The sequence below is a fragment of the Solea senegalensis genome, linkage group LG14 (assembly GCF_019176455.1).
Source record: "Solea senegalensis isolate Sse05_10M linkage group LG14, IFAPA_SoseM_1, whole genome shotgun sequence".
Taxonomy (NCBI): domain Eukaryota; kingdom Metazoa; phylum Chordata; class Actinopteri; order Pleuronectiformes; family Soleidae; genus Solea; species Solea senegalensis.
In genome coordinates this window covers 13,978,035-14,122,213 of record NC_058034.1, presented here as the reverse complement: position 1 = coordinate 14,122,213, position 144,179 = coordinate 13,978,035, and the positions used below count along the sequence as shown (strand labels likewise).

Genomic DNA, 144,179 nt, shown 5'->3' with positions numbered 1-144,179 from the left:
ACAATCCATCCAAGTTGAATCAAATACTGTGTCTGTGACTGTTAATGTCAAAACAGAAAACTCTTATGAGTCCAGACATATGTTAAAAGTATTTGTAAACCCAGCTGTTCATATAAAGCAAACTATATACCCCAGTTCATGGGCATTTCTTCACTGTGAACTGAAAGAACATTCGCTCCAAAGTTTCTTCAAATTCTGGACGTTGATGGCAATTTGCAAATATCTCAAATCACTGGAATTATTTTTATATATCACTTTCTGTACTTCAAAGTTAAAGCCATTATCTGTTGTAATTCAAAGTAGAACTATTTCAATAAACTAACTGATAAGTGAAGTTGAGAAATGCTATTTTATATATTATTTTAAAATTATCATCAGAGAAAACATGCAGTGAACCTAATCAGTATCTCAGTGTCTTTTGAGTAATGGGTTCCAAAACATTAGTGATTTAGTCTTTACACATCTTTGCAGGGGAACTGCACTATTGCCCTCTAAAACTGCACATTACTGTAATTCATGTGATGAAGTGCACAGACCCCACATCTAATTCTACCCCATCAACCCTGCAAGCGTGACAGCAGTGTCAGCCCCAGAGACCTGAAGCTTTCACCGTGACAGACAGCTCAACAGTCATTATGACAAAACTGTTACATGAACACAACCAGGCAGTGAACCTCTGAGGCAGAGGAGGCGCACAACACTTCATGAGGAAAAGGGGGAAAAAAAGGATGAAGAATGTGTCATTGCTTTTTCACCCCCTCCTGAAAGTTTCTCATCAAACTTTAAACCACCCTAACATGCAGTTTAACTTATCACAGCTGACTTTGTGCGTAGGAAAGTAAAAGTAAATGATTTATCTCCATAAATATGAAAGAAAAATAACAATAAAATAAAACTTTGCCAGTAATTTGTGTGATTAAAGGAATACTTAAACCATTTGCATTTGAGTAGCGCTAATATTTTTGAAAGATTGTGCTTCCTAACTTCAGTTTCCCCTGAGTTGAGAAATATCTTCATTCTTTTCTTTGTTGGACACGTGGTCCTGTTAGCGTAACTGTTAGCAAAGATGGCGGACACTGTTTACATTCTGGGAATGAGGTCCCGTCCCCCTACGAGTGGGTCTAAAAAGCGCAGAATTAGCGTTGCAGTTTCAAGCCTCGGACCACGCGTCACTGGTGGGCACGTAACAAAAAAAAGAATGAAGACATTTCTCCACTCAGAGGAAACTGAGGTTGGGAAGCACAATTTTTCAAAACTACTACCCCTATTCTAGTAATACAACGCTAAATGCAAATCAGTGAAGTATTCCTTTAAAGCAAAGCTTGACAACCATGCCGCACATATACTATACAGTGTATATATATATGTACATATATATATATATGTATATATATATATATATATATATATATATATATATATATATACATATCATCCAGGGTTTGGGGAATGGTGTCAAACAAGTGGCTTGAAGCTGCAAATGTTCACTCGTCACATAATCTAGAGACATCCAGTGAGTTTCTGAGCTGGATTTATCGACATTACGTGTACAGAAGTTAACAGCTTCCCTGCAGGAGTTAATGATGATAACGATTGTCCTTCCTCATTGCCTCATGTGCTTTAAAAGAAACATCAGAGTGAGGAAGGAAATATTCATTACTACTAGTCAGCCAATGTGTTGTCTTCATTTTTCATTTTATGGTGTGCATCTGTCACTAATGAATCACGACTAACCCGCTGCCTTTTACTGCCACAAACGACAGCAACTCCCATGACCCCACGCTGCTTCCCGATGTCATCACTGCGGCTTATTGTTTTGACTGAGCAACTCCTGGCAGCCAAAAAATGACATACTGTGGATGTAACTGTCTGAAACCTAAAATATCCCTTCAACTCATGCATACTAAACTATGCTTGCATTGCAGATGTTTGGTAGGGAATCACATTAATTTGCATGGAACTGCAGGACGATTATGTAAATGTCCCAGTGTGTATCTACCTCCCTGTTTCCTTCGCACGCTGCGATCCGCCACATCCGGGGAGATTGCCCGTCAAAGGAATTTGAAAAAGGAGTGCATCTGTCATTAATAACCATGTGTGGAGAAACATCAGTGGAGGTAGAAAGGTTCAAGCAAGCTAAATGTGCTTAGGAAAACATTGGAGGTGACATTAATATTTTTGTATAAGATGTTTATTTGACTTACATTAAATGCAACAGTGGAATTAAATCAGTGTTACCATGCAACAGATGGTGCGCGGTGACCTGACAGCAAATTATTCCAGTGCATTTGGTAGAGTAGTGGGTGGAAGTATTTATATACTGTATTTAACTATGGAATCACCTTTTTTTAAACAGTGGCACACTGTAGAAATGACATTGTTCTGAGGTGAAACCCTGAGGTGACTGTTTTTTGCCGACAGACAAAACCACATTTTTCCCTGTGTTTCCTTATGTAAATGCAAAGCTACAGTATATTCTACCATGGCAAAACACACAAGAAATAGGTAGAGAGAACACTGCTGTCATGACATCATTATAAGACTGCAGCACACCCTGCCTTAACAACCTCTCCTTGGAGTAGGTTTCCCTTGAGTCTTTGTTCCCAACCTATAGAACTGGTGCTCGACACCTCAGAGACACCTTGTGTCAGCCATCTGCCATCACCCGGGGAGCACCAAAATATCTCATTGGAATCTTCTGAGCATTTTGAGCTTTAAAAGCAGATTTTGTTTCTCCAAAGCCCTGCTGAATATCATAGTTTCAAAGTTGCTAACATTTCTTGTGAAATGAATGTTGCCTTCAAAAGGGCAACAGTTTAGGGGTCACATTTGAACTTGTTAATTAGCTGGAGGGCTTACTTTCTATATTGTTAAAGCTGAAAATTAACCGTGTTTGACCTGTGTTGAGGCAGCCTTAACGGCTTCAGAGTTTTCAGAGCCTGTTGTGTCTGACCAATTCCGAAAGGAACGGGATGTTTACAAAAGATTGGAGAACAAATTACCCGGAGCCGACTGAATCTTCTGAAGCTTTTGTTTTCGTCCAGGTGTTGCCCTGAGTTTGGTCGGTGGGAAATGGGTTTACTCTGAACATTATGAGTCTGCACTGTCCGTCCAATAAAGCTCTCAGGGCTTTGAGGCTTTTAGGTGAAATCCACCTCCGTTGAGGTTGAGTGCACAGCGGTAAGCGTCAGGGTCGTGCAGCGGGGGCGAACTGATTGGCAGCTGGGAGGCTTGGGCGGCAAGCTGACCTCCTGAATACAGACTTTATTGCTCAGCCATTTTGTTTACCAGTAAGGGTTGATGCACTATCTGTCTGCAGCGTAACCTCGCCATACTGTGATGCCACAAGGTGTCAGATGAAATACAAACACACGAGCGCGCACACACAAGAAGGAACATTGGTTTTATATTTTCTGTCTCTCCTGGTCTGTCATATGGACTGCCGAAAATCACACAGGCCAAAGGTTACAGGTGGCACCGTCTGCGATGGCCATCACCTTGGTGAGGAGGAGCCTGGTAAGGGAGGGTGCTGTATATAGCGGAGGCATTTAATTATAGGACTCAGTACAGGTCACAGTTAAGCCAAAGAGTGGGGAAGGGAGACAGTTTTTTACTGTTAGAGAGGCAGTGTGTGTGTATGTGTGTGTAATAGAGAGAGAGAGAGACTGCTGTGTAGTACTGAGGAAAGGGGGGGTTGGTTGTTGGGTGACGTCAGATTGTTGGCGCTCTTCCAATAGACTCAGACAAGTATCACACTGCCTGGCCAGAAGCTTCAACGCCCTTTAAAAATTGCCGGGGGGTTGGTGTTTGAAGGGCGGCTGGGACAGCTGGGGAATCATGCTTCGGATTCATTTTGGAAATGGGATGCGGATGGTGGGGAATGAGATTATTCTAAGTGATCGAAGAGGAGGCGGAGGACGGAAAGACTGGCAGGCCAGAGTGCTTAGAAAACATCTCCAAAACTCCTCTGTGTAATTGGCAGCGCGCACCGTGCAACATTTGCTGTGTGGTTTTCGAGAAGTTCCATTTCCAAAATGGAATACATACTATGTGACAATCTGTGATACCTACACAACAAAATAACTGCTTGCTGGCATGTCATCCAAGTTCACAGCTGAGTGGGGCCATTGATTTAAAAGTTAAACATTTAAATGATGCAATCATTTAAAGAGACAATAGGGTGATACAGGGCCTGGTCAAAGGTCGAATCTAAGGCGTCTTTGGTCCCGACAGCAGGGCATTCACTCAAACACACGGGGCAAACTTAGTTGGCTCTGTTCATTGACCAAAGGTGGTCATGTTTTTATGGAATTAATTAAAAACACAGTTAATCCTGAAGCTTCTGAAACTGGGCCACAGCCCATTAGCAGACTATAGCCATGTTTCCACTAAGTGGAAACGTTCAGTACGGTACGCACGCACTGTTCCATTCTTTGGCACCCTTACCTTGGGGTACCAGAGTAAAACGTTGCAGTATGACAGAAAAATCAAACGCCCTTGCAAAAATATCCCTTGGAAGTCGAGGCAAACGCCCGCAGTCCATCATCGTACAAAGTTGGATGTTTGATGTTCAATGTTGTTGTTCATTGTCATGGCACTGGTATGATATATCACTCTATACGATGGGCACAGCTCACAATGGGCCTAACAAGAAAAGGTACTGTTCTTGTCAGTCAAAACGCAAGCCTAACCAATTCCAAACCGAACCGTGCCATGATGGAAACACAGCACAAGTGGTATTTGGGAACCTTACTTCAGTAGCCAGTTTCAAAAACTTTACTTTTTACATGAGCAGTTTGAGAAGGAGCACTAAAATGTTTAAGACTTCTTTGTCGTCGTCCAATTTTTGAGAGAAATAGGCGTCAAAACGACCTCCACCACAATTCTCGCCATCACCAAAACAGCAATAACTGAAGCAGACACCAGACTGGACGTTACTCAATGCAAAAGAAGTGCTTCCACTGCTGCCACCTAGGAATACATTACTGAAATATAATATGTTATTCAGTCTCTGTACGAATGTTCATTTTTTAATTCACTGAAGTGATGATACAGAAAAGAAGATTATATGGTCCAGTGTACAAGACAGTCGACAAACATACTTCAAGAGCAATTAGTGTTGTGCAACTCCACAGGCAGCATGGTTATAACCTGCATGGGCTGGGGGTTAGGGGAGTGTCTGAACCCCTGTCAATCACAGGCCATTGTAAAGAGCAAAGACAGATGGCATGGTTGACCCACACTCAGTCTTTCTGCCTGTCAGTCCACCGATCACAGCCCTACCGCCAGCACTACCACTAACCCTGAAAGCCTGGGAAAGACAACTGTTTTTTACAGCCATGTTCAAAAAAAGGCACAAAGAACAGACAGCAGCAAGTGTTGACACACTGTCTCGGGACTTTCAAACCAAGAACCCAAACCCTGCTACCCAGCGTGGCTTGGAACGAGGACAAAACAAAACAATAAAAATAGAAGAAGAAACCAGAAAAACACTGACTTTACATAAAAGTACCAATCGACATAGAAGTCAAAACATCCAAAACACACAACTCACACAACACAAACAATAAGATTTATATAGTTTAGGGGGAAACCTGGCTTCTATTTCTGTGACAACAGTGCCATCACAAAAGCGACCTTGATTTCAAACTTATTTTGAACTCATATCAAACAATTAGTCCACAACAAGGAAATACAAATTCAAATGTGTTGTGGTTTTGGAAGCTCAGAGAGAGAAGAATTCCCCATGAAAATCCCCATGACTCTTTTTTAGATAGGCATCAGACAAATGTCAAATGTCCAGTGTCCACTAGTTCAAAATTCAAGCCAACTCATGTGACTTGTTGAGCATTTAGCCAGTGGTTAGGCAGCTGTGTGTGTGTGTGTGTGAGAGAGGGGGGGTGTTCAGTAGGAGGTAATCACATGGCATGATCCATATTAATGTATTCCCCCACAATAAATGATTGAAACACTGGGCCACTGTTAATCATTTGCCTTACTTTCCTCCCACCCACTGGCATAAAGGGTTTGTTTGTGTGGAAGACAGAAGGTTATTGTCGACATCAGGCGTGCACATGGGTAAAAGCCAGGAGAAAGGCGGTGACTATGACACCGTCGAGAAACCCACACTCCCATGAGAAGGTGGCGCGTACAGCGGGCCACACATACAAGTGGCTTCATGCGTGTACAGTCGCTGTGTTCCATGCGTGTGTGTTTAAAGCCTCGATCCATCAAATTCACTTCAGTGCATGTACAAACTCTACCCTTTCACTCCAGCCCCCACCGCGCCGCATCACTTCGTGTGTCGTCGACTTGAGAGTGAATTTCAGGAGAGCAGCGGAGAGAGATGGGTGTAAACGAGGGAGGTGAAGTGGTGTGCTAAGTTTAAAGGTGGGAGGTCAGACAGCTGGTAGACCTCTTTAAAATGGCTTTTTTTTCTTTTTTACACCATGCATTCCTTCACAGCGGGCCACCGTCAGCTACTGTGTCTGACTCACACACACACACACACAGAAGGTATACATGCATATGTTAAATCAGACAGAGTACGACATGCATGTAAAATGTAAAGAGCATAAAAACTCATTTATTCTGAGTTACAGCAGCACACCAGTAACAATGGGGTGGGTGTTATTGGGATTGTTTGTTTTTCTGCCTGCAAAACCCACGCTGATTTTTAATGGTAGGACAGTGGGTGAGGGAGCTTTTAAGTCCTGCGACAACACACGAGTCCTTCCCTTTCGCTCTATTTTTCCTTTTTTTCCTCTCCCTCTTTGTCATTTTCCTGCTTCATACATGCATGCTGTGTACTGCTGTGCTGTGCGCCACACTGCACAGAGAGAAGGGCACGGAGTGGAAAATAAGAAATCATATAATAATAACAGAGTAGCGCACACATGCTAAAAGAGGAGACCAACCGCCCCTTCCTTTACGCTGAATTACACACACACTTACACACACACCACGTGAAACCACGTCCACGGCAGATGAGTCTGATCGAGGGATAAGTCTGACAGGCTGATGGCAAAGCCATAGATTTAATGGAGACAGATGAATGTATCATATTGGCTGTGGAGCCAGTGTCAGTCCCAGTGACCCGGGGAAGAACTTACACTCGGGGACAGAGAGAGAGAGAGAGAGAGGCCATGAGAAAGGGGAGTCTACCAAGTGCTAGTCAGTGCTTCATGCAGCAGTACGGACATCAAGCACTTAGCTCAAGAGCACTTTGGCAGCAAGCTCAATTCCTGCTGCCCTTCACTGGGAGGTTCACTGTTCAAACAGACCGCCCGTCTCAGATTAAACTGAAACACATGTCTGTTTCGATGACTTTCTTTGTACCAGCCAGAAAAAAAACTGCCACAATCTGGACCAGTAACTTTGAATTTAAACACACTTAAAATGCATTTTCCAAAACTACAATTTTGCTATTTGGATTTATTCGTGGATTAAGAACTTTTGTTTTGTTTTGCCGCGTAATCCATTTCCATATGTTCCCTCTGTTAAGTCAAGGGGTGGACATAGATTTTGTGTTTTGGACTTTTTCCCCATGCTTGGTCACTGGCATCACCCATTATGTTCTATAGTCTTTTTTGGCCAAATCTTCCCAGACTACACTCTCCTCTTTTGATTTTTGAGCTTTAGGAGCCAAACACAGACTTGTGCAAGATAAGCCTTAGTAGGTTCTCAGTTGTAGCCTTTTTTTTTTTAATGGCATGTCTTTTCTAAGAAAAGACTATCACTGGCCAACTATCCTCTGCTTGACCACATTCGCCTGGATTTGTAGGAAGCTCAAACGATTCTGTTTGTAACTGTGGCTATACAGTATTACCAAATACAGAATATATTCCCAGGATACTCCAGTATAGGCCATCTGTGACTGTGTGTGCTTATTTTTTATTCGATCGAGGGTTAATATGTCTAAGTGAGTGCCCATGTGTGAGTGTTTACAGGAACACAAACATCTGAGCTTACATGTCGGTGGCTTTGCATGTAAGCACATACTATACACGTGTGACATAGTATGCAAATGTGTGTGTGTGTGTGTGTGTGTGTGTGTGTGTGTGTGTGTGTGTGTGTGGCCTGCCACTCCGGTACACCTCTAGTCTACTTCAGCTGTCGTCAAGCTTGCTCAGCGAGAAGTAGGCTACCCCATCTGGTCAACCCACCTCTCCTCTGTCTTCTCTGGAGACTATGGTTGTGTATTATGGAAGTGTGCATGAGCATGACTTTACTATCACACACATTAATGTGAATACACAACAACATCTCTGGGTTATGCAATGGGACTCCTTGTATCCACTATTCTATAACCCTTTAATCCCTTCTTCTCCAAGAACGTATGTATATGTTTGTTTAATTAAGAAAATACTATATTAACTCAATGGACCACATTTTAACAAAATACATTTTTTTGTAATATTAAATCAAGATTTTGCCTTACCAAGTTTTGATTTACAGTATACGTTGAATACACGTATACACTTGTGTGGTTTAAAGTTCTTTTTAAACAGAGAACGAGTTCACAAATCTGAACATTCACAGTCCTTATGTGACTTATACCTCAACTTGTGTTGGTGCAATGTGCAAAAACATATCGATATATATTGACCCTTTGTTTTATTGCTATTGCAGAAAACGATATTGCAGTGTATATTACCCGAGCCCTTTGTAGATGATTGAGGCTAAAAAGGCAGCGTGACCGTGTAAGAATGAGGGAAGGAAAAGGGACACAGGGGGACAAAGATTACAAAGAAGCATACTCGGGGAGGTCAACTTGACAAATTGGATAAAAAAAAAAAATCTTAAAGCCAATTAAGACACAAGACGGGTCTGCGACAAAAATAGAGTCAATTACTTCATCAACTAAATGACGGGACATTTCAGGGACACTGAACCATTTAAGACCAGGAAAGGTTAAAACAATCAAATACATGATGGTCCAAGTTCTGACAAGAGAAAGACTTCATATTGGGTAAATCTCCATGACCCAGATATCAAACACAGGCATAGACTGAGAGTACGGTGAGTGTGTGTTTGTCACTAACAAGGTCCCATGTGGCTGCCTTAATCAACTGGGCATCGCAGCATTGTAGCTCGTAGCCAGGTCGACTCGTGAATGAACCCGGAGCTACAGCGGGAATTATCCAGCGTTTTCCAATCCAGAAACAGTGTGTGTGTGTATGAGTGTCCACACAAAGAATGCGAAACCAGCATGTGTGTGTATGCGTGTGCGTGAAAGTGAGAGAGGGGCAGGCTACTTCTGAGCTGTAGTGCAGCTGGCTGCCATCTCACTGCACCATGGAAATGTGAACCAGCTGCCCCCTCTTCCCTCACCATCAACAGCAGATAACACAGGGGCTATTGTGCCCCCAAACACACACACACACACACACACACACACACACACACACACACACACACACACACACACACACACACAGAGCGCGCGAGAGAGAGAGAGATGGTGGGGAGACACGACTGAACTTTCCTCTCCTTTTATTACCCTTCCTTCGATCTTCTTTTCATAACTCAATGCCATTTGCTTTCACCACTTTCCCCCCGCGGCTCTCTCTCCCTCACTCTTCTGTTTCATGTTTGAAGAGTGTGTGTTGGCACTGCTGGCAGTCTTAGTCAGTAAGTGTAGTATTTAGTCTCAGAGTAATAATTAGCCACATTTGCAAAGGAATTAATTAATCAGTGTTTTGCTCGTCCCTCAAAGTGACAGAGATTCGGGGGTTTCAGCCCTACTCAAATATTGACTTTGTGAAAGCGTGTGACATTTGCTCTTCTCTTCATGTGTCAGCTCCTCCCTGGTGGAAATCTTGTGGCGCGTGTGATTCGTCGACGGTATTTTTTTTGTCGCGATCAAACTCATCTTGGTAAAACAGACACGTGATGGCCACTGTGCTAAATGTAACATCCAAAAAGTAATGTAAAGAAGTACTATTGTGCGAACAGTGAAAGAATGAATACCTATGACGTCACTACACTGTGTCCGAGAAGTGCAAGAAAACAAACGACCACGATTAGATAAAAAGTATAATCCGAACAATAATAAGAAAGCATATTGACAGGATCGGATTAGAAATTGCACAAACATACGCTGGAAATGGTTTTATCCTTTTTATACTTCTGAGTATCTGCTGCAGTTTGATGTAAAGAACACAAATCTAATTGGGAAAGAATAGATTCAATTATATTTTATTCATACTTTAATCAGGCCCTGGCCACAAATGTGTTTGATTTTCTCCACAAACATGTTTTGTTTGATGCAGCAATGCTGCACATACACCTCAGGCTGCTCTGTGTCATGTTTACACTCCTCTGTTTTTTTGTTTTTTTCATTTCCTGTAACGCTTTCTTTCGATCTGCTCCCTCCTGCTCTGCATGCCCTCCCTGAAATCCTTTGACAATCACTTGTTTTCTTCACTTCTTCCAAAGTTCCCCTGCTGCTTTCTAGCCCTCGCTCCCCTTCATCTCCTCTTAACATCACTCATCTGCCTGCTTTATCTTTCTAGTTTGTTTTACTTCTTTCCCTCCCATCCACCCCCACGTCTGCCAGACTTTCACTCCTCTGTGAGCCGAGGAAGAGAAGAAAATAACAACACGCTGACTGGTCATCACACACTGATGCTAGCACTGTACAGGTCAGACACACACACACACACACACACACACACACACACACACACACACACACACACACACACACACACACACACACACACACACACACACACACACACACACACACACACACAGAGAGAGGGAGAGTCGGAGCAAAGCACACAACAGAACAACAAAGACAAACGGAGACAGCAAACAGACGTGAAACTGACAGATCAGTGTTAAAATCAAACAGGGCTTCCTCCAGAACACAGTTTGGTAATGAGGAGGCATGCTTCCTCTTATCAGCACTGAAAGGAGGAAAGCCCGTTGTTTGGCACCACCAAGTAATGAGAAGGCAGTACAGAGGGAGGGGGAGTGGGGTGAATTGGAGCGATCAAATGACACCCTGACATTTGAGCCCGAAACAAACGAATCGATCATGATTAAATTATTCATTTGTCTGTTTACGGAGGAAATGGAGGGGTTTGATGGAAACGGGGGGGCGGGGGGGGTGGGGGTTAGCAGCTGACAACATCTCTGATGTGTGTAGTTCCCAGCTAACAATAATCATCGGCTGCGTTAAGTTAAGTTTGCAGCAGCTGCAGATCTCATCTCCCACGGTTTCGCGCGGCAGCGTTCCAACATGTGCGTCTTAGAAGCACTCGATAATGAATTTGAGTTCGTAGCTTACATCTCAAACAGTACACTGTACGGAATCCTTATGCTGCAGTCACGCCCGGCGCATGAAGAATTTCAACAAACTCCGTCTCATACAATGGCGCGAATAGCAATCGCCATTGAGATTCTCCGACTGAGGTCACGTCGGGGACGCGACATCATGTCCGTGTCCAGTGACCACTTGGTTCACGATGGAGGGGAAAACTCATCATCTGTGTGTTCACACCTCGAGCTCAACGGCACTTGAAGTTTTATCTACAGAGACAGTTTGAAAAAAGAAAAAGCTTGACGTGAAATCGACGAGGACATCGCTGTACCGCCACTCCTGCCATGGATGTGAACGCACACAAGTATTACAACTTATTTAAACACTAAGGGAGCAACCGATGACTCCTTCAGTTACAACAGGGTCCTTCACACTGTGTGTGCTCATTAGTGGAAAATATTCTCAATGTTGTGGGTCGAAATTCTTTAAATCGTGGTTCTCCTCAAAACAAGTTCGTATTTATTTGTGAAATCCTCATTTTCAGCCGTACACAATGCGACTCAGGGCTGCGACTAACATTTTCACCATTTTTTCCAATTAATTTATTAGTTGTTTGGTCCAAAACGTTGTTGCTTTTTATAGCATAGTGGAGCAAAGAAATCAAAAACACATCCACACTCCAGAGGGCAAAATGAGGAAAGAACAAAAATACTCAAACATTTTTTTTTTTTTTTAGGACACAAGGACACACAATGCCTCGCAAAACTCAATATGGCTGCCACATTGCTCCCTCCCATCCTACTGCATTCCACAGATAAAATAGATGACCCTGGTGGGGATGACATTTTAACGAGTGTGTTTGGGAGAAAGGCTCGAAGAGGGAGATAATGGGACACACACATGCACATAGTTGCACACAAAGACGAGCGCACACTGATACAAATTGCTACTATGCCCAAGTGTAACGTGATATGCGCACACACATACTATGTGGGTGCACACAGAGACAAACACCGATGAACGTATTACGCACACACACACACACACACTCACACTTTTTCAATGACACAAACTGATCTCTCAATAATCCCTGCACACAGTGTATCCACAGTCTCTTTATTGACACTTGAATAGTTAACTCTAAATGCTAAAGCCAGAGCTGAATGTTTTTCTATACCTGCCAGCAGGTCAGCCGTGCATATAGAGTGTACAGAAGACTTAATGCTGTAATGGTTATCTTGATTTGAATGGAAGTATTAACTTTCTACTCTATAGCTCGGTCTGTTACCTGGGGTTAAGGTCAGATGCAGTGCAGCACAACTATAGGTTTAAGGATTCAACATTTTGCTCATTGTTAGTCTGACAGGGATGAGGAGAGAGAATATTTTTCTCTGGTTTGAAGGTTAAACAATTTTGAACCCAGAATCGCCTTTTCTATCAGTTTGTGTTTAGTTAGGTTTGTAGGTTTTCAGCTTCTGGGAAATGAAAAATACACTCAAGTTTGGTTTACTTATTCTTTTATTGATTAACGCATTATTTTTGCCATATTATTTATCACCTTTTATTCATTTTCAAGGGCGCATGTAATCATTATATCACTTGGAGCACTTTGTCGGTGAAATGCCAGTTTTAAATACGTTGTCATCTATGTTTTAAATACCAAGCCGGAGCATTATGTAGAATAATACATCATTTCGGGACTGTAAATAGATTAATAGATTCATGGGCAGATGGGCAGAGAGAGGTGTTGACACATATTTTTCAGAGTGTATCCACAGATAGTTAAATATCAGCAGTGGCAGATTATATTAACCTTTTAGAGGAAGCGTTTGCATATAGGGGGGGGGGCTAGCACTGCAGTATGGCCGATGGGTTGAATTAATGAGATTGTAGGTATCTGCATGGCTGCACATTTTGACTGGGCTTTGGATAAGGACAGAGAGAGAGAGAGAAAAAACAAGAAATAGGGAGTGGGGAGGTCAGGGCAACCATAGATGGAACACGCATGCACACCCGCACACACACACACACCACTAAAAGCCTCTCATCTTCGACTCCCAAGTTCTAACCTTCAATTAACCTTCCTCCTGAGTACAAGAGAGTGTGTGAGTCGTCTAGGTGAGTGTGTGTGATTGTGCATATGCACAGGCACTTTCTTGCTAATGTATGAGTGTGTGTGTGTTGAGCTCCCAGCTCATGAGTGTCTGCTTTTGTTCAGTCAAAAATCAATTATGCCCCTCACACACACACATGCGCGTGCACATAGACACACCACTCAAAAATGCATCGGAGCGTCTTTGAAATTCAAATGAAGAAAAACACACATTTATGTTTCAGTACAGATGAGCTCTGGACATCCAAATGGAGATATAGAGATACAGTGTATGTATGTAGTGTATGTAAATACTTTACATTCGATCTTGTGTTTCTAGATCTGCATGAATTCTTGTTCACTCATTGCATACATGTCCCAATATGACTGATTGTCTTACGTACACTATAGCTCATCATCCAGGGGATGTCACCCCATGAAGCAAGCTGAAGTTGATTTGAATTTCAAATGTTTAATCCTTTCATAGAGACATTTATAATTAACCTAATTTAATTAAAATTATATTTACTATCTTTTTAAATCAGGGCACCCAAAAAAACCACACTTCATCCTAACAAAAGGGCACTGACAATGGCATCAGCCTTATATATGCAGTATTATTGTGAGCTCTAATGCCAACTGAAAACGTGGCTCGACTGAAGGTAAAACTCCTCCATCAATGAACAATGAGTAACATAACACCAGTGTGAGACATTTCCAAAGAGCGCGTGCTGTAAAGGAATGCTGATTTGAGGCTTCTCTATATAAAGCAGGTGAGGAAGGGCCCCGCGTGTCATTTTGGAACTCCTTCTACTATCAGCTTACAGAATGAACATTATATCCAGTGAGGCAGGATGAAGGGAGGGGGGAGGGAAACGGTGTTAGACTAACAGAGAAAGCTTTAGGTAAGGTTTTTGGGTTGGTTTTGTTTTTTCCAAGACAAGATTATATTCTGCCTGTTGCTGCGCTCTTAACTTCCTCCTCACCCAAGGCTGTGACTAAAAATAGCAAGTTCTGTGTGTGTTTGTGTGTGTGCGAGAGAAAGAAAGAGAGACAGCTGCTCAGAGCAAGGGTTGAATGGGAGCTGATGAGGGCCAAATAAACAGTGAACATCTGTGAGAGCCTATTCATACCTAAAAAAATGTGTAGAGTGGAGAGCACATGTGTGTGTGTGTACGTGTGTGCAGGTACCCACATGTGTGTGTCCTGAAATTCTGGGAACCACACCCATGCCTCTCCAAGTCTCTCTCACTCTCCCTCTTTGTCAGATCAAACTTTGTTTGCCCATCCCCCTCATTCTGCATTCCACCAGACTTGAGGGGCCCACGATGGCTTCCTGACTGCCTCGCTCTCTCTTCCACACACACACACACACACACACACATATATACATAGATACGTGCCCTGTGTGCAAATTAATGTATTTATAGAAAGGTACAGTAGGCGGCAGGATACTTTGGGTATGTGCAGTTACTCATTAGGCCGTGTTTATGTAGTGTCTATCCATGCATGTTCTTGTAAGCATAGCTTATGGCTGTTAATACACTTGGTAACATGACATTACACGTGTGCCGACATTCAAATGCGTTCATTTTCTCCTGTGGCAGAAAAGTGTGCAGATATTTTGTTTGGCAGTCATTATGAAATGGCCCGGTGCATGACACAAATTTAAATTAAAACTATGTCATGTTTATTTGTGATGTTTTATGGTGATGCACGTATTCATACTTGATGCCATTTGTGTTGCCAGTAAATAACCAGTGACAGCAGGCAGATAAAAACGGGGCGAATGGGGATTGAACACTTTCAGCAGACCTGCACCCTGTATTAAAGAGAGGGTAATAGACACCGACCAGGAGGGATATAATTTGTTGTAATAGGTTGGTGATAATTGGCCATATGCATGTGTGTGTGTGTCTGCCTAAGTATGCCTGGGGAGATCGAAACAGCCTCTCACTTAAATTGTTTAGAGGTTAATCCAGACGTTATGACTAGCAGTCAGATTAGAAGCAAAGAAGGCAGCATTACCACACACACAGTGGATTAAAGAAAAGACCAAATCTCTGCTGGTGTTGTTCCAGTTCTATTCGTGTATTTAAACATTTGGGGAGGAGTCACTGTGTTTTCTCCTATTTGTCTTTACATTAATGTCAGCTCGTCAGCTCAGTTGAGAGAAAGCTGAAAAGGAAGGAGGAAAAAAAGGCCTGTATTATGTGTTGTTTGACATATTTGCAAACTTTTTTTGGCATGTTTGCACATCGAGACACTTTGAAGTCTACATACATTTCACAGTGGAACAGAGAGAGGGGGAGATGAAAATTGACACAAAGACACCGTGAGAGATCAGAAAACTTCACGCAGCTATTTCACAACCAACCGCATCACCTCTCTTTGCCTTCACCTCTGTCTCTCCCTCCGTGAATAAATAATTCATGAGAAGCTCACAATTTACACAAAAAGACTACCACCAATATTCTGCCTCCAGTGGCAGCACTCAAAGTCCACTTATGGCCAAGAGGTAGGGGACTGATAGCTGCACTATGGAAATCAGGATTGTCTCCCTCAATTCCAGAAAATGGGTTGGAATAATTTTATATCATACTCTGCAAAAGCAAGAACTCTTTGTTAAGTCGGTCATTTGGAAACAAATCCCACTTAAAATTAAATGATCTGTATGGCAAAGATTACTGCAATGTCAAACTGATTTAGGAATTCCTGACTGTTTACTCTCAATTAAACTTCTTTGAAAGATAAAACAGTGATTCACTGACAAACGATGGACACGCTTATGTAGAATAGAGCTATGTACGTATCTACATGAATCACTGTGTGCGTCATGAGCAGGACAACTCCGCTGCACTCGACTGCTCTCTTTCAGAGGAGTCATCGACAGGATTCCTCCCGCAGAGTAGACACTGAACCCTTGGAAGTGACCAAAAAATGTAAATCAAAGCTACAAGCATTTTACTTAGCACAAACTCCCCTTTGCTTCCTGGTCCTGACAATGGTGCTGAATTTAGCAACTGAAACTTCCAACATGGAACAGAGAGTTCAGCTGGTTGGCAGCTGAACGCTTGGTGTCATTAAGGCGAGCATTATTTTTGGCTTGTGTAATCGAAGTGCATTCTTGTTACTATTTTTCTACTTGAATGACATCCATGAAAGAAAGAGCAAGTGGCCGAGGAGGGCCAATGGAGAGAGAAAAGAGAGAGAGTACGTGAGCGAGTACTCCAGCCAAGGAATGTAAAAAGGGAAAATAAAGCTGTAGAGAAGAAAAACAAAGAGCATAACTGTAGAGAGACAGAAGGAGAGAGAAAATCAATACCTTCCCTTGAAGAGAGGCCTACACCAAAGGTGCAATTATGCTAAATGTGTTTTGTTTACACTGCAGCAGGCCATGGACATTTTACAACTATGGGGTAGAGCCAAATTAAACCATTATAACTCCGGGGTATAAAACCCCAAAACAAATTTATCCAGCATTGTCCACCCTGCCTCACAATTTTTGGCATTTTTATAACAACACAAGATGACATTACGGGCAACAAAAGCATTTACATTAAAGCTATTTTTCTCTCTCTGACACTTAAAGCTGTGATTCTAAAAATAAAACTCTGTTTATCCCCAACAGTGCCTGCCTTGTTTCATATGGCAAACGTCCTGCTGTTTTGCCTCAAACAAACTCGATATGTTATTTTTAAATGATAGTGCAGGTTGCCCATTTTCTGGTTGACTTCCTGGCAGGGAGCCAATAGACATGACACACTGCCCTACCAATGCTGCTCACATGCCTTTGAGCAAGAAAATCATCCACTAGAGTGCAGAGAGTTCAATGCAAACTGTTTATGCCCAAAATGCTCTTCTGGTTTTGTTTACCTTGATCTATGATGCAGCTGTTCTTTGGCGTCGCCTCGTGAACGCTATAAAAATACATTTTCTTTAAGTAAGTATCTGCAAATCTGTGTCTAACCGGCAGCTCCCAAGAGGCAATACATAGAGATAAAGTCATACAGCGCTTTGAAAACAGTCTCCTTGACTGGATGAAATAAATGGAGACAGAAGTCTTTCACAATATTGGAGCAATGCTGCAGTCCAAAACAATAGTTATCACACTGGACGTAGGTGTGAAGCAACTTCATGTGGTTTTCAGTGGTCTGAAGTGTCTGCATTTGGAATGTCCTAAATTGTAGACAACCATATTTCTAAATAAAAAAAAAGCACATCCTTCATCTTGGTTCAGTCTGGCCATGGCAATTATGAAGACTTGACTCAAACTAGCTTTTACCGCCGGAATCTGTGTTTCAAGACATACAGAAAACCATGTAACGGTGGGTCATGCCTCAACACAAAAGCTGGGGTACCAAAACCAAGATGGCTTGTAGTAGCAGCGAGGATGATGCTTCATGGATGGCATGCTACATAGCTGTGGAGCACCACAAGCCTTCTGAGATGCGGTAAGTTCAAAGGGGTGGTAGTAAAACTTCAGCTCAGTTTATTTCAAATAATCCCACGACAACATAGCTCAACATTCGTGACACCGACCTCAACACCAGCAGCTGTTTGCACTCAGCATCTTCAAAGGGCTTCCATCTCATTCCTCAAGACATGAACTACAATGTCATAGTGCTAATCTAATCAACCAGAGTCAATGAGGGACAAATATGTCCGACAATATAAAGTCCTTGATCGTCAAAACTGTGGCCTCTCATGAAATCTGAGCTGATGTGTGAAAGACAAGATGACTGCATCAGGTGACAGTCATTGGCAGTGTCCTTTCATGGTTTGTCAATAATAGAAATGATATGAGCAGGGAGGATATTTGAACGACAGCAACCATAACTTGCCAGTAACCATAACAGGCCAATATGAGAGGGTACAAGAGTGGGTGGCAGCACAACATGTCAAATGAAAACAAGGTTGACATTTCCTGGCATGAATGCAAGAACCAAAGTTAACATCCAGCAGCCCCATCTGATTTCTTCCAAATCTTCCAGCGGGTCAGGTGATGAGATGTGCACAGCAAGAAGACGAAAACAGGAGAGAAGAATCTAAACTGAATCACACAGGTCTGAATAGTCGTTAAGTAACCTAAAAGCAGGCAGAAAGAAATCAAGTCTTGCCTCAGCTGCATATAGCACTGCAGATCACCTGTCGCCTTTATCAGCTGATGCTATTTCCATCTGTGGCAGTATGGCCCACTGCAGAGGTCACCCAAAGGCAGCAACTGCAATTGAGGCATGGTAAGCACTATGGGGTTGCAGGGGTAGGTATGGGTGGATTTAATACATGAGGCTAGCAATGAGGGGGAGAGTCTGAGCCCTTGAATAAGGTATCAGGGAAGATTACAGCTGTAAAGCTTTTCACTGACATGATTCCATCTCTCATTCATGAGTGAGAGGAAGGGACGAGATAAGAAGGGGAAGGTACAGGGAAAAATGAAAGGGGTAAAGCTTATTTTGGGGTATCCAGCTATGTCCTTTCAATGCCTTCCCTCCTCATCCCGAATTATTCTGTGTACGGTTTCCTCTATTATTTCCAGGTTCACGGGAACTGAGGCACAGCCTCGGGCAGCTGGTCCAACTGAAGGCAAACACACCTTAATTGTTCAACTACCAATCCCATTATTTAGGTGTGTTAATACCACTCATTTGTTGTTTTGTAATTTCATGTAAACATACTACGTGCCCACAGTTGTACCCACACCACCCACGCGTATAGATCATGCAATCACCTCATCCAACAACCTGTACCATCTATGATCAAGTAAGATCATGGCCTCTGTGCTTGGTTGTTATACTTGGCTGTTATTTAAGGCAAAGTGCACATTGGATTTGAAAAGATCTTATAAACACCAGATCCACTCTGCAGTATCCAAAATAAAGCAAATAGGATTTCAAATTTGACTGTTGTTGAAGGGCAGCACATGCCCTGTTTGTTATTCGAGAGTCAATTACAGTGTTGTTTGACCAGCAGATAAATTGAAGGCAGGAAGACTTGAGGCGAAGTCACCTTCAGAATTAAGACTAAAGGGTGTGTGGCCAGGTGAAAAAGAGATAAGGTGATGCACAGATGTTGAATCACATGTAGTGAGTTGATGGACAGCTTCACTCCAAATGTGTTATTTATTCTCTGACCCCTTCAAATGAATGGGACACAAATCTGCATTTTCGATTATTCATGTTTGGCAAGAGAAGGAACCACAAACTAACACAGACACATGCCGACAACAAAGTTGCAATCCTGCTCGCTGGAGTTGAGTTAAGAGGACACCATGTGTTTATAAGCCAGTGCTGGCTTCAACTACGGCAACAATACGTTTGATTGACAAAAAGGTGCTTGTACATAAAAGCCCTCTGTATAAACATGACTGAACACAGTACATGGACGCAAAAGCCAATTTTCCATGGTATGCCAGCCATTTTTCTCCATGCATGTCTTTAATCTCATTGGCATCACAGCCATTAGATTAGCACATGGCACTGTGTCCTGTAATTGGTGCATTTTTTGGTTGGAATGTGAATTTGAAACAGATATGGTGGCTTTGGTAACTTTTTTTAGCAAGACTTGATGACTTTTACCAGTGATGTGTCTTACTCACTAACCACGTTCAAATCCCACTCTTTAACCACAAACCACAGGGGTCACATGTATCTAGCTATGACTCCACAAAGGCCTTGCGCTCTCTGGATTCCATCTCGTTAACAAAAGCCCAGCCTCGGACCACCACCGAGGATCATCTGCAGGCTTCTTAATGTGGATATTCAAAAGATCATGCACACAACTCTGGGGGGCCTGCAAGCTGTCAGAGGCGCAAAAACACATACTGTATATTCATAGATCAAGTCATCTTAGGGTATACAACACATACATTTTGACAAAGCTTCTCACATCTATTTTTGTGCTGTAGATTCTACACAGAGAAGAGGAAGGGAGGATCAATACATTTTGTGTGAAATTCCTGCTTTGAAGTGAGTGCACTTTAAGTTAAGGAAAATAGCTGACATCAAAGAAAGGCCCGTGGTTCCTCAAGGTTCCCCTTGGCTTCTTTTTATAAACATACTATGTTCAGCTTCATTCTGTCGGAGAGGCTTAAGGTTGGCTGACAGCATGCAAGAAGCAATTTAATGAATAAGTGTTAGATTTGAAATGTATCCAAATATATTACGCAGTGCTTACTGCATACAGTAAAAACACATTACACCTCTTTCCTCGGCTCTCACCCACTTCTCTACTCTACCATTATAATAACTACTATTGTGAAGGCTAAATAAAATACATGTTGAACTGATTTGTGCATTTCTTACTTGTTTGCTTGAGTCAATGATCTACAGATTTACATATTTCCTTCTACTTTTTTGTAAGACAGTCAACAAGCATACTAATCGAACGATGACCTTGCAATCAAAAGTGTTTCCCCAACCACCTTAACCAAGTTTGATGGCCTGTATTGCAAGCAACTGGGAAGAGGCCACAATATGTTTCAACCAAGCTACTTCAATACTGTGAGAAGGATAAAATAAAATGCCAATAATAGAATATACATTTGACAACCCAGCTCATGTCAGTTCTCTTTATATCTAGACCCATATGACCCCCAAAAAAAGGGCGAAGGCCACATATGTCATGTGTAAAGCTACCATCTGACTTTCTGTCTGCACAAAAGCCCGACTGCCCTTCATAACACAACGCTATTCCCATGCAGTCATTGGCAAAATAAGACCCTTCTTTGATTTACAATGGAAGGGCCCACTTCATTGCTGACTGACTAGGCTCACCGCCTGCAGTGCAGATTATTACCTCCACATGGTGGTAGACGCCACAGGTCATATGTGGTCTTTCTGTGTGGTAAAACTACACATTTTTAAAATGATGAATGAAATGATGCACATACAATTTGAATAAAAAAACATTTATTTTAACTACTTTATTGGAACAATCTTACACACAGCAGACTAATCTTTACTACAATACTGTATAACACTTACTGGCATGTTAGCACACCCAGAGCTGTGCAAATGAAGTAACTAAATGGGTTAGATGAGCAGATAAATAAGCTTGTTTGGCTGAAAGAGTGGGTCTAGCCTGGCCAGTTAGGCACATCCAGTCTGGCATCAGTCCTCTTGAAGCCAGAGGAAGCATAGGCCTGGCACAGGCCTCACTCATGGCAGTTGGCAAGCAATGCCACAGCCAGCTTAGTGATGGCAGAATTGGGAGCACCCCTGTGCATCTCAAAGACAGTTTGGCTGTAGTTTAAAAACCCACTAAACCCCAATCTGCTGTTTCCTATTTTTGCCCTTATGGTATGTCCACAGAGGGCAATGGTTCAAATTCATTAGTGCTCCTTTATCTCCATGAAAATCGAAAAACCCTCTGCTCTCCATCTACCTTCTGTTTTGTTTTGTTTTTTGAGTTTTGAGTCTCAATTTCCCTCCTGCCATCTATCTTCCTCTCTCTTCCTCCTTCCAGCGCTCCTTCCCATTCTCATATGTATGAGTCTGTTTTTTTCCACTACAGTAACCCAAGGGCAATAATGGTGAGGTGCCCCATCTACCATATTGTCTTTTGTCTTACCGTCTGTCCCTGTGTTTGTAGCCCTACCTCCAGCCTGTTGAAACTACTTGGGACTGTATAATAAATGTCATATGGGCCAACATGGGGTGGGGGCTGTCTGCTGAGACCCCCACCCTCTATCTTCATGGATTAAAGACTGAATCACAGCTGTGGGTACAGAGGGACTTTGCCAAGCATCAAGTCTTTTGCTTTGTATTATATTTTAGGACGATACCCACACTTGTGTTTTCATTTTAAATGCATCACATCTTCTATGGTTACTCATCTGGTGAAATGGAAAAGATAACCATAGTTTTCTAGCTTAAAACTTTTCATTTGAAGTAACTTGTTGCAATAATGAGTAACATGTTGCCCACCTTGTTAATCTGAATAATATGATGAGTTACAAACAAATTACTGTATTTAATAAATGTTTTAGGTTTTTCAAGTAATGGCCTCTCCCTGGCCACTTATCTGCTGTCTTCAACTAGTCATGCATGATGTTTTCCTATCTCAGGAGCATATCTTATAAAATTCTACCTTTCTAGATGAACAGCAAATAGACAGTCTGATCGCCATACTCATTTCCATTTAAAAAAAGCCTCCCACTCAGGTTGATCACCACATAAACCAACGGGTGACTCTTTACATCTTACGGTTTATACTGAAGGGATTTATACAACACTTTAAGAATGAGCAGGTCACAGGTTAACATCCAGGACAATCCCACAAGCTATGTAGCTACTGATAAACCAACTTGCCATTGCAGGGATATGCGAAAAAGCATTGTTACGAGACAATCCCTTCAAGGCGACACACAACACTTGTTCTCTAACTGGATCCATATCTTAGTATTGGCTGGAGGAAAAATCCACTAGTTCCACCCATCATGTTGTCAGACAGTCGTAAGAATATCAAACATGTCTTACACCAACTGGGACATCACAGACAAGTCAGGAATAATAGAAAACAGATTCAACCATGTAATACTAACCCCTATAAAATGGGACTGTTGATATGCTATTCCTTAAAAACATCAAATCAGCATATCAACAAATGTTGTGTCCAGTATAATCTTCCCGAGTATAAAAACTAGAGGGAAAAACCTCCAGCATCATTATTCTTTCCTGGACTTCATCCATAAACAAAAGAGCGGCAGCAGCCACAACACCCACCCACACACACACAGACATATACATGCACACTCTTGTGGTGGTGGGTGGTAATCTACCCAGCTGGGGCTACTATGTTGTCATTCTTGCTGCCCCTGACATCCCTTTTTAATCAGGATTATCTTCTCGGACAGACTCAAGAGTTAATTTGGGATCAAACCACAGCAGGTGTTAAAGACTTATTGGAAAAGATAGATGATTATTTGTATAGACCTTAGAGGGGAAAAAAGGGGTCTACTGGTGTGTGTGGACTTGGGTCTGAGTTAAATGCTACTCAATCAGGATTTGAGGTTACTCTCACAATGTCTTATATACTGTATATGTGTGTGATTGCATGTGACCAATACACCTGGGCCTTTCCTATTGTAACAAATCAAAATGGCTGCTGTTAAAAAGACCTAAATCATAGACCATAAATCAGCTATGTTTGTTCACCCTAACCCCAGAACACAATTATCAGACAAATATCATTTTTCCAAAAAGGAAAAGAAACGGTAATGCAAGGTTGCCCATTCTGTTTCTCCTCAGCTGTCTCCATTTACATAAAAATGCCACTTTCTGTCTTCCAGGGGATATTCTACTCTCTCCACAATGAAGTGCTTGGCAAACCCTTCATTGCTGTCCAGAAGACAAACTTGTGATGCGCAGTGAAAAACTGAGAAGAAATTCAATGCGTTTTGCCCCCGGTGCCTTTTCTCTGTCTACGTTGTGTTTTACGCACCACTGGTACTCTGTAATTTCCACACTGGAGCATAGGCTTCGTTTCCATTGCACTAAAAGATGAGACAGCATGCTGTTTGAAAAGGCACTCAGACAGCCAGAGGTGTAATTACTCAGAGCACCTTATATAGTTGGGCTTTTCAGTGGAGGTGTATGGTTATTAATAGGAAGAAAATCATATTTTACTTGAGCCAGACTAAAGACTGAGTAAGTAAACTAGGTATGCTTGAAAACGATGGGATCATCTGCATACAAAGCAAATACCGCCATAGAAAGAGAGAGAGAGACAAATCCAGCAATGTTACTTATTTTCATAAATAAACAAATGCTGCCATTTTCTGTGGGTAAGTGACCCACATTGTGAATCTGCGCCATCTCTCATAAACCAGGACATGTATCCCCTGATGCATAGGGATGAACAATCAGCCTGACAGGCAGGTAGTTACTCCTCCTTAACCCCAGCTCACACTGAGTGATGCAACACAACAGCAGGCCTCCTCCCTTATCTCCTGCTCTCTTTTGTCACCTATCCTCCCCGTACCCTTCTCAATGTCTCATAATTTCTCTCTTTTTCCCCCAGCCTCCTATTCCTCACTCACTCGCTGTTTTCAATATTCCATTTCCTGCACACACACACACACACACACTCCTATTCAGTGGCTCCTTTTCTTTTCCCCTCTCTATATCTCTTCTACCCAGAGGCCCTTGCATTACACACAATTACTTATATCCATCAATTATTGGCCTACTCCTCTACAGCTACCCCACTTCCCTTTCTTCACTCTATATGACAACCCCCACTATCCTGCATACACATGTTTCTTTGCAACCCCCATCTCTCACCTTCCACCCCTTAGGGCAGTTGAATGTACTTCTGAACACTCTTTTCCTCCATCAACCCTCCCCAAAATCACCAGATGTCTCTGGAGTTGGGGTGATGGTGTGCATGTGGAGAGGTACAACAAAGGGGGGAGCTGTGTGTGTGTGTGTGTGTGTGTGGTGATCTGAATGGACAAAGTCATCTTGCCCTGGGCTCTCTGTGTGTGAACAAGTGTACAATAAGCACCTAACATCCTTCAGCCCACACATATACACACAAAATCACTCACCTCTCTAAAGGACCATCTCACACTTGAAGCAACAATCTGGAGGAAAACCTCATGTGTGATGTGAATTAGTCCGACCTTGTAATTACACTTACTTCTGTGGCTGTTCAAATAGGCAGACATTATTTTAAGGTCAGACACTGCTACCGTAGGATATTGTACATCATCATAGCGTTTATTAAGGGAACCCCTTTCTTTTAAGGGGATAACCAGTTCAGGATAATCCACTTTAGTTTTTTGATTTTGAAAAAACTATGGAGCCTCCCATAGGGTTGGGGGGGAAAAATTTTAGAACAAACTTGCAATACTTTTGTGTTCCTTTCATCCAGGGTGCCCCCTGAACCCAAAATCTATTGTGAGGAAATGCAAACGTTATTGGGGAATACAGAACGGGCCTCCGTAGAAAACGGATGGATAGATCGGCCACTGCAGGGCAAAGTGTGTGTTTTACTGCCTTGCAATGCTACATCATACATATAAAAATGTGCACAAATAGAAATGTTTTAGGAAACTACTCCATTCTAGGGCATCATGCTACCAATGGCTAATGGCCTGCATGAGCAGTGTTTAAATGAGCTAACTGCAACCTGTTCAACCCCACACACCCACACACACACACACACACAGATGCACACACACTACAACCAACCTCATAGGGGTCAAACTGTAAAGGCAGCCCCTCCTGCCAGACTTGGTTTGCAAAGAGTAGGAGGAGGCAGACGCCCCAGAGGGAGCCCCCGTGCATCAATCTGGAGGAGGCCAGCTGGTAATCACACTTAACTTAGGAACAATTCAACAACAAACATCAAGAGATGTCCAGATGGAAAGACAGGACCAGACACGCCCATCAGATGCCTGTGCAAGTCTGGGTGTTAATTACTTCTCACCATCAAACACCAGTTCACATTAATAACCATAAAAAGGATGGAATCAGGGCCCGAGGTACAGTGGAAGCATGATTGTCTCGATAGCCTGTGTTTGGTACAGTTTCCTCTCAGGCTTTAAGACGCTATGTGCCATGTCACTTCATGTGTGTTAAATCTTAAATAGAGGCAGACTAGAGTGAATGAGGGAGTGGCAGGTATCAACAGAAGGTCTACTCCGACACATCATCAAAAGCAGCTTACTGTCACTTCATCAGAAGGAGCTGAAGCAAATCACTTTGTACAACCTGGAGTACCAAAGGATTGGGCAGGAGGCTGGGTAAGTGACAGCGAGTCAATGCACAATTCTCAAAGGCTTTATCAGACAGTGTGGCATATAAGGATTAGTGTGTTTATGTGTCACTTTTATACTCATTAATATGAGTACAAAATCTCAGAGGAGGACCCCTTTCTACTTGGCGCATCTAGGTATTACAGAGGCAAACAAAACTTGACACGCAATGCAGGTGTAAACCCACTACAGACACTGAGGACGTTGCTGTCAAAAAGCTGTCAGAAAGTAGAATAATTCCGTAATTGCAAATAAACAAACATTTTGGCACCACAGGCAAAACAAAATATCCAGTTCTAGGACTGAGAGCAAACTGAATGGCTCCAACATGAGACTTGAAGAATACAAAATAGTGACAAACATCAAGATAATGTTCTAGTCAATATCATACACCCTAACCCAAATACGGTGCCATCGTCGCATGTTACAATTGCCCCTCACTTTTGACTCTGTCCATTTCAGTTCAGGGGAGATGGTGTGTAAATATGATTCTAGTTACTGCCTGGAGTGTCATGATCATTTCTCACCTGCAATGAGGTCCGTCTTGGACAGAGGTACCAATTTTAGACCCAGAGCGACCAGCAGGGGTTTCTGAATGAGTGCTCAATAATTCTTCAGCCAGACATAAGTCGTATGTTTCTCGTCTTAAGGCCAGGGTGAAATAGTGGGTCCATGGAGTGAAAATGGCACACCAGGCTCTAGAAATTTAACATTGGTGATGTTTCTAAATTGTCATGACTGCCATGTTGAGACGGTATTATTTTCCTCTGACTGATGCCTATTTCTGTCCTGACAAACATTCTCTGGTGTGATGGCATTTTTCTACTAAAAATGTGATGATATGAAGACCAGCGTGTTTTGAAGGAATAATTCAAACTGTGACGGTAGAAATACTGCACAAAAAAAACATAGCATTTCTGCGTCAGCTCTCACTTGTAGAGACGTGCACAGACAAAAGTCTAAAGGTGTCCTGTTCCATAGACCACGCAGTACGGGGCATGCATGCAATCTTATGCACCATACGAATGTAGAAAACGTTTTGTTAAATCAGATTAATTACCAAATCCAGCTGACACAAGGCCACACAAGGTCACATTATCCTGTGCCTTAAAAGTACACCAACTTCAGAATAATAGACTCTACACAATCTGAGAATACTGCAGTTTTTTTTTGTTTTTTTTTTAATACACATGTACGTTCATCTGTGTCATAACCTGTTACTTTCTGAGAGGCTTTTCCCTGCCTGCTTATGTGGCAATAAGAGAAATGTGAATGACATAGGCCGACTAACTCACAGATCAAAGAGGAGGGGAGGGTGCGTTCAACAAGACACCCTATGTACTGTTTTCATTCAGACTAATTGCACCTCACGTAGCTGGTAGAGGACAGATTTAGCACTCAGAGCAAATTAAAATGAATAAACACAATTAGCTGTGAGTGCAACAGCGCCTCTGCACAGTGCACATTCCTCTCATTCTCTCTGCAACGACAGTCACGGAGCAGCTGCCATTAACTGTGTCGCATTAAGTCTGATGTGACTCATTACAAAACACTTGATGCCACCAAAAAGCTCCTAATTTTGATTTGAATAAAATGAATAGGGCACGGGGGGGTAAATCCGTGGGTGTTAGCAAAATAGTAGGCCTAAAAGTGTTGGACAAATGTAGCACGTGTTTACTGATTGATGTTTTTGTTTAATTATGAAGTATTTTTTACCCTTTGATTAAACCATGGCTGTGACTAAATATATTTATCTTTTTTTTCCATTCAAAATAGTATCTGTATATGTCTTTCTTTTTGTACATTGATCTGAGTTAACCCTTAAAAGGTTTTGCTGCAGCATTTGTAATGTCTCCAGTGCTAACAGGCTGTATAAAGTATGAAGAGCGTTAGTATTAAAGAACTATAATAAACAGCCTTTGTTAATTGTATATCAGAATACTCATTGGGGGAGAACTCAAAAGGACACAAACTGCATAATTACTAAACTAAACTTTGGACCCATTCCAAATACTTTGAGTAAAAATGTACGACAGTGACTTGCTTACAGTTCAGCCTGGTGCTTTCTATCGCTTTTCCCTGTTTGTCCTGTCAAAACACAAAAAGAGCACACTACTATTTAGGTAGGCGAAATAAAAGAAAAACAGCTCAAAAAGTAATCATTGCAAAGGAAATGAATTTCAAAACCCTGAGGAGGACAGTTCTTCTAGACCCATGTTTCTTGGGGGAAAAAAAGCATCATATCTGGGACACAATTCAATTATCTTTTCTTCCAAGTGTAGGAAAGGGAGCTCTGGGGAGAAATCAAAAGTTTTGTCCAATAAAATAAGTTTTTAAAGATGTAATGTGCCTGGTTCTCCTCCTCCACCACATTACTACTGCATACAAGCTTGCCACTCACATATATCGATCTAGATTAAAAAAGTTTGTTTTTTTTGTTGTTGTCACAGCTCATGCTGCTGTGACAAATACGCCGGTACACTGGTCACTCTTTACCGAATCCGCCTCGCAGCTTATCCTTGGTATTTTCATTGCCTTTTGTCTTTCTCGCTCAGCGGTGTGACAGTGATCAGGGTTGATAAATTGTTCAATTAAAGCCACATTAAGAATCCACGACACATTCGCTGCACAGCCATCTTGGTATACGTGTTGTCCAATTACTCTGAAGGACAAGACTCCTTCTTGCAACTGACAATCAGTGTGTGAGTCTCATCATAAGACAAATGAGTTTATTTATGCAACGCGGCGGGCTGATTGAATACTGGAATACAAGAGCGAAGAGCTCCAGTTACAAAATGGGCAAAAATCGGAATTTCAATTCTGTGTCATGTATACTGGAGAGAAGAGAATCACAACGCACCACCAAATAGTAGCCTGACTGAATTCCCTGTCCTTTAAGCCCAAGCCTCAGTGCAATACACATCTTTCAGCTTGGTTTCATGCTGCTTTAGTGTGGCTGACCCTGACCTCTGAACCCTCTCTATATTTCAGGATATTTCTGTTATTTTTATTGACATTGGAGACAAAAAAAACCCCAGTGTTTGAACTTGCCTCTTCAGCAACCCGCCGGCAAATGAAATGCACAAGTAATCTTTTTTTGGCTCGCAGTTGCTGTTGAGGCTACGATGGTGAAGAGGGTGGGGGGTTGGCGCACGTTGCCCGGGGAAGGTTTAGGGCTTACATTTTTGGATAACAGTAAGATCCGTTACAATTCAAATTGGAATCACTTGTGTGTAGTCTAGCCTTGATGACAACAACAACAACAACACAAGAATAAGAAAACAGCTGGACCACGGCCCGGAGCTGGATTTAATCTCCCCAACTTGATCAGATAAAATGTACCTTAAGGCAGAAAGAAATAGACTTGCAAAATCTGCATGAGCACATGAAACAAACACGTTTTATACAAACTACCGAACGGCTTTGGACAAAAAGAAAGTGTCTTACTTTCAAACATGCACAGCAGTGATTTCCTCTTCCTGTTCATGGTAAACGTTTCATTATGTTGACCTGTAGCTTAACGTGAACATTTACTCATCACTGTAAGGCTTGCTTATAATAGTCGTCTTTGTTTAAATCTGCTCATTATAATTAAACATGATAATAATAATAATAATAATAACTTAAATTAAATGTACACACTAGAATGATTGGAGCCTGTTTAAAGATCCATGTTTAAATTCAAATTAATTTGAGAATGTTGAAATCCCATGAGGATGTTGGTTGGTTGGATGTTTGTTTGGTCTATTTTGTCGTCCTGGATGTTGTTTTTTTTCATCAAATAACAACAAAAAAAGGCAGAAAAAAAAGTGATTTGATGGAGGTACAAAGAGAGCACAGCAGCACCTTCAGTTCTCAAAGTAGCACGACTACCCAGTGGATACAACGGTCCAACGATAACCGATAAAGAAGGAGAAAATGTTTGTTTCTTCTTCACACTTTCATTTCTTAATTCACATTACAGCATCTCTCTCTCTCTCTAATGCCAAACCAAGAGTTAAGAAGAAGAAAAAAGTTGCCAGTACTTACTTCAGCGGCGTGAGAAAAGTGTGTTCTGAGTTTACCCCCTACTTGGTTTCTGGGGGGCAGCTTTTAAAATCCGTATTCTGGTGTGGATGAACAGTCGTATTCCCTCAGAAAAACACACGCACACCGTTGCTTTGCATTCTCCACCACGCACAAACCGCTATATTCCACATTCTCAGCGGCGGAGCAGTCACTTGTTAACGGAGGGAGCGAGTATAAAACACTCTATTATCTCCCGTGCGCCTGTATTCCTTTTTCCTCCACATCAGACTCTCCACGCAGGAGAAAGAAAAATAAAACACCCCAGTGATGATCCGTGCGCGACACCGCCGCGCGCGGATCTCCAAATGTACGTCGCTTTATTACTGGTGTCGCTCGTTATCTCCGCGTCCCAGGTTTGGATTCTTTTCTTCCCAAATCCACCTCAGAAGGACTGGGGGGAGGGGAGACAGGAGTCAAATACCCTCTTCTCCCTCCCCTCCACAGCAGGGGGAGAAAAAATACGGAGCCCTGTGCTGCGTTCAATGTCGCCTCATAAACTTCGACTCTTGACTTCTCCTGTGTTGTAAATCCTACCACTTGGTGCGTTCATGTACGTCTGGTCGGAAACCAAAGAGTTACTGACGCGGATCTTTTGTAAATCTGTGCTGCAGAGGCAGAATAAAGAGCGGACTAATATACAGCGCAATGATGCAGTGACAAGAGACATGAGGGAAGCGAGGTGGAATTTACTACTAAAAGACATTTTACAGCTTACATTTTAACCTTGTGTTATGTTGCTTCGGTGGTTTCTTTTGGGTTTGTTTACAAACACAATTGACAAGAGCTTGATTTGCATGTGCAAATCATGATTCTGTGATGATCTGCAAAAAGTAAAAAAAAAGTGAAATTCATGAAAAATCATTAAAAAACACATAAAAACACTGAATTGAACTCAACCAGGGGTATCCAACTTTTTTTTTAAAGGAGGGCCAAATGGTCCCCACAGACCTTTTTTTCCCCATTGTAAACGTAACTTACAAATGCACAATTATTTTTATGTTCCTTGTCACAATTACCATTTTTAAACAGCAGTATATCCAAATCTAAGCCACATAGGAGTGAGTGCCTTTCTTTCACATCTGGAGTCAGATATCATAATAACATAATAGGAGATGAATGTATATATACAGTATGTCTGTCATGGCTGGGTTGCAAATCCAGGACTCTGGTTTCAAAGCACAACTCCTGACCATCTGAGCTAATGGGGATGACACATGAGCAGGGGTGATTTTCTGTCCCATGTAGATCCATGTATAACAAACATATTTTAAAGTGAAATCTTAAGATGCAGATTTGGGGATCAGGCAAATTGGACCCTCTAAATGAACTAGTGAGTATGGTTGTTTGTCTCTATGTGATGGACTAGCAACCTGTCCAGGGTGTACCCCACCTTTCACCGTATGTCAGCTAGGATTGGCACCAGAGCCCACCCATGATCCTCATGTGGAGGATAAAGCGGTAGAAGATGAGACAAGAGAATATTTGAATTTGCACCTATATCAGTATCGGGTCTGATACTCCTCTCATGTACTCAAACTTTTATACATAAAACTACTCCGAAACAGCTGCACCCGATACCACTTTACATATCTTCAAGTGAGCTGAGCAGCTGTCAGCGGCAATAAGTGGATATGTCATAATGTCAACACTTTGGAAATACTTTAAGATAAGCAATGACGACAAAATCAGAGGTAACAGACTGCAACCTGTGCCCTGCTAGACTGTCAAGGAGGAGCGAAAAGTAGCTCCTTCCCAACATGCTGCACGGCATCAGGATCTCCCACTAAATATTAAGTATTAGTCATTCTAATTTCTAATTCAAGTCTATCTACTTCAGAAATGTGCTGTTCCCATACAAACAAGGCTATCTTGTATGCTGTTTAACAGTATCTTGATCTAAATACCTGGAAATAAATGCTCTTGTCTTATATTCATCTTCTGACGTCAAACCTAAGGGTACAGCAAAAATAAAGGAATTGTCCCCACTCTTCCAATACTCAGTATCGGCAAGTACTCAAATTTAAGTACTCGTATTTGTACTCAGTCAGAAAAAAAAGTGGTATTGGTGCATGCCTATTGACTATTGTCCATATAAAAACATAATGTCCTGCATGTTCACGGAGGAAAATCACATGAATAGAATACTGAGGGATGATAATGGCAACAAAAGTACAATAATAAGATAACATAGTTGTTTTTGGGAAAAGTTACTATTTTAATTAATATTTCTTATCAGTTTATATAATGGTGTCCCACCTATTATTGTCTTTATTCAAACAATAAAAAAAATACATTTGCATAATGTTAAGTGTGATAACATTCTAAATATAACATATTGAGATAGACTGTGCCACCAAACAAGCAGCTATTAAGTCTTGCTTTAGAGATGGAGCTTATATTACAGCACTATTTAGTCTTCTCTCCTTTTTCACTTTGCAGTGTGCAAGGCGGGATTCAGAAACAATGTCATCCAATCACATAGCCTCTGAGTTGAAAGAGCATTTCTGATTGGCTGGTAGGATTTGAATCTGAATAGAGACAGCTGGTGTCCAGCAGGGAGGAAAGACATGGACTGTTGTAACATCAATCAACCGATCCACAGTCAGTTAACAGGGGCCAGTACGCGGCCACACTTTGGCTGAGGCCAGTTAACTTTGCTTTGCTTTTGTTTCAGATTATATTTCAATCCAAGTCCCTTGTGGCTCAGCAAAGAACACAAGTAGATGAATGATTCTGGGATTTACAAGCTACTGCGCTCACTGCAAAGACAAAATAAACTGGCTGTTGTGTTGAAACACCCTCTTGCACTGTTAAGGACCAGGGTTTTGTTGGGAAATGGAAGGAAATAAGATTGAACACAGCTCATCAAACCAAAAACCTCTCCTGCCCAATTAAAAAAAAGGGCAGCACATTTTGGTGTGAACTTTTCAAGGCATCCGAGCATTAACTGATGGGAACGAGCTCTTAAAAAGATTCAATCTTCGCTGTGTGTTGGCAGAAAGCCTCAGCCACAAACAACCCAGTGCTGCCCTCTCCCTGTGTTTTTGTTTAAACCTATTGTGACAAGTGACAGCACCATAAAGGGGCGTAAGGTGTGCGTGAGGGGGTCCAATCAATTTAACTGGTGAGTAAAAACATGCGTTTATGTTAGATTTCTCCCTTGGCCTCTTATTCAAACTGCAGCCCCTTATTTAATCAAGCCACAGCTCTCTCCTCTATTCCCCTGGTGGCGTGAGAGCCTCAACATGGTAAATTTTTACTCGGGTAGGGAAAATGCGCTCAGTGGCCAAGGCTAGTGCTTTGGAAGGATAAAATGACCACTTACTGTCTGACATGTGCAATCCATAACAGAATAATGAGACTCCTCTACACTTGGACCCCCCCGCTCTCCCTCTCCAATTTTTGTTTTCGTTGTGAGTGTTCATAAACGCCATGTAAATTCAGGGAGCGGAAGATGTGGCAAGTGCTTAAGGGAAAGCTTGAAATCGTTACGGTCTTGTTACTGAATCGTGTCACACCATGTACTAAATGTGAAAATGCTCCACACAACCAGTGGGACATGATGAAACTAACAGCTTCCGACTGGCTGTCATCTGTTACATCTCAAAGTTAAGGTGATTCTTATCATAATACTTTATCACTGTTGACCAACCACAACAAAAAAAACCAATGCTAATTGCAGTGTTTTTTATGTCTTATATTTGTATTTGACAATTGTTAGTGTGTAATGTAGTTTAGCTTGTAGGTGTTATGTATATGCGTTTGCATTTTAGCGTGTTATGTAATGTTAGTGTATAGCTCTGTGTTTTAGTTTGAACGTGTTTGATCATGTATACGTTATTGTACTGTTCAGGTAAAAGCCCAACTAGGGACAAGAGTTGCAAACTAGCAATAGCTTTAAACACTACGTCCAACGCGCAAGTCGCATTATTTGTACTGGAGCTATGCTAACTGTATTGTCCGTATTTAAATAACATTTTTAAATTCTATTTCAACACGTGTCTCAAATTCTACAAGTCATGTAACACAGTTGCTTAAGCTTATTTTAAAGGACTGAAAAATACAGGGAAAAATTTAATTTTTGACTGTAATTAAATTTGAGTGTAATTCTACAGTTTTCATTGTGTGATCTTCATGAAATAAAACTAATTTCCCTTTACTTAAGTAAATACATTCTAAATCATTGGTCTCAAACTTGACAATCGATTTCATGTGGCCCTCCAAAAGATATTGAGTTATGAGTCATTTATGTATGTTTTTTTTCTTATTATTAATAGATCAGTTTTGCATCTTAAATATGTTTTTTTTTTTTTTATTGTGAACTTAACACTAATAACACTTTCCAATCCAACTTTATTTGAAAAGCACTTTGAAACAACCACAGTGGACCAAAGTGCTGTACAGAATAATAACTAAAAGACATAAAACTTACACGAGGCAATAAAGTACATGTTAAAAAAAGGAATAAAAATGGCATATTATATATTTATATATATATTTTAAGCTCATATCGCCCACCTCTACTGAACTGTTGCTTTTTTCCCACTTGACCAGCTCCTTCCTGTCCAAACTAGACGCTCAGTGGCCCCCAGGTCATTTGAGACCCCTGTTTAGAAACATATAATTTTCTTTAATATCTAATCTCAATTTCTAAATTCTATATCTGTAACGGGATACAATATATGAGCACACATTATTTATTATAACAAATAGTGAGGCAGTAACTCACTGTCTGCTTCTCGAGAGAACTTGTCTCAAAGGCCTATGAGAAGTAAAATGTTACAAACTTGTCAGCACTGCAAAGTTTGGGCTGGCATTATTCACTCAAATATTAACAGTTCGTCTTTTCTCCCTGCCGTCTTTTTAAAACCGCAAAACACACCCGAAAAAAAAAAAAGGATGTCACATCTTTCCCTATTGTCTTCCTGTTCCCCTTTCTTCCTCCTTTCATCTGTGTCACCCCCAGGGCTTGAGGCACAATCACCTCCGATAGTAGCGGGCCATCGCTCACTGTGTCCCTGGAGGCGACAGCCCACTTACTGCCAGCTCCCGCTCAAATGGAGGACATTTCATCACTCCACCAAAAACACAATTAAAAACACGCGCACACGGCAGTCGGTGGCCCCAGAGAGTCACCCCCCCACCCCCCATCGTAAGTTTAGTTACTGAGTTTGCCTCACCCTCTCAGATATTTACTCTCCCTGTGACGGAGTGTTTGTCAGCCGGGTTGAGAAGTGCTGAAAGAAAGTGGACCAGTCCTCAATGATCTTTTCTCTGGGAAACATTTGCTGCCGTTCATGGACATGGTTCATTTTTTATCTTTGAAGACAAAATGGAGGACACTGTGCTGAAGTTGTGTGTGTGTGTGTTGTTTTTATGGTAATGGCTGTTTACTTTACACACACATTGAGCAAACAGGAACATATAGGAAGACTGACGGCTATTAGAGTGCAACGATGCGCCCTCTTATCTCACCACTACGATAGAGATCTACACGGAGCTTGAGAGAGATTATGAATTCATTACCTTGATACACAAGTGAGCACAGAAACAGACAGGAGTCTGAGAATGGAGATGGGAGCATCATGTGTGCACGAGTGAAAGGAGCCAGGATGGGGATGCAATAAATTACACGCTGCTGATAAAGAAGAAATCAGTCAGCCGTGTCTGCATTTTTAGGAATTTTTGAGCTTCTCAAGACACCCACGTGTCTGAATGTGTTACATTTGCCTATCAAACACTAGTACACGCCCTGAGCACTTTATTAGGAACACCGATACTGAGTATGGCTCACATTTGCTCTTGAGTGACCTAGTTTTCCTGTACATGAAGCCATTAGAGAGTACTTTTACTTTGACATGGAGCATTAACAGGTACTGAAATAAACTGAAGGTGGGTCATGTCTATACAGAGGTCATTGATGAATGAATACTGAGACATGCTGTGGTAATCAAGTGGTGATGAATGAAATGAAGGGGCCTAGAATGTGTCCAAAAACACCCTCACCACTGCTCCGGATTGTTTACACAAGACAAGACAGTGTGGGCGCGCACACTGTTGATGCCAAATTCTGACCCAACCATGTAACAACACAATCATGTCCATTGCACCGCCAGGTTTCAGTGCCTGCGTGACAGGAGTGAAACCTGATGTGATTTTGTGCTGTTTCTGAGACAGTTATAAAGGGTGGTTATTTGAGACACTGTAGCCTTTCTGTCATCTCCAACCAGTCTGCCATTTCACTCTGACCTCTCTCGTCAACAAGGTTTTTCCATCCACAGAATTGTCGCTCACACGCTTTTTTTTTTTTTTCTGTATCTTTTTTTGAGGACACTCTAGAGAGTGTTGTGAGAAAGAAAATAAACAAGCAGTTTTAGAAAATACTCGAACCGGTCCATCTTGCGCCAACAATCATGCGACTGTCAAAGTCAATTATTTCCCATTTTGCCCTAATACGTGACTGGCTGGTTGGATAATTGCATGAATAAGTAGGTCTGCAGGTGATTGAATACGTGCCCAGTGAGTCTATGTATTTGATTAGTCAGATATCACAGAGTTTGTGTCATGCAACACTTCAAATCCACACGGAAACAACATATTTCATACCGTTGTATTATCTTGTTTAATTTTCCATCGACTTCAAATTAGTTATTTGTTATTATTTTATTATTATATTATAATTTTGGGATTTTGGAAACATAATATTGGCTCACTTTTGACTGACCATTTTGTATTTTGTAATCTCACTTTACTTACTACCTTCCAGATTATTAAACCAACACCTAAATTAAGCAGTTTTATTATCTTAGTATAAATTGCAATAGAGCAATTTTTTCATCTCTGAGGTTTGTTCACTAACCAAACACACTCGCCGCCCTCTCTTTCTCATTCTCCTTAACTCAAGTGCATTTCTTGATTTGAGACTGGCCTAAGCTCACATTTGGAGGCAGGTAAACGAGCTAAATAAACCCAAGGATTTGAGGGCAAGAGGGAGAAGATACAGAGACAAAGACACGAACAGAAAGGGAATGTGACTTAACGGGATATAGATCTATGTTTAACTGTGTGTCTCATGAATCCTGTTAAACTGACAGACTGTAGCGCTGTACGGGAACTAGACATGGTGTGTTTCATGTGTACATTAACAAAAGTATTTATAATTGATTAAACCCTGTATAATTAACACATTTTACATTTACTCCTTCGTGACTGCAGCTTGTGCATGCAGAGAAGTAATCTGTAAGCAAATTTGCTTTGACAAAATTTGCGTTCAACGTAAATCAGTAAGCTACTTTTGAGGGTAACAGGTACACTGTTAGTTTCTTTATGTATGCAGTGTATTATGCTCACTGAAAAACTACGGGTGTCCTAAGAATTCATTCTGTGTGTGCATTCTAATGCTTTTGGGTCACTCTGCATGTGATGATGTGAACAGAATTAAACCTGCGTTTCAAGGAGTTCTTGCATGTGTGTGGCATGAATGTGTGTGCATGTGTCTTTCTACATGGCGGATCCTGGAGAGGCGGATGAGGCCCACACATGTGGCTCTCTACCAACCTCTCCGCTAGTTTGCTGGCTCACTAATGGCCTCCGCCACGGATCGGCTGTGTGACTTGCTGGCTCTCAGTGGATCTTGTCTTCCTTATTTGGTAGCAGAGGGTGGAAGATGGTGGCAGCTGGGTGGTGGTTGGGGGAAGCAGCGGCGCTCTGTTTACATGCAGGGTCAGGGGGTCATTGCATCAGTGTGCCATGAAGCAAACACAGATCACTTAAAGACAGTAAAGGAGCAAGTGGGTCATCTTTCCATGTGCATCACACAGGTTCACTGTGGAAGACAGAGTGTGTACATCTACAGTAAGTGTGTGCATGACAGAGAAGAGCATTGGTAGTAAGTACATACATTGGTGACGTCCAAGAAGAAACATACACACACAGGTGCTGTTTGACACACAGATACATATTCTGTTGTCTCTATAAACTCTCTTGCTCCCAAGGCTGTGGACAGTTGAAGGAAAGTCAGTAAAAAGGAAATTAAAGGCAACCATTCCTATAGCTTTGCTCTTGTCCGCTTGACTGCCTGCATGCCTACCCGCCTGCCTGCATTCCCTGGGCAATGTTTATGCTGTGCCCTGCCCAGGACAGAATAGATTCGCCCACACAGCATTGTGCTCTCAACCAGAACCTAAGTTGATCTGGCAAGCCGGAGCCAGAGTCCCATTCACTCTCACTCCTCTGGATTAGGCACTGCGGCCTAAGGCAATAAAGCAAGGACTGCATTATTAGACCTCAGATAGCATCTCTCCATCACACCCGAAAATATATATCCAAGCCTTTTATAATAGGACACATCAGCAAGTTGGGTCATGCATCAGCATCCCGAAAGCTTGGTGGGATCGCTTTGTAAACTACTGGAATAACTTTTAAACACCCGCCCTCGGGTGACATGAGATGCTTTGTAGAGATGAATTCAAACCCTGTGTAACAGGTTGTAAGATGGAATGGTTGTTCTCATTTTGATATAAAAGCTTATCATCACTGTGAGAAAACTGTAATAAGCAAATCTTTCATTCCCAAATGACATGAAATGACATGTGTTGGCATAATGAAATTCATTACTCTCTAACTTGAGGTCAATTTACATTTATTTTTTAAATTTAAATACCACTACTAACTACTGGAGTGCATATAATTGAATAGTGCTACTTAATTGTTGTGTTCATTCTTGGTGATGTAGAGCAGCATATTTGCTTGTACAGTAAGTTCACAGTGAAAGGCACCGCTGTGGGGCAGTGGCAGCTTGCAGGGCACATTATCCAGCCTGTCAGCCTCCCAGTGCCATGCTATGGATAACACCACTCTGTGAGAACACATTGCCTCTTGACGCCAGCTGTAAAGATTAGCAGAGCTTTGTTTAATTGTGCTGTTAACATCCAAGGAGCCACTTAAGAGCTGCTGGTCTCTTCCTCCGAAGAAATTGCCTTTAAAGCTCAGCCAACGTTCACTGTAGCCTGTTCACTCAGGTGCCGATGCCTCTGGGATTTGGCCAGGTAGAGTACAGTCGCATAATCACCTGTCCGTGCTGCAGAGGAAGGCACCTGAACCGGCAATGCACACGAGGCATCGCATCCAAAGATGAACAGCACATTCAAATATGAAAAGCTAAAGTTTGAGCGCAACAAGCAGACAAACAATAACAAAGTCCACGCTGGGATATTGCTGGGATAAAGCCCATCTTTCCAGTTTAACTGAACCACAAATGAATGGGACAACTTTAAATAAACTGACTTAAATAAAGAAGAATTGTTTTGAGTGAGTGACATTTCGTCCAACTACTGTAGATGCCAGCTGTTCATGAAGTGTAATGTAACACAGATTTCCTTTTTTTTTCTACGGGTTTCCAGAACTGTAACAAATCTGTCACATTTTTTCAGACTTAAATGTATTTTTTGGGTTATTGTTATTGGTGATAATGCACTTCACACCCTGGCCTGTTTACTTATTCATTATGTTAATGGGTGGTGCAACGTCACTACTATCTAATCTATGCCATTTATTTCTTCTCATTACTGCAAGGAATCTACTTTAAGTTGTTTATTTTGTTGGTTGAGTTGTACATCGGCCAGATATGAGGCTGCGGCACCAGCATTTTATTGCACTGCGAGGCATTTCCTATTTCTTTTTCCTAAATGCAAATTATGTTTTAGATGCAGGCATAAGTATTGTAATTTCAGACAAATGAGGCTCAGAGGACGACAGCTTAAAAGGTATTTTATGCTCGTTTTAATCGCAAATATATCAATTAAACACATTCGCAGAGAAGAGATTTAAAAGTTTTAAATGCTCCCTAAATTTCACACACACACTTAGGCAGTATAACCCATCAGTGGGTCTAATGTGTATGGATGGTTTTGCCTCTTAGTTTCCAGCTTGTTGAGCTCATTGAGAGTGGAGGTATCTCACCTCTCCACCATTTCTGCTTTTAAATGAAACAGGTCACCGAGGCCTGACTATCATTGTGGCTCAATATGCCAAATCCAGCTCTTAATATGAAGCGCGTGGCCCCCGGCAGCAAGGTGAAGAGAGGCAGGCGGCCCTATGCTAATGGTGAGGGGTTCGTAATTTCTGCATGTCGGCTGCACTGCCAGCAGCACTAATGATCAATTGATCATATGGAAATGAGAATGCGGGTTGCACTGTGTGTGACGGGCAGCCATTAGCAGATATTTCAGCTCAGAATGAAACCCTCTGCTGAACTAGAGCCGTGCAGTCGTTTCCCGTCGCATCCAAGAAAATTCATTTTCATCTGGTGCATCTGGATGAGTTACATGAGCCTACAAAGATATAAAATGAGATCACGTGACGCAGTATCATAAATGATACAAGTATGTAACAAGCATGAGGTTCACTGTTCAAAACTGTTATTTAAACAATGTGTGTATTTTTGTTTGTTCTGCATCAGAGATTTGTCATTCAGTGTTTTCTAAAATTACACTCGGTGAGACCGCCGAGTGGAAATGATTGACAGCTGGACTTTTTCTTTTTTTTTTTATTAATCCCGCATATTGCTGTTTGTATTGCTCTGTGTTTTGTCCACCTCTGGCACTTTCTGTGTGCGAGTTTGCCAAAAGTACAGTCCAGAACATTCCTCAAAGTGAGATTTCCATCTCGAGTTACTCAACTCTGGCAAAAGCGCTCTTAAATTAATAAATATATCACACATGAAAAAAAAAAAAAAGCAGGGGGTTCATTTCCGATGGATGTCGAACTCTAGCATTGGAGTGACTCATAAATGTATATATGAATTAACTTGGGAGACGTAAGGCACCCAAGTGCATTACACTTCTATATTGATGAGTGATAGTATCTGTGAAAGACGTGCAGAGGCACAGGAGGAGTTCCTCACTGCCACTCTGCTGTCGATATGAATGGACGGGCAAAGCAGGAGAAGAACATACATAAGGGAAGATGGCAATTTGATACGCCATCACTGGACCTGCAGGATCGACTTTTTCTCTCTTTAGGGAATGCCATTTTTGATTTTCACCATTGTTATACAGTAAATGGCCACTGAGCCCTTTGTAAGCACCTGTTAGTGAGGGCACGATCTGTTAATTGGACACCGAGGACCAGGATCAGCTTATTTTAACTTGAAACAATGTTGAAGCAGAAAGTGGAGGAAAAAAAAAAAAAAAAATCAAAGCACAGAGTTGTATGAAACATTAAAAGGAGATTCACACTGTGACTAACACAGATCTATAACCAAAGGGCTGGTTGGATACGCAATAAAAAAGAGACACATTTAAGATACTAGAATGGACTGAAAATCAGACCTGGGGATAAAGAAAGACAAAATGTGTGCCAAATGATATTAAATAAGTCATTTTGCAGGACGCAAGACTCATTGTGGAGAACAAAAATTACCCTCCTGAAATGGCAGCACACTGCAGAAATACAGGAGGCCCACTTACCACTGGGCTGTATTCAAAACCTCTTTAGCTTCATATCTTTAGCTGCTCCAGTGGCGGCGGCTTCTTCTTCTTCTTCTGCTGCTGCTGCTGCTGCTGCTGCTGCTGCTCCTTGTTACTTGCTCACTTATACCTTTAAAGTAGATAGCAAAAAGGAGTGGAGGGAGAAAAAGAAGGAAAATGAAAGAGAAATATTAATGAAAGGGACTATTAAATGAACTGCCTCCTCAAGTGGTTGGTGTGGGAATTTCGACAAATGCTGAGAGGAGTCTCTCTGTCTCTCTCTCTGTCTGTCTCTCTGTCTCTCTCTCTCTCTCTCTCTCCTTGCCCTTTGTGACCACAGGACGACAGTTCTCAGGGAAACGCGGAGGTTTGCCACTGATTGCCTGAGAGGAGTCGAGTGCAAATCTGCATGAAATCCCTCCTGGCTTTTTTTTGATCATTTTCTCCTTCATATCTTTAATGAACCCCAATCTGAATCTGTGGGTGCGTGTGTGTGTGTGTGTGTACGTTTGTGGGCGAGTGCCCGAGCATGGTCAGCACATGATAAGATTGAATATCTCTATTGTATCTATATAGCAATAGTGTGTATGCATATGCACTTGCACTTATTCTATACTTTTGAAGTGTCAGTACGTCAGTATTGACGTGTATATTCATGTGTGTTGGTATGCATCTGCACGCGTCACAACAAATCCGCAAACCATGTGTGCCACGTCGCATCCTCCCTCAATATTCAGTCAATATTCTCAGTCTGCAGCTGTGGGCGGCCACGGATCCACCCAAAGGAGCCTCCACTGAGCAGCTGAGGAAGGTTATCTCCAGTGAAAGGTCAGAGGAGCTCATCATTACCCCGCGTCCAGAGTCTCCTTCAAGATAACGATATGAATATCATTGGTGGGATGAGCGATGGAGCCGTGATTGATTAGTATGAACGCAGGGGGCTAGTATGGAAAAGCAGCGGCCGCACGGCTTGTTTCAATAATGTTCCTGTATTTAGTTTGTGTTTACGCTGAAAACACACTATTTGTGCAGGTCCCGCATACCAACATCAAACTGCGACGCTGAGAGAGTGCAAGTAATGACGTTAAATAATTCATAACCAGTGCGAGTGCGATGTTGATGATATCACTATCCACAGGGGCCTTGATATGTTTTCATTTGCTTCTTAAATTGCACACTACACCACTCTATGAGGCCGTTTCTTAAAACCCTTGAATGTAACCTCTATCACCCCCTGTGGATATATGAGTAATTACCAACACATGTCTGTGGCAGCGATTCCCAACATGTGGGCTGGGACCCCCTAGTGGGTTGTGATGATACTGCAGGTGGGTCGCCTAAGGTCATTTAATAAAATGTGTTTGAAATGTTTTAGTCTCAGCATCAAGTTTTGCTGTAAAATACTTTTGGATTTATATGAATAAAATAAAGCCATGGCATTTAAATGAGGTGTTACTTTCCTTTTAACTGAGAGGGTGCTCCAAAATTCATCTGCAAATTACTCACAATTTCGGGCCATTTATTTATGACATTTCTGGCATTCAAAGGCCTGCCAGATGCCTCAGATATTACACTGAGCCTAGTCCTCTCATATGTTAATCAGAGTTGTGATTTAAGGTTTGGGTTGGCCTCAGAAGATGTTCAGATTTCAAAGTGGGCCCCGGCACTCTTAATGTTAGGGAATGGCTGGTCCATGAGCTCTATCAAAATGTCATAGCAAAACACAATAATAACAACATTTTAGTTTACATAGCACAAATGCGGTACCTAGGAAGCTCAATGAAGCTGTGCATTTGTGAGTGTAAATGAACACGTACAATATTCTGCTAAACAACAATCAGCAAGAGAGAGAAAGAAACCCAACAGCCTTTATCTGTGGTGTTTTATGAGCGTGCGTGGACTTGTGTGTCAGAAAGAGAAAACTGAGGCCAATTCTGCTGTACTCCCACACGCCTGGCTGCCAAGACGAGCACGGGGAAATTGGTTTAATGTACAGCATTTATTCAGTGCACACACGCTGTTGCACTACCGCTTCCTCCGTCGCATGAGACACTCCCTTAGGTCTGCGAGTCGCCATTAATCAGTGCGAATGAAGGGTTAGCCGAACGGCACGAAAACTAAAATCAACCCGCAAAGCAACATCTAGGATAGTGGATCCTTACCACGGCGTTCAACTGCGATGATTGAAGCCCATCAGTACTTCTGTATCTGTGGATGGTGGGTTAAGATATGCTTTGTCCACTCATGTGGAAAGCACCTCTGATTTGTTTTTCGCATGACCCTGCAACATATTGGCATTGAGTTTAGTCACCGTGCTGAGACAGATGGCCAAGCATCATGGTGCACGGCATATTGGGAAATAAAAACATGCATTGCTCAGAAATGGTTACATGCTTTTTTTCCCTCTCTCCAGCAACATGAGCATTTTGGATACGTTCAGAACAGAAAGTATAAGGGAGTGCACTGATACTGTACATGAAGAAAAATAAAACCAGGGCTGCCTTATTCTGTACTAAATGTCAACAGGTCTGTTGCTTGGAAAGTAAAGAGAACCGCACATTTCAAAAGGTGACGATAAAATGTCAACACAGATCCAGATCTTTTTGCTGCTGTGAATGAAAAATGTTGCCATGGTAGTCTCCACTGTCTTCCTGTCCTTAACTCAACCACCCACCCACTCTTCACTCTACATTGCTCTCTATTGCCACTGATATGCTCCAAATGAATTAAAAACAAGAGGAGAAAGGATGAGAAGTATAAAAAAAACCAGAAAGAAAAGAGAATGGGGGAATGAGTGTGAAGGAGATGCGGAAAGGAGAGGATGATTTCTGTGTGAGGTGAGAGGACAGTGACATGGGGTCAGATCAGAGGACAGAGGAGGAGAAGACGGAGAGACAGGAGGGGGGAGAAGACTAACTGATATGGACATGCAACACCCACATTAATTATTCCTTCCTGAAAAATCTCATATTTATCAAACTACGGCGGGAACGTGATATCACTTCAAACTAGTTGTTTCCCATGACACCTCTTTCACCTTTGAATGGTTTCAGATTTACTGTAGAAGCCAATGACACAACACGGCCATGCAAACGCTGCAATGTGTATTGTTCTAAAACATGTGGCGACTTTTTTACAGATATAGTGTCCTTGAACAAAATCTCTGTCTGATCATTCAGAGCAAGCTGGTCTGGCTAGTGCCAATAGCTAAAAACATTTTTTGATTAAAAAAATAAAACAACAAAACCTTTCAAGTATGCACAGAGGCAACAGCCAATGCCCTGTTGAGCTATATGAGAAAGAAATAATGAGACAATAATTAGATAACAATTATTGTCTCAATTAGATAACATACTTTTGTACTTTAAATCTATACCAAACATTATATATATATATATATATATATATATTTATTTATATGTATATATATATATTATTACATTATTACTACACCAGCAAAGTTTTAGAATTTTTTTAATGAATAACATGCTTGTTTCAATATGTTTCTACTGTATTATAACATGCTCTCAGACGCAGTAGTTAGCGTCGCGTGGCAATGGTTAAGAAGCTATGATGACGTGACTGATAAACACCTGAACACATATGGAATTTCTTAGAGGTACGCACAGTACATCTGTGTGGATCTGAATTGTGTGTGTGTGTGCGTGCATGCTTGTTCAGTGGTGAGAGTGTGCGTCTATCGGCACGCTGTGCGAGGTGACTGATATTCAATTAGTCCACCTGCCACCTCTAACACGTCCCCGTATTCCAGCGCTTAGTAAATCACCTCAGCTGACAGCACACAGGTCGATATTAATATTAACGCATCCATAAATAATGTTATTGTACGCGCTGGTGTAAATGGTGCATGATATGATGGGCATGATAAAGTAGAGTGCTTGTACTATTGTGAAGGTGCAGGGATTTAACAAGAAGGCGGGCAGACGGACTAAATCCCCTTCGATGTCCTTCGATAGGGACATTGGTGACATTAGGTTGGAAATGCGCCGAGGTGGTCACAGCTGTGGTTCCAGCCTGGGGGTGGGGAGGTTATGATTGTGTATTATGTACGTTTGTGTGTGTGTGTGTTCCTGGTGGATTGTTAGGGGGGTTAGAATGGGAGGATGTCCCAACTGGACACAGCGGATTAATTATGATAAATCATCTCCCAGGCCACATGTTTATGGCTGCTATTCAAACTGTTGTCTGACTATCCAATTTCCATCTCGTCCACTACAGTGTGTGTGTGTGTGTGTGTGTGTGTGAAAGAGGTCTGGGGGTTTAGTAGAAGAATGCCATCACTGTTTTGTGACAATAGCCCATATTTCATTCTGACAGCAAACATATCACTGTTACGTCTTTATGCGGTTGCTGCAAATCTCCACATTAGGAATTGGCTGGTAAGAGATGGGTGTCATCAAACTGAGACGAGGGGGTTTGAAAAGTCAGCTTGTTAACTTGACCTCGTGGCCAGGACCACGGCATCATTCATCCAATTTAGGGAGGCTGAAGCTTCAGTGACTGTGTGAAAACAGCAAATTCCCACAGGAGCAAACATACACCTCTCTGTCTCAGCAAATACGAATGCTGCAGAGTGACAATCTGAAATTCACTTATTCTGGGATGGCATCTGCTGAGAAGGTTTTTTTTTTCTGCTGCACAGTAAAAACACACACACACACGCACGCACACACACACACACACACACACACAGGGCTTTGAACAGCTTCACCAGTTCACATGAGAAGTTCAAACTCAAAAGTTGTTGCTAAGGGAGAAAAGAGTTTGACTCATTCGCATGCTTCTCCACACAGGCAGAAATTTCAATCATGCAAATTTCACACTGGTGACGAATCACAAGCTTCACTGAACTCTCTCAGCTGTGGCATAATGTGTGCAGTGAGCAGACGCACACACACAAAAAAATTCATGCCGGGGGGGGGGGCAAGATTATCAACAAAGCATCCAAAAAAACACCATGCAGTTCAATCATGAAATAATCATAACATTCTAATTTCTATTTCCCATGCCTAAACACTTTCTTTACACAGTGTTGTGGGCCCTTTTTAAGAGAGTAGCAAACATCCTTTGTTATTCTCTTGCAGACAGCAGCTTGTACACAAATGACTGAATAAATCACTGCAGAGAAATATTAATCAGCCGTCCTCGTCTGTGAGGGAGGAGGTGGCTGATACGCCGCATTGTGATTGGCGGGGAGAGGACAAGACGGGTGTCCCCGCTGGGTCATGGACATGCACTCACACACAGCGAGTCATGAACTGCTCTACAACAGTTATCTACCATTGTGTAGAAATTTGAGAAACATTTCTAAACTGATTTTATCTCATGATTGTGCAACTACATAAAAGCACACACACACAAACCCAGACACACACACACACAAACGCAAACAACCTTCACCAGCACTGGACCAGGGGTTTTGCAAAGCCCGGATCATCCCCGCTAATCCACACTCATTAAGTATGAACAGCATGATAGCATGCCACCAGCAGCAGCAGCAGCCTCCGCATCCCCCTCACCCCATTTACCCCACTTTCAGCATACACACACTCTCCTCCACCACCGACATGGATAAGTGGCAGCTTTGATGGTGATTTTAATATATTGCTGTAGATTGTTGCGTACACGTTTTGCAGCCGCGCAAGCGAACAGAACACCTGCCAACACTGACAGGTGTGCGTTAATTGGGAATGATTAATTAACTGTGACAAAGCTTTTACTTCATACCCGTGGAAGTGATGTGTGTTTGAGGACGGAAACTTGAGTACTCTTCAGAGAAGTGCAACTTCAAACGCCAGAGTAATTCAAAATGAGACAAGCTATGGGATGACAGAGCTGGTGAATCACTTTGCTCGGGTAAAAATGTAAAAGGATTCAGAGTTTTAGCAAAACTTGAAATCAATTATTTAAATGCTTCCTTTGTTCCACGGGATGGAGGAGAAATGGATTCTTCAACTCAACAGTTTTTACCCCAGGTTTGGAACATAAATAGAATGTTCATCCACCCTGTCGCTGAGAAGGTCACTGCTGAGTGGAGTCTACCTACAAGCCCCTTGGGCTGAACAAAAATGCCACATGGATACTTCCCTTCCAGCCCTTTGCCTCCAAAATAACTCTCCCTCTGTGGAGTTCTTAAATAAATTACAGATATGCTATCCTCCCAAGATGTGATCTCTAGCGCAAATTAAAAATTCAAGCCCATTTAGGTTGGTGCCCAGTGTAACTTGAAACAGTGTGGTTGCATGGGGCAATATCCAACCACAGTTGTGTCACAGCACTGCTTGGTAGTTGTGCTCGTTGCTCTGGGCCCTGCAGGGTGGACTTGGTGTTCACAGAGAATGTAGACTTGATCTCAGCTCACAACACTGTTTCTACCAAAAGTCGTGTCAAAGTGTCATGACGGCAAACTCTGTCTTAATCACTCTGTGTGAATAATCCCATGTGACACCATGCCAAAAGCTTAAAATGTAAAATCTGACAACTTCAAAACACTTCTACACTGGGAGTGACTGAACTATATGCCAGTTTTATTTTCAACCAGCCCCTCACATACTCTTGTGCTGTGTTTCCACCGAGTGGAACAGTTTAGTTCAGTACGGTACGCATTGTTCAGTGCCCTTCCCTTTGGCTAGCAGAGTGATGGTATGGGTGGAGCTAGACCTACGACAGTCACCTGATTGGGTGACAAAAAGCATCACTCTCTGGTTCTTACGCCTGCAGTCTATTCTCATGCAAAGCTCGACGTCTTGTTGAGACAAACAGACTGGGCCAGACGACACGGCCATCGGGCCAACAACTATTTAGTATTTCATGTCATTTATTTTAGTAGTGGATTGCAATATGAATATGTGCAAAAACATGAGTGCTATATACATTCAAGAAGATGAACAGTGAGTTTTTTTTTCTGTGTGAGTGCAGGATCCCTCTTCTTAGTGTCCATGTGTATGACAAAGTAAATGACATAATATGCCAACAACATACTATTTACTGAATAAAAGACAAATGCACACTTGTACAATGTTCAGTATTGTACTGTGAAAAAACTACCCATTGTCTGAGAGCAGACTGATATATATCAAGGCACATTTGACTGCATTATAGTTTAAACTCCACAAACTAATACTATTGACATTTGAAATAAACAGTAATAAAGTATACAAAGGAACGCTAAAACATAGTGTGTGGAAATCACTGAAATCAATTAATAAACCAAACAAATTAATTTGTCCATAGAAAGACAAAAGGAGTATGTCAAGAAAAACAGGATTACCACCCTTCTCTAATGCTTGACAATTAAAAAATAAATAGCCGATTAAACACACCAGAAGATATGGTGTCTGGGAGAATTGTATATCAACAAGGATGGGTAAAGACCGAAAAGGGTAATTAGGTGAGAACTATTTAGAAAAAAAAACAAAACCCACACACATTATCTTGTAGAACAGAAGACACTGTGAAGTAAATTTCCTCCAATCATTAAGCAGCAGTGGGCTAAATAAATCAGTTTGTGATCTTATATGGGAGTGAGTGTGTGGCTTTGAAGCCATTTAATAGTCCAAACCTCAATATGAACCCGGAGCATGCTTTTTGTCATTTGACCTTCATTAACATCTTCTATTCATGGCGCCAACTGTGGCGATAAATCAGGAAAATGTTCCTATTGTATCTCCCCATGCTGTGTCGCAAAGCATTCTCTCCTACCTGACTTTCATTAGCTTTTGTCTCCTGAAACAATAAGTAGCGTCTCGACTGAACGCAGACTTTAGTAGGCATTTGTCTTTGGAAGACTTTAAACACAGGAACGAAAACTGAAATTAAATCAAGAGGCAATTCAGCGGAGATCCACAGAGGAAACACAACACTTATGTGTGAAGTCTTACTCAAAACACTCTCACATGTGGGGAACTGTTTGAAAAAGAGCAATATCTTTAACTTCACTATGAAGATAATCATAGACAGATCCACACCATGCTCAAAGGAGAAAATAGCAGGGGAAACAATATAGGAACATTTGAAAGAGCAGACTTTCCAGCGAAGGATGGCTTCCCTCCACTGAAGCACTGCTGGATTAACTTAATCAGAGATTAATCAGACTTGAAACACTAGAGACTCTGACGGTGGCCACTGCTTTGCAAGGCAGCAGAATTAGGAAAGATAGCAGGGAGAAATTATTCCCATAACCTATCTCTCAAGAGCTCTTTGCTTGCCAGAAGACCTCAGAGGCAGACGGGGAATCGAAGCTCCCAGTGAGCCCTAACTGCCTTTGTGTTCCTCTAGCAAACGGAACGAGTACATTTAGTGTTGGAGGTCTACTGACAAGGTAGCGTGCAAAGCGAAGGTAGGACCGAGTGCAGAGTAGAATAATAACAATTATCATGAAAAAAAAAAAAACTGATGCCAGAGGACATTATGCAACAATCTGCATTTAACTCTTGTCAATTAATATCCATGTTAAATGAACCCTAATAGCTTCAAAGCTATCCAAGGTCCAAGTCAGTGGCGTACTGCACTGTAGCTCGTAAAGGACACCAGTCAGAGCTGCTATCAGCCACTGTTTTAGTGCAATCTTCCTTCCTTGCAGGGATTTAAAGACCTGATGAGCCGATTTCCCTCAAAACTGCCGGAAATTAGCTCTTGCTGTGCCATGTTTGCCTGACCCTGTAATAGAGGATCAAATCTGAAGGAAAGCCAGGTGCTTTATTTATTTATTTACTTATTTATTTATTTATTTTTTAAGCCTGTGACCACATGTTGTTGAGCAGCTCTTGGAAATTTGGCAGACAGAAAAAAAAAATCTCTGAGGTCAATCTGCGATGAATTCATAATAATAACGACAACAGTAATAATAACAATTCATCTGTTCAATCTGCCTGCCTAAAAGTGTGCTGCAAATAATCCCACTACCTCAGCTCAGCAAAGAAAATATAGAAGTGCAGCTCTTGAAAAAGGGTGAACAGGGAGGGCAGCATTGATCCCAGCTCTCTGGTAGCGAGGTCATCGATTGTAGGATACAGCTGTGATACTTGGCACACCTTGCTGACTCCAGACACAACCTTGAATCTGCAGCCAACAGTGAGCATTTTTTCCCCTTCCTTTTGCCATTTGACCAAAGGATGCAGACAAGAGGGAGGGAGGTAGAGGGATCCTGCACTGTCTTCACATAATTGTGTGGGGACATCATTTTTCAACCACAGCTTTGCTTCCGCTCCCCCAAGAGGCACTTTTCTCAAACAGTAATCATTATGTTATGGAAGCAGCCGCCAGCCAGGGTTGAAAATGCAACTAGAGCCAGTGAGCATATAAGCATACACTCCTCAGGGTGTAAATATATACACAAATGGAGGGGTCATGAAGAGGAACGGGAATAAAGAGGGCCCATTTTGAACTTTTGTATTCCCTGGAGATTTATCGATTTTGGAATCTCATCAAGGCTCCTTTTAGAGGCTTAGGTAAAACACAGACATCAAAGATCAGTTTGTGGGTTTTTTTTTTCCCCTCCCTCACACGTGCCTTCCTTCCACCTACTGTTCTATTTAAAGCTTTGTATCTCCACACATTCAATATAAATACACTTAAAAGAGCATGCGGCAGAGGAGTATGACAGTGAAAAACCACTTAAAAGTAGTGGTGGCAGAATGCAGCTAATAGGTGCCAGATCAGTCACTGTTTCATCTTCACCTCATTATCTCCAAATTCAATATCGTCTCTTCAAACAATCCAAGAAAAGAAGGGTGTTTTGTGACTAAAACTGTTCTTTTATTTATGCATCCAGGAAACACTTTGTTGGTATTCCCCCCCTGCTGATGGTGTCCCCTCCATGTGTCCTCAGTCCCATATACTGTATATATATGCAAGCACAGACATCGATGTTTGGTGAAAAACTACAGTTTAACTGTATGCTAGAGTCTTGTCTGTCAATGCTCAGCCAGTCTTGTTATTGACACTGACAAATTCCAGGATCTTACTGATAACAGATTGACAAATGAGCCCCACTCTTCCTCCTCCAACAACCAATACATCACTCTACGTCTCCCTGTCACCCACCTCTATTAGATCCTATTATGTGATATGATACACTGGCTGAGCACAAAAGCATCATGGGTGAAAACACCCCCACACACTCCTTTATTGTGGCAAGTAACATACAGAGATCTTCGGGGTCAAATCCAACGGGATTAGACATAATCCATCTTTACATTATGAAGCTGTATACATCAGTTTCATTGTTGACGCAGAGAGAGAGAGAGAGATGAATGTATGTACTGAGACCTTTGTAAGAAGAGATATCAGTTGTCAAATGATTAACTAAAACCCAGGTTTGACATGACAAAACCTGTACTTGCCCCTAAGTTTGATTCAAGCAAATAATAGTAGTAATAATAATAATAATAGCAAAATATGATGGATGTTTGGACAGTTAATAGATGCTTGAATGTTTGTTTGAAGGGTTCTTGTAACTGTGACATCAATATAGGTTAGTGAGCAGGTCCACTAGGTGGCGCTATAAATTCAGTTGTTACAGTATGTTCATGAATAAGTCTCCCTCAAGTTACAACATAAATGGCAACAAGGACACAGTTACAGTGGAAGCCTTGTGGGAATGCAGATGAATATGCAAGACTCCCTGCTCTGTTCTTAATTTAGCATAACAAACCAGACTTTCTACCGAGCAAAAAGCGTGGTGGCAGCTCTGGTAGGAAACACTGCTCTTTTTGATATTCACTGTGAAGTGCATCACCACATTTTTGAAGCTAATGAGAAAGCTACAGTATGTTATTCAGTGGGCAATCAGACATACAGCCTCACAAGGAACCTTGTCAGGCCTACCAAGCCAGGGGATAAGATGGTGGATCAGCTTGTCAAGTTGTAAAAGGACTATTTCAACCCCAAACCCCAAAGATCATGCAGCATTTCAAGTTTCAAGTCAAGGAAGCCTGGAGAAACAATAACGGAATATCTAACTGTGCTAAAATTTGCACAAGATTGCAATTCTGGAGAAAAGTTAGCACAGATGATTCAAGACAGACTGGTTTGTGGGATTAAAGATCATCGCCTACACCGCCGACTGTTGTCAGAGCCTGATTTGCCTTTTCACAAGGCACTGAAGCTGACCCAAGCCATTGAGACAGCCAGCAAGGATGCAAAGGACTTACATTCACCAGAGTTTGCACCCTCACACATGAGGGCGCCACAAGCTGTGCACAACATGTCAACAAAGCAGACTCCCAGCAAGCAATAGCAGCTACCCCTGGCCCAAAGACTCAGCTAGCATTTATTTCGAAGGCTAGAGGAGGTGGAGTCCAGACAGGCAAGCATGGGAAGACTCAGGGAGCAAAATATGTCCGTCAGGGGGAGGATGACAAAGATAGCATTGACACAAATGAAGTCATGTTCACACTGTACAGATTAGATGAACTTGAGGTACCAGCAGAGGAGCCATTCGTAGAGACACTGACAATTACTGAAACTGAAGTGCAGTTTGAGATGGACTCAGGTTGTGGGGTAACAGTAATGAACCACTCTGTGTTTAAAACCTTTTGGGGGTTAAGAGGCACCAAAGAGCTAGTGCAAATGTACCTGTGGTAGTTGTAGCAGGTTCAGAGTCCAAGTCTGGTAGGCAGGTACTGGATTAGGAGGCTAGGGTTAAAGTGGAGACAAGAACCTCAAATCCACCATGTGAGAGAAGAGACCATGGGGGAGGTACTGGGGAAGTATCAGGTCTTGAAAGGCAATCTGGAGATTCAAAGGGTCCCCCAGTGAAATTTCATGTGGACAAGGAAGCCATTCCTATGCCATGAGAGAAAGAGTTAAGGCTGAACTCGACCATCTCCCTGCCCATATCTCCCTGCCCAGGAAGATATGCTGAGTGGGCACTGACTGTGGTCCCTGTGTTAAAACCTGATGATACAGCAGGACTTGTATGCCACACTTTCAGGTGGACAAAACAAGATTAAATCTGAGTCATGCCTATATTGAGATATTCCCTTGGATGTGGAAGCAGATGAGTATGAATATCTTCAACGGTTTGCTCACATACAGTGCTGCCTTTTGGTGTTTCATCTGGCATCGCTATTTTCCAGCAAACCATGGAGTGACAGCTGCAGGATGTCCTGTGAGTGGCCATTTCCCTGACCGGAAAAGAAACCAAGAACACCTGTAGACCATGTAGACCATGGTGCTGAAGTGGCTACAACATGCTGGTTTCAGGCTCAAGAGGGCTAAGTGTTTATTCATGAACGAGGAAGTTATGGTCCTGGGTCTTAAAGTGGATGACAGCCAGTCCATGAAAAGGTGCAAGTGACCAAAGAGGCACCCACACCTTCAAATGAGAGCGAGTTAAAGCCACATCTAAGACTGTTAAACTATTATAACAAGCTCCTTCTAAATGAGTTTACTGTCTTTGCCCCAGTGGAGAAGCAGAACAAGCTGCCTTTGAAAACTCAAAATAAATGATGCAGTCTGCGGAAGTGTGTGTGCATTATCACCCAGAGAAGACATTGACATCATGTGAAGTATCACCATATGGAGTAGGCGCCATGCTGTCACATCACATGCGAAACGGAACTGAAAGGATTCACTGAAAAGAATCCCATAGGATTCACCTCATGAACATTAAATGCTGCCAAGAAGAACTACTCACAACTGGATAAGAAAGGACTGGAAGTGATGTTTGGAAATTCACTTAAGTGACAGATCAAATGCCAGCTGTACCACAAATGGCCTCACCCAGAATCCAAAGGTGGACAGTAACTCCGAGAGCCTACAAATACACAATAGTGTATAAAGAAGGGAAATACCACTGCAATTCAGACACCCTGAGCCGCCTTCCATTACCAGAGAAACCTGAAATGGAGAGGCCATAAGAGCGGATTCTCATGCTGGAGAGACAGCTGATCAAGTGAAACCATGGACAGACAAAGTGTGCTTGATGGTACTCAATGGCTGGTGATCAAAATTAAAACGGGGAGTATTCTGCCCCTATGAGGTGAGGAAATATGAACTTAGTTTCCAGAATGGGTGTGTGTGTTGTGGGGCTCTTGAGTGATCGTGTCAAAACAGGCCAAGGGAATGTCATGAAACAGCTTCATCAGTGCCACCTGGGAATGTCCAGCATCAAAGTGATGGCTAGGAGTTATAAATGGTGGCCAAAGTTTGACAAAGAAGTGGAAGATACAGTTGAGGACTGTATCACAGTAATGTACCTGAACTCGCTCCATTACACCCCTGGGAACGGCCCGACAAGCACTTGAGTCGTATCCATGTGGATCATGCCGGATCATTTATGAAAAAAAAAAAAATTGCGTACCAGTTTCAGTAACCAAGGACTACCTGAGTTGCTGTTTCACCAGTACAGAGTTTAAAGACTGAGTAAAAATGTACCTCTGCACCCTACCACAAGAACTGCAGTCGAGGACTTAAGGGAATTCTGGGAATAACTGACTACTGTCGTATATTGGACATGTGGACCAGCTTCATGCTCACCACCATGGATCGGAAAAATGCAATAAGACTAAACTATCTGCTTCCACTCAGCTAAGTCAGGTCAACACAAAAAAAAGCTTGAAGATCATTAGAACTACAGTGTAAAAAAATGAAAAAAGACAGACTGGACTTTTGAAGCAACAGATTTTGAAGGACAGAGTGCAATTCACTCTTTTTCCTTTCCCTCGCTCAAAAATTGATGACCTTCCAGCCACAACATTCCTTTTCTAACCTTTAAGAACTTGGGGATAGATTTTTTACATAGTTGCCATTTTTTTTTAAAGCGCAACAAAAAACTTGGCAGCTCCTCTCTGTGTGAATCCAGCAGCATCAGACAGGTATTTGTACAAATTCGGCTCAGATGAACACATGGTGGAATGGGCAATTGCCATCACACAGTTGGATTAGAAAAAAAAAAAAAGTATTTGCATTGGCACTGGGAAATACCTCACAGTCCGTTGTAGAATCATATTTATTTTTTAGCCCAAAACTTTATCCAGAAAATCCTAAAATACCTCCACTGAATGCATTTGCTTAAACTTAAACTTTGACTTCCTTTTATTGTCATTGCACAGAAAACACAGCAGTGAAACTGGCAACGAAACCAGCTTTTCCAAAAAATAAGGAATGAAAATGTAAGAGCTAAAGGCTACTTTCATATTTTTAACAGCAGGATATTGTGAGACCTTTCCAGTATTGGCATACTGTGCCCCAATGTACAGTGTAGGGGTAGTTTTCTTTATATCCCATAATCACAGAGAGGGGAGACAAACACATTTGCATAGAGGAGTATGTATTTTTGCAGCATGTGCAAAAAAAAACCCCAAAAAATACATCTCACATTCAGCAGGGGGACTCATTCAACACCTTCTGGTTAAACAAGTGGTAATAGCAGCAACATATTATTAGCTGCACTTCATTATTGAGCTTTTAAATGATATGGTGCAACACTTGTTTCGGTACAGTGCAATGCCATACAGTATACCAGGACTTACAATGTTATTTAGTTCCTGCTATTACTCAGCACAGATGGGAAAATTAACTGCAATGTTGAAAATAATGATAATAATTGTTGAAAACATAGCAGCCTGTCACTTTCCTAGTGAACCAAAATTGTATGTTTTATTTTTTTTTACACTTCTCCATTGATATTGTGGCCCACCACAATATCAACATTGACTGCCCCATATTGATTTACTACGTTTTATTTCAAATGAGGAAAATTGTATGCCATTCATGCATTGATCCTCTCTGCCCTTCCTCACTCCTCTCGCTCTCTTTTCTTCCTCCGACAAACACACTAAAAACAAGCTGTTTTTAGTGTCACAGTTGGACTTGACCCTCAGAAGACAAGACATCCCACTGAATAGGTGGACCAAATATAATAATGAATAAATAAATCCATGAAGTTTTAACCGATTCTGTCTCTTTACCAGCGATCTCATGTGTGTTGCACTTGTTTGCCTACTGCAATATAAAATCAGTGAGGGTTATTTATTTGTCACAGCGTTGGAGCAATGGAGATGTTCATCCATCCATCTATCTTCTACCGCTTTATCCTCCACATGAGGGTCGCGGGGGTTGCTGTGTCCAATCTCAGCTGACATGCATCCTGGACAGATCACCAGTCCATCACAGGGCCACATAGAGACATTCACTCCTATGGTTAATTTAGAGTGTACAATTTACCTAATTATTACTAATATTGCATGTTTTTGGACTGTGGGAGGAAGCCGGAGAACACCCACGCACACACAGGGAGAACATGCAAAACTGCACCAACCTTGTGGCCTGAGATGTTCATTGTTTAGTCATTTATTAATGATAAATGCAACCAAATCTGCTGAAAACAAACAACGATCGGCCGTGTATGGTTCTGCTAAAAATTATACTTTACACAACAGCCAAATGTAATTTGTTCAGTCATCCACATGAAAAGCTTTCTGAAAGCACTCGTGGGAATAGTGGGATGAAAAGCATATTGCAAAAAAACAAAAAAACAACTGTATTCAAGTTAAATTGACCTTCATCAGATAAAATCATCTTGTCAACATATCATGCATCACAGTGATGAAATACATTTCCTTTTGCAACCACGATCACTCATTAAGACGTTTAAAAGGTCTCATACGACCTTTCATTTGCTTCAGACTACAGTGGCCCAGAGGCATGACAGCTTTAGAAAAAAGAGCAGGCTAATGTTAGGTGTGGTTTGTGCCCCTTGAGCCTCTTGGTGCTATTTAGCACTGTGAGATGATAGTTCATCCCCTTCACTTCCTGCTTATCTCTCTGACTGAGAGCACATACAGAAATAGTCTTTGTCAGCGTCAGCAACCACACAGCAGGGCACCTTTCACACACCATGCCCAATACCAATGTGTGTGCCAATGTGTTTAGCTTTCCATAAGCCACTAGGTCGAGCTTATGTATGCCAGAGACTTTCCTTTATGTTTTTTTATTTTTAATAATATGTGCTGCACATTGTCACAAATCTTTTATTTTTAAATGATCTAGTTTTAAAGTATTTTCGCATTAAAAATGACAGCGACGACCTGAGCAGTCCTAATGTCCGTGAAGGTTCTCAGTCATCCAGGTCATAGTTATCTCCAGTAGTTACAGCCGTAGGCAACACAGACTTGCTTCTCAGTCAAGAGGCTTCTTCAATTCTGACAAAACCTGCTTAGATAGTCATTATGTTTAACAATGCAGTCATTCAGCCTCTGACTGCTACTCATATTGTACCAGTCGCCCTTTTCTCTAATCAATTAATCGATTAATCTGTTTTTCTCTCGATTAATTGATTAATCGTTTCAGCTCTAATCCCACAACATGTTTTCAGCCCAGGCATCACTGCAGCATCCTGATGTGTGACCTTGACTGCCCGCCTAGTCTTCTTCTAACAGTCCTCTCGAGACAGAAGATAAATGGTCCTTATATTTGTGGTTAAGTGCGTTTTTGACCCAATCTGACAACAAATTCAAATAAAACATTAAAAAGTAAAGAAAGTGAAACAACAAAAAAAGTTAAAAAAAATTAGTATGCTCAAGAATATTGGCACCCAAGTTTCACACTGAAATAAATACAAATTGATAAATTAATTATACTGTAAGTTGCACTAATGATGTTGGAGGTAATTATTCAGCTGTGAGCATATGGATGTTGGCTCTACAGATTCAATATTATATATATATATATATATTTTCATATGTACATATATATGTATGCACACATATATATATATATATACATATATGAGAGATGTAAATAAGCAAGTTCTTTGTCTATATAATAAAATAATTATGGTTCCAACTACCTCTGAGCAAGGTACCCAATCCCCATTGCTCCACATTGATTGGTTAATTGGACATTCACAATTGACCCCAGCCACAGGGGGTCCCAAGACCAAATCAAGTATGCGGATCAATGAGCAGGTGATCTGCAGTGTCGACCCCCAGAGAGGGAGAAGCGGAAAGAAAAAAATAAATGGTTCCAACTAATATAAAAACAAAACAGGAAGAGAATGTATACTGACAGGTGGCAGATGAAGGCAAAAACAGAAGTTGAATGGGGATGCTAACAAATGTTCTTTCTGAGAAGTGCCCACAGGCTGCACACATAATAAAATATAGCCAAATTGTGTTTTGCAGTAAAACTTCCATTTCCATTTGTGCAATTGAGGTATGGCTCTTACTTATGTTAACACAACGATATGTGTGTGTCTTCATGTTAGGACTGAAGTGATAATTACTCTCGCACATGTGGGAATTTCCGCTATTGTCCGTGTCTTGGTGAAATGAATGTGCGCCAGCTGTTTGGGACTTCGTCTCGAAAGGCTGCGACTGCCTTTCCACTCCAATTGTACCATATTTGCCTCTTAGCCACGGCTGTGCTTCAGTCGTGAGTGCCATGTGGATCTTTAATCTTACACTGAATTCACTGTTTGACAAATTGTTGATTCCTGTCCACAAGTTTTGCTCAAGGACAGGTTTGAGAAAGCCGGAGCGCTTGATATTGTTAGAGCAAGTACAGTATAGTATAACATAACATAGGCTCCTACTCACCCTCTGCAGGATTAATTAACATAGCATGAACATAAACGTAGGTACACACAGTGGCACGGTGGGCAAAGGTAGGTCAGTGGTAGAGTGAGGCGTCTTTCAACTCAAAGGTTGTGGGTTTGATTCCCAGCTATACCCTTGGGCAAGATACTTAACCCCCATGTTGCTCCTGGCGGTTATGTCAGCAGAAACACAAATAGTTTTGCTGTGTGAACGCGTGTCAATGGGTGAACGGAAAAAACGGTAGGAAACGGCAGCTTTGAGTGGTCCTCAAGACTAGAAAAGCAGTAGATAAAAAAAAAAACAATTAAAATAATTAGATAACAACTGTATATCATGTCCCCACATGCAAACCTTCAACAATGTTGATACATGTTTTAAAAATACTACACAATTCTACAAACTAAATGACAAAGGCTTTTGCCATTACCTTTCAAAATTAACTATATGATCTTTTTTTGATCTGATGCCCCCATCAACTTTTTTGTGAGGTAACAATAAATATAGGCTGTGCAATAACTGTTTTTTAACACTTTTTAAATGTGGTCATATGTGGTCACACGGTTTAAATCCAATATCCAAAAAGTAATAATGGAATTATGTTTATAATTTTAACTCACCTTAACTCAAGTGGCTGCTTTGTCAGTGTCAGTAATTAGATCTTTTTGTTTAAAGACAAAAACCCAATGTCACATTTTTCTAACCCTATCCCACAAAACAGATTAACCACTCGCACTCCTCACAAATGTTTTCTAAAGGCAGTCAGGGGACATGGGTCCAAAGGGAGACCAGGATCCGCATCTCAACAAGACGTCTTTACCATGTCAGATGACTCCTGGGGGACACTGAGTTTATTTGCAAAAAGTGAATGTGAGCATGAAAAAGAAATGAAAGCCTGTCTGGTTGGTTGGTACAGAGCCGCATTGAAAGCAGTGAATGCAGCAGATGAGACGCTTGTGTGCGCAAGTACAGGAACAGCAAGGGAAAACACTGACAAGAGAGTGGGCACATTTTGAAACACTGTGTTAGAGAAAATAACATTTCCTTTCTGCCGTTACCAAGCAAGTGACCTTTGCACTCTGTGAGTCTCATTCCTCCTATTTCTCCATTAGTGCACGGAAACAAACAGGCACACAACACACTAAAACATTTGCAATTTGTCTCTAAAGCAGCCCCTCCTAATACACACACAGCCGCTCACTGTCCAACAGTCAATATTTTCTGAAGGATGACCTCCCTCGAGAACCGGCAAGCAAGCTGAGCGGGCCCCTGCAATGAAAGGGCCCATGATTGCATTCGACCATAGCCCTTACAAAGATGTCGTACATCAAATGCCAACAGATAAAAAGCCATCCACGAAGAGTTAATCAGCAGAGTAGCTTTCATGGCCACACGGCAATTTGTCTCAATATCATGAAAACAAGACAGGCTCTCATAAAGAAAAGCATCAATATAAATAAATACATAGCTTAAACACACCTCCACATTTGTGTTTCATGTAGCGCTGAGTGTGACGTTAACTCAGGCCACTCTGTGGCTTTTTTTTCCCCCTTACATTACAGTTTGACCTTGAGGGTGAACAAAGTCGATGCATATGTGAGTCTAGAGTAATGACTTTGTTGAATCTTAGATAACATGTCACTGGTGATACGATGCGATAACATGGACAACAGCGCTATAAAATTGCATGTATGCAAAGGAAGTCAATAATGATTCTTACATGTTTTCGTGCCTGATTTTGTACACACGTGCTTCCGCTCTCATCTAGTTTTGAGAGCCTGACCAATTTGCATTCAAAGAAAGAGTAGAAATCCCTGCACGACGGGCCGTGCAAAGTGTTACGCATATTTGCCACCTTACACCTGTAACAACATGCAGGCGTGAATGTTATGGGTGAGAATGAGGCTTAATCACGGGAGCCGTTAACTCACGACTCTGACCCCTCGTACAAGCGACTGAATTCCAATCAAATTAAAACGCTGACAGCACAGATGCCAGAAAAACAGGCAGAGAGGTCAGTGGAGGACGAGGATGTTTGACCTGGGGAAGAAGCTTGCCAAGTACTTCACAGTGAGTGCACAATGAGCCACTTAACAGACTACGCACATAAATGCCCGTTTCAAGAATTCTCCACAGCTGACGCAACCTGAGTCACACTCTCATTGTATCACATGATCAAGAAAAAAAAAAGATATTTCAGTAAAGGAAATGAATGAGTGTACACTGTAGGAGAGGCTACACGATTTTAAACTTTAATGGCGCACTTTCCAAAACGAATAAAAGAGGATCGATTTCAACCAGGAACTGCAACAGCTAACCTGCTATTATCAATTGAAGTACCTTCTTCCACTTTCATAGCGTACTGCATTTGGTATGTTTTCCACATCCTAACCTTGTTTCAGCTGGCTTTGTTGCAGTCCATCCACCTTGACAGTGGACAGGCTCGATTATGTTCAAGGCTAAAACATCCCGGGGGAAGAATTCTTCATATGTGCCTGGAAATCTAGACGCTCAATGTTTTGTTCTCAGGACACGTCAACCTAGACTGTCAGTAGCAGCTGTGCTCGTCTACGATGACAAAGTGTCTGTTAGCGTCAGTTTACCTACACTATGAAGGCACCTAAGGCACAAAACCACTGTAAATATTCAACTTGCCCAGTGTGGTTTGTATGTTTTTGGGATATAATATGCTACCCACAAGTAAACGCAAACACATGAGATACTGACTGTGAAATTCTGGTTTATGTCCCTCTCTCTGCACAGGGCTACCATCTCAAAGTGATATTTCAATGTCTGATTCTTTTAAACGCACGTATAAACATGCACATCTCGTCACAGACCCAAAAGGTACGGTGTCCTTGGGAGATCGAAAGTTCCGTCGAGCTGTTCATCAGACATCTGCTAAGCGCCTCATCATGAAAGCACCGAGGTTTATTCCCTTGTGTTGCTGTGCCAAGAACAACTGGCAGGCGCCAAGAAACCTTCCACTCTGCCACCAAGGTTAGGTGAATGACAATGCTGAGATACTAAGACACAAGAGGAGGGAGGAGACAGCCATAGGAATAATAATAGGAGACAGGAGGCTTCAGTCACGTCGATCTGTATATTCTTCCACTTTTTTGCCTGTTTCTACTGGCATTTCGCTTTAAATTCCTAGCTGCGTCTTTTGCTTGTGCATTTCCCGGAGGTTTTTTCCCTCGGTCTGTTTACATTTTTTTTTCCCATTGTGACTTAAAATATTCAAAACTCATTTTCGTCTTCCCCCTCTCTCTCTTTCTTACCCACTTGTCCCCGTCTCTTTTGCTCACTTCAGAAAATAGCGGCGCTAATTCCGTCTCTGCATTATTAATCATCAGGCAACGAGGGCCAACAGGTGCTGAAATAATCTGAGGGAAGGTCGAACAGAAGCACGGGGAAGTCTGAAAACCCAACCCAGCTGCTCGCGATGTTCTCTTAGCTTTTCTCCACACTGTCCCCACCAATCTGGAAGAGAGCCACAGTACATAGCCTGGGAACAACAGTAAATTGTCACTTTATATGAAGAAATCTGGCTCAAAACATGATACGTTTTGCCAAACATTAGCTGAAATCAGTATAACCAGAAAGCACTGCCATCACTGATCTAATTTTACTGTAGTTTGGAGTAGTGTATCTGTGGGACGCATTTGTTTTGTCTAAATCCAACCAACGTCCTACAGGAACAAGCAAAAAACACTCAACATGTTTATGTAATAATACAGAACTAATATACAAATATATTAACGTAACACCGAGTAGGACTAGCTCCTGGGTTCCCTCTAGAATTGGTAAATGTTATTGTTTGTTACAACCGTTGTAAAATATATGTTGTGGTAAAATGTTAGAGCGTTATATACAAATATGATAACATTGTTTTATTTTTTTTGAACACATCAGGGAGAAAATCTGGCCCTGGGAAATGTGTGATGTATGCAGTAAATTACAATGTTCCTTTTATGCGATACTGTCGCTGAATATGTTTGTTTGTTTTGCTATGTATTGATATACGGTAAACAATAGGATGAAGATGAATTATAGATTAAAAAAAATAGAGTAACTAGATAAAAAAAAAAGAAAAATGTATTTATCTATTTCAAGCTATTTTTATTGCCAAGTGCAAAAGTTCAAGCTGAAGCCAGTGGCTCTTATTTTGAAGGCCATGGTGAAAGAAAGCGATGATGGGTAAGGAGTGAAACTGATGGTGTATGTGTGTCTTTTTTGCCCAGCTACTTTTTTAGCATTGGCGCTCCTGCCCGCTTAGTTCGTATTAGTACTTTGATGTTCTGTACGTTGTGTTACCTGGTTTATGAAGCGCTAAGCGACAGTGGTACATGCACTCTTGAGGGCTGCTTCGCTAAATAGTTCATTCCATACAGCTGCTGTGAATCAGCGGCTATGACCAATCGAAAATAGCATTTCTTGTTGCCGGAAGTACTCAAAGAGAGATTTGAATATATAATTATTACATTATTGTATCACAGTGACATCGGGCAAACAGCAGAGTGATTTACAATTCATGTACCTTGAATTCCTAACACTGTAATTGACACACTGATAGTATGCACTGTATGCAAAGCTATTTTCTTTTCTTTTCTTTTCTAAAAGTAAATCTGATATGTGGCATGTCTAGGTCAGTTTTCTATGAAAGCACCTGGGCCAGACTGTACTGTTAGGACTAGTAAACCTATAATATCTCTGCTTTTCACAAAACAACCAGTAGTTTATATGTTTACTTTCTGTCTGTCTCTGAACTGTGTAATTACATAAGCAACACCACACACAACCATTAAGTTCCCTTGCAGTTGTTTGGTGATGAAATTCTGAGAAGATTCCTAGAATTACAACATTTTCAAAGACATCCCCCCCTCACATAAAATACTAGATCCCTGTTCAGTATGTTCACAATTCACAAAGCGTCTCGTCTATTTGAAGAGCTCTTGAGAAAAAGTGTTAAGAGTAGGGAGGAGGACTTTAAAGAGGCTTAAAAGTTTCTTAAGCAGAGGATAAAATGGTGTTAACCAAGTTTTTTTTTTTTCCCTTGCCCAGCAGTTTTTAAATAAAAGCTGATTTCACTGTGCATGAAGAATCATGGTCTGTGTGCTGCAATCTCGGCACCTCATCTGATGCTTTTCCTTTTTACCTACAGGTGCAGCACTGACTAGAAGGGCTGAGGGTGTTGGTCTGCACTTACTCTGTTGTCTATATTCAATGACGGCAAAGTCAATTTAAATCAGGGAACTATTTTACCAGATTCCGAAATATCCTCCAAAATATATTCCATAATAGTCCTTGAAATACTTATACTTAATACTATTTAAATGTATTCAACAGATATTAATTACATGAAATGAACTGTTTTAAGGGAATGGGTCCACAGTCTCTCTGTTTTACCAAGTGCTTTCTCATAGTGTGACGTACTGGATTTGTCTTTCTTTTACAGCGACTAATTCTTGCCACTGCATGTAAAATGCCAGTGTTGGTCTCCTGCTGTACATCTGTACATCGACACAATACGGTCAGTCACAAGTTCATAAATGCGGTGATGCTTAAACAGCAGCACAATCTGTCCGGAGAAGCCTGGTTATCGTTCATCAGTTTGGTTTCAAATAAATGGCACCGGGGGTTTGGCAAGTGCACAGCAAACTTTCAGGAAGGAAATGTAACAACCATCTGTGAAATAAATACACGAGAAGCAACACTGAGTGTCCAAAGATATACGGGCTGTAGGGTAAGCGAGGGATTCCCCAAGGGTTCTCTGGCCTGTCGATAGGCTACAGCCTTTCTGCTGGAATCCAGGCAGAGAGACAAGCCATCCATCAGGCCTCAACTCGCATTACATGAGGCAGAGGGAGAAAAAAACACAATGATTAATGTGCCTCCTCTGTGGTCAGTCTTTCTTCAGTACACACACATACACACGAAGCGAAGGCCTCGGATGTGAGAGCACTCACACATAAAAATGCATGGACTTTTAGACGTGAACCAACCTACACGGGTGTTTTTGCAGAAATACCTGCACAGCCACATCATCACCACAGGGCTACTGCAGTAGATGAGAATTGTCTGAGCTTGACCGCTTTCTTGGCTATAACCTCTGGGGTGAATGTGGGGGTATTGACTAAAAACCGAGACAACAAGCCTTTATTTATAAATGCCTCAACAAAGCCAACATCACGCAGCACATAAACAATTACAACGTCATAGTTTCTGTCACAAAAACCATCACCAGGTTATTCTGCTCATGTGATGTTTTCTGTGCCTTAGCTCCACGGAGCGTATGATCGGCTTAATGTTCATTTGAAACATAATTACTATACGCAAATCAAGAATTTATTATTTGAGAACCAAATATAAGTATTGAGAAACTGCACCATGGTAATTATGTTCTTCACAGACAAAATCACAAAAAATCCTGTTATATCATGAGGAAAATATGAAAAATATGAAAATGCAGGATTTTGTACCACTCAGTTTTAACTCTTAGCCTCCCCTCAAGTCCTGAATACCTTCATTTAATATTTGACAAAGACACATAACTCCTGTGAAGTGATGTGTTGCTTGGCTGTCCCCACACAGTCCTTATAGCCCAAACAACTGATTAAACACAAGAGAATCTGTGTCAGTTGTGAAAGAAAATATGGGGATTTGTGTGGATGCTCCACTTAGGGTAGTTCATAAGAATGATAGTGTACTCCACGAGCTACATGACAATATGACCCACATGAGATCAATTGGACATGTAAGCGTACAGTATGAGCTGGGATTTTACAGTGCTGCAGAGATGGATTGATTAGCAAACCTCACATCCTGTCATAAGTAAAACACCATTTAGGCACTGAATAGAGCGATCACATGACTTTAGATGATTACTAATAATTATTACGGCATTGTTTGAATAGAATTTTTACTATTCCATGTCCACAATTATAAAAACAACATATTAACATCAGTCACAGGTGTTAAGTGAATTATTAATTACAGATGAACTTCATTCAGAATAGTTATATTGTACATATAACTCTTGCCTTTGCAGCAAGACGACCCGTCGGAACAAGGGTCCCACAGTCCAAAAACATGCAATATGGGGATTAGGTGAACTGGACACTAAACTGACCATGTGAATGTGAGAGTGAATGGTTGTCTCTGATGGCACAGCACCCCGGTAGAGCGGTAGAAGATGGATGTATGTATGAATATTGTACATATGAATAGGCTGAACTTTTTTGGAAGGACTTGTCTATAAAACATATATTCATCCTGTATAGTCACACTTGACATGTAGGGGTTGTCTTGAGGTGTGTGATGAATAGGACTGAAAAGGGGACTACTTAGGTTAGCCAGCGATGTATTTTTGTCTCGTTTGATTTAAACGCGTAGATGACAAGCGTCGCAGAAACAATACAAATCTATACAAGAGCCACAAAGGAAAAACAGGATTTGTTCAAGAATCCATTCGATGACAACAAATGAATTAAATATAAATAATATAAAATAAAAAACTATCGCCAAAGACATTCTCTGCTAAATAAGAAAAATTAACTCGACATAAGGATTTAAGTGCCTCATTTAATGACTTCCTTTTTGTTTCCATCATTGTTGCTATAACTGCTCATTATTATTTTTTTTGTGTAAAGCACCTCCTGTTCTACATTATAGTTTTTTCCATTAATTCCCTCTACTTTAATTTGTTCAGACACAATGGAGATTTATTTCTCAAAAAAAAAAAAAACTGCTCCATGTTGTTACTTCATAGAAGAAAGTTTGGGGCGTGTTTTGAAATGGCAGTAGGTTTGACATATCAGAGCCAATATTGGAAAAATATCCAGTGCTATCCAGGCTAGAGTGGTTTTTAGGACCATTCACCTTCTGTTACTCTGTCATCCCCAGTCTGGTAGAGACTTCCTTCCAGCCCCAGGCCCCGGACCATCAGTCGAACTTGATGTATGGAGTCCCTGGGAGTACAAATGAAACCTGTCACAACAAGGGTAATGATGTCAGAGTCACTATAGCTCACCACTGGAGAGGCAGAGGGAGGGAGAGACGAGGGGGTAGGAGGATGTGAAGAAGAGAAGGGAGATGAATGGAAAGAATGGTAGGACGAGGGTGAGCTGGAAAGTACAGGAGGAGAGAAGGAGGGCAAGAGGGAAAGCAGAGCAAAAGGTTAAAAGGGAGTAAGAAAGAGCAGGGGGGATAAAAGAGCTTGAACAAGAGACAGAAAAGGAGCTATCTGAGGAACGGCAGCGGGAAGTGGAGAGGGAAGGTTAAGAGAAGTAGTCAACGAATGAAAAGCTGGAGAAGAAGTGATCAAACAGTGAATAAACCAAACAGAGAGGTGAGGAAAGACACGTTTAATGAAGGCAGTGATGCAAATTAGGTGTGTGTGTGTGAGTGTGTGTGTGGATTGAAGGTAAAGACATGTCAGAAGGTAAGGAACCGCAAGGGCTGGACGTGAGGAAGAAATAGCTCTTTTCCCTCCTCACATCCCTCCATTGCTGCAGAGATGTGAAGCAGTGAAAATTGAGTAGAGAAGAAAGTGTGAATGAAAGGAGGGGGGAGATTCACAGTGGAGGAGAGGGAATAAAGAGTGAATCTCTATTTCTATTAGTGAAACTTCATCCTTGACCTTGTGACGAGGATTTGAAGGTCCACTAACTAGCGCTACCTCTCTCTCATTCTCTGTTGGATTTCAGCATTCGTTGACTCTCTTGGACAATCAATCGTTGACATTCACAAAAATGTGACGTCTCCCACAAATACCCAGTGGCGTCCTACTGTCTATCCACTCCCCATAAAGAAGTGGTTATGGTTATCCTAACGACAATATCTGAGAGTGTCACCCACGTATAACATCTGTGCACACAGCTTATTAAGCCCCAGACTTCTGCTTTATTGTTTGGTGACAGTACACTGACTATGAGACGATGATAAGAGCAAAGGATGCAATATAAGTCCACTTTAAAAAGAGAGGAGTTGGCCACAAAAAAGTCCTACCCATCATATTATTTTTACAAAGACACAGTAGGGCACACAGGTGTTGAGCGCGAGCCGTCTGCGGGAATAACAAAGGAACACGCGGTGCACGAGAATGCCTCTGAACTGTGTCCACACAGAAGTGAACATGGACAGCTTTATAAAATGACCTGTGTCTTCTCTCCCTCCCTCTCTTGTAGTATCCCTGTACTTTCTATCTCTCTCTCCAATATATCTGTGTTGCCTCAACCTGTGTCTGGCTCTCTCCCTGTCCTCATTGTCCATTATCATTGACATGATCCTTTCCGTCACACTCTCTCCACTGTCTCACTCACACACACACACACACACACACACACTCCCTGTATCTTCCCAGCTTCCCCCCCTCTCTGGCAATCTCTCCATCTCAAGACATGGCCACTAATGGAATGAAATTCTTGTGGAAGAAGCAACAGTCATTTAGAGATTAATGTCAAGCCTGGCATTCTGAAGGGCAGTCAGCCCAAGCTGTGTGTGTGTGTGTGTGTGTGTGTCCAGTAAAGAACATGCACATGTCATCCCTGCAAAGATTCCCTCTTTATTATCAGCCATTAGGCAAAGACTCAGAGAGTGAGGAAGGGAGGTGGGTTTGCTGGCTGGCCCATAAAAGCACATATCTTGCCTTGTCACTGTCATCTCAGCAACCCCTCGATAGCGGGACTTTCATCAATTAACATACTTCACTTTGTGCACACCTATTAATGTGCTCTTCACTGCGTGTGAAATGTGCCTCTTAGCTGCAACAATGGTCCACTCCGACAAATACCAGCTTTTTAAATCACATGTTATCTTTTAAACGTGTATTTTTTCTGGAATCTTAACCATACGAACGGCAGTGAATGGGCGTATTGCAAAACCATAGAGGTGGACGATTGCATCTGTCGGCACCGCATCGCCACTAGATTCTGGTTTGCGTATTGCATGGCTGTTATGGATCCGTGGATCGAATCCAGTAAAAATATTTAAACTTCTGCAACTACTGTGTCCAAAGTGGGAATTTCAAACCGATTGCCTCAGGTGAGAAAGAAATGTGCCTGACATGGTGAGGAAATGCGTGGTTTCCACTGATCAATTCTGGGGCTGCTCTATGTACACTTAACTACACTGAGGGATCCATATGATGTTCATCAAGGAGGTACAAAAAGAAAGCTAATTTCATGGATGCGTGAGGAAAACTATCCAGAGGAAACACTCAATGAATAAACACAACAAACCAATTTGTTCCCAGACATTTCCTGAAAAAGAAGAAAAGAAAGTGGAGCTGATTTAACAGGTAGGGCCAACTTGTGAAGTATGGCTTCGATTTTCTACAGCAACAGGAAAAAAAATTCTACTTCTCAGAGTAAAGGTTAAATAAGAATATAAACTGTGTGGTTGGACTTGTGGTTTCTAGAAGTCGAATTAAATGGCAAATAACATTAAATGCTTAGGACTTTTTAATATTGAATATTATATGAATATTATGTAAAAATTATACATTTCTTTGGTCAAATACGCACTAACTAATAGAAATATATTAGACTTATGCATTTGGTTCAAAAAACCTAACATCAAACACAAAAGGACACGTATAATACATGCGTACAAGCACTTTATTCCTAAATGTACCAGTCATGGGGAAGACGATTTGTGTAGCCCTGGGACCGCAATAAGATAAATCAATAGCAGATGAGCGTTTTTATTCTCCTCTCCTGCAACTAATCATTCAAAGTCTTCCTGCAGTGGAAATGGAGGATGGACATGCATATAAACGCTCTAATATTGAACAGCAAAGTAATCTGAGGGGCTTACACTGACAAATAAACATGCATAGCAGACCGAGGAATAATTGCAGAAGTTAATACAGCAAACGCACCACATACACACCAACTGGAATACACACAAAGAACACACATTAACCGGTATGTCAGAATCTAAACGACAAAAAGCAGCACAAGGCCCCTTGGAAAAATATCTCCATCACAGAGAAAAGCCCCTTTCAACATCTGCGGCATGCGCTCATGTGAAGGCGGCGAGAGCGGCAGCGTGAGCTTTTAAATATTTAATGGCCGTGTCTGATGGTCATAATTGCTTTTAAGAACAAAAGAGGAAAACAAAGGACTCCAGTGGAAAAAAAAGCACAACAGAGGTTAAAGCCACTTCTCAGAGAGACAGGACAAGCTGTTTAGAGTCAAGCGAGGAAAAGAGGGAATGCACAGTGAATGAAAGAAAGAAGGCACTGAGATGTATAAAAAATACATGACAAGTGACTATCAATGGTAAAAGGGACTGGTGTTTGACCCAGAACAGTATAGCCGCCCCATAACATGGCGTGCTGTGAAATATATAACCCAGAATCTAGGTTAGATATTTTTTCAACCCACGTTTTGGAAGCCTTAACCCAACAAAGTAGTCACATTGACCTTTTCTTTGGTAGGAAACCCTGCTGGGTTATATAATAATAATCCATGGCATGCTTTAGTTTTGCCATTTCTATTGAATCTATTAATTTCCGCAGTATACTTGCAAATGTTTGACTCACTGGTTTTGTTGGCCAATGCGCACGCTGTTCCCGTTTCTGAACGTCTTGTGTAACACCATGTAGAGCGCACACGGTGTGTGCTGATAACGCTGGAAAACACATTACACGAAGCTGGCTTATCTATCAAACATTACTTGTGTTTAAACTCAATTGCATTTGGTTTCCGGCATTCAGTGTGCTCGAAAGATACATAAAAAAATCCAACTGTGTGCTTTTTCTCAAATGTGTTTGCTAAACGTTTCATTGGGAAACCATTTTCTTCTGAAGCACATTTGCCATCTGTCTGCTGCCTGTCACTCCTGCCCGCTATCGCAGGAGGAAGTACGCCTGCAGTCATGGATGAGATTCACCTGCTCATGACCACAGTGAAATGGATAAAAAGACCCAGTAGTGATGCGGGGAGGTGAGGCAATCATAACAGATCTATGTGCAAATGTATTACTTAGAGCTACGAAGGACGCAGAGAAGTGTCAGTCAAACAAAACACTCAGGCTCAAGCTTCCTACTGTACATCTGAAGTACACCTCTTTGGCATCAGGTTGAATTTTGCATCTTTCCTGGGTGTATTTATTAATCACTTAATAGTAAACATCGTGAATATGCATTTAATTGAACAAAGAAAGTAGTCGTTTCTAAGCCACTGCATGTAAATTTGTAATTTAACAAAATTTATTCAGTATTGAGGCCTTTACTTCGTAAAACACAGAGGAATCTTTAGGGCGGGAGTCGAAACAACCAGGACATTAACATCACGGGATATCAGTGCGGAATGGGATGGTGCTGAGGTGTAGGAGAAGAGAGGGAGAAGAGGAATGATGGACAAGGAGCAGGAGGGAAAAATTAACTCAATTGACATGAAACAGGAGCAGGCAGCCAGATAACTACAGTGCCTTTTCCCTGTGTCAATTAAAACAGCACTTTACAAAGACAGGTTGAGAGGGAGATGGCAGAGGACTTGCTGAGCTGCGCTGGTGCAGCACAGAGGTCAACATTTCAGCTCACCCTGTCTTCCTGCTGCCATCTTTCCAAGTGTTTTAGAACTCACAGTCCGGCCACTGGTGCAGCGCTGAGCTGCTCTTCTTTTCGAACATCGAAAACTGCATGCAGGACCTCTTTGACTCAATGACTGTAAACATATACAGGGGAAAAGGACGACATGGGGAAATGTCTTCCATCACTGGGAAAGACAAAGCGGTGAACGAGACAGATTACAGATTTGTGAAAATGGGCACTCCTTTGAGGGGTTTGTCAGAGACATCCAGGATCTGTAGTGAAACAGAAAAGAATGGGTGGGAAATGAGAAATGGCATAGGCGGCAGAAAAAAGTGTCCCAGCGAGAGACGGGGGAATAAAGATGAGAAGAACGGGGGCAAAGAGTGGCAGAGGGCAGGAGAGAGGCAGATGGAGAATAAGAAGCAAATAGGTTCACCTCTCATTCGCTCGCCTGCCACACTCTGTGCCACAAAACAATGCACCACCCAAGGACATGAATTAAACAGAGAGCCAACTACCTCAGAGGAAAGCAGCGCTGCCAGCACTTAGCCAGGCCTCATAAACAACCAGCTCACATTTGTCACTTCCTCTTCACCCAACAAAGCGACAGAAGAAATAAATTACCTTTAAGTAGACGTTGTTCTTCCTTTCCCTCAGAATCCTGTTCTCACCCCAGCAGCCGGTTTGAGCCAACAAACCATCAAAACAGCAAAATAATAATAATCATTTAAAAAAAATTAAAATCAACACAATATACAAATTGGGGCCTTTTGTTAGTAGTCACAGTGGTAGCAGCAGCAGCTAGCAGAGACATGCTACAAATCCTTCAGACTCTGGTCCTTATTAAACAACATAAAAAAAGGACAATTGTGATAATCTTTAATTTGATACTCAAACAAACAAAAAACATCTGACCATAAGATGGTCAAGGCATGTAAGACTGGCCGATGCTTTTGCAATAGGTTGACTCACTGTTCCAACAAAAGCTGAGCTGTAGTCAACCGGTGTGCTCAACGTACACATGGTGTAAAAGCCTCCATGTTAACTGTGCCATCTGTGTTCTCATACTGAGGCACTACATATATACAGTCACAGCAGCCAAAAACCACTATTCTGCTCTATGCAGATTAATTGGGGGTTTTGTACACTGAAATGTACAATATGACAACTAAAGGCAACAAACTGGATTTTATCTCTTGGCATTATTAGAATCAGAATACTTTATTAATCCCTGCGGGGAAACTGCGTTTGTTACACTCAAGTTTCACTTAGACATTAGAGTCGGAATTCAAAGAGGGTTTCCTGCGACTGGATTAGTTCCCAGTTTCACATCTGCAAAATGCATCAAATGAAAGTTAAACATCGGACCTGCGTCAGGTGTTATGAAAGAAGACATACAGATTAATTCACAAGCATGTTTGCTGCCCCATGTCCAGGAGGTCTACAGTGTGCGCTGAACCAGCCCCCCACCCCAAAAATGAAACTCTCCATCTGTGTAATTTCCCCACAGCTAGGACACCCTCCCTCTCAGCCATTATCTCTAGACCCTCCCTCAAAAGGGGAGAAAAAAAAGACAAGACACAGTTTCCTAACATGCCAGAAATGCCTTAACAGCCACGACCACACGTCTATCAACAGTCAGACCCTACTCTGTTGTACAGGGATCACAGAACACAGAGCAGCTGCATGACTGCATCACCCACAGGGCCACTCACCCACACAAAGACGTGCACATGGAAACATTCGGTAACCGCTCCCCCTCCTCAGATCATGATCTTTGCTGTCTCATTAGAGCGGAACAATAATCCCCCTTGACACACAAAAATGACAAAGTGGGGAAGATTTTCCTCCCCAATGTAATCATAGTAAAGACCACTTTGGCAGTGCCCCTGCCATCAGTCTACTATTGAGCCAGCCTCGAGAGAAAACACAGGTTTGTTAATCAAGGGAAGGCAAAACAATTACTAGAATCCAATAATCAATGCCTGAGGACAAACAATAAATCCTTAGTGGTTGCTTCAGAGATGGTGTGAAATGGGGTCCAACTAATTCAGCAGACGTCTACTAGTATGCTATCGTTCGCTAATAGTTTTGCCGCTCCATCGTTTAGCCAATCTGATTAGGCTCTTTTACACAGGGTATGTAGCTGTTTTCTTCTGTTAGACCAGCAGCTCAATCTCTCCGAGTTACACATTATTTGTGAGTGTCTTCGCTTTGTTTTGACTCTAAATCAGCAGCGATTGCTCTGAGTAAGTGAAGTTCAGCTTCCACTAAAATGACATGAATGTGTTTAATTCACATTTCAATACTGAACGGGAGCTAGAACGCAATCAAGACATGTCATTGGTTTGTTCAGGACTGGCTGTTTACACGGGTGACGATGATTTTCATACTCCCGTAGCAGCCTCCGCGTTGAAACCACTTGAAGCTCAGCTTCAACTGTTTTCTATGGGACGGCACCAAACAGGTTTCCAGGGAAGCTCAGCTTCTCTAGGAGTCAATGAAGCAGTGGGTGGGCGTGGACGCTGAGCTTCTGCATGCTAATTGGAGGACCTGTTTGAAAGGTGAAACTCGTTTTTGATTGACAGTGTTTTCTGCCTCTGGAGCTGGGCGTGTTATTTGCTCGGCAATACAACCCATTTTCATTTGTACATATACACTGTAAATAAAAACAGTTTTACAAAATTCTTGTTCTAGTTATTCGTTTGGAGAATTTATGTAAGAATTTCTGTATAAATGACTGGGCGGCCTGAAATGAACTTCACCTGCTTTAAAGACCAGCAACCTCCACTGCACTAAATATAATCAAATAGCTTTGAAGAGGCGGATAAAAGATAAATGCCAGAGGGACATCCACAATTCGACACTAATATAAACTACACTAAATAAAGAAATACTTGAACGATGGCTAATCCGACATTAGGTGGAAATGTACATAATGAAACTTTATTAAAGGGTTGGATTCCTCATAAATCAATCCTCTCAAGTGTTGCCACCCATATCACTCAGTCATAAAGATGGAATTTTCAATTCCAGTTGTCTTCCATTGCATCAGACATCCGGATTCGGCAGCAGGCGATGGGTGGAAATCCTAATAGGGTGCTGGGAATTACAGCAATAGGAGGAGAGCTTGATGGTAAATGCCAGGGGAATCAGGTAAGACAAATCTGCCTGGATTTATGAGAGCCGTGTGTGAGCTGCAAATAGAAGAATATAGACCAGGCAAATAGTGGGGAGTTAATGATATGTAGCTCTGAGTGAACAGTTTCATTATGCTGCTAAAAAAAGATGATATATTCATACTGACACCCTTTATGTTAATTATTGCTCAGTTCATAAACTCCACAGAAAGTGAAACTGACATAATTCAATTACATAGTGACCATGATTGCCTTTGACTTTGTCCTGGAAAGCACCACATTAAACCCAAGACCACTTTATTTTAATAAAGCAACAGTAACAATGATTGACCGTACAGGCTACTATACCGACATGTCTCCACTTAGCACAATAACAAGCATACATCTGCCATGATCAATAGCTGTTCATGCTTCCTTTAAAAAGGTCCCATCCTCAACACTCTTCCTGCCCATTTATTCCTGCCTCATTTCCAGTCATCTCTTCCTCCCCATCTCATCTATAATTCTCGCTCATGCTCCCTTGTCTCCTCATCTTTTCTCCCAAACTTCCTCACTTACTATTTCACGTATTCCTACCTCCTTTCCTTAGATTCTTTATATAGTAACTTCCACCCATCCCCCCATTTGCCATGTCCTTAATCTATTCTTGTCAATCCATTCCTTTTTTCATCAATGCATTCATTATCTTCTCTCCATCCTCATTCCTCGTCACATCTGTATATTTGTTTTGTTCTTCCAATCCCTTCTCTCCATAGCTCCTTCGCCATCATTTGGCATAGTTTCATAGATTCCTCTGTCTGACCTGCTCTGTTCCAGCTCTCTTCCTTAATTTGTTTTTCATCCTTCCTTATCACCATCCTTCCTTCAACTGTCCTTCAATGTACATCTACACTGTTCTCATCACTCTTTCCTTTTCCCATTCACCGGCTCACCACCACCTTCATTCACCTCCACTCCTTATCATCCTCCACTGATCGACACATCTCCCTCCAGAAGATCCTCCTTCCATCTGCCATTTCTCCTTCTCCAACTTCTGTGTCTCCCTTGCTCTCCCACAGTCCACAGTTCACAGGTTTCCCTTGGCTCATTGTTGCATCCTAACGGAAGCTTGCACAGCATTCTGCCGTAAATAATTGAAGAGGCCCCACATGGCAAGGCACGCACAGTCTAAATGGATTACTCTGGGAGAGATCAATGCTGGCCTGTGAGGGTTTTATTAGGGCCTGCAGATGAAACGTACAAGGCCACCACCGATGCTCTACTCTCTCCGTCTTAATTCTGCCCCGTTCTATCCTGTTTACATTCTCTCCACTCTCACTCCTCTCGCTCCTTGTCTGCATTTTCAAATACCAACCCACACCTGTGATGACCCGGCCACACCTCCACCACAGGACCATAGCCGATGCCCTACTGTATAGATCTGAATTAAACATAAACGACTATCCGAGACAACGTATGAATCATTCATTCTTTAAGATGTCTACGACTACGATGCAGGCTACTCGTAAACAGACAGGTCAGACAGTGTTTTGTTATCCCCTGCCGATGTTGAGATGCATCATCTTCGCTGACCTTCACTGTCTTCAGGTCCCACTCGCCAGCATTGGTGAGAAACATCCAGTAATACCCACTGGAGCTGTTGTGGGCAAGAAAACGGGAGGGGGAAGTACAAATGCTACCGTGACCTTCAGTTGTATGACCCTTGAGGGCAGGTGGCAGCTGCAAGCTTCTCTCTCCACGAATATTTATATTGGTCTCATCCAGTGAAGGGTTTTATAATTATACGCTTTACAGAAGACAGCCATTCTGTAACCATGGAGTCTTTGTGGGGCTGTGCATCTTCGGACGCACAATTCAACTCAATTATGTTTAACATGTCAACCATTCGATTCATTGTCATGATGCATTGCATTATACTTTTTCTGTATTAATATATGTGGCTACGTGGCAACATGAACTTCAATGCTCATTGGGTAGGGGCACGTGGATTAGTGCTCTGTGGGTGGAAAACATGTAGAAAGATACCTTCAATGTAATGGCCTGATCAACACTTGGGGCCAAAACAAGTTGGGTACATATGAGTTTGTTTTGGACATTTCAACATGAACCGCCACTGCAATATAAACATTTCTACACAAAGGAAATTGAAATGTTTCATCTCCAAGTACAAAACTAGGGTTTATGCAGTCAAGAAAGTCAACTAACAAAGTTACTTGGCTATAACCAGTTATGTGCATTCACTGCACTGAATGTCCATTTTGTGATTATTAAACAATCCTTGGTTAGATGTTCTTTCATAGAAGCTAAATGAAGAGGAGAAAATTAACAACTTCCTTTCACCCCAGCAACGTGTAGTCTAGTCTTGTAATCTGTTTGACACACTACCTGTATCCACATTGCCCATCCCTACATTTCAATTTTGACATTTTACTGCGAAGAGGCAAGAAACAGTGTGTGCTGAGAATTCACTATCACTTCTGTCACTACATCATTCAGTAAACTTGCTAGGAATGTGACTTTTCTTCGACATTTACTTGCCGTAGTACAGCAGTAACAGGCACGCAGTAGACATTTTTTGTTAATGTCTACTGTTGCAGCAGAGATGAAAATTATTAATTCGCATCCTTGACCTTCTGATATCTTTAAATGCAACAGCTCATGACCTCCTGCACGCTAACAGAAAGGATTTCACTTTGTGAACGTCAGGTAATTGTGTCAATAAACCTGTTAGCAGGGAATAGTTTGCACCTCAGGTTTTCCCTTTCATTGACGTGTGCCCTCTCGAGTACACCTAAACACTTTATGCGTTGGCATATTCTCAGGAAAACACACACGGGGTCACTGCAATTATTATTGAGAAAAGGGCCTATGAGCGCTTCACATCCTGCTTTAACATGAACTTAGACTCGCTCACTGATTATGATATGGTCTCTTCATCATAGAGAATTGAACCATGACCAAGTTGCATTTTTCTATCCACTGGAAGTGCTTTTGTCATTACCCTGAAAACATCACAGGGACCTCACAGGCGAGCGAGATACTGCCCGTTCACATTTCCAAGACTGAGACACTGACTGGCATGAAAAGACATTGATTTGCAGTTTGGCGTTTTAAAAAAAAGAAGACCGTAAGAGAGGGGCCCTGAGGCTTTTGCCCCCATATTTTTCACATAAGTCATCTCTCTTAAATTTCTCTAGGATTGGCCATGTTCTTCCTCCTTGACATCTTGGCATGTAGGAAGAAAATGTGCACACATCAAAGCCATTAAAGTGTCAAGCTCCATGGTGAGCTCAAATCAGGTCAGAATGTCCATGGCAAAGTTGTGAATACTGCATTTTTTGCCCTCATTCTGGCAGTCAGGACTTCCTCTCAAGAGCCTATAACCAAGCCATTTGAAATGACAAACTCATCATCAAAAGATGCAATGACACTTTCTTTCTTTGCAATTTTCAGCACTCATTTGCATATGGATTTTAACACCATATGTTTCCTGACAGGATTTACTGTACAACATGGCACCACAGGACAGAAGGCTGAGCGGAAAAAAGTATATTATGAACAACGTTCCTTTACTTTTATTTAATGATTAACTCACTCTCAATTACCTCAGCAGTGCCAACCACCGTTGTTTTGGTTACACACCTCAATCCCTTACTGCTTTTATTTACCCTGACAGTGCACATGTACTGAAAACAAATGACTGTGTGTTTGATTGTTGCTCAATGGGTGGAGGTGAGGATGGGATACTCCTGAAATTGACAGTTGTCTATTTAGAATTTCAAATTGCCACAGGCAGAGAGGAGAAAAAAAAAGCTGGCGCTTATCTGTAGGTTACGATGAACAAGCGCTCTTATGCTGCAGAGCACAACGGCAAACCTCTCCATGAAGTGTGCTAATGATTACATATTTTCTCTCTATATATGCATTTGGATTGTACACAGTTCAGCCATTCATCCATAACCATTTCATCAGCCAAATGCATGGGCTTGGTGGGATGTAGATACAGAGTGAGACTTACAGCTCATCTGGTTAATGACATTAAAGTGTATGATACACACATATACATATATGTGTATGTGCATGTATATATATATATATATACACACACACATATATATATATATATATATATATATACATATATACATATACATATATACATATACATATATACATATATACATATATATATATATATATATATATATATATATCTTAGGCTATGAACAGCCAAGGATTTGTTTTTGTCTGACTTTGTGGTAATTATTATTGTGTTTTACTTTTTCTCCTTCTTATACTTATCAATCCCTTAAGGAAATTCTTTCTCAGCATTTAACCCATCCCTCTATTAGGAACCTTCCTATAATTGGGAGCAGTGGGGAGCCGCTGAGCAGTGCCCAGGGAGCAATGTGGGTTGGGTACCTTGCTGAGAGGTACCCAACCCAAACCCCAAATTGAACCATGGCTTATGTATTGGACAAATCGTTTTTTTACGGTTCTGTGTGGCATTCCTAATATCCACCTTATTACACACACACACACACACACACATATATATATATATATATATATATATACATACATACACATATGTATATGTAAATAACATATATAATATATACATATATATCTGTATATAATATATAATGCTAAATGGTCAAATCAAACCGAATCAAATATTGCAATTAAGACAAGGAAATAAAGAAGCCCAACAGTTCACACTAACGAGCACACACTAGGCAACAGTGGAGAGAAAAACAACTCTCTTATAACAGGAAACAAATCTCTGACAGAACCAGACTCAAAGATGTGTGGCCGTCTGCCTCGACGGGTTGAGGTGAGAGGAAAATAGGGTACAGAGGAGAGGTGATCGCTTCAAAGATGAAGTAAGTTCATGCATACTGTACAGAGAAATGTGCTTATTGGTGGTAAATTAACCGCCACCTCTAAAATATGACCCATGACCCCTGTGCACTCAAACAATTAAATAGGCATCATACTTTTATCATTCTTATCCTTCTCAATTTAAATTGCAGTATGATATAAAAAAGATTTAAAAAAAACACAATTCTCAACTCACAGTATATAAAAGGCTTCAAATGATTCATAAAATGTTCTAGGAAATTAAACCATAAGAAATCTTTCATTTTAAACGATGAAGAACCCTAAGAGTGCGCAGCCTGTAGCCAGGTCCGGTGTGGGTTATTTCATTGCTCCATGAACAAACACTGGGGAGATGCTTCATAAAAAGACAAAAGCCTATTAAGTCTAGGGACTGAAACACACAGACAGATCTGTGCTGAAGTGGTGATGCGAATTCACTCAAATATTAAATATGAAACCCCAGGGGTGATGTCGAGCAGAAAACGATGTAAGATCACAAAAGAAAACAGTGGAATGAATGAATGTGTCAAATTATGCATTACATAAGTCTGTAATGCTTCATCTCTGTGGTTCTTTCTTGAGGGGTGGTGGGGGGGGGGACTCAAACTCAAACTTCCCTCTATGATTGAAGAAAAGTGCATGCAAAGTGGGGAAGGCAAACTTAAAAAAAAAAGAAGCATATAATTGGTTGCTGTTGTAAGTGATTTGTGTGCGTGCGTGTGTGCGCGCGCGTGTTGGAGAGAAGAGAGAGGTGGGGTCACTCCACATTTCTCATGTGACGGAGCATCACAAGGAATTGTAATACACAGCAACATCATGAATTTGATTACATTACATTGCACTGCAAGCCTGTAAGCCATTTCCAGGCACCATACAAAGCTATAACTAAGTTACCACGGGTACAGAGAAAAATGAATAAAGCCATTTTCTTTTAACAACCCGAGCGCTGGAGCGATATTGTTCTCCCCCCTCTGTCTTTTATGAGCTTTGCGCTCACTGTGATCGAAGCAGGAGAACGGAACAAAATGGAAAATGCACAACTTCGATAATAGATTAGATTATTGTTTTTGTGGCAATTACTCAAACACGAATCTTCAAATAAAACTGCTGTCAAATCCTATAATAATGCACATCTCTGAGGCTTTGAGGTAATCCATCCAAATAATGTAGAGCACGAGCAATCTGGGCTCCTCTGCAGCGATTCAACTTCATTATATCATTTCTATTCAGATTGTTGTGTCTCTTTTTTTAACATAAACAAAACGGATGAACGAAAAGCAAAGACGGTGTCTCTTCTAATTTGAAAGTTTTAAACGGGGTGTTTTTATATTTCTTGACGTAAAGCGACTTCAAACACATTGTTGAGATCCACGGAGGGAGCGTGAGCGTGAGACTGTATGTCAGGTCGCAGTGTCCGGCATTCAACAAGGGCATCAGCAGTGCTTACTGAAATAATAATAATAATAATAATAATAAAAATAAAAAGTCGGTGTCATTGCTGCGCCTTCATATTCCACCTCAGTGGATCTAACCCAAGTGGCGCACTTTGTAATCATCCTACACATGACACATGACAACGTGACGCGCAGTCCGTGGGGTGTTGACCACCATCACAGTTCTCTAAAGTCCAACATGTTCACCTGTTCGCACTTGGGCCTCACGGAGGGAGGGGGGAGAGAGGGAGAGAGAGAGAGAGAGAGAGAGAGAGAGAGAGAGTATAGAAAACGGCATTTCCGATCGATGCCTGCCAACGGGATTGAATATGTCATGATCTAAAGGCATGGTCAGAAGTGGATGCAAGGATCCCCTTCCCCGCACGCATACACGCACCCACATCTCCGCCCGCAAAAAAAAAAGAGGATGATTCAGAAATACGCGTAAGTGTAAGACGCCTCCTTGAGATTTTTCGCTCTTCTCTGCGCAACAGAACCATCTGCGAATGTTTTTATTATTATTATTTTTTTTTATTTCTGAAAATCAATAGTGTCATTAACTCTCAGTGAAGGCATAGAAAGGGAAAAAAGCCGTGCCTGTTGAGATCGGCACTCGGGATGATGGATATCCTCCGCGCACAGGCAGCACATGCATTACGCTCTTCTTCCTCCTCTTCCTCCTCCTCCTCCTCCTCCTCCACCAGCATCAGCACCAGCGGCCAGGAGCTCTGCGGTGGCAGAGGCAGGTCTGTCTCCCGCTGAGTCCGGGATGGATGATCGAGAATCTCTCCCTCCACAGCGCAAAGCTCCGCAGCGGTTCGGACAAGAGTCTTTGCACCGCCATGTAAAATCGTGCCACTCTTTTGACACTTGCCTGTGTCTCTGCATGGGCGTTAAAATAGCAGAGTAACGCACGACTCCGTGCGCTCCGAGACCAAATGCACCCGTGCCAAAAATTTTTTGTTTTAACGGTTACACAATATAAACATTTCAATTCGAAACAAAGACTAGAAAAACTGCCACTGACAAAAGTTGATCGAGAGAGAGAGAGAGAGAGAGAGAGAGGGGGAAAACGGAATGGGAAGTGTGCCTACCTTTGCCAGCCTCGGAGTTCTTTTTTTCTTTCTTCACGGCTTAAAAACCCTCACATCTTCATGGTTAAAACAAGCAATAATCCCCGATTTTGGCGTTAAATAACGTGCGTCCCTGCGGTGGGTCCAGTGAGGAGCGGTTCATAAGCTCCTCTGCCGGGTTCTTGAATATTTCAAAAAAAAAAATCCACCCCGAGAGCGCAGGTTGTTCAGGACGCGTCTGGGCACGGCAGGAGGAGTCGCTCCCTCAGATGAAGCAGCCACCGTGCGTACTTGGAAAAACCAGAGCTCTCTTCGCGCAGGGAAGCTGAGGGAATGATGTCATGCGTACGGCCCTCCCTCTCCAGCCAACTCTCAACTCACAGCTCTCTCCATCTTCTCTCCTCCACACCTCCGATCGCCTCCCCCTCCTTTATGGCACGTTTTTTTTTAATATTTGCACTGAGACAAAAGAGAGCATAAATGTAGATTTAGCCTAATCTCACAATGCAATCTTGATTTGTGCATTCAGACTTAAACATTTTATATTGATATAGTGTAATACATTTCTTTTTTAAAGGCTGACCATTTGGCTTCACGGATATTTGTCTGTGCGCCTCTTGACGTGATGAAGTCAAACCGTTCCCTTACGCTTCACTGAAAGTGTCGTCCAGTAGCATCATCGGCCACTCTTTACGCGGGTTAAGGGGGGGAGGGTAAATGACACTCACCAAGACACTTCCCCTTGTATTATAAGTGTTAGCCTATTCATTATGAGATTTCAACGTTTCAAACAAACAACATTCTATTTCATTCATTTGACTAGACAGACAATATCCACCGTTTTGTGCTATTTGTTTCGTCATTAAACAAACAAACTTGCAAACCTCATGACAAAAACATCAGCTTTTCCTATAAGGAGAAAGAACGTCAACGTCCTTATGAAGTATATTGTCAAAGATGAGAACTGTAATTCAAATGAATGTGTCTATAGCATCCTATAACCATTCTCTTATGTGCAAGTATCTTAGTTATTTTAATTATTGACATGAAATAATGAACATATTGGAGGATATACTGTATGTCCAAGGCCAAGAGGAAAGGAAATTGGACTTATAACTATAGAGGGTTTCGGGGGTTGCAAATCCCTTGATGGGTCAAGAGCTGAGGTGCCCTTGAGCAAGTCATTCAATCCCCATTGCTCGATGGGGTGCAGATGAGAGCTGCCCACTGCTCCTGTGCTTTTCTTGTGTTCATCGTGTTGAATTTCTATTATCGTGATCATTGCGAATGGAGAAAAACATCAATATTTCATGTGAGTGAGTTGAACGTCCGGGCACACGGTTGGTGTGGTGGTTTGCACTCTTGGCTTTGCAGCAAGAAGACCTGGGTTCGAGTCCCAATTGGAACAAGAGCCTTTCTTGCATGGGTTTCTCTGGGTGCTCTGGTTTCCTCCCACAGTCCAAATACGTGCAATACTGGGATGAGATAAATTGGTTTTTCCTAACTATTTTGGTCGGGATAATCACCCCATGCCTATTTGTGTGTGTATGTGTTCACTACCAGTGTGTAAAAAGGATAGGTTAAATGCAAAGTTGAAATTGTGTGGAAAAAAAAAATTCTAATTCTGTAAACATTGTGTTACAACTGACTTTTCCTGTCAGAATTTGCATGGAAACAGTCCTCCCAAGGACTCCCACGATCTCCCTGAATAAAAATGTAACTGTAGATCACACTGATGTAACACCGAATAAATCGAAACACATCTGGCAATTTGGTCTTTGACGTCTTGATCAATGAATTCTGCAAAGAAGGCCGGGACTAAGCTCTACTTTCTCTCTCTCTGCAGTTTTGTATGTGGCTCTGTGTGACATGCTTACGTTTTATGTAGATGTAGCCATAGTGTCACGGGTTGCGTTTGTTTCCAGGGGCTATGCTAATGTATTTATGAATACCAGTCTGTACTGGACAATTTGAAAACACCTTCACATTCATTTAAATTCACCACAATGGGTGAACAAGCTATATTTCCTACACCCTGGCTTTGCTGCTGGCTGCTCGCTGAAGAAAAAAAAAAAATACTATAGGGTATTTAATCAATCAGTTTCAGCTGCAGGTTTTACTTAATCAAATATTTAAAGTGGCAGGGCTGCTGTCCTCCTCACAATATACAGCATTGGTGCGCAGACATCCTCAGAAAATGCAGTCCATAGCTGGAGCCTGGCCATTCATGCTGCCCTTGATGCAATAATTTGTTATTTTGTCAATACTTGTTCTTTAAGGGAGGCTGTGCGTCTCAGGAAGGAAGTGGCTGTTTCTTAACCCTTGAAAATCCAGGGGATGTCTGTTGCTGCTCACTGAATATGTAGGTTTTATTCATATATGTATATACACACAGGTTATTGCATGTGGGCTGCAGGGAAATAAATAGGACAGGTCACTTACTTGGCAGTTCTTCAAAGGGCCACACACACACACGGACAAGCGCACCTGCGGGCATCACTGACTTCCACAAACTCAGAGGAAAAACTGCAGTCCAAACTTGTCGAATGATTTTTTTTTTTTTTGTTTTGTGATATTTTCACGTCTGAATGAGCCTAAAACAAATGACTCCAGAGCAGCACGCGGTATAATGCAAGGTTTTAAAAGAAAACGACTGAGAAACACCAAACCTTACAGGGCACTGGGAGCGCAGAGACTAAATACACAGACACTGAGACACAGGTGAAACACATCAGGCAATCACAGAGGTGGGAAACAGGACAATGACAGGAAGTAAGGTACACACGAGGAATAACTACAAAATAAAATAGGAAAGCGCCCGAGAGACAAGGTAAACAGAGCACTGCAGCAAAGAAAGAGAAAGGTTAATGTAAACGATTTTGTGTGTGTTGCATATCTACACATGCACACACAAAACAAGACTAATTAACATGACAATTTATTACCATTTTTCTGTATTTTTCATGCTGAAACATGTGCGTCGACAAACCAACCAACTGACCTCACTATAGTAAGAAGACAGTGATGCAACATGTCAACGAGACCAAACAAAAACAGAATATGAAAACAGACATGACTCCAGCTGTGACACATGTGAGGGGAGTCGTCATCATCAGTGAGGTGCTTTACTCTAAAGCAGTCGAGCAAATGATCAAATGAAGATATAAAAGCTGTGCTGTCTTTTCTAAGATTGCTTTAAAGATAATTATTATCAATGATTTAGTTTTCTCCGTGTCGTTTTTGTTGTACTCTCTCGTTGTTAAACTCGGTGGGTCTGTCACATGAAGTTCACTTGAGATTGAAATTTTTGGTATTGATGAAAAGTCAGCCCGATTTGTCAAAATGGCTAAAACATGAGGGAAATATGTGCGCGCAGGGTTCTTTGTAGATGGAAAACCTCAATCAATTTATGTGTCAAGGGCTGCTGGGACAAAGAGACGATGCATACATTAAGAGTTAGAAAGCACCCAGCAAGAGCCAGCAATTTCATCATTTGTGGTCCCAGTGGGGATCTGTCTCCTTAGCTGGGAAGTGTTAAAGTCATTCTCTACCCACAGAGTCATACAAGACAATGTCTGACCTTTAAGCTGAGCTACAGCATTTTCAGTCCCCTCAACTGATCATTTAATTGTCCTTTGTCTGTCTTTGCCTTCACTCCGGATAATTGGACATTTCTCTGATAAGGTGCGCTCGGGTCACTAAGGGGGTGTTGTTCATTGTCAAATGCCAACAGGTTAAGCTTCAAATGTAGGATTTACGAATACGCTTCTGTGTTGTCACAGTGTTTGATTTTCAGCTCATACTCAACATATGAGTCTCTGAGTGTGTGCGTTGTTGATTTATCTGTTTATATGCCATTTGTCAAAATGAAGAAAGAAAGTAGCATCTTTTACATTCTGTGGGAGCGTTTCCTCCAGTGTCGGCATTGTTGTTTAAAGGCGACAACGTGGTATATATTCCATTTTCATACATTTTAAGTCAGATCGGTGACAGATCAATAAAACAGCTCACACACTACGTGAAACGCTACTTGCAACCTTATCGTGCCTTCAAGGTCGATGAATCACAGAGAGCCACAGCGTTGGAAAACCCCACTACTACGACGACATATTAACAGGAGCCATTGTGTCTCAGCTGTGGCAGCGGCTTACAGCGTTACATCATGATCCAGGTGAAGCCATTGATTCCTTGTATAAATCTGTCTCAGTTCATCTCAGAGTAAGACGTGCCGAATGTGCTCATTTCTCTTTCATTTAGTCGGTTTCATGCCAAGTCACCGTGAGGAGCGATCGCTCTCCGGTTGGTGTATTAAAGGAGAATACAATAAAGTAGATTGCCACGGACACGTGGTGCTGCATGCTGCGTGGAACAAGTGATAAGTATGAAATTGTCGGCGCTAATGTCTCTGACTGAATCCAGATAAAATTACACTCGTGTTTGGACGTCATGCATCCACACTTTTCCTCTGGCGTTTGCTCAATTTCATCCGCTGTTCCGCTTCTCTTCTGTCTAAATAAAGATAAGCTACATGTTTCCACCTACTCTCCTTTAAAAAGACAAGAGAGCCTCCCCATTTGATTTTCTCTCAGCTTCCCTGTGCTCATCTGATTTCATTCACTTTCCTATCAGCGGCTTCCATCAATCGCCTCATTTCTTCTTCTCCCTTCTCTCCCGCCGCTTACCTGGTCTCACTTCTCCCTAACTCCGATTTACCGCTCCACGTTTGTCTGTGTGTGTGGGAAACACATGCCCATCAGAGTGGCTGCGTGAGTGCTTTAATGAGAGGAGAGTTAGTGGCAAAAAAGAAAAAAGAAAAGTCTCACAAGGCCATTCATTAATTGGCAATTTCAGGGAGTGTTACTTAGGTTCACATAATAGACAAGCTTTAACTTAGGGAGATACAATTAGGTATATAGATAACACACAACATGATGGAGCAATTAATATACATTATTTGTAACCATGGCAATAGGCTCACCTTGCACCGGGTTGTAGTTTATGTGTTTCGTCTGCAATAAAACACTCAAGACTCTTGATGGTATCATTAAAAACAACTGTTTGTTGATCACAAAATGTTTTATTTCGAAACATGAAAAAATAAGGACGTATTGAGGAAATGAGAAAAAAGTGTCTCTTACATAAAACTAAACAGGCATAGAACAATATCATACCTCATACTGCGCATTAAATGCATCTTTACACAATGTCATTTTAATGATTTTATTCATCCTGTGAATTTAGATCAGCATAGGAAAAAATAGAATTTACTTTTCACATGAAATCTGAAAGGGGGAAACAAATACACATGTTGACAACAATACATGTATCATGGTCCAGTTGTTCTTTTTTTGCCCATTGCCCATTGCCCCACAGGTCACTCTGCTGAAGTAGCACTTATCCCACTGTGAGGTGCTCTGGATAATGGTGCCCCCGAATGGCTTTCCAGCTGTGCCACGAAAAACTTAATGAGACACTCGCTTCAACAAAGGCCGAACCACCTCAAACTATGTAGAGCATCATTCAGCCGAGGCTTGAATAAATTAATCTTGTGCAGATACATTTGACACTCCTGTCTGTTTGTGTGCGTCTTGGACGAAAACAGCCCTGTGTGACCTTTTCCCCTCCTGTGGCTCGGAGCGTGACGTCTGAGTGTGAGGCGGGCCACTCCAAAATTAGGAGCAGGTGTGCGTGCATTTAAGTGGACCACTTGAACACACACACAGCGGTTACACTGGACTATTGTTTTAATATCTGTGCCCATGTGGAACAGAGCAGAGAGACATCGTTGCATTCAATAATGAACCAGAAGTTTTTTGGGGGGATTTTTTTTCTTCTTCATGACCAGAAAAAAAAATGCTTTCCTGATCTTATATCTCCCATGTGTCATCTGAACTCACCATGTTAGCATGGAGTGCAGTTTTGCCAACTCTTCACGAAGGAAAGTAGCTATGAGCTAAGCCTAAAAGTCTTGAGAAGTCGCTAAATGATGTCATCACCTAATTTGCATGATTGGCCGCGTGTGTGTCATCGTAATGGACGCTGCAGGAGAGAGGAATAGCAAAAAAGAAAGTGAGTGAACTAGAACTACACATTAACTTTCTTCTGTCGATCCTGTCGAGTGTGGTTGATGGCGTACAGTCAAGACATTTAGTGCGACAGCGGATCGCTTGAACCCCGTTCTTTTTAAACACAAAAAACTTTCAAACGAATACAAGATGTGGGGAGGGGGTTTGTAACGGAGCTCCAGTGTAAATAAAGCTTGAAAATAGTTTTCACCGATACTTGTTCTGAGCAGCAGCAGCAGCAGCAGCAGCAGCTGTGTGTGTGTGAAGCCTGCTCTGGTCACAGACAGGCCGTGATGCAACACGGGTGCGTCATAGGTGAGTCTCCAAAAGTCTCTATTAACACCAGGAGAAGTCACTAGATTTGTCGCTACGAGAGGGATCTGGATACTCGCTAAATTTAAAAAACAAAGTCGCTAAACTGGCAACTCCTTCTGCATTTGTTGTTTGATGGTTGTTGGCAAACAGCATTACTGCCCCTAGTGACCCACTCAGAGGCAGGTGTACTTGTCACATTTGAAAGAACAGTGCTTTGTACACATGTATGCAACCTAAAGTCTGTTCATTCCAGAAAATTGGTTAAGTTTGGCCTGAACAGGATTGACATATCAGCCCTCGTCAGTGTTGCCCATCTACCCAGGTGTAGTAAAGACTTTCCCTTGGCCCATGGAGAAAGCTAAGGAAGTAGCATGATAGTATGGAGGGTGCAGGTTGTGACAGCAGTGAATTAAAATAGAAGCACCGCTGTACAGGGCAATAAATTGCTGTTAACACAGACTTATAGAGGCTGTGTGAGGGTGCTGGCATATACAGGAGCCATTCAGAGGCACTTGGCTCATTAGGTTGAGGAATTGCAGGGATTGAGGGGGTGTGTGAGCGGGTAAGTCTATGACACGACAAGGCTTTGATGTGCTGACAGGTAGAGAGCTCATTCTCCTGCTTTTTCCCTGTCATCAGTCTCTCTCTTCACTCCGCATACGTTCCCTCACTCTTGATAAACTCACTGCCAGCTGGATTATTGTTCCATATTAGGTTTCTTCACAGTTTCACTCTCCCGGTGCTTCCTCTGCTTCCTGACTACGTCTATTTCCTGCTGCATCTCCTCCTCATTTTGCTTCATCTTCTGACTTTCTGCTCATTTCTTGCCTGCTCTCGCTTGCTGTGCTGTGGGGATATCTATAGCAACAGCCTGACAGGACATCCAGGTGGGCGACATTGTGAACAAAAAAAAAAAAGTAAAAAATTTGAAGAAGAAATAAAACAAGATTAACAGAAGGTGATGTAAATATAGGATTGTCACAATGTTGCTTTGTGATCAGTTTGACGGAATATATGTAATGGATCGACTATTTCATTTGGTACAGCCAAGATAAATTTGCTGAAAATTGGGCTCTTTTGGATTCATAATATATTAAGAAGCAGAAAATGTGTGAATGAGCCATCTGTGCCCACAGTGGCTGGCTGAATTTGGTTCTGTCTGCCAGTTAGTCATGATATTTAAAAATACTGTGTTGGACTTATTGTTATATTTTTGTCTTGTTTTGTTTTATGTCTCTCTTTCACAGTAACACATGCACATAAATAGATGTTGGAGCATACATATGCAGTGGATGTGGATATACAACCACACCACACATTGTCAGTTGGCTGGTTGCTGCTCCTAACACAGCTCTAGAGGGTGACATGTTTCTTTTTTTAAAATATTATTTAACCAGAAATAATAATTTTAAAAAATGGACATCAAAAAATATTTTTTTATACAGGAAGCAGTGAATATAGATTTTTTAACAGATTACAACCATTGAAATGTACAGCAAACAAAAAAATATAGAATACAATTACAAGGTCAGTTAGTCAGAACTGAAGCTGCCTTTTGGATTAAATTTGAAACGCCTTCATTGTAACTCAAGGAAGTCCAGTTGCTTATTGCTAATTCCCTAAGATAACATGAAATATTGTTTATGTTTGTATTTTACTTCCTGTGATGGACTGCCGACATTTGGTCACTGCCCCCTCGCAGCCCTCAAAGGATAAAGCATGGATGCTCACACCATCTTTGTGATGTTGAACCCTTAGAAGACAGAGCATTTTGGCTGCTTTTTTAAACATACAGTACAGTATATACAGGGGGCGTACGAATGTGCAGCACAGAGTGTCTTATATCCTTTTTTCAACATAAAAAAACCTTTCATTTTCACTGACTATGTAAACACACCTGAGCCAAAGGTTCTTAAAATCAGATTGAGTTTGTGAAATATGTCATAGTTCATAGTCTATTTTTGACTTCTGCACAGTTTTTGCTGCTTTATATCACGATTAAAAATGCAACATAAAATGAATCCCAGCTTTGACTCAACAACGCATTTTTTAAAGCCTGAATATGTGACCTATAAACACACACCCCCAGGATGTCCATATAAGGAGTTGTGCATTATTCTCACTGCAAATTACCATGGGTGCCCCTGCGGCACAGATCCGTGCCAAGTGAGCACTAAGGGTTAAATCATACATATTAACTTATATGTGATAACCAGGAGGTTTTAGTTTCATAAAGAAATATTGTAAAATATTTAGGAAATCAATTGAGGCAGTGACTCAGAGTCAGACAGAGTCAGAGTCATCAGAACATTATCACTCAGCCGATGTCTACCCCGTTTGCTCCACTGCAACTGCCTGCATCCCTTTCACACCATCACTGTGATAAGATCTGACTTAACCTTGGTAAGGTGCATCACCTCTTACAATAACACTACCTTGTCACAATGAGAGAACGTCACCTTCAGGGAATAGGGGAGGAAATAAAGCCAGGTTTCACTTTAGTGCTTGTATGTAGCATGCAGGGCATAATTTCCTTCTCATGGTCATGGCGTGACGGCAGCTCAGTCATAGAGCAAGTCACTTTTCTATTTGACGTTTGTGGGTTTGATGCCCGACGCCACTCGTCTAGTCTCTTAAAGACATTTAACCCGTTCCTGAAACTGTGGTGTATACTGTAAGTGGCAATCACAGCACCATATACATACAGTCAATTTACCATTTTCTAATTAAAGGTTGAAACATATCTCCTGGTCTTTGTTTGGAGTTAAATAAAGTGTAATTCAATGTGTGAATCAGATACAGAATACTTTGAAATGTGGTCTATTGCTACAAGAAATGTGCGCTCAGTAAGAAATGTATACGATGATGTCAGTCTGCCTATCAGTTTGGTCCAGTGTGACATGGATATCAGTAGTACCGATAAATCCCCAAAACAATAAGGTTTGAATTTTTATTTTGATGCTATATTGTGTAACAAAATCAACAAATTCCATTCAAACAACTGAACAATTGTGTGAATGTCTGTTTGGATCTCACTCTGCCCTGCGTTATTCTCGTGCTGCACACGGAAAGTGATTCACTTTATGTCAAGACAGATGGAGGCAACAGCAAGACTGCGCCAGAAGAGCGAGACGGCAGTAAACAGGTTGGCGTGAAAACACAAAGAAGCACCTATGAAAAGTTTCAGCAGTGATTTTGAGGGCGTGTTTACACTCGCCCTGTTTGTTGGGGGTTGAATCGGAACCGTGGTACATTTACCCCTTTAGTGCAGTGTGCTTGTGTCGCTGTGAATGCAGTCTGAGACCTCTGATGCAGATCAAAGAACCAAACGGAAAGAGGTGGCCTCAGTCTGCTTGCAAGCAGTTCATCACTGGTGTGAACTCTTCCCACACCTTTTACTGGAAGCGCGGTATTAACAGCTACAGCCTCAGTGTCCTCATCTAAAGCCACAAGGATATAGACATCCAAGTGAAGAAAAGAAAAAAAAGAAAAGGAAAATAAAGTCGAGTGAGGAGGAGGAGGGAGAACTGGGAAGGGAGCTGGTGATAGATGGAAATAAGAATGCTGTTTCCATCCTCTGTGTCTGGCAGGTCCCAACTCTTTCTCCTCCGCAGGGAAACAAGCACATTTAGCAGAGCATCATCACACCAAAGTGACACAAAGCCACCTACTTGCAGCCGTGGATGTGGGCTTACACCTGCAGCTCAGGACCCTCCTCCACCGGCGAGTTGGTGGTTTTGGAGCGCTTCAGGGTGATGATACTAGTTTGGCCAAATGTGCTACTTTACCTGTGGAGAATGGACACCGTTTAACACTCTGTTGTGACTATCTGTTAGTTCTCCTTCCGGTTCTCTCTGCTACTCCCTGAGAAAAATGTGGATGAGAACACAGAGGCTGTCTCTGCTCCACCACGTCCGCCCACCAGCCACCTGGCAGTCTTCAGGGCGCTGCTCATCACCAGTGCAGCGGGGCAGATGAACATTCACCTGCCAATGCTCCATGATGTAGAGATTTAGAGGGATTTGCCTTTTTACCAGCCTACATGTCGGTCCCATTTATCACAATTCACGGTGCATTTGAACCAGGACAATTAAACAGTGTAACCCATGTTCACCAGGTGCGGACCACGAAGCGGACGGTTAGGTGTGAACGCACCTTTCTCCTGATGAAAAAACATGGTTGTTCAGCAGCTTCATGGGACGAAATCACGAACACTTGCTGATAGTATTGATTTCTAGAGCCCTTTTTCAGATGAAGGACGTAACACACAAATGATGTGACACTGTCTCGGTTATTGAAGACAGAGGCAGAATAACATCAACAACAACGTCACCAAAGGTTATGCACTGCAGCTTTAAATGTCTGAAAGACTCTTTTTCTTAGGTTGCCATGCATCGTGGTCTGAAATGCAGAGTTTTATGCTCTCCTCAGTGTGAAATGTGAATTCCAATAACTCTGGTGATCCACTGACTTTGGTGCAATCATCGGGTCAAAGTTTTACTTCATTCAGACTTTGATTTGTGACCTTTAAAAATCTGAGTCACTCCTATTAGCCGCCGTTGAACTCTGCACATAGTAAATGTTGTTACGTTGAGACATTAGAATGTGGGAAATGGTACCATCAACAACTGTTATTTGTCTCAAAGAACCAGTACACAAGTGCAGCCTCACACGGTTGCACATGATTGCTTGTACTCAGGAATTATGTTACATTTAGTGTATAGCAGACAATTTCTAGGTCATAAAAATACAGTATCATTATGGCTCGCAAAGATGAACGTGCAGAGTATCTCTCCTCCTTCTCAGTCTTCACTAACAATTCCCGTCACATACCGTATTCTCGGGTCTGCCAAGAGGAACGTGCCATTATTGAGGGTCTTCATAACAGATGAAACGCTGAGAAATTCAAAATTACACCGATCCCAATTCAGCAGGCATTTAGCAGGTAATTGAGAGTTAATGGGTAACATGTGAGAGTGCAGATACAGCAGCGGTTGACAGGTGGAATACATTACAACATGTAGTAATTCACATTGAGGCACCAGAGGTCACAGACCCATGATGAACCTGAGGTTCCTTCTCGACATTTATGGGATGCAGGTGCCAGGATTTAATGAATTAATGCTCGTGTCACTTTTTTTTCATGTTTGACTGCAAAGTTCACAAGACAGGGTTGAACATACGTAGGTTGAAGGAACTACAACAGTGTACATTACTACTCTAGTCCTCCAAGCAAGCCAAGGCAGGTCAGCTGTCTCGCCAGCGGTCGCTTACTATGTCGTTAACAGAGCAACTGTGACTGAGGTAATCATGACTGCTGACAAAGGAACACGTGGGCTTTTTTCTTAAAAAAATAAAAAGAAGAAAAGAATGGGAACTGACTCCTGAGTGTGATAACACAAGAGGAAGCAGCCATGGACACTGATAGCATCTGAAGATGGAAATCACTTTCTCTTTTGAAAACAAAGAGACAGAGCTCTTTGTGTAAACAGAATTAGGATTAAAGGGAAATAACTACTATGTTTTGTGGATAACCCGATCATTAACTTAGATGCAGTAAGAGTATTTTGGAATTGGAAAAGCACATAATTGTTAGGAGATAGTACAGGATAGAATAAAATAGTTTAATTACAGACAACAAAACAACAGTGACTACACTAAAAGCAAGAACGAAAACCACAATAAAAACACATAAAAATATTATAAAATAATAGTACATGGTCACTGTAGATCACTCACTGTGTTGTTGCTATGTTTATTGAGCCACTGTAGAAGCCGTACTGAGGAACACTCGCTTATACAGGTTACTGGGTGAATGTTGTTCACACCAGTATGTGGACTCAGTTGTAGTGCTCCACATGCACATCTATTTTCTATGTTCTGGATGACATGTTTGAGAAGGATTATAGAGGAAAAAGATGTAAGATTCTGTCTTTTTTAATCATTTAGATTGTTTTGCTTTGTCCTCGTCACTCACTTCTTTGAAACCTCACTCCGTTACAAAAAAACCAAGTCCTCAAATTAGTGAACTTCACCGTCGACTAAAACCTAACAAATCTTTGAACTCAGAAGATGAGAAGAAAAGAAAAGCCAGAAAGCTGCAGGATAAATGTATGCTCTACATTTTGGAAAATTTCTTTGCTCATTCTATTCAAGTCCATTTCTCCCCGTCCTTCTCTATTATACAAACCCGACTCCCGCGACCCAATGGGGATGTGTTGTAGTGAAAAAGAAGTGCCTTCAGAGGCCTTTCAGCCGTTGAGCCTGCAATGTTTGTATGGGGGGTATTTAATTTGAGCTTCTTCCTCGGCCTCTATCGGTCTTCATCTGTCTCACTTTGTCTTTGCTTTCCAAGTGTTTGTGTCACCAATCATTAATCCCCTTTTGCTCTGACAAAAAGTGCTCTGGGACAGTTTCGGTTAGGTACAGCTTTGTCAAGCATAGATTGCACACAGACGTGTTTACAAAGCATAGAAGTACAGCTTGTAAAAACTACATCGTATCTGCCTGATCTCAAGGACTGTATACATTATTGTATATTTAATGTGTGCATCAGTATCTGTGTGTAGTAAACAAGACATTCTAATCAAATGAAGCAAATGAAATGATATATATTTTTTGTCAATTTGAAGTTGGTTTCACTTTAGAATATAAATACAACAATTAAATGACTATGACCTGGGTGACTGAGAACCTTCACGGATATAAAAAGGGACTTAAACAAAAAGTGTAAATCAATTTTGTCTTACACACACACCTCTGTCTGTTCTTCCTCCCTCCATCTCTTGCTGGTGTGTGTGTGTGTGTGTCTCACTGTTGTTCACACAAGGAGCTGCTGCTATTTTTCTACTCAGGGTTTGCCTTTGTGCCATAAAGTGTTATATATATATATATATATATATATGTATATATGTATATATATATATATATACTGCTCTGTAATCAACAACATACCAGCACTCTTCATTGTGAAGCTGCGCATCATCTGTTGGTGATGCATATTGCACAATAAAAGGGAATGGATTCAGGGAACTGAAAGTGCTTTGACACAAAAACAGGAAGTGTTGGATTGCCCAAAATTGTTACAGAGAACCCCAAATGCAGACACAAAAACTTGTTCGAAAGCAAAATCAAAAAAATTCAAAAAGCGAAATCAGTCAGTCCAAAAACAACAAAATCAAGGGCAAGCATGAAGGCTGAGTGTCACCGGTAGGAAGACAACCTGACAAGTACTGGTGAGCTGGTCCAGGCTTTTAGACAGGAGTGAGTGAGTGGAGGCAATCAGAGTAATCTGCAACAGGTGAGTTGGAAGGAAACCACGTAAAGGGGTTTCTCAGGCCAGCCTCCAGGGAAAAAGACAAGCAGACACACCCACAAATACACCCACTCATGCAGACAGGGGAAAACAGACAGACAACCATATAATAAGAGGGGAAAGGGGAATTGGAAACAGGATAGTGTGGCGTTTGGGTTTAGATCCCCAATTATATAAAGATGGAGAGCGTGAAGCCAAACCTTCACCCTCTTGAGGCTGGCGACACCAAAACCCTGCCTTCTCCATATCAGTGGGTGGACTTAAAAGTCAAAGGAAGTGTCAACTGAAACAAAAACAAACAAAGGATTCTGTCTTTCTAAGTTCTCACACTTAATTAAATTTTTTTCAGATGAAGTTATGCTACAAAAACAGGGTGAAGCATTATGATTGACAGGTGAGACTGAGGTACGATGGTAAGGCAAGTGAATTTATAACCAATGGTGCACGGACTGACTCGAAAAGACATAGCTAACCCAGGATGGCAGCCCCTATATTTAGAACATTTTGGAAGGAAGTGGAGATGTGTCAGTCATCTTTATAATGTGTCTATGACTATCCCATCCCACACACACTGCCAGAGCACTAAATGACATTCCACACTGACATTTATTAGAATTCATACCGAACACACGCACACGGATATTTCTCACCATATGGACATGTTCTCAACACACGCTGCAGTTGCCATGTAACCATGTTAGTGCGATGCAGCATTTCTAACACAGACATGCAGACAACATCTGCTGTGTTATCACCTCAGAGATGTTTACACAAGTATCTCACCAAATGAGCTTCAACATGGATGACATTATACTTTTTGTGGGTTTTTTTTTTTTCTTAAAAAATCCAGACGCCCGGCTTCTCCAAAGCTACAGCATATCTCCCTTTACATAAGTCGACATTTCATGAAATATCAAACAAACACACAAAAAAAGAAAAGAGTCACTTCCACTGTGTGCACATATGTAAATGCTTTGGGACTTTGAGACAAAACATAAATAAGTAATATTAAATAATGCACATAAATAATGCAAATGTGTTTCGTATGTCACAGAAAAGCAAATTGATGTTGCTAGGCGACGCTATAGCTGGTTAGTGATTGGACACGTGAGGAGAAGCACACACCTGCGATGTGGGAACAGCTTCATTGTGAGCAATGACACAAAGACAAAGACGTGCACCGTGGGTACATGGACCTACGGTGCATGTCTTATTTCAAGTTCACATGACAGACATTGAATGCTGAATGCATTTTAGAAACAGGGCTATCACAGCACTAATTATTGTTTTCTGTGCCCAACCATAAAGGACTTACCACTTTAAGGTGACATAATAATTGTGCGTCTTGATTTGGTTGTGTGCATTTAATGGCTGGCTAATGTTTTGGTGACAAAGCCGTGTGTGTGTGTGTGAGAGAGAGAGCAAGAGATCAACCAGCCTAACAGACGGATAGACAGATATTCTTGAACACAGGGGACCTCAAACCATAACTATACACAGTGAATGTGTGAATTTCATGTGTAGATTTAGTGTCATGGTTCCAGGTGTGTCCCTAAACAATGTTATGTAATGAGAAGCCTTCATGGTAATACTTCTACTGATGCCTCCAATGGATCCTATTCCAATTCAGCGGTTTGGACCAATGGAACCTATTAATATTTAAATGTAATTAGACCAGCACACATGCATATGCATGTCATTCGGGGTGACTTCATCTGGAAGGGTTGTTCTCTATGTGAATTGGCGAAAAAAACAACACTGATATTCAATTAACAGTCAACAAAGATTATTTCCTCAACTGATATAGTTATTTCTGAGGACGGTAACAAGGTCTGTCAGATTGCATATTCATTACAGATTAACATGTGGGACTGCCAGCTGCCCCAGCCAATCACAGTCATTCACTGTTGGTCACAGGTGGGGTTCTTGGACATGCAGCAGAGAGGCAAGACGAGGACAGCAGTTGTTAGCAGTTGTCTTGGGATTTGTGATGCTGTTTGAATATTTGTCAGGAACCTCATATTTGAGATTGTAATATTCTTTTTCACGGAAAATAAAATAGACACAATGAGCATGGAGCAAACATTTGGTTCATGATTATTAATGAAATGTGACGGGGAAGTGGCGACATTGCGTCACATCCATGACACCACAGTAGAGAACATGTAAAGTAAAAGACTAAGAAAACTAAGATTACTTTTAAATGTCTTTATCTTAACTGGGTCTTACATCACTGCGATTCATCAGTATTCATCCCAAGTGACAAGTTGCCTCTATAAAATATTATGTCACGTAATGGATGATGTTGCTATGCAATAATCGAGTTTATCCCGCAGCTTGCAGAGGAGCGACTCCTCCACTCTTAAAGCCATGCCAAGTTTCTTTAAATACTTTCTCTGAGGCAGAGAAAGCGCATGAATGTACTGGGGAAGTACAGAAATATGATCAGTGAAAAAAGATGCTTTTCCTTTATCCTTTTACCTGAAAAGCCTTTAAATGGCACAGAGACACAAAACATTACGTCAACAAATGAATACTATGATAAAACGAGTCTCCGCGAACATCCAGGCTCTCTCTCTGTTATACTTGTCTATATCTGCACTGAAGGATTGTTGTGTCCTTAACTAGGATACTCACCATATGAATCACCTTTACTATATTTGTGACCTTTGGAGGAGAAAATCAATATTGAATACTTTCTTTATCGCGTGCTATGACGGAATAAAAATGTGATCGAGCTCACAGGTGTTTGTGTGTTATTGAATGATTTATTACTTTGTTTGTTTGTTTTCTTTTAAAAAAAATATTAAAAAAAGAATAATTCCACATTTAAAATGTTCAGTTTTAAGCCATTTATGTCTGTGTTGACAAAAAGCATGTGAGCGATTCACAACGCTACTACTTTGGGTAAATGGTACTAAATAACTACCTCTTTTTAGGTCCTTATTCTCTAAAAGTTGAAATGAAACTCCCAAAGAAAGAAAACATAATTAACAGGACAAGAATGATCTGCCTGGCGTTTTCTTCTGGTGGAGTCAGATGTTTAACATTGCCTGTAAGATGAGAGCGTGGTGAGCAAAAGAACAGCTTCCTTGCTTTTAAAAGTCACATAAACCTGAAAAAAGCCGGGAAAAATGTCGAGAGAGGTGGCGAAAGGATGCAGAGCTGTCAACGTGACAAATAAAACAGACAGACAATGAGAGTTAATAACATTAAGAGAACAACCACAGGAATGCATGTGGCATAAATAGAAACTCCTCTTGTAATCATCTAGTTCTAGAGTCAAGGGTCAGCCCACATACAAGAGGAGCTTAACCCACACAAATGAATAGGATGGTGGCACAAAAAAAACACAAAAGTCCAGCAAAACATCAAAAAAAAGTGAAGAACTTGACTCTTTTCTTTGAGTCTCTTCAAAACATGCCTGACATGTCGGTGGATTTGCTCTGGCCCTCAGATATTGGATGTCTACAATGAATCCTTTCATCCTGAGCTCCAAGCTAAGCAGCATTATCATAGCGCGGTATTTCAGCACAGATCAGACAGGGGAGGCTAAGGTGAATGCTGCCAACCAGCCAAGCTTTTATGAGTCTGCTTCGCTGAGGGAATGAAATACGATCGAGGAAGTCCAGTTGAAGGCTTATGATGACTTTACACTTTTGCATGGCAAGGTTTTACAACTCTGGAGAGTTATCGCCACTGCAATAACTTGCTCCTCCATCTCAAGGCTCACGGTGTAAAGAGGAAAATTAGCCCAGCATCGCAAGAACATACTGCCAGGTCCTGATCACTCAGTCACCTTTTATGTTGGTCTACTGCAGGCAGGAATTTAGCGTTCCCCTGCAATATTTCAAACAGGATAAAGGGCTTTTGACACAATGGCTGTTGCAGAATTAGCCACCAAGAGTGTAGTATCAAAGTCTCTGCACTGATGATTTTCAAATGTAAACAAGGAATATCTGTCCAACGGGTCACTTGACAGTTTAAAACATCTAAGAAATACAAAATTTATCCAAGAAAGCTGTAGTAATTGCTCTATTATATTAATGTAAATCTATCCTTTGAGCGTACATTACACAAAAAAAAAAAACAGAGCATTTTTCACGTGTGCCAGGTTGCCATTACTTCCTGTGCATATCCACAATAAAAGTGCTCCGAGAATATGATTTCAGAGCCTAGTGGCGACACAATGGCAGCCATTGTGTGTGTGTTTCGACAATCACCACAGTCTATTTTACACTTCACTAGCTTTGGATGAACCCATAAAGTGACTGTGCCGAGCCACGGCTTGGTAAACTTGGCTACAGCGAAGCTCTCCATTGCTTCATTGCGGTGGAAACTCATATAAATTCATGACTTCTTCTTTCTTGTCTGTTCATGAGAAAACAGGAACCCTTCAATGGCCTTATCAACGAGAGACCCTGCTTATCTTGGTCACCGGGACTGGACAAAATGAAAGTATTTCATTTCAAGTATAAACAGTTCTTTGAACGGGCATTTGTGGATCGCACAAAACCTTCGCGTCAAGCAGGCGAAATGCAAAAGTGGACAGCAGGACGGAGCTCAGGCTTTGGTGTAGATGTTGCTAATTTGATGGACATGCACAGAAGGGTGGAGGGGCTCAGATGGAGGTCTAGTTAGGATCCTCAGAAGCAGTTGATTTATGCATGCTATGCTAATTAGCGGCTCTATTTTCTTTCATCATTCACTTGCCACCTGAGATGTCCTTGGGCAAGAAAAACAAACATGACGAGTGTGCAGGCACATCTAAACCTCCAACTGGAATTGTGACGCCATTGGGAAGCTGAGCCGATGAACCTGTGGGCTGTTTTGATTTTAATACATATAATACAGTCGTTTGTCATGCTGTACATTTGAGACCTTTGCAGTGGATTGAGAATATATTCAAAAGTTCTGAATGCGTAGGGTCTGTGCAGTGGCAGCAGCTTTATTTCTACGTCTGTATTTGCACATAATGTGTTCATTATTATAGGTTATCCCACATCATGGTGGCAGCCGTAGACCAACAGATGAGAAGAAAATACTCTTGTCCTTTGTGTCATATTAATGTATGAGTAGTGACAGTTGCATGTGAATGGTTATGTGACGAGGGTAGACAGTTGAATTTGATAAAATACTGCGGGGGCACATTTTCTTACCTCCACTGTGGTGACACTAAAAGGCACTTCAGAACTTTATCTGAACTATAACTTGAGATAATATTTTTCCATTTATGGGGGTGCAAGTAAGCATGCATACATTATTATAAGAATTACCCCTGGACAGTTCTTGTAATGTGTATCATGTAATGAGTTTCCTGCAACCGCTGTCCTTTCGCCCATTGTCAGACCCCATTTTGTAACGTTCATAAATGAAATTTGAGAAAAATGCCAAAAAAAGGAAGTAAACATTACGTTCCATGCTGAGTTAAGTTGGGTTAATTTAATTTGATTAATTGATTTAATTTATATTCTGCCAAAAGCAGCATTTAAAAAGAAAAAACATGTTTATATTAAAATATGTGGACTATACAAAGCTTCCTCTGTTGATGGTTTGTTGTTGCAGCAGAGGACTTTTCTGCTGTTCAGGTGCATCGACCCGTACATTTTTAATTAAAGTTGATTCCAGTGTCAAATTGTGAAGCATTACGAGTGATTTTCCAGGATATCTCCAATAAGATATCGGCGTCTGGCGGGGGGAAAACAGACAATGCATACCTGGTTCTATTATGTATGGAATGTAGCGGTTAATAATCTCTCCTGATAAATGATCAGAGATAAAACCGGCTAAAATGAACAATGAAATAAAGATGTGTAAATGGAGAATGAGGAGACAGAGAAACGGAGGAGCACAACCACGGAAAGCATTTAGTCATAGTTAACATAAATCACACAGCATCTCAGTCAATATTCTAGCCATCATTTAACCTATCCTGACGGGGATAACTTCACTGCTTTTGAAATGCAGACATACTTCCAATATGTAATTATTTTGTTTACGACCTCACATTCACTGGCTCATACTGCCGTAGTCACCATGAATCCTATTGACCTTTGGAACCCCCTTCTCTGAAGAGTGGATGGTGAACAGGAGCCACTGTAATTCCTCACATATTTGATTGTGCTTTGTTTGTGAGACGACTAAAAGGAGGGGACAGAAAGACAGTTGACAGACCACACAGCCACCGTGGTGCATGAGTGTGGGACGAAGCATTTGTGTTGCTATGAGCGGTTTGTAATTACACCGACGTCACTACCCAGCAGCGTTCTAGGGGTTTCTGCACCGGCGCTACGGCAAACACCTGTCGGCTCCCAGATAGAGGGAGAGAGCACAGCCTGACTCGTTCTTTTATATTTCAGTCATTATTTCAGTACTCATGCTGTGCTTACATTCTGTCTTGCCTCAGGCGCCCGCTAAGAACCCCACGAGCGCTGTCACCACCTCACGTGCGTACACGTGCAAACGCGCAGGCCCACACACCGCTGTCTCTCTTCCATCTTACAATTAAAGAACCAATGAAAACAAAATGAAGGAGCCGTGGTGTGGTTCTAAACCGTAGATTGCAAGTAGATTTGACGTTGCAATTTATGCAAAGACAAAGAAGGGGAGAAGGATTTAGACAACACGTATTGGGATTATATTGGCAACAAAAAGAACTGTTCATTACTTCAATTCATTCATTAGTATAAAATCGCAGGCTATAGTTACCCTTGAGTAACAACATGGTTAAGCATCTTTAAAACACATCCCTGACTGTTTCTCACACACACTACAGTACACAGTGATAAACTGATGTACCCATGCCCATGATTGATGTGTAAGTTTGTCTTTATGACATCGAAGGTTAGAAATCAGCTGCTGTAACATAATAAATACATTTTTATATTAACTAATACAGGAAGGAAGGATACAGGTGTTGCCAGCATCTGTTTGAAGTCTCGATCATGGCTGATAAAACGTGTGCAAAAACCAAGACACATCCCTCCATAATGTAACTTTTCTAATTAATTTTTTTTGTTGTTGTTGTTTTTAAATATTGTGACTCTGTCTTTTACAGCTCAGACACAACAGACTCATTATTTTCATTATCTCCCAATGGGCATCTTATAATGGCAGTGTTGCACTGACCACCACACTGCAAGAGCTCAGAGAGGCTGTTTCACTGCGGAAAATAAATCAGAATAAGTGCTCTTCCTCTGTTTTTGTTTGTTTTTGACAGTGGAGGGATGACGTCATGCAACCATTTTGGCAGGAAGCGGCACAGTTCACATCCATAACCAGCAGCCTATACGGTAATACGGTATGTCATGGAACTTGTCTCTTCACCAACTGTTGCCATAAAAGGGGAACTGTCTGTACTGTACAGTGATCACTTCAGGTACTGAATCACGATGCTGAAGTTGGCATCAAGAGTCACAGTTTCCCCAGTCAGCAGTTAAGGGGAAACTTAAAGGAAACTGCATTTTGAGCCTCATTTAGAGACCTTCTTTTATTGTAATTTTGACAAAGTTAAATGCCCCTTTTCCACTAGCGTGGCACGCCTCACCTTTGCATTTCCATTAGCTATAGTAACTGGTACCTGGTACTTTTTTAGTACCTGCTATGGCATGGTTCCAAGACGTCAAGTGGCACGAGTACGATGTTCTACACAAGAATCAAACTGAACAATGCCAAAGTGTAGATCAGTTAAAAAACACTTAAAAATCCTAAAAACTCATTTCCAACAATTACCAGGGAAATGTTTAAAATATCATTATTTAACAAAGAAACCTGGTGTATTTAGCGACTGAACCTGCGGGTTATGGTGAGGTTTGGCGAAACATTCTGCAAATAAGGCGGGTCGCGTCGGGCCTCGGGCTTCCTTTTTTCCCCTCATGAAACACATTTCTTGCTGTTTGTAAATGTTGTGTGATGTGATGTGAATCATCACTGTTCACCTGTGGTGAAGAGTAAATCTGGCTGCCTGCTTGATGGAGAGGAGCAGACCTGACGTTACCGGAGGACCCAGATGACGCAAACCAGGAGACGGGTGCTGCGTCAGCGTCAGCAGCAGCAGCATCCGCTCCACGATGACCACGCTTCGATCAATGGGAAAATATATTTCGAGCCGGGTCGGTTGTAATTTTCAGGCATTGAGAACTCTAATTTGGACTAATGCCCTGTATCCATACTCATGCAAAGCATCTGGGGGTACAGTGAGGGTCTGCCAGGTTCTGTGATATACTGCTCTCTCAAAGTGTGCAGAGAAGTCTTAATACTTGAAACTGGCCAATGGTGCGATTCACATTTCAGTTTTTCCTGTCAAAATGGCGGCGTGAGCAAACTGAGTCATGTGACATATGCGGCACCATGCTGTATATTCCTCATTATTAGTCACATGACTCATATGGCTAAAGCAGTAAATAGTCTACTCAGTGTGAGCATGTTTGTAAGCAGTGACTCATTTTACACAGGTTTCACACACAAAGACTCACTGAAACAGCAGTGCAGTGACACTTTTTAATTAATGAATTTATTTATTTTTTAATAATAATTTATCAAATCAGGATCGACCAAACAAACCAAGCGTTTGGTCCACAAGTGATACAAGGAGCAGCGTGATGACATTGACTCAAGATTGCCTGTGTCTCCTCTCCTCGGTGAAATGATGATCCCTGCAGCACTCTAACTGTTTTGCCAATATTGCAAAGTTATACGGAGATGTTTTTAAGCTTTATTCCAGAGACACCATGGTGTTATCCGTTACAGTTTTTCATCTGCTATAAAACACACGCATTGCTGGATATTGTGTATTTTTGAACGACATAGTGAGGATTTACAAATCACCAGTTTTTCTATCAGCATTTTGTAATGAAACAATTCAAATACCACTGACTTGGCAGTTTGATGAAAATGCAGAAAGAGGGGCAGCATGATGTCAGTATAAATGAAAGTCATTACAGTTTGTGGTTTTTTTCTGCAAACAGTATTCACTCTCTATAAAGCAATATACACATGCTGCTGGTGGAGCCTGGTCTCTGCGGTTACTGAAAATATACAATTCAAATAACCCTAATACTATGTGTTTAGACATTTGACTTTCACTAAAACACAATAAAGCAGCAATATTGCTTTTATTCAATTAATATGCAGTGGTGTCCACACGGTTGGTGTAATGGTCAGCGCCTGCCTGTGCAGCAAGAAGACCCAGGTTTGAGTCTGGAGGGTAAAGCGGTAGATAATGGATGGATGGAACATATCGTGGCTATTTGTCCAAAAACAATAAATCAAAGTCCAACTAAACTGAATCAAAAGAGGCATATGCCATATGTCCGGTTCAGGTTATTGCAGTTTGGTTTGCTTTTACTGTCCAGAGAGCAAACAAACATGGAAAAGGAACAAATGAATCCATGTTTGCCCCTGAATCCTGCTTAAAAAAAAAAAAAAGGTGCATTGTGGTCCCTTACTTATGCAACTTATGTGGTGACGACACCATGCCCATACCAAAACATATGACAAAAACTCAAATAGGCTAAATCTCTGGTTCTTAAACCTTTTATACCAAGTACCACATGAGATCTCGGGTAAAAGCAATATCACCAACGTTAAAATACAGATTTATTCCAAAATAAGATCATTTCCTCTCTCATCATCCTCCTCTTCCTCACATAATTTCACTATACCAGAGTGTGAAGTACATTATACTTCACACTCTGGTATAGTGAAATTAGATTAAGATGGAGGGCGAGATAAGGTGAGTCTAATTATAATAATTTGATTTATTATCTTATTTTTTTTTGTTTTTCTTTGTTTCATTTTCTACGCACTCTGGTCAAAATTCCTCTGCTCCACTCCAATCACATACCCTGGTACAGAACAGCATTTCTGATTTTCATTGAAGTACCACCAGAGGAAGCTTGAGAACCAAAACTAGTGATTAAAATAAACAAAATACTAATAAATGTTGATAATGGAAACAAAATAATCTACAAAAAACAAATATTACTATCACTACATACCAAAATAAATAGCTTCTACACATGTTGTTCCCCCCAGATTACTATCTGAAATCACTTCCTTACACGATGTAGGTTTTTAAAAGCACAGCACTGTTTTTCCTCACTTTAGAAGGGGTGGCATTTCAAGTCGGGGAAGAAACAAATTATCGGTAACTGCAACATTTGGTGGCAGTGATTTTATGCGTTTTACTTCTTACTGTTTGCAAAGCCGACATGAATGTCTCTCTTTTGGTGTTCATTTTCCTTTCTTCTGTCTTTTTGCAAACCTTACATTTTAAGCAAATTCACACCGTGTCGTTCATGCGCTACCTGAATGCACAGGCCAGTGTATGTACAGTATGGAAGAGTTTTGGTAAAGTGCACTGGGAGAGAAAGAGAGAGAGAAACAGAAGCACAACCTCGACTGCCTTGAATTTGTCAGGATATTGCCCATCAAGTAAAATCATTACTTCCTGGAATCACTCCTACATATGAGGTTCCATTTTCAGACGAACCATCTAACGAGATATCATAAATTGTTGAGATTAAGTTTTGAAACGGCTTACAGATTTAGAACAACTTTAATGACATTGTGCCCCCTTAGGCACCACTTGGGCATTGCACGACAACTGAGCATTTTACTGGTTATTTATTCTTGGTAGCTATTGTTTGCTCTGAATACAAATGGTTGCATCTCATGTCGTTCTGTAAAGCCAGCGAGAAGATGAGTCGATCGCACTTCGTCGTAAAATTATCCAGAGTTTTTAAACTGTATGGCATGGATTATTAGAATATTGAGTGATGACGTGATGATTTAAAAGCAAGAACATCCCTCTTGGTTCACCCTCTCCCGGCCTCATTGTGTGTCACTACGTCAGATATGGCAGGAGTTGTGCTGTTGTGATTGATGACACGATTTCACCAGTTCAGCTGGCATGCACAAGGGCTAAAGCTTTCAGAGTATTTCACAGCGATAGATTGTGAGAGGAGTGAAAGGTCAGTGGGGGGGACTCACTTTTTTTTACACATTTATCTTCTACGCTACAGGCGACGACAGTCACGGCATCATGTGAAAATAGTACTGAACAGGCTTCAGCATCCGTTTTATTCCGAGGTAATACCCAGAATCAGCCTTGATGCTTAGATAGAGAATATAAAGTAATAAAGTGGCTATTTCACGTGGCAACGCAAAGTGCACCTAGTGCTTTTGCATGATGCTGTTGGGTTGGATCAGTGACAAGTTAGCAGCTGCGTTTTATGCCAAGATCTGGGGCAAGACTTTATAGAAAGCCTGTCTGGAGAATCCTCTAGAGAAGCCTTTCTTTTTTCTTGACATACACATATACACACATTTGCACCATGAACACACACAAAGACGTTGCTGTCACATACACGTTTAAACTCACATTTAAAAAGAATGCATCCATTTTCATATGCATAACAATGCGTACCAAAGCCCGAGTCAAATTTAAACATTACGACGCACTCAAACATATGTGACACATGTAAGCAGGCCTACACACACACACACAGCACATACTGTAGACCTGACATACATTCACGCACACTCACATTCAGACAAATTCCCTCATGTTTGCTCCAGCTTTTCCTTTCTTTCACTTTCTGCTGCTCCTACCTCCGAGGCATAATCAGCCTCTCTAATCCATTCCCTTGCATTAAGTGCTGCTTCTTCCTCTGTTTGGCCTCTAGCACTTACTGCACTAGCTACTGACAGCACTGTTGTTTTCCAAAGAAAAACCCCCTTGCGGTCACGGCAGGGAGAAGGAAAGGAACGAGAAACAGATCCCTCTGGTGCCTCTTGGAAGATATCCTCTTATTTTTGTGTTCGCCCCCTTAAAGAAGACAGGCTGCTTTTTCAGCTTTTGTTTGGGGAATGTCATTGAACAAAACAAGCAAGTTGTGCCAGCATCCCAGCCTGTGGAGAGAGCTATTTCTAGCTATGGATCAGATGAGAAAGCTTTGTGAAGACTCTTCGAATTTTGAGTTTATTAACAGTGCTACAGTGTATCGGTGTCTACCTAACTAGAACATCGTTAAACCACTGTAAAAATACAATCAAATAAATAAATCAATTATTACAAATGTTGAATTGGCTATTCAGCGTCAGTCATCCAAGTATGTTTTAGTTGCACGGGAACAGGACACCTGAAATTACAGTGGCAGGAATAGCACCCGGTGTGTTCCTCTGCTGCAGTAGCTTATTAGCTTCAGGGTGCAAGGTGTCGTACATTCAGAAATGATGAGTTACTGTTGCCTCTCATTGATATTGGCACAGTGCTTGGACCTGGGCTCCACAGTGTGAGTGAAAAAAAAAATTTGCACCGACTTTCACGAAACTTGGTGGGAACACATTATGGACCAAGTCGAACAAAAAAGTCAATCGGGACCATGGCCTCAGCGCAACAGGAAGTCGGCCATTTTGAATGTTGGCGTCCACCTTGGCGAATTGGATGCTTTGTCAATGAAGAAACTTGTCTGTGCACGTTTATTATATTGTTCCAACATAAAAAAAAAAGAGTCAATTTGTACTTCAAAATGTTATGAAAAGGTTTTGTGGATTCAAAAGGGCGTGGCCACGGAAGGAAGTGCCCTATAACTTCACCATACATTGACCGAACGCCTCGAAACTCCATACGTGACACAAGAGACCGACCCTGAACATGTCTACGAACTCGAACAGGAATTTTGTCATTTTGAATTCAGACACAGGTCAGAAAACTGCATGAGGGTACGCGAGGGCCCTTTACATGACTGTGACCCCTATGAGCAGTCCTAGATTATAATGTTCCTCTCTGTGTGTAAACGAGCAGCGGCTACTATTAATACATAGTCATAACATAAATGTAATAGCACAAACCGATATTTCATGTTTGTGTTGCAATTTCTCATGTAATATTTATTTATTTATTTATTTAGTTATAAGCAGCTTTTCTTCCTATTGCAGTCATATAGGTTATATACATTTCAAACATTAACCCGTTAACACCGAGCATATTGCAGACGACAAATTCAAAATTTAAAGGCATACTTCACCATTAGAAAGATGAATGTCTATGTCTATGTCTCTTGAAAGTTATTCTTTATAAGCAAAAGCACCTGCTGTGTCAGTCTGATGTTCCTTCATCCCTATACAATGAAGCAGAGACTTGTCCACAGCAGGTAAACTGAGCCAGTGAGACAGTGGTTTTAAGGCTTTTGAAACCGTAGAACAATAAAGAGTGTTGGCTTATCACAACAGTCACTACAGCTATAGTGTAATTATATTAAATTCATCCTGCTGTCATTCTGCATTCTGCCTGTGATGCTAAAAAAATAATCCATTTGTGCTCAGTGTTCCGGCCAGACATGCCCTGGAGACTAATGTCCCGATTGCATTCAGGGTTTTGCTTTGAGCTACATGCAAAATACATTTACAAGGAGATTCATATAAAGTGGCATCATTTATGATGCAACAAAGAGGTAAATTACATGTTTCCATGCAAATTGTATAATGGAACTCGAAGGAGGAGATTATTAAAAAAGTAGGCAGACCAAACAAAGTGAACAAAGAGGACCACCTTCCTTATTTTTTAAATAATAACTCTTTGGGAGTTAACAATCCTCCCTTGTAATGAAGGGCTGACTCACTGTCACCTAATTCATTTATTTTTGTAGTCGGGTAAATTTGTAAAAGCCTGTTTTTACTTCATTTGCATTGTAAGTGAGGAATAGATGGAGAAATGAGGGAGAATGTTGATACACGCATGACAACAGAGAATAAGTTACATTCTGAAGGAGACCCCTCACCGTGGATACCATGGAATTAGGAATTATAAAAACAACAAGAATGACATACATCTGCTGTGGCATATTTCTTCTTCTTCATTGGCAGAAGGATTTGCATGTTCCAAGCCTCCAAGTCAGAATATTCACATGACTTTTCCATGCAAGAGGAAAGATATCAAAAGTGCAGTTAACAGACTTGGTAACATTAGTCCGTATATATCTCCCCTGTTGCTGATGTTGTTCTTTGTTTTAATCTGAGCTTGGCCTTTAAAAAGGGAGTTTTCTTTTTTCTCTCTCCAACGATGCCTCGTGTTTGCTCATTATGTGAACTGTTGGATTTCTCGTCTCTCTATAATATTGTACGGTTTCTGCTCGACTATGTACGCGGCCTTAAGATAATGTATGTTGTGACGTGGCGCTTGCTATACAAATAAAATGAAATTGAATAGAATTAAAAAAGTTTTAAGTGGTTGAGAGAGATGTTTCTCTAGTGTTTAGTGTCGAAAGGAAGATTATTCCTCCCAAATTGGTCGATGCGGGTCGATGCCAGGTGAAGCAACCTTGGTTATTTTACACGTTACTCATAGCTGTTACACACCCTGAATGGCAACCTCCTCTAATGTGCATCTTTGGAAGTAGCGACTGTGAGAGCAGACTAAGCCAAGTTTTGTACATGCTAAAAAAGGTATTACAGATTCCAGGAGGCCTGATAGAGATCATCCAGAAAGGGGAGAGAGTTGGCCTGAAATGCTCTAATCTCCCTGCTGCTACTCAGTCTATGATCAGGAATAAGAAGTTGAAAATTGATTGATTGACAATCTTTTATTCCTTGTTATTCTTGTAGTTCATAAAACAATGATGAGTAGGTAGACAGGAAAGGCTCTTACCTTCTTTGTAAGTCTGCTGTAGCCTTCTAAGTTGTCAAGAACAATTGAGGCAGATGGTAAGTCTTTATTCAGCTAATACTAATCTCATCTTTAATCTAGCTGCTCCCCCTATATCATTTTTAATCTACTTGATCTCCCCAGATTAAAGAGGAGAGAGGCTTCCAGTTAAGGCATCTACACAAATAGCCAATTTAATCTAGACCTTTCGGACGTTGTTGGACCTCACACAAGGCAAAAAGGCCAGTTGTGGATTAACAGAGCATTTATTATTAATTGGAAGCCAGTGTGGACTAGTGTGACCGAGTGGTTTGGAGTCAGTCGGTTAAACATCATACAGAACAATTATTTGTTTGAATTGGGAAATGTTTGAGCGTATACAGAATACATTTTAAGTTTTACTCAAAAAAAACAATAAAATGGTTACGTTTCGTACTTTTGATTTTATGCTGAAATGAAATGTTTCATTTCTTCTTTATTGATGTCTTCTTCTTTGTGTGTTGTTTGGGAGCTCCATGGTAACTCCCGGTTATTTCCATTGAACCAGAAGAAACTAGACTAGCAAATCTACGGAAGCACGGAAGAGACCCAGATAGTTTTCTCTTAAATACGAGATCAGATAGATAGATGGCTGTGGGATGTTCACATCAGGGAGGGATGAGACTCTGTGTGCTCAGAGTACAGTTTAATCTCATGCACTTTGTAGCAGTAACGACGCACCGTCGCACACAGCTGAAGGATGAGGCTCCCCTCACTACTGCTGTCTGCCGAAGACGCAGGAGATAGAGATACCCAGGAAGTTTGTTGCATCTTCAGCAGGTGGATGAGCCTGAAGAAATCATTCCACAGTGCACAGCCGCATATGAGATTTAACTGTGAAACATGTTCAGTGATTAATCAGTGCTTTAATACACTGACATCAGTGTGCAGGTGGAAACTGTGCATCATCCGCGGGGAGACTGTGTATGTGTACTGTCAAACTGAAGAATTACAAAGTTACTATTGTGAACCTGAGAGCAAACAGAGCCTCTCCACCTCCAGACTCATCCCTCCCTGATGTCAAATTCCCGCAAACAATCAATCAATAAATCCGACTGTAAGGTAAAGCCCGATCTTGTTATAACGAGAACCTGTCTTGTTTTCTGTAGTCCGATTTTTCTCCCCCCCCCTCCGTGGCAGCTCTGCGCATCCATGTATGTCCGAATCAACTTCCGGTTCATGTGTGAGGGGTAGACGTTAAATATCGGCTAAATTTGTCTCATTTGCGACATTTGATTTGAACGCATAGGAAAAGTGTCACTGGGTGGAAATGAGATGACCAATTGAAAGAGAGAGGAAATGGAAAACATGCGTCACAACTCTGATGTCAGGTACGGTAAAGCTATAATCGCCTCTAATCTATATTGAGATTGTTGGATAAATTCCTCATCAGCCTATTTGTATTCCGCTGACATTCGGGGGAAATGGAGAGGGAGTTTGACTGAGGGTTGAAATAATTGCCCCTGAAAGGAGGTGAATGTTCTTCATTTGAAAAGAGAGCGTGTCGTTTGCTGAACCATGTAGAGATTCTGCCGCCATACTAGAACTGCCACACTAATAATTACATTCTGCTTTCATCAAGATCGCTCACATTTGGAGACTCCCGCGATGTGAGGCGGTGTCAACAAAAGAAAGGCTGCGGGCCTGCAGAGGAAGAAATAGCTGTGCTTCGACAGATTGCAGCTGTAGAAAGTTCATGCACCGCTAGACTCAATTATAAACTACCTCAGCAAATCCTGCTTGGTGAGAAAAAGGGAATGTAAATTGTGTTTACTGTAGCTTTGTTAAGTAAACACAATTTAAAGGTACGTCATGTATGTTATTCATCATTCTGTCTGCCGACATTCACACAAACTCATCATTTTGTAATTACCGCTGAATTACGCTGTGCCGACAGTTGATTGATTTGATCAATTTCTTTGCTGGGAATGAATATAAACGGAGGGAATTAGGGTAAATATTTAAATGTAACTGCTCAAAACTGCCTTCCTTAACACAGTCTGATATATAAATGTTGCTTTTTGTTCATATTAGTTATGGAGGTCTACTTACATATATGAACTTGTTTTCATGATTAAAAACCTCCGAATCGCTGCAAACCAGCCGATCAAAATATCTCCTCACTGACGCTCTCGTCGGCTGCGCTGTTTCAGACCAAAACCACACCCCCAGACCATGGACTGTGTTGTGATTGGCCAGCCAACGAGAGCTTTCCCACTGTCCTGTGATTGGCCAGGTACCTGGAAGTGACGTAATAGATAGGCCAGCTCTCAGATACACAGCTCCCCCTCTGGCACGGTGGATGCTCTGCATCTCAGCAGCTACAACGAGAGTAATTCTTCTTCTTCTTCTTCTGCGGTTGAATGTACGCAACCAGATGTGCCCGGACTAGTGCCCGCACCGGGAGGCGCTACGGTGGTGAGAGGAGTGGTGAGGTTTTCTGATGACATCATCAACCTACGGAAGTGCCGATCCGCTTCGCAGAGCCCAGGAAAACAATAAAACCCTATTTTCTCAGCAGTGGCTGAACTGTTTGTTCTGTAACTTTAGGGTTTCATAAACGAGGTAATGACGCAGAAACACACAAACGCAGCGTTAATTGGAGCTTCCGGTCTATGTGGCCTTTAACTTGAGCTTCCTTAGAGGAGTTGTACGGCCATGCAACAGCAAGCACTCTTGAGCAATCGTTGTGTTCAACAGGATGTACTGTATACAGTGGTGTTTGCTGGGGAACACGAGGTACAGTGGAGAGACTGAAACTTTACTCTCCAAAGGTTTCTCTCACTACTCGGCCACCCTGCAGCCAAGGAGCTTGCAGTAAATGACCCGCTGTAGCATGACTTATTAAGATGAAAGCGGCGTGTGCCTGAAGAGCAGATGTACCGAGCGTTACTGGCGATATGAGAGGAGGTAAAAGAAATGTGGAAGATGAAAAGGGTCTGCTGAATAAGGCTAGCATCGGGGATGGAGAGAGTTTCAGGCCAGGAGTTTAAACTGGTTTCAAAGATCAGCTGTGGATCTCAGACCAGCGATCATTACTCGCGTCTTGCTCGGCTAATTTGGTAAAATTTCCACCCTTATACTTGACATCCCAAGCTGTGATTAATGAAGCTGATAAGGACGACGCTGATTCGAATGTAACTTGATTGTGCTCATTTAATCCTGTCCATCCTGGTCACTCCCTTCCTTCTGTCTCACCGCCTCCTAATAAGCATTCAACACCCTCATCTTCCTCTGTCTTTGGCCAACAGGAGCAAATTTCTACAACAGCACCAATGGTGGTCGTTGTTATTTCAGACCCTGACCGATCCGGTATGACAGTGATCCACATATTTGATTTGGCAAAGGTGTTTTACTCCGGATGCTCTTCCTGGCGCAACCCTCCCCGTTTCTCCGGACTTGGGAGCGGCACTAGGAGTACACTGGATGTGTCTCCCCAGTGGCTGTGTTAAATAGACTTACTCTTCATATCATATTTTATTTTTATGCAGGTGGCACATTTGAATATAGTAACACTCTGTAAAAATAAAATGTAATGCAGCCTTGACTGACTTATTGCGTGTTGTGGTGTTTCCATCACAGCAGTGTGTTCCAGCTGTCATTAATTCTTGCATTTCTGCTTCTGCAAATTATATTCCTTTCACTGTAACTCTCGTCATCGGCAATCTGCCTCCTGCTTCATTCCGAGCCAGCTACTTATACCGTGACAGCTAAAGATGTGTTCATGTGCTGTAATTAACAAAAAAAAAATGTCAAAAACAATTAAAATTATAATAAACCGCCAAACTATGACAATCATCAGAAAATGGTAATTATCTCAAACTAAACTGTGTAGTATCTATTATCTGTTTCGTGCAGGGTATTACTCATTTAAATAAAGAGTTGGAACAATTAAACAAATAGATGGATGTGAAGAATGGGAAGACGTGAAAATCCTTCACAGGATGGATGTTTAAAATGCTCTCTCATTTAAGTTAAGAGTGATGCAGCGCATTTAACATGAGTGAGAACATAAACATGATGAATAGCACTGATTTAGACTCATTTAATGCTTAACAATTTAACATGGAATTGCCCATATACTGCGATAAGGCAGTAAGCTATATATCTTATTTCAGGTCATGCGTAAATTTCAAAACTTACTTTAAAATACGACTAATTCATCTATTGAATATTAGATGAGAGTGGATTAAATTAGATTAGACTTCATTGAACCCACACTGGAAATAATCATGTCTGAAGGCAACAAAGGGTCAGAGGTCGGTTTTTCCTCTTAGTGCTGTAACAAGAGCCTTTGTATGGCAACTGTATGGCTGAAATGTGACGTTAGGAAACATAATTTAAAATGCAATTAAGTTCTGGGGTGAAAGATGTTTTTTTCCAAGACAAATTTCTTTCTAAATATTTTGATCAAGGAGAAAATAAAAGTCATTATTTTCACGCAAAGATCAAATATATGAAAAACTGGCAAAGTGTTTTTAAAGGTGAATTTGCTATAAAGCCTGCCTTCAGGAGCTAAAAACTAAATTAAAAAAAAATAATTTTTAAAAAAATTAAAGCGTCTGCTTTAATGGGAAGTTTTACTCTGACCATTAAAATGTTTATTTTTCATGTTTAATTCATTTCATGTCCGACTTTTTTGCTCAAATTAAGACAGAAAATGTGCATAATCGGCTTTTAAAACACGATATAGATCTTTCAGCAAACCTGAAACCAAAATGTAACTTTTCACCGTCAAAGTCGAACAGTTGATGATATACTTTTACGGCAATGATTTGCGTGTGTGTGTGTGCGCACCCACCAACCAAACCAACACATAAACAAAAGCTACACACTGACAATCTTTAGGCCTCAACACAGTAGTTGATTGCATTATGGGCTTCCTATGCAGCTGGCAGCTGGTTACTGACAGTATGATGATGGAAAACTGTTGTCGCTCCACTTTCAAATAGTCAATTAAAGGAAATAAAATTGTGTGATGCTGCAGCAGAAATTCTTTTGCTGCTTCCAATTGAACAATATTCCCTGGTCCCTTGACGTTCATCTCACCTTGGCTGGTTCTCAGCCAGCAGTGCAGGTTCACCAGTGGACAGTGACCACAGTGAGTCCTGCATCAGTCTCACATACAATAATCCCAATAGAACCATTGCAAGATCTTATCCATTACATATACAATGCATATAATGAGGAAAGGGAATGATATACTATACACAGTATATCCATAAAACCACATGCACACACACACACACACACACACAATATCTGTCGTTCATCATAAATGATTGACAATCAGTGTTGCCTAACTGAACAGGCTTTTTCACGTCCATGTTATTTGCTCCATGTAATGCAACAAAGTGCTCCACAGCGGTATATTTAACTTGACCCCATGAACTGCATGCACATATAGACACACATGATCTCACACACTGACAAACGCTCTCCGACCACGTCCGCTGGCTTCCTACGAAGGGAAGGGAAAGAGATCTAATTGGCTGCGTTTGCCTGTACTTCCACTTCTCATGGTCTTCCGAGCAATTCTGTTCCATGAGCGATAAGGGATATAAGAGCTGCACGGCATGCACAGAGGGCGACACATGACACGCAGGCGAAAAATTCTTATCAGCACAAGAGCGGCCTATACATAATGTCACTCACACGTAAGAGCCTCCTTATCAATCGGGAGCCCCCCCCCGTTGTATTTTTGTCCGTGTAATAGTCCGACCTGATCTGAGCCATTTATTTTAATGGCCGTGTTTGTGTGAAGTGATTTCAGATTTTGCTCCGTCAAACTAATTGCTGACTAAAACACAGAGTGCCCATGTCTGCCAAAGGCCCCATGAATCTCAGGAGGCCTCTTGAACAGTGCAGCTGACTTTGAGTGGGTCTGGGGCTCCATCTGTTCCAGCTTCTCCCACTGGGTGCCTTGTACCCAGCTGACTGCCCCCAACCTGGAGCACAATATGTCTGTATCCTCCATGACAGCCTGTAACACGGAGGAAACCCATTATGTTGTGCTGTGGAACATTAAAGCAGACGCACATGTACACATAATGCACACATATTGACTTCATTGCACTTTATAGAGACACCGTGGTTACTGTGTTAAGTACTGACAAACATTTCTCTATTGTTTAATCTCCGCAAGATCCATAATTAGCAGTGATTTATTGATTCATAGTCATTATCCATACACTGCTTTTCTCTTGAACGTATAAAACACTTTAAACTGTAAAAGTGGTATTCCCATGTTTGTAGATTAGAAAACGTTATATAAATCAAACTTAGACAAAGCACAAAGTGAATTAAAAACAACAGGTCATGTTTGCCCGTCTGTTTGTCTGCAGGATGCAGATTAATTTGGGGGGATGTAGACAATGGCCACTTTTGGTGCTGATCCAGACATAGCTGTGGATTCAATTGTTGATCTTAACCCTTTAACACCCGACCCTCAAAATGTCCGTTTTGCTTGTTTTAACCACAAAAAGGACCAGAGAATCTAACGTAACTTTGGCCAGTTTTTCAGAATAACCTCCAATATCTGTGTTTTCAGCGATACGCTCGGTTTTAAAGGGTTAAGAGATTCAGGTTTACTGACACAGTGAAAGACTGTCGGAGGTTTGCCCATTCATTTTAAGATTTAAGGAATGTCCCATTTGCTAATTTGAATTTTAAATTGGAAGTGAAACTTTGAAAAGAAAAAACGAACCTCAGTATGACTCAGCAGGTGAAAACAAGGATGAATGTGGCAGGTGACAGACAGGAACCTAGAGAAAAGGTCAAGTGGCATTACCACCTGGCATTTAGACAGGCGAGATCACACACACACCATTTCTTATTGGCTCCCGTCTACTCTAAGTAGCCCGCTTATACGACTGAAAGCCACATGGCGTGAATCATCCCTAACCGGGATTAAACAATGGTGTTTACCGACAGAGCCAGATGTTCATGTTTAAAAAGGAACTTACATAGGGGGCAGCTCTGGGGGTGACAGAGAAAGAGAGGAAGAGGTGAGGAGAGGTGTGAAGATAAACAGAAAAAACAAATAGAGACAACTGTGTGGGAAGTATTTCTCCTCTTTATTTGGAAAAGCAATGACTGAAGTAAAAAAAAGAAATCAACACATGGTCTTGCTGCACAACTGGACACCAGTCCCCGCACACCGACCATTGATTTCATGTCATAACTGACCCTAACAGGGTTAAGAGCATTCTGCAACTAAATTCTTCCTGAATACAGTGAGAAATGAGGGTATTTTGATGCAAACAGTCATTCCAGGGCCTGTGGATCCACTTCCATGGCTGGACCGCAGCAAGTCATTTCCATGGTTTGCTCTTTGGCACGCTGGAGGTCAGTGGAGCAGCTGGAAGCTCCTCTCTCTCCAAAGTACAGACCCCACACTTTGAAAATCACCATCAATAATAGCTTTGTAAATTCTCCAAACAATAAAATGCCAGGATTCTTCAGCTGCATATCTGCTGGTGCTGAGAAAAGAATGCTCTTCTGAGCTGCGTTTAAAGAAAACGTCACATATCAAATGACCCATCTCATTGTTTGCACTCTCAATTTGAACTGCTTCCCCTGGAAAACAGTTTGCTGGATTCATTTCTATTCATTGTTGACATTTCAAGACCATATTTACAGTATTTGCCTACTGCTTTTAATGATTGTCTTCTTTGTTTTTTTGTGTTATGTGGTGTTTTTATGTGGCAATCTCTCACAATAAAGTCTCACCTATAACTCAAAAGGGGGAAGCATTCTACATTCATAGGGCTAACGATGATTCAAACAGCTATGTAACGTGCAATGTCATCTTTTCAAGAGATCTTCAGGGGCCGATATTTTTCTTAAGGACACAGTTATGGTGTGAATTTTGATATAAAGTAGACAAAGGTTCTTTGACTGTAAATCCCTGTTGTTTTGGTGTTGGCTGAGTGAAGAAAAAAAAAGAATTGAGGGAGACATAGTACAGGATGCTTTATTTCAGCAATGGGAGGAATCATGGCTAATTAAGTGACATTTAAATATCAAAATTTTACCGATCTGACCTTGATGGCCTGACAGAAACTACCTCACTGGGACTGTGCACAATAAAGAAGATTAATCTCACGGCCCATGGCTATGACTGTTTGATGAACAACATGTAAGATACTTAAAATGTTTGAGAAGGTCATAATCTTGTTAGGACTGAAACCTAAGCAGTAAAAATCACTGATGGACTGACAGTAATTCAAATAAGCACACTGCTGGGGGAAAAAAAAGCACATGTGTCACTCCAATTACAACTGATGCAATACATGAACTCAATAGTTTATTTCATTTGTAAATCATGGCACACACATTATACAACATGTGTGTATTTGTGCACTAGATGATATACCACCAATCATCAGTAGGGTGTGTAGTAAGTAATCAAGCTATATATTAATTGTTAGTACCATCTACCCAGTGGGAGGCAACTGGAGAAAATTAAAGTATATCACGTTTTCCTGGTCACAAAATCTGTGTAAAGAATCTTTTACCTTTCATTTCACACACAAAATGGTTGTTGTTTTTTTGAGAGTGAAATATAAAACGAATGAGGCGTTAGTGTTTTAATGCTTTCATTTAGGTTTTCACATCACTGTGTTCAGGGAAGTGGCCGGACAGAACATTTTACATGATTATTGCTGGCGTAGCCCAGAACTACAAAGCCTGTGTCATGGCCTATAAATGTTCCTGAAGGCATATAGAGTTCAAATTGGCTCACACAGTGTTACGATCAGTGTCACATAAGTATTTTGAAGAGGCATTACTCTGACTCATAAAATGTTCACATAGAGGATGTGCTAACAAAATAGATGTGCACAACATGCTTATTTTGAAGAGCGTCTCTTGTCGATCGCATCCATTCTCCCACGAAAATATTTCTGGCACTTTAGATGTAAAACTCTTTAATGGATTTATCAGACAAAACAACAACAACAACAACAAAACAGATAGTGAAGCTTAGTCCAACAATCTGTTATCACTTCAAGACAAAACATTTGCCATGCACATAGTCAAAACCTGCAGACCAGTAAAATGGTTATAGCAGTGGGATAAAATCATTCTTATCATCTGTGGCTACTCAAATGCTATTGCAATCTATCAACTCTGAAAATGTCTGTCCACTAAAAGGACTGTAGCATAAGGCCATTTTCAGTGAACACGTGTGACCTCCTCCGCTGAGATGGATATAGGGAGGAGTGGTGCAAGAATACAGAGGAAGAGAGAGGGAGCTGTGAGTGTGGCATTGCAGTTTATCACGCTAAAACTATACACTCCCTCAATCTGTCCATCCATCTGCCTCCACTGCCTCCTCTATCCATCTCTCCGTTCCCCTGCTTTCAGTTAATCTTCCATTCTCATCCACCAGTTCTCAGCCTTTGTTGATCACTTGCTTCCAGGTCCGCTGTGGAGAAGTGTGTTAGTTGTTGGTAGCCACTTCACACACACACTCACACACACACACACACACACACAACTCAGTTGTCTCTGTAACTGCGGTGCCACGCACTTAATCAACTGAATCCGCACATTGAATTTTCTTCTACACTGCTGGTATGTTGTCACGTCTTTCACGCTGCATATCCACTTTGTGCTCTTAGAGGTGATAACATTGTCATTGCGACATGGACTCTCGTTATTTTTTTAAAACACCATTAAAGTTTCACTCCGCCTCGCCTGTCCTCACCTCACCTTGCGTCTCTCCGTCCTTTATCCATCGCTTTCACCAATACCAATTTGAACACCTGCTGAGACGTTTCCCATCCATCCCTTCTCCCTAGCTTCATCCTTCCATGTGACTGTTGGATCTCCACAGTGGGAGGTTGTCACAGCCAATCATTTCTTTGTGGGTGGTGGTGGTGGTGGTGAAGCCATGGGCAGACTGAAGTTCATTTAGGCTACAAGGTGCTTGAAAATGTGATGGTAGTATAAAGTGACAGCTTTGCAGATGCCAGTTCACAACCTTTATTTTTTTTTTGGTCAACATTTGAAAAACAAAACATACGAACATGTTTTTTTGCAGCATAAGTGAGGACAACAAGAGATAATCAAATCAGAAAATGCTTTTAAGTGCCTTATTGGTTTTGTACATACGTCTTTATTAAATGGACAGTTATTTCCGTGTGTCTGTGTGTGGAGAATAATACTTCTGTTTTTGTACACATAAAGTCCACAAATACTGTATATACAGGCTTTTTTTCCACTACCATTTAGAGGTGTTAGGTATAATAACAGTCACTCCCCGAGAAGGCAGTTTCCAATGGCAACCAAACCTACTTGCTTCATAGTCTTGGATGATGTCATATTGGTATTATTTATATCAGTGCACTTTCATTGGACCCATGTGGGCATTTGCAGTGTATCATTATTTGTTTAATGCCTTTGTTATATTTCGAGTGATTGTTTCCCACTCTAATATTGGAGGCATTCAAATGGGGAAGCTCACATTCAAAGGCTTAAGACTTATGTGTGAAATGTGACTGACACATGATCCTCGTCATACCCTTCCTTCTATGACACGGTCATTTCATGTTGATGTGACCAAACTCAAACCAGTAAAGCAATTCAAATTCCAAGTGTTTATTCCTGGACTGTTTTGTCCACAAGACAATTTAGCTCTCATCCTCCCGCCCCGAGACAACAACTTTGTACCAATCACGCCTATCGCTTATCAATAAAATTTCTAGGACATGCATCAGAAAGGAATATTTGCTTATCGGCAAAGATTTCATGGTCATGATCTACAGCAAACCGGATCCATCCCTCTACTTTCACATGCAGGTGAGCGAATGACACAGCAGCCGGTCAGATCCAGTGACACTAAAGTACTACTACTTTTTAAAGGTAATACCTTCATAACGTAACTAGCTCATTTCAAAAGTAACGTCCCAAAACATTGGCAACCTGTGCAGTCACGTTTGAAGAAAGGTTTCATTTCAAATCTTTGGTTGTGATAAGGCTGCATTTCATGTAATTGACATCGGTTTAGTGAAAAACAACATGACAAAACATATGCAGAAGCTATGGCGATGGCTTTAGCTGAATAAATAGACAAATCATTTTGAACTTGCAAAGTACAAGGTCTCAATTATTCGTGTAGGAAAAAAAATAGCTTGGTTTTATGATAATTTAATTGCTGTGACAATTTTTTTGTTCTATAATTGGACTGAAACAGATGTTATTCCCATGTAGGATGAAGAGAGAACAATGGAACACTCAAATTCATACAATATTATATATTCAATCAAGTTTTTTTCTCTCGCTCTCTTCATCACGCACTTTTGGTGGAGGAAGAATAACACTGAAAGAAAGAGCTGAGGTTTTTCCTCCTCTGAAGCAACTACAATGGCCCCCCTGCCTTGTTCTAGCCTGAATGTGTCCTGAAACCCAATGAATCAGGCCTACACATTCAAGCCACGCTGACTTTAAAATAAGGGTGTGTGGGGGGAGAGAAAAGCTTCCTTCTTTATTCTGTTGGAAAAACAATCTTTGTGGGCCCCTAGGCCGTCTCTGCAAGCTCTTTTCAAATCAGGTAATGATCTGGATCTGATTTTTATGTACAGTGCTTCCTTAGCATACACACTGATTGATACATAACTGAGTTGGCATCTGTTTTCACCAAGTTGCACCATTTGTGAGGTGCAAGAACCCAAAAGCACAGCAGTTGGCAGAAGTCAATGCGGAGGAGCGTTCAGTTTACTTGATCAAAAAAGTCCAACAAGGCAAACAAATCGGATAAACGGCAGCGGTCAGCACACGAAACAGGTCAGATCAGGTAGACTATAAAACTAGGAATGTGGGAGCGCTTGGCCAAAACACAAGACAATCTGGCAGAGGTAAATATGATCGTGAGCTGGTGCTTGTATATAAGCAGGGGGACTAATGAGCGGCAGGTGAGGAGAAGGGGCGTGGAACAACAGGTGAGGCGAATTAGCTGATTGCATAGGAGGGCAGGATCTGAAATTACAAGAGAGTTAGCAATGGGGTATAAAAAAGAATCTGAAAAAAAGAACAAAGTATTGTGAACAGAATAGAAAAATGACAAAAAAGACACATGTCCTGTGGGCTTAGAATGAGATTTTTCTTTCTCACCGGATGGACATGTGAGGAAATTAGGCTTTTCCGCCAAATTAAAACAAAGAAAAACAAACACTGCTAAAAAGAAGTGTCTCTTAAAGTGACAAAATTAAGCCCAAAAATGTGTCACAATCTGAAGAATAAGCAAACAAACAAACATCCATTATATTCAAACGACAAAAGTGACGCCACCCCCCCATGAGTGTGCTTTATTATAGACTTCTCTGCTAAAAACACAAGTTATCCTCTCTCCCAATGTGCTGCATGAAGAGCAGATGCTACATGAAGTACACAAACTGATTTTACTCTAAGTCTAATAATACAACTCATTATCACTCATGGGAGGTCTGTACATATGGTTTGTGCAGATGTGACCATGTGAAACATCTGGCATGCAAATATTAGTATGTGTGAGGAGGAGGTGTACGATGAGGAGACAATTTGAAAACTATGTGCACGCGGGTTTAAACACAATCTTCTCAAATGTACAGCAGTGTGGGATTATAACAATACAAATACAAATACATATATATATGTATATATATGTATACATATATATATAAACATATATAAATATGTTGAATTGTCAGCACTGAAACAAGCCATTTTATTTAGTGTTCTATATTTCAAATAATCCTTACAATCTCAAACGCTCCTGTCAAATGTCTATCACCATGAAATGCAATTCCACATCCACGGCCATTGTATCCTGCTCCAAACTGCGCGATTGGACAGAATAAGACATTTGTGAATGGGCTTGACATTTAGTGTGTGCAACAAAAGGAATAGTCTCTGGAATTTGAATGTAGAACTAATTGTACTGAAGTGCTCACTGCCTGTTGCTTTGTCTTTCCCGTCACACTGGTTAAGTGAATGACACAAAATACTCAGCAGGCCAATATCACGGAGACATGGTAGAGATTTTGTTACTGCTCACCCAGGGATCCCCCTTTAGTCAGTTCATGTGCCAAATACCAAATGGGCAGCTCACGTCATTATTTGTAAATATACTATAACAAAGTGACAGGAGAACCTCACATTCCCCTATAGGATTTCTGTTACATAGGTTTAAATGAATGTCGGGCTACACATGTTTCCAGTGTCCTTTTGATTTGGGTGCAAATATTACATTATGTTAAACATGGATACTGAGGCACCAGAGCTTAAGGGGAGTCCTAAGTGAATATTCATGGTTCCAAGTAGGTGAGGAGCAGCCGCTCGCTTGTCTGGCGTGATATCTGTCAACAAGCTGACGGGGCCACTGTAAGGTTTCCTCTGGGATCCCTCAGTTTGGAGAGTTTCCTTGTCAGGCTAGTATAAATATTTCCTTTGTGGTTAATGTCCATTATGCAAGGGTTGTAACATGTGTTGAGTTTTTTTTGTTTGTTTTGCAGCTCAAGTCTCTCTAGTTAAGGCACTTGTGTGTCGTTTCTGCACCTGTCTGTTCTGGTTTGGCTCCACTGACAAGATGAAAGCTGGTTTACATGTAGCCCAGTTTCTCCTTGCTCTTTCTTTTCATAATGGTAGCATGTCTCGCTGAAATGGGGACATCTTCTTTTTCTTCCATGTTGTCAGTATTGTCCTGCAGTATTTTTGATGTGACACAACTCCATTACGCTTAAGCACAAGGACAGAGTTTTGCTTATGGCTACTATGATTAATGCATGGTAAGCGTTATGCAACTAAAACACTCAAAAAAGGGTTATGGTTGGATCACGATGAATAAATGAAAATCTGTGACATGAAGGATGCACAGCCTCTTGCGTTGCTACTGAATGTGAAAGGTTTCAGTGTAGACAGAACTTGTAGTAACGCAGATTTGTACGGGGGATTTTGTCATGACGCCCTGACTAAAGGGAGAATTAAAAAAGAAATAACTTACTTAAATAAATTACAGTATATCTGAATGATCAAATAAAAGCTGCTGCAATAGTCTCCCTTCTGCACACCCTGTGATATTTCAGAGAAATATAAGCCACATGAGATCTTAAAAGAAATGATGCAAAAATTAGGAAAAATAGACATCAGTGTCAGTAATCAGTTGGTGTAAGCAGGTGTGTGTGTCTAATCCAAAAGCTGGTGGTCTGTGTGTGAGAGCAAGAGAGGGCCAAATAGGGAAGGAAGACTTCTTAAAGGTGACATAGAATGCTTGTATCACACATATATGTTAGTTATGGAGGTCTATTTACATATATTAACTTGTTTTCATGGTTAAAAACCTCCCAATCGCTGCAAACGAGCCGATCAAAATATCTCCTCACTGACGCGCTCGTCAGCTGTGCTGTTTCAGACCAAAACCACACCCCCATTACATGGACTGTGTTGTGATTGGCCAGCCAACAAGAGCTTTCCCACTGTCCTGTGATTGGCCAGGTACCTGGAAGTGACGTAATAGATAGGCCAGCTCTCAGATACACAGCTCCCCCTCTGGCACGGTGGATGCTCTGCATCTCAGCAGCTACAACGAGAGTAGTTCTTCTTCTTCTGCGGTTGAATGTACGCAACCGGATGTGCCCGGACTAGTGCCCGCACCGGGAGGCACTTAGGTGGTGAGAGGAGTGGTGAGGATTTCTGATGACGACATCAAATTAAGGAAGTGCCGATCCGCTTCGCAGAGCCCAGGAAAATAATACAACACTATTTTCTCAGCAGTGGCTGAACTGTTTGTTCTGAAACTTTCATAAACGAGGTAATGACGCAGATACACACACAAACGCAGCGTTAATTGGAGCTTCTGGTCTATGTCGCTTTTTAAACCCATGTGGTGTCATGGTCCAGGTGTGGCTCATCACCTTAATGACGACCAGCAAGCACTCCCACTGACAAGGGGTCATCACACACATCAAAGATCACCGGTGTCTACCCACTGTTGATGCCTCAAAAATGATCTCTTACAATGGGCAAAACTATTCATATATTACGTAAGGGGCTATGATTTGTTGTGACTGTGCATGTGCGCGAGCCAGGCACTGATGTGACAAACACGCTCGACTGCACAGAGTTTTGGGACGTCTGTCTCAAGGTCTGAAGACACATGATACGACCTGGCATTTGGATCTTGCCAGCGCTCCCCTTGGCACGCTTACCTGCTTTGCCTTCCAAGCCAAAACTTTGGTACAGAAACCAGACGGAGCGGTGTTTGGATATCACCAGATGCAAAGTTAGTTTTTGTTAATAGCAAAAAAGAAAACTGACCTTTATCATCATCAGAACATAGCTGCTGGTGGAAAGAATAAAGGCACTCTGGGGCTCGAGCAAAGAGCACTTTCTAAATGTGATTAAAGCAAACCTACACTCATGCCCAGAGATCGGAATAATGAACTCAATACAGAAACTGATGAAGCAGGCTCTGCAAATTACGCCTAAGTTTGTACCAAGATGAGGAAAACTCAATTTAAACTACTACACTGTCTGCACACAACTCTACAGCACAGCCACGGAATGAATTACAATCAGGCGTGTTTCCAGAACTAAATGATTTAGGGTGCATCTGAGTGTGGGCGCACTGTTGTGGACATCTGAAAGAGATCACAGTCTGCCGGAAACGTATTTTTTTGTCCAGGTCACAATGATCAGCCACAGCAACTACCTCCGTTATCAGTTCAATCTTGTGGCTCTTTCGTGTGTACTGTATACCCCTGCTGTTGTCTTGATCGTGAGGGTGCAAAGACATTTTTCTACACAAAATAATCTAGTTATTGTCTCTTTTAAATCACAAAATAAAAATGAGGTTATTGTTACTGTTTGTCGGGCACTTGTTGACGTCTCAGGTCAGGGGGTGAGCTTGAGCTACAGTGAGAGCAGGGGCTAAACTTGAGAAGGCTATGGTAACATTAGCTGGTATCTTTATAAGAATTTGGCTGCCGGTGATGTTTCATTAATACATCTCGGTGTCTTGGTTGCTGTGGAGACTATCGCTGCATGTTCATGTATATTTGTATAATTAGAAAAACAATATTAATACACTGACGTTGCCCAGAACTTTGAAATATAAAACTCCAGACTTGAATGTGCTATCGCTCATACAGCTATGACATGTCACTCTGAGGTATCCAATGATGAATGGGCATAAAAGAAATCTCACCTTTGGTATTTGGTATGTTGTTTCATTGCAGCTCAGAAAGAGAAGTGAGGTTTCTTGTTTCCATCAGTATTTAATTATTTTTTTTCTTTAATATGTTGTGACATATGAGTGGTCCTGTGGGACAGTTCTTCAAGACAAACTGATACTGTGGATTTATTTCGCTGTGTCTGGTGCTAGCAGCTCCGCAGTTGCAACACAGCACTCCTTCATAAATTCTCCTCTCTGAGTGGTATTTGTCTGTAATCCGGCCAATTTTGCACGTTTCCATTGTGTCATACTCTGTTTACTCTGTAAGGCTGCTCGCCAGTAGCTTCTTCTCTTTTTGATGTGTCACCTGTCTGTCACGCTCCTCATCTCCTATGCTCTCTTCCCTTCTCTTCTGTGTGCCAGCATATTCTGCCAAGATCTACCTTCATCTATCTTTCTTCATGTGTTGATGAGATCATATTCATTCGTACAACTTTCCCCTCCTACCATACATTACTTTCATTTTCCACGATCTGTTTTATGCTCCTGTCTAAGCTTTGTCTCTCCCTCTGTCTCTCTGCTCTACTCAGACACACAATCTAATGAACGGTGATGTATAAGTTATCATATGAATGTGTTCATTTGCTACTACTTATTGTTCACTCGCAAACCGACCCTTTCCTTCACAGACTGGAGCTTTGTCTCACGTCCTGACTCATGTATTGCTATAGCAACAGGAGATAACTCTTCCTCCACCTGCTTGAACTTCCACTGCGCCTTCATCCTATTTATTCTGAAACACTTCTTATATCCACAGCTTTCAAGCACCGCCTAAGCAAATTAACAGCCAGTAGAGTTGCCAAGAATGATGAGTAGCAGGTTTGCTCTCTTCTTTTCTTCTCCATATATACTATATATATATATATATAGAGAGAGAGAGAGAGAGAGAGAGAGAGAGAGAGAGACTATCTACTTTTTAATTGATTTAATGAATGATTGCAATAACAGACAAACACATCTGGGCACCTAAACCACACACAGTGGTCTGAGGTGAAAAGTTCCACATTTTTGGCAAGCAGGTGTTAGAAGCGTATTGGAAAAATAGGAAACTGAAGGAACCTTTATTCCAAGGAAACCTCAAGGACAGCAGACAAAGAGGGATCACTCAGCCCAGGATGCCCAGGGAGCTGCACTGACTTAAAAATAAATAAAATAAATAATATAAAATATATATCTCTAAAAACTTTTTCTTAGAGAGGAAAAAAAACACACTTTATAACCATATATAGTATGGTGAGACAGTAGGTGTGTTTATGAGCACATTATTATTATTTTTTTTGTAATTCACTATACTAGAATGCTGTTTTTAGTAGAATGGAGACACACTCTGTAATACTGATAACGGATGTTTGTCCCGGGTGAGCTGTACGGAAGTGGCAGATTTAGCTGACATTACAGTCCATCTAGTAAGCAGAGCCATTCACCCATATGCTATTATATACAGAATAAGATGATTTATGCTCACGACCTGTGTGGCTGACAGTTTGTCAGAGGGACAGGAAGTTTTATTTTGAGCTCCTCAGCCTCAGCATCCCTGTAGAGCACCATATATGAGATGTCACACTGTGATTTTTTTATTTTTTTACTTCTTTCAATAACTGGATTCTTGTTCCCCCTGGATATAATAGCATATTATTTATTGTTCACTTATCCCTTTACCGCTTTTGTTTTGAAAGAGATTTTGTTTTAGTCAATCAGGGCAAAGAAGAGAAGAAACACTTGTATTTTATTGATAATCATTATTATTACCAAGAGTACAGCTATTGTCAAAGAGACAAACAATTTCAGAATTCAAGGCTGGCAACAGAAGATATTCAATTACCTTTGGGTTTTAGAGCATAAACAAAATGGAAAGCAATTACTGGTCAGCATGCATACAGGATCTGGAGAGGGAACAGGGCAACTTACAGATTTAACATGGTGTTTTCTGCAAAGTCATCCAATACTTTAGCACAACACTTGGGCGTAAATGGCATTTATACATTGCACCACAAAGCAGAACATTAGAGGATAATGTAGAAAATAAACACAAAATTGAAATCCCCCAAATGAACAAATGGGGTGATAATGACGCCGAGATGCTCTGAGCTGCAAAAATGATATCGGCAAAACAAAGTAAAAGGAAGTTTGTGTGAGAACAATCACCACATACATCACTGAGGCTCTTCACTGCATGATTCCCCATTCAGAAATGGGAGTTTCTGAATGGTAGTTTTCCCTCAGTGGAACAAACTTATTGTTTTTCTTGCACCATTAAACATCATCTATTTTTTTGTCAAAATATCCATTTAAGCTTTCTCAAATTAAATCTGCGATATATGTTCCTACTCCTCATTAGTTGCTATGTTTTTGACCTCCATTACTGTCCAGATAAATACATATAAAACAGTGAATTGCATGTTCAAATTCAGCTTCTTCTCTTTATGTTTTTTATTAAATCTTTTTACTATTGTTACTGCAAAGAGATTCACACACAAGCTGCTGGTTTGTAACAGTGATAGTGCATATGGCAGGCCCTGCCAAAACAGATACTCACTCACTGACTATGTGAGGGTATTTTTTTTATGCCCATGGGCTGACAAGCTTGGATCATCCAGGTGTGGTGAAAGTGAGCTATATTTGGTGTATGGCGGCTACTTTATCTCTTGACCTTGCACCATTTTATTATCGGTGTGCAACTGTCATCATTAGACAGACAGCTGTGACGTCAGCGAGTCCATGGGCCAACAATGTCATGCATGTGAGGCATTTAACTTCTACGATGGAGTATTAGAGCCAGACAACAAAGGGAAAAAAATAATAATATTACGAGAATGAACTCATAATTTTACGAGAAAAAAGTCGTATCAGCACAAGAATAAAGTCATAATTAATCAAGCAAAGATGATGCAGAGCAGTTACATTTTTAAATTAAATTAAATTAAATAATGATGCAAAATTGTGTACTATTACAACTTTATTCTCATAATATTACGACTTTGTTCTCTAAGATTAGATTATTGCAAAATCTTGTGGATGAGTAGTGCCAGAGATGAGGGAGGTACAGTGAGGGTGGACGGGGAGCGGTGAGGGTCTCAGTACTGTAGGTAGATGAGGATAAGAGTGTTGTGAATAAGTGCTGGGTGTGAGCTAAGCCTGGATTGGCAGGAACTGGGGAACAATGAAATCAAAACCAGTATTTTAAATCAAGGCTTTGAAAAAAAAAAACAAAAAAAAAAACAGGCTGAGAAAGAAAAAAAAAAAGGTTGTAAGATTAATGTGGATGAACCAGGTGTTTTCACATGTCTTTATTACACTGATCAGCTGGACCTGGTGGATGATCCGCCCTGATTCTGGCGCACCTGCTCGCAATCACAGAGAGGGAGGGGGGAGAGGGACATGCTGTGACTGCTCTTATGTGAAGACAAGTGTTAAGTGTTGCATCACCCAGTTCATTATCCATTTCTAGTTTTGTTTTGACATTGACGCTGGACTCTGTTCCCACTCACCTCTTCAATTTACGTACAGTATTTACATGTTCATCCCATAGCAGTTCATCACATTTGTCTTGACAACATTCAACACATATTTTGTCATTTTTGGGTTAGCAAATCTGTTGTCTGTTCCCCGACCTTGCATTTTGTCTGCCAGTTTTGGACTTTTTTCATACTGAGACATCCTGTACCTTTGCTTTGGTGAGGTAATTTCTACTGAAATGTTTCTACTGATGTTCTCACTCATGCTTTTGCCCGGAACCTGCTATTGGATCGTAGCTTTCTATAACAAACTGTGAAAATGTAAAAATCATAGGCCTTCCTTGTCACCTTCACAGTCCTAGATGTTAAGCTCAATAACCTTGGGAGGAATATGTGCTCCTGAATGAAAAACATGACAAAGAAACTGCTATTGAAACAGCATGTTCCTGTGACAATTGTTCTTATAAATACATCTTAGTAATTGATTTCTACTTTTAGTCACCTAACTTATTTGTTTCATCTAATTCAGTGGATGACTGACTCCTCGTGAGCACCATCAGGCCAACAGTGGTGGGGGGGGCGTTCACAATATTCTGTGCCAATAGTGTTTCACTAAATAAGTCCCAAATCTCACAGTAAACTCATTTCAGAGAGAGCTGTAGTTAATGATTTATTTATCTTTGTGTTAACTTTTTTTGGATACAAGCAAGCAGCTAATTTAATGAATATATTAAACTTGCATATCTGGAGAGGGGGCATTTCTTCCCCCTCTCTCTTGGTGGAGAATGTCAACAGTTTTTCGTTCACAGCAAGTCTGGCACACTTTACATTAGGCCTTTCTGTTGTCGGATTTGCAGTCGTAGGTTTTCCCATGGCGACTGGGCCTCTGCAGAGGAGGGGTTCATTTTGGCTATGGCGCTGTCACATGCCAAGTCAATTCAAGTCAATTTTATTTACATAGCACACAACATCACAAACACAATTTGCCTCGAAAGGGCTTTACCGTCTGTACAGCAAGTGACACCCTCTGTCCTTAGTCCCTCACATCGAGTCACATGTGCAGAAACAATTTACAAAGAGAGGAAAGATTTTATAAAGAAAATCAATAACATTAATGACAATTATGATCATCACTATTGCCTTCATCATCTCGTCCAGGGTGTGACATCATACCACATACCACCTGGGCTTGGTTCCAGCTCCTCATGTGACCCTCAGAGAAGGACAAGTCGTGGATGAAGGGCGGATGAGGATAATATTACTGTTAGCAGTAATAAGTATACATAATCATAGTTGTAGTATTTGAGCTGTGGTGTTAAATATTGGAGGGTTTATGCCCCCCAACTTTAACTTTGGAGGGACATAAAACCCAATGTCCCTCCAGAGATGGCGCTAGTGCTCTTGGGTACTTTTCTATGTGTTTTGTGTAATGTTTAGCTGTCGGAATGTCTGTGTGTAATATGGATGCCCTCCTCCTTTTTTTTTTTACTGCACAACAAATCTATAAATGTATCAATAAAGTCGCCTGACCTGACCTGACCTGACAAATCCCCAACTTTACCTACAGAACACAGAGTTTCAGCATGACAGATATCCACGTAGACTTATATATTACATTTGTGCACCCACAACATTCCAGCTGTGCTATACCCCCTTTACCTAAATCAGAGTGAGGCTCCCTGTGAATATTTTATGGAAGGTAATTGAACAGAGCTGTGGCACCACATTAAAATTAATGTCATGTTTGTGTCTGCTGCATATTTTCACCCAAATGATTGTAATGGAAATGATCATTTGCCTGAGCCTGCATATAAAGAGAGAAGCGGCTCCTCAGCTAAGTGTCTAGGATGCTAATAGGGATATGTTTTATGGCCTGAGACATGCAGAATAGAAAGGGAGGTGTAATGGAAGAATACACTACACCCTCTCTGTGGAGCAGTCCCCTGACTCCCTGTCTGCATCTATTGCTCAGATACTGTGACAAATATAAAGGAGCAGTAGCCAAATGTAGAACACACTTTTAACTGAATGTCCAGGCAACTGAAAATGCAAACAGTTGTTTTGCTTTCTAAATGTGTTGTTTTCAATATAATGTCTATCTGCTGTGCAATTAACGGCTGATTAGCGTTCATAAGGTGAATTTGTTGTGCTTTTTTCACTCTAGTAACCTTTTAAAAATCTGCAATTTGTGTATGTGAATTGGTCCCTGCTTTGTCTTGTTTCAAAATTGCTGTGTGTATGTGCTGCTGGCATGGATGGTGTCTCATTCAAACAAAACCCAGTTGAAAAATTTAACTCTTCAACTATGTGTTGGCTAAATAAAAAAATCTGGTGCAGATTTGATAAAAAGATGTGTTGCGAACATTAGTCACTGCAATGACATGCAATTCCATTACTGTAATTCTCTTTTTAAAATAAATAAATAATATCAGACATCGACTAAGTTCCCAAACACCGTCATATTACCAGCTAATTAACGAAGCCCACCCCAGTGCACCATGCTAATTGTCCTCCCTTGGATATGCTGCTGAACTTCCCAGCAAAGTGGAGAGGCATGTTCAGTGATAGCAACCATATGGCTGTTATTACTGAATGAATACACAGTAGCGCCTCATTAAACACAAACCCAACAGAGTCTTTTGTCACTGCGGCTATCAGGGGCTGCTTGTCTGGTCCAGGCTGGGTGGATGTGGGCTGTAGAAGGCCTCCCCTGGTGCAATGCTGCATCAGGAAGGCAGGAGGCAGATGGAGGTGCAGTGGAGTGATGCCAAAGGTCACACACTGCCAAACTTAGGTACACATGCTTTGGTATGGACATGCAGTGGCATGTCATTTCAGAGCAGAATTTACAATGTCTATGTTAATGATTTCATGTTGCTACACCTACCATTTTTATTATTTTGTTTATATAAGCAAGTCATAAGGCCAGGACTATGCACTTAGAAAAACATGTTATGTTCAAGGTGACCTCGGGGAATTAAAACAGTGGTGTGGCCTGTCGAAACTGAAATATGCTTATCAGTGTTTGTACACTGCCATTGAATTTATCAGCAATAACTCACAGATAGGCTAAGAAGACATGGAATGAATTGTGGTCATCAGCGGTTACAATGATGTAGTTTTGATCGCTGTGTGTAAGTGAGTTTAAAGAGCATTACTGAACCGTTTTTTTTTTTAGCTTTGTTCATTATATTCTCTTAACACTGGCCATGTACGGACAAGCAGATGAAGAACAACCATTCATAGCCCTCTGAAAGTCTTTCATTTGAATAGCAGTAAGTAAATTAATAAATTGTTTTGTCCGACTGTCATTGTCCCAAAAGGCAGCTTCCTTTCAGCAGTAGGTTTTTTTTACAATTCAAAGTTAAATGATTATCAGGTCCGTTATGTTTAAAATGGACAATAATTCTATGCGGATAAAATTGTGCCAGGATCAGTCCCAGAGGATGGGAAATGATAGGACCACAGACAGGGTCTGAACCACCCCAGCAAGAACAGAGCCCCCCCGACAGCCACAAGAGGAGGTGAGCCAGAGCCCACCATAACTGCCCCAGCTATACTCCCAGAGGTCAATCATACAGATGGAGATGGGAAAGACCTCAAGCGAGTCGAAGCAAGCAGCCTTCAACCATAAGTAGGATCCAGAGGTCTAAGGGTCTGCCATGTCTGAACCCGCAATGCCCTCGGCACATAGCCCCACCGAACACCGATCCTGATTTCCCCACAGCCAGCAATATCCCAGAGATGCCACAACCATCCCCACCCAAACCGCCACTGCCAACCCAACCGAAGAGCAGGCCAGAGAATGGTATCTGGGAGACTAGTCCTGACCCCATTCCCAGCCCAAATGCCCATTGAAGATTGGTGTATATGCTGTGTGTTGGTATCTAAGGTGCAATTAAGACAAATATGGCATCGTCAGTGTGGTGTCCATGCCACCAGTACAACCTCACTTCCCCCAATGCCCTAAGTGTGTGTGTAATATGGTGTATCAGGAAAATGCGGGGAGGAGGGCATCTAGGATGCCAGGTTCCCGAATGGAAGTTCCACCCAGCCCAATCCCACCCATATCCACCACCATGAAAGGAGCAGGCCCGCAGTCGATCCCGTATCCCCCCAGAGATACGAGACGCAATAGCACACCAGGAAATTTCAGCAGGCACCACCCAACTCTACCTGGGAGCAGGGGCAGGCCCCTGGGTTGCGTCATGCTTCCACTTATTTTTAGAAAAAGAGAATAGACGGTCGTATCTAAAAACAGACAGATTTTTCTTGACTTTACTGTGAAAAATCACGTTGTACAAGGCTTACTTTGGTGCTTTGGAATTAGAGCCTCTCAAAGCTTAACATTCAGCTGGAGAGTGTGTGGCCAGTGAAGACAAGCCAAAGTCCACACAAGTTGTTTTTTTGTGTGTGTAAAATTATATATAAAATATATATAGGCAGATGGATTCATCAGTTCTCTACTTGAAGTTCAGTTTGCTATTTCAGGTAGTTTATTGCTTAATTACTTTAAGATACAGCAGCCCCTGCTCATTTGTAACAACTGAGGGGCTGTAAACATTTGAAAATAAATAAATAAAATAAAGTACTCAGTGGGAAAATAACCACTTTTCCTTCTCCTGACATTTATGCAGTGGGGCATGCATTTTACTTTGTAGCATGTATATGGTGGCAACCAAGTCACTTACCCAATGTTTGGAAATTGAATATTGATCCATTAAAGAGACATTCAAAGAGCTAGTCATAGGCATGATATAACTAGTTTGACCCCATGCTCACAAGGGACATGTATGGCTATATACAGTACACCTAAGTATTATAGTTAATAAATAAATAAATCATCTAAATGTGATAAAGTCTTTTAAGGTTTCTTTGCTGTGACATATGAAAGTGCTTCTTGATTCTAAACTGATTCACAAGTTACAGTTTCACAACTAATTCTGCATGTGCTGTACCATTAGTACTGTTATAACCAGTATACTTTTCTGCCTTTCGCAGGAGCGTGCTGTCAGGCACAGTTGTTGAACTAATGTGGTAGAAATCTTTTGGGGATCTAACGAGACCCAGGCCGTGCTCATTTTCTTCTCTCTCACTGTCACCATCTTTTGTTTTCAGTTTGTTTTGCCTTCATTGTTTTGCTGTGTATGACAGAGACACATCCAACAATTGAACCAGTATTGACTTAGTGTGTACAGGTGTATACAGAAAGTGGTGTTTTTCTTACTTTTGTGTCACATTCCATCATTGGCAACTTGGTGAAAGAAAGCGGACCTTGAAAGTTAGTGCAGAATAATTGGTGCACAACTGTAGCGGTTTTAAATCCAGGGATCGGCCACTAAACAATTTCACCCTTACAGAAAAGAGTTGACAGCGAACTGCAGATTCACTTCAAGAACATACTGAGGGGGTCGGATTTTTGACAGGTACTACACCGAGACATGTCCAAACCAAAAAATAAAATGAATATCAATGCAATTAAAACACTGAACATCTCTCCCTAATAACTATTACAGCTTACATCAGAGCAATTTGAACTTGCTTCTTTTCTGAATAAACAAAAACTCCAGTTTCAGCAAAATAATGCAGCTATTCTTAGGGTTGCATTTATCTCCAATATTTTCCCAGCACTGAGAAAATACAATTAGAGTCTTAAGGAATTGATTTAAAAACCAGTTGCCAAATACATGTATAAATAGAGTCCAGCACTAGCTCCCAGGACTGTTAAACTCTCCATGAGCCCTATGTCCTTTCAGCTGTCCCTGGACACATCCTTTTATCTGCCGGGGATGCCCGTTCATTTTGAGCTCAACAAGACTTCAAGACTTCAAGCTTCTGTGTTTGGGATACTTATAACGCAAGGGAGTGATGTTTCTCTGTCACCCGACCAGCTGACTGTCATCGCTCTACCTCTACCCTGACCATTTTACTCTGGTACCCCAAGGAAAGGGTACCAGAGAATGGAATGGTTGGGGCCGGCTATTTTTGGTAATATTCCCCTTATGTGCTACAAAGACCACATTAAAGACCACATTTCCCTGTTTGACTATTTCCTCCAATGAAACGTACATATAGGTCGTATGCAGGAATTACGACCTATGTCTACGTTTTCAAAACCAGTGCCCCTAGTGGTGGTACACATGACAGCAACTTGGTACCTTGGAAGTGGTATCTAGTAGCTTCGCTGAAATCGCCACTGACAGTCGGCTCAGTGAGGAGAGCAATGTGGTTGACAAGGGTTCGACTCCCTATATCACCTTTTTCATTTTTACTGCCTAACCCTGTCTTTTTTGCCCTAACCCTAACCTCAGTAACACAGGTGCATATTTGAGTTGAAGAATACCGCAGCGTAGTAAAAACCGGACGGTCGTATGCAGGAATTACGACCTATGTCTACGTTTTCAAAACCAGCGGCCAGGTGTTTCCAGCAGGTCTACACTCTGATGAGAGCTTCCTGGAGCTGAACATATTCAAAATCAAAGAGCTGTGTTGTAGGGGAAGGCGAACATCGGATTTCCCTAACCTCTCTGGAGATGGAAGCACCCGGGGATGTAACCCCCAAAACTGGGAAAGTGGCTCCAACAGATTCCAAGTACAACACTCTCTGTCTCTGCGTGTTTTCTTAATACAAGCTAAATTTGACGGCCACAGCACTTTAAAGCCATCTGTTTTAAAAGAGATCGCATTGGGGTGAGTGGATGAGTAACAGTGGATGTGTTATGAACAACAGTTAAACGTATCACTGCATACAAATATGATTCTCTCATGCTGCAGCTTCCACGACGTAAATAGATGCATCCAACCGGGAAAATATAAATAAAGATGCTTTCCCATAAGGCAGTGCAACCAATTATGTGATGTTTTAGATCCACTGTGGAAGGTCACACACAGTTGACTGCTATTTCAATCATTTTAAATGAGCCTTTTCACAGTCGAGGCTTAACCCTGGCTATGATTTTATCTGAAACCTGATCAAGTAACACAATCTCGTCCCGTTTAAAGGACATTGCAACTGACACAAATTCAAAATAGAGACATAAAGACATACAGACAGACACTTGAAGCTGTGATGACCAGTGTTGATCAGCTATTGTTCAAGCTAACTGGGGTTGTTCTTCTGTGTTGTTAGGCATGAACAGGCAAGTTAAAAATCATTGTTATCAAATAAGAAATGATCTACAATGTGTGAAAGCTTATTTTTGATGTATATTACATATTGAATACATATTTATGCAACAATGTATGCATAGTAATTATGTGTGACAATCTGTGAGTGAAACTTCCAAAAGAAGAGCTTTAATCAATCGCATATGCAATGAATATTCTTCATTTCATTTGAAATAATGGCAGCAAATGTGGTTGAGATGATGAGATGTGTGTGTGTGTGTGTGAGAGAGAGAGAGCAGCTAAAGAAAAGAAAAAGAATGAGTCAGAGAGAACAAAATGTAATTTGTCAGACTATTCAGACAGCCAGTGCCTGAAATTAACAGAGAATGTAGAAGACTGCTCTTTAATTGGACAAGGCCACTCTTGACATTTTTAAACCAAACTTAAGCAACGGTGATGGCAGAGGATGTGTCTTAACTACAAATGATTCTCTCTGCCATCTGTGCTGATGAGCAGATTTTATAGATTTCCACCATATTTGCATTATCTTATGATCTTGACTGTGCTGTCCTTTAAAACGTTGCTGACAAGGCTCCCAGTTCTCCGTCAAGGATGAGTGGACCTAAACACACATGGAAGCATTCATTTCACTTCAATTTGAACTCGGGCAACATTTGCTTAGTTTACTGTGTAAGAATTCCTGAAAATGTGAAGTGGAATACTCATGAATATTGAATATTGAATATTGTGCAGATCTTTTAATTGTTTGGAAAGTGCAGCACGGTTAAAAAAAAAAGAAGAAGAAAAATCAAGGTAATAGTACTTTCTGCTTTTAGCATGTTTTTGGTTTCCGAGAAGCTTCTCTATAATTCTAATTGATTTACTTTTCAACACCATGACACAAATTCCACAATGCTGAACTTGAACTTTAGCATGCCACATGTTCATTTGGCACTTTATATGGCCATTGTCAAAAGTAGGGGGCACCGCATCTTTTTGAAGCTTTTAAAATCTGAATAAGAGCAAAACCATCCACGAGACTGCAACTCACAGGCTCAGTTAATAATTGCGAATGATTAAAATTGAAGCTGTTTTGGCAGGATAGATATATATAACGCAGACTCAGCAGAACGCGGGCATAAATTGAGGTCCACGGAAAAAGAAAATCCACATTGAATTGGTTGACTGAAAGAACTTTAAACCAACACAATGGGTCTAACAGTGGCAGACTGAGTTTGTTCAGACGGCTGAGGCCTGCATGCTTGTTCTTAACGTCTCTATAGTCTGTATACACGGACACACCCTTAGACCAGCTGATCAAAAACAAACACCAATTGGTAAACTGTCAACAACAACGCATTTAATTCAAAAGTAAAAGTCCGACTGGATCTCTGTGTATTGACGATATGAACCGTGTTGCACGCTGAACTTTAAATGATGTATTATTCCTATATGAAAAACAAGAATGGGACAATGAGAAGACAATGAGCTACATTTAATGCAGCAATGCAGTTTAGTCCAGTGATAAAAACAGTAGGACGCTTCATGGCAGATGCAGAAAGTAGCCATTTAACATCAAATACACCTTTGCACTCCTGAATGCTACAGTGCTTCAGTACAGCACATGCACGTATAGAACAAAACACACCACACAGTGTCAGTGTGGTAAATCAATGACATTAAGTAACAAGTTGCTTGTGTTTTCAATTATTTATTGCATAATTATCTACCATGAGTACTGAGAAAAAACTTGATAATGGAAGCTTGTTACATAAATGATCTGCTACCATGAGATCATTGGTTGTTTTTTTTATGCAAGAGAAACTCTATGTCAATATGCCCTTATGCAAACACATTCTATCACCTCTTAGGGGACCGCTGAGAACGGGGCCAACAGGAAAAGACAGGGCTGCAGCAGTCGGATCCCAGAGGGGGACGTTGATACCTGATTGTTAAGAGCAGCAGTAATGTAAAAGGACACCATGGTCTTTCATGGTGTAATTATTTCACTGTGATTGTGAACAGTGTTCTCTGTTGTCCCATTCAGACCTGGTATGAATATGTCTGGGTCTTTTTTTTTTTTTTACCAATCCGTGCTAAAGACGACTCTTGTGTGTGTGTTTTTTGTGTGTGCCTCTATGTCTGTGTATCTATCTGTGAGTGACAAAGAGGCAAATTAAGAAAAAAAGCTAACATTGATCACGTGGGAATCAGTTTTACTGTTGTGGCAGTGGCTGCTTAAATCTTGTCATTGAATCTTAAGTTGCACTCAGGAACCATTGCAACAAGATCTATACTTTGCACTGTCCACTTGTGATCGGAACACTCAGGATGGATCTCAGAGTGGTCTGTGTGACAGAAAGACAGAAGGAGACGACGCAACGAGAGAGAAAGATACCTTTCAAACTCTCTGCAATTTGTGGCATGTTTTGAGCCTTCTTGTGTATAGTCTATTTGCATGTCTTTGAAAAGTAAATGCACACAGAAGGGGAATATGATGTGAATAAAAAAGCAGAATAGTTTTTTTTAAAGCCTTACTAGGCAGAGGAACAGACCTTGTTATTGTTTTGTCAAAGCATCTCGGAGCAGGCCGGGAAAAGGCCACAACAACCACACACACTGCAAGTAATGTGCCACCATAGCAGTTCATCCAGGGCAGGGGAACAGGTCTGTGAGCCTGAAATACCTAGACCTTGTCCAGGAGTGGTTGAAATAAAATGTGTGGCATCGTCAGATCCACTGAACAAACCCCCATGCTGTTTAATAGTCCATCTAGTTCTGGTCAATAATACTGTTTATAATTCTAACTCATGAACTCAGATTATTACAGATTACATCAGGACAGGATGCATGTGCTTCCCTTGCAATCAGAATTTCAAGCAGTTATTCAAATAAGAGCTGTCAACAGTCGCATGTGATTACTCTCTCCGAGGTGATGGGGGTATTTTCACACTTTTAGATTTACTTATAAATGTCCTTTATCATGAATTAATTGTTACTGTAAACCACTACACATCATATTTAATTGGTGCGCAAGTAGTGTTCTCAGTTTAATTGTGGCTTATATAAATATTTTAACATGGCTCTAATGGGTACTTCTACTTTAACGACATTTAAATTGCATTTCTTTACCAAGACATGAGCTTGTTGCAAGTCAGATCTATAAAGGGGAATTTAAGTCGAGTTGACCACTCGTTGACCACTAGAGATGGAAAAAGAACAGTTGAAAAGAGGGGTCAAAAAATCGGAAACCTTCCTCCCAGCCCGGTTTCAGTAATTTGACATGAATGTTGGTGTTAGAATGGAAGGTTTGAAGTTTCCCTTCTTTTTTTTTCTTTTCTTTGTACCCACATACAGAATGTCGCTGCCTTTCTTCCACTAGCTCTGCAGGCTTTCAGGGTCCAGTGAACACAGGTTCAACGGGAGGCACCAGCTTGCAGCAAGTGACGGTGCAGCACTTAACAACCATCCTGCCTTCTGTTGCAACGAGTCGCTTCCGTCTTCTGGGCTGTGCTACAAAGTGCAAGTAACTCCCCTAACAGGTGGGTGAAGGGAGGCAGACAAACATTGATTTGACATGATTTCACACATGAATAGGAGTGATGTTTTCACTTTAATTATAATTATTTTTAGTATATTATTACTTTGATTTGGTGGATGCACGTTCACATGAAGAGGTGGTGTTTCTCCATAAAATACTGACACGTACACGTTTACTCACACAATGGCTGTCACTTCCGCACAGATGCCTTTATTTGTCTGCAGGGCAGTGGAGCACATTCTGGCTCTGTGTGGTAAAATACTCTAGTTTCCCTTCATTTGCATGCTGAATATAAGCACCTGTCCGTTTGTGTATTGTCATATCAATACCATTGTGCAAAGAGGAAAAAAATGAAAGGAAATATATGCAGGTCAGATTAAGTGCCACAAAGTGAAGTTGTGTTTTGTTCACACAGCCTAATTAATCTCTCTCGCTAGAATCTTTACATTTTAATCTAACCTTTAACTTCTTTACAGTGGTGAAGCTGCAACGTAAAACTTCTTATGTGACCATGCGTGAAATCATATATGTGTAAATTAACCTTTACTAAGTACCATCTTCAAATCAAAGTGCATATCAATTGTGATTGTGATGTGTATATGTCATTGCTCTAGCCAAGGGCATTTTTCAGTTCAGGAAATTGCCCAGGTAAACGAACAGGTACAAGGAATATGATTTTACTACAGTCTGGAGTATTGTGCATTCTGCCATTTTTTTAATTTTCTTCAGTGCAACTGCAACTTTCCTGCAAAACACTGAACAAACCAACTGTTACTGGGTGCCGTGTCTTGATGTACAACATTAACTAAATAATTCATCATATCACTAGCCACCAAAAGCAACATCAGTGAAATGTTTCCTTGGCAGTTTCCCAGATTTGAGAGGCTAAATGATGTTACACATTCATCTTCTACAGCAACGATTTAAGCTCATACATAATCTTTATCGACACAGTTCAGCATGTTGCAATTTAGCGAGGTGTCATATTAGTGCAGTGATTCCTTTGTTTAAGAAAACCTGCACCTAGAACTGACCTGTGAAGTATGTGAGGAAATGCATGTTTTTCATTTTAAAATATTTCACAGAGGGTGCAGAATGAGAAACATTATGTGCTCTGTATGACGAGGAAAATGAATGGTCACCTTGCTGGGAAGCAAATTCTTTACACTGTGCAATTTTATCTGTCAAAAGACATCAAAGGTAGCCTGTGTGAACCCAGCAGAGTCTGCCAGTGATTTGATTTCACTCTGCAGACACGTCTGGCAAAGATGCCGCTTTGGCCAACTTCAAAATCTCCTTAAAAAAAAGGGAAGGAACCAATCTCAAACCCCTGGCAGGATAGAGGCGGGCTTAACACGATGACGGCAGAGAGGCAAAGTCTTTTGTCAACAAAACATGGCGGCCACCAAAGAGCAGTTGTCTATTGATTTAGCTGTTGCTTACATTTTAAGCAAGTTGCTCCGCAGAGCAATCGCTCCTGAAGAACAAGCACATTTGTTTACACATTTGGACAGAACACCAGCTGATTTGTTCTCTTCAGTCCTGTTCTGCAAAGGTCAACACTGTTCAGACAGTTTGTTTGCCACTGGTGAGAACTTTGTGTATACAAACGTAAACAAAAAATTAAAAAAAAAGAGATACCAGATACCTACATACCTAGATACCACAAATTTACCCGTGTTGCTAGTTAAAATAAATCATATTAAAGAGAGGCAAGGTTAGTGCTAGAGGTTCTTTCCCTAGCAGGTTCACAGCAACATAAACCTAATCATGGTTTACTGATTTCCCACCTGTAATGAGATGAGCAGCGACTATGCCACTCTTTAGTACCTGAATGGATCACTGAACAGCACCATTGCTCTGACAAGCTGAGCCAAATTTCAATACAATTTGACAATTTTCAGGTCACATGCCAATAATTGGCATGTAATAACATTGTCATTCAGTCAAAGCCCTGAGGGAAAACCACATTGTCACCACCCACGCTGTTAAATGTATGCTAAACTGTTCCACAGCACTTTAAACACTGCATATAGCTCATTTGTCAACAGTGGATTAAAGCTGTAATTATTTTCACTGTGACTGTGGCAGTGTGTGGTTTGCTTGACATGTACAGAATTCCCCCAGTGGGCTTCTGGTAGTATTTACCCTATTAGCTCTGCCAAAGAGGTCACACATGCATGTTTGCCAGCAGGGTTATGTAATGGAACATGTTGTTGTGCATGGACAGTGCTGGGGGATCATTGCTTTTAAAAACAACTTATTACATTACCAAATGTAAAAGGCCTTTGTCATTACTTAAATATAATTATTCTACCAGCATTAGTCTACTCTAGGTCATTGTGAAGCATAAGAATGACATTAGGTTGGAGACTCCACATAGGGGCCACACGGTTGGTGTAGTGGTTAGCACTCTTGCCTTTGCAGCAAGAAGACCCTGGGATTAGGTAAACTGGACACTCAAAATTGACTGTAGAGTGAATGGTGAACTGTCCATATGTCAGCTGAGATTGGTACAGCACCCCCCGTGGATAAAGCGGTCGAAAATGGATGGATGGATGGAGACTCCACAGTTGACAGTATAGCATCAGCATCATCTCATACAAGCTCACTGATCTCCCTCAGAATGTAAATGTATGGGCTGGTTATAGAGAAGGTAACACCTGCATTTGCAAGCTCAGCCGTTAATTTTTGTTTGTTGCTTACATTAAGAGTTATTGGAGAACTGTTCATTTAGCCTTTGCTGTTTTGCTGTTTTGTGTGATGCAAGAGAGGGTTTTTCCAATATTGTCTCATAAAACAACAGATGGATCTTGATGTAAACAATATCTGACTTAAATTTATGCTGTTGAGATCTCCACCTTTATAAAGTTTGTGTGTGTCCTTTTTCTCTCCTCTTATTTTTCTGTTGCAATATGCACACTTGTGTTCAACTGACCTTGACAGACATATGCACTCTGCTAAGTGCCATTCTTGTTGATGGGGTAATTATCAAAGATCTGGTGGAAATAATTGAGGCTTGCAAAATAGATTATTAGGAGTTTCTTGAGCCTCTTGAAGATGTTTCCTCTCTCATCCAAGAGGCATCTTTAGCTCTGATATATCTGATACAGCTGGTCAAATCTGGTATAGTTGTAAGCAGCGTTATCTCCCCACTGTTTTAATCCGTTCTTTGTGTTTTGCTGGA

The 144,179-nt window shown here is 41.3% G+C and overlaps 1 long non-coding RNA gene across 1 annotated transcript; it reads right to left on the bottom strand.

The window, feature by feature from the left end:
* Positions 1-41,739: 41,739 nt before the first annotated feature.
* Positions 41,740-82,625, bottom strand: LOC122780525. The gene is made up of 2 exons (XR_006361702.1): positions 82,317-82,625; positions 41,740-41,793 (listed from the first exon to the last, which is right to left on the bottom strand). It is a non-coding gene; the product is annotated as an uncharacterized LOC122780525 (long non-coding RNA).
* Between the last annotated feature and the right edge of the window lie 61,554 nt (positions 82,626-144,179).